Source organism: Sminthopsis crassicaudata, chromosome 5 (assembly GCF_048593235.1).
Source record: "Sminthopsis crassicaudata isolate SCR6 chromosome 5, ASM4859323v1, whole genome shotgun sequence".
In the NCBI taxonomy this organism is placed as follows: Eukaryota; Metazoa; Chordata; class Mammalia; order Dasyuromorphia; family Dasyuridae; genus Sminthopsis; species Sminthopsis crassicaudata.
In genome coordinates, this window is record NC_133621.1 from 192,392,143 (window position 1) to 192,536,321 (window position 144,179).

The 144,179-nt window shown below is 35.5% G+C and overlaps 4 protein-coding genes across 5 annotated transcripts; 2 read left to right on the plus strand and 2 right to left on the minus strand.

Annotated features, from left to right (window-relative positions):
• Nucleotides 1-25,558: 25,558 nt before the first annotated feature.
• Nucleotides 25,559-42,439, minus strand: TMEM52B (transmembrane protein 52B). 2 transcript variants are annotated; one of them, XM_074269197.1, is made up of 6 exons: nucleotides 42,314-42,439; nucleotides 41,762-41,908; nucleotides 39,399-39,442; nucleotides 34,850-34,888; nucleotides 28,929-29,095; nucleotides 25,559-26,747 (listed from the first exon to the last, which is right to left on the minus strand). In XM_074269197.1, exons 2-6 carry the CDS (start codon nucleotides 41,813-41,815, stop codon nucleotides 26,491-26,493), a joined length of 561 nt encoding a protein of 186 aa, XP_074125298.1. In that variant the 5' UTR covers nucleotides 41,816-41,908; nucleotides 42,314-42,439; the 3' UTR covers nucleotides 25,559-26,490. The 2 variants fall into 2 exon arrangements, with proteins under 2 accessions (XP_074125298.1, XP_074125299.1); XM_074269198.1 differs by lacking the exon at nucleotides 42,314-42,439 and adding an exon at nucleotides 42,094-42,289.
• A 17,362-nt stretch (nucleotides 42,440-59,801) lies between these two features.
• On the plus strand, nucleotides 59,802-90,341 carry LOC141543651 (C-type lectin domain family 1 member A-like). Its single transcript, XM_074269194.1, has 6 exons — nucleotides 59,802-60,128; nucleotides 72,744-72,842; nucleotides 74,578-74,754; nucleotides 77,398-77,549; nucleotides 86,888-87,006; nucleotides 89,103-90,341. The coding sequence occupies exons 1-6, from the start codon at nucleotides 60,014-60,016 to the stop codon at nucleotides 89,251-89,253; spliced, it is 813 nt and encodes a 270-aa protein (XP_074125295.1). The 5' UTR covers nucleotides 59,802-60,013; the 3' UTR covers nucleotides 89,254-90,341.
• A 20,219-nt stretch (nucleotides 90,342-110,560) lies between these two features.
• On the minus strand, nucleotides 110,561-121,154 carry LOC141543652 (C-type lectin domain family 1 member B-like). Its single transcript, XM_074269195.1, has 6 exons — nucleotides 120,752-121,154; nucleotides 118,051-118,149; nucleotides 115,841-115,954; nucleotides 115,524-115,675; nucleotides 113,621-113,727; nucleotides 110,561-111,271 (listed from the first exon to the last, which is right to left on the minus strand). Exons 1-6 carry the CDS (start codon nucleotides 120,822-120,824, stop codon nucleotides 111,133-111,135), a joined length of 684 nt encoding a protein of 227 aa, XP_074125296.1. The 5' UTR covers nucleotides 120,825-121,154; the 3' UTR covers nucleotides 110,561-111,132.
• A 12,475-nt stretch (nucleotides 121,155-133,629) lies between these two features.
• On the plus strand, nucleotides 133,630-138,409 carry LOC141543654 (C-type lectin domain family 2 member B-like). The gene is made up of 5 exons (XM_074269199.1): nucleotides 133,630-134,033; nucleotides 134,359-134,448; nucleotides 135,659-135,855; nucleotides 136,280-136,389; nucleotides 137,497-138,409. Exons 1-5 carry the CDS (start codon nucleotides 133,877-133,879, stop codon nucleotides 137,606-137,608), a joined length of 666 nt encoding a protein of 221 aa, XP_074125300.1. The 5' UTR covers nucleotides 133,630-133,876; the 3' UTR covers nucleotides 137,609-138,409.
• The last annotated feature ends 5,770 nt before the right edge of the window (nucleotides 138,410-144,179 follow it).

The following is a 144,179-nucleotide window of genomic DNA, read 5'->3' on the forward strand; positions in this document are numbered from 1 at the left end:
TATATATATATATATATATATATAAAATAGTTATATAACTTAGTTAAATAGTTATATTTGATACAGTAGGGTGCTAAACTAAAATTGTATTTTAATATTTTTGTGATTTCAAGTTATTATCTGAGGAAAGGTGTCCAAATGAATGCAGTTTGGAGAGCTGACATATTTCCTCTCTAATCCCAGAGACTGGACTTAATATTAAATGAATAAAAATGTTTTCTAGAACACTTGAGTAAAAACACAAAATTTCAGTCATTAATATTTTTTCAACCCTTTCCAAGACAATTCCTTCCACTTTTCCAATAACTCTGTTAGAAAGTCTCTCTGTACATTAATGCTAAAATTTGCCTCATTGTGACTCCCACCCATTCCCTGTAGTTTTGCCCAAATGGCAAATCAAATCATTTACCATGTGACAGCTCTTCAGATTCTGGGAGACATTGATGCTATATCCTAAGCCTCTTTTTCTTTTAGATAAAATGTAGAATCAGGGGTTGGAACATTTGTTATTTATGTTGCAAGGCAGTAGGGGTAAGTGATTTGTCTATCTGGCATCTGAAGCCATATTTGAACCGAGATTCTCCTGACTCCAGGACCAGGGCTCTATCCCACTGTACCACCTACTTGATACATGCCTCCATATCTCCAGGATATTATTATTATTATTAACCATTACAGATTTACTCAACAAATTTACATCTAGTGAGCTTTTGCCTTATTTTGCCAGAAACCAGGCCACCAGGCCACTTCCTATTCATTTCCAAACTGTCTCCACATCTTTCTTTCCCTTCTACCTTCCCTTTATGTTTTTTTTTTAATTAAAAATAACTAAAAAATAAGAATAATATTCTTCCATCTTTAAATCCTCCTCAAACCTAAGCAGTTTGAGAGTAGAGAATTAAGTTGTTTCCTTGAATTTATTCTTTTTTTTGCTGAGGTGATTGGGGTTAAGTGACTTGCCCAGAGTCACACAGCTAGGAAATATTAATTCAGGTCCTCCTGACTTCTGGGCTGGTGCTCTGTCTTCTGCACCACCTAGCTATCACCTAGCTCTCTTTGAATGTATATTCTTGAGTATTTAGAACAGTAATTAACAAGTCAAAAGTTAGTTAAATGCTTTTTTAATGCATTTTATTCATTGTATGAACTCTTCACACTTCTGGTCATTATCTGAAGCTCTGAAGCTTTTAATCATCCTTCCTCAAGTATGGCATCCCGAAATGAACACAGTAATCCATTTTTGATCTGACCCATGGCAAAACAGAACATCCTTATCACTTTATCTCTAGATACGAAGTATTTCTAAATAGAGTCTGAAATACATTAGCATTTGTAGAAGCTTATTAAAAACCTCATTGTCAGTTTCACTAATTATATTAAGAAAGAATATTTCTCTAGTCTTAAAAACTCTTTCCAAACTCTACCCAATTAAAAAGGAATTAACAGTGAAAACCAAACCTTGAATAGTTTACTTATGGCCTTCCCCCTCCTCAGAAGCAATTGGGTTGCAATTCACCTAGGGCCCCCTCCTATCTATTTAAAAGAATTAAGATATGAATCTGAAGAGGAGATCCTAGAATAAGACTACAGTTGAGGGGAATGAATGGCTGAAGAAAGAATTGAGTGGTTATCAAGTGACTATGTTCCATTTATTGAAAGAGAATGCTAATCCAAAACTTATTTTTCTTGTTCTAGATTCCTATAAATGTTCCCTCAAATTCTCTTGGGAAGTGAGATGTGTTCAAGGCATAGGAGAACTATACCAATTTGAATATTTCTCTCTTCAACTTAGAAATAACTTAGATTTAAAAGTAATGTCAAATTTTTCTTTCTGTGATTCTCATGCCTAAAAAGATACAGTAAATAGGGAGCAGAGCTAACATGGTGGCAGAAAGATGGGGATTTTCCTGACCTCTCCCAAATTTCCATTCAACAATTTTAAATCTAGGCCTCAAAATGATTCTGGAGTGCCACAACCCACAATAGGACAGTGAAATAATTTTTCAGCCCAACACAGCTTAGAAGATTGGCAGGAGAGATATGATACATAGAGTGAGAGTAGAGAGCAGTCCTCAGACGAGAGAGAGAGAGAGAGAGAGAGAGAGAGAGAGAGAGAGAGAGAGAGAGAGAGAGAGAGAGAGAGAGAGAGAGAGAGAGAGAGAGAGAGAGAGAGAGAGAATTGCCCAAAGGTAGACTACCTGAAAGCCATGATCAAAAAAGAGGCTAAATATTATCTTTCAAGAAATTGCTATACTGGAACCAAAGGGCAAAATAGAAAGAAAGATTTCACCAATTGCCTCCTGAAAGAGAACTCAAAAAGAAAACTCCCAGAAATGTTATAGCTAGAACTTTCAGGTCAAGGAGAAAATATTATAAGCACTCAGGAAGAAATCATTCAAATAATGTGGAGCCACAGTTAGGATAAGAAAAGATTTAGCAGCTTCTACATTAAAGAATCAGAGAGTTTGGAATGGGATATTTTGAAGGGCTAAGGAGCTACAATTATAGCCAAAGTTAACCAACCAACAAAACTGAATACAATTCTTCAGAGAAAAAAATTAATTCATTAAAGTTTAATTAAAAAATTTAAATTCATAAAAATTTAATGAAACAGGATTTTCAAACATTCCTGATAAAAAGATCAGAACTATTCAATTAGAGTTGAATAGAAAGTTTCACTTTTAAGTACATGACTCAAGAGAAACAAAAAGGTAAATAGAAAAGAGAACTGTTTATATTCTTACATGGAAAGATGATACTTGTAACTTTCTAAAAAACTTTGACATTATAAGGGCAATTAGAAGTAGTATACATAGAAATATCATGGGGATGATATATAAAAAATTCAATTAAAGGATGAGAAAAAAAATGCATTGGAGAAGGAGAAAAGGAGAGATAGAAGTACCTTACATAAAATAGCTTAAAAAAAGAACTAAAAAAACTGGCAATGATTTGGGATGCACTGAAAGACCTTATGTCTTTGATGTCTGACCAAACTCTAAAAAGACCACAACTCTTTAGCCATCTTTTTGGCCATTGAAACACGTTGTTCTCATCTATCTCATCTATGTGGAGAAAAGTCTCCACATGCTTGGGATAGACGTCCCTCTAACACATCAACAGGTCAGAGATCTATTTGTTACCTTCCACTTACTAGTCCATATCCAGATAGGTTTACCAGAATGTAAATGCTGCCCATGCTACAGTTTCTTGAAACCACAGATGAAAGTTCAGTGAAGATGGACACCAAAGGTGGATGAACAGCCCTGAAAGGGCTATGCAAGTCACCATACCAGGGGTACTAGTCCATATATCCCAAAAGACCCTGCCTTATATCTGAAGTTGGAATGAAATTACAAAATGTTTACTCAGCCTTGTGGGGAAAGAAGGGAATAATTCAACTGAACAAATCTTTCTAGTACTTTTCCTCATTCTGATCTATTGTCCTAAGAGGCTCTTGAATCCTGCCCATTTTGTATCCAAGTGACAGGAAGGTTTGTATATCAATGGCTTAAGCTTTCATTTTCTAAACCAATCAAATCTCAAAAATAGTTTATGTATAATCAATTTGGAAAAATTTATTGTGTCTACATTGAGTCAGGTACTGTGCTATGTCCACAAAAACCAAAAAAACAAACAAACAAACAAACAAAAAAACAAAACCCAACACAACCAGAAACAAACAAAAAATCCCTTTTCTCTAGGAGCTCACAATTTTAATGGGGGAAGTGACATGAATATAGCTATGTATAAGAAAGCTATATATAGGATAAATTGGAAATAATTGACAGAGGGAAAAATACAGAATTAAGACAGACCTGGAAAGGCTTCCTGTAGAAGGTGAGATTTTATCTGGGTTCTAAAGAAAGCCAGAGATGTGAGGAAGAAGAGCTGAAGGAAAGTATTCAAAGATATTGGGTGAAAATGCCCAAAGTCAATGGTGGAGCAAGAAGGCCATTCTCAACTGAATTGCAGGCTATGTGCCTGAGAAGAGTAGTAGTATATACAAGAATACTAGAAAGTATAGGGAGTGTGGTGAGAGAGCAGGTTATGAGAGACTTTGAAAACCAGAGGAGTTTATATTTGATTCCGGAAGTGATAGAGATCCAGTGCAATTTATTAAGTAGGTGAATGATACTCTCAGATCCATCCTTTAAGAAAATCACTTAGATGGATTGAAATAGGAAGAAATTTATGGGAGGGAGACTAACCAGCTATCAACATCAATAGTCCAAGTGTGAGGTGATTAGGGCCTTCCTCAGGCCAGAGGTGTCTGAGGAGAGAGATGTTGAGTGGATAATTGATAGGCCTTGGCAACAGAGTGGGTATGGTGAGATAAGAGAAACTGAGGAGTTGAGAATGACACAAATTTTGAGCCTGGGTGGTATGATGGTACCCTTGATAGTAAGAGAAAAATTTAGAATTGGGGAGAGAGTTTGTGGAGAAAGGTAATGAATTTAGTTAGGGGAGCTACTATTATTTCTATATTTCTCTTGAAATGGATATAGAGTCAAAGAGGGAGTTTCTAGGTAATTTATAGTTAATTTATTAATCAGATAAGCAAATAATAAATTGGTAGTCAAGTGATTTATGTCAGTAATCAAAAATAAAGACCTGAGAGATTGTAGAATGCTTAAATATCTTTGAGTAAGTAAGTGGCCAGATAGGAGGTGATCAACTCTAATTGATGAACAATCAAGAGGTGGACATTTAATGTGGAGTTAAACTACTGCTGCTTGAGTCTCCTATAATCTGTACAAAGGAATTTATCTCCACTTCCAGACCATTCCCATTGAACAATGTGGAAGGTTTCAGGAATGTGTTACCTGATGTTTCCCAGCTAGAATTTACCTAGATTACATTCTATTTTCATTTTAATCAGAAGTAAACTCTCTTTGTTGGATTGAGTCCTGTCCAACATTGAGGTGAATATTCAAAGATTAAGTCAATCTTATCCTCAACTCTATCCTTCACAGATTGATGGCCATTTTCTAACCCAAATCAATTACTGAAAAGAGCTAAGTCTGTCATAGTTGATTATCATATACTCTTACTGTTATTCTGCAACAGCAATAGAAAGGGGAAAAAACCCCTAAATTTAATGTAATAATTTAATTAATAAAATAGTAATTTAGTGTAATAATTTCTAATAAAATAATAATTTCTCTCAGGGAGTAGGTTTGAGAAAAAGATAATGAACTTAATTCTGGAATTCTCTCTGTTTCCTACTCTCTTTATACACAAAGAGAGAATAAGTTTTGAGGATCAGTACTTTGATGCAATTTGCTTCTGTTCCTCTGGTTCTCTTTTTTCTCTTCTAATACTATGTTTTTGCTGTTTTTTTTTTTTTTTCCTTTAAAACATTCTTTGTGATCTACCCTCCTAATTTGAGTTTATTTGTTTATGCGTATTGTAGGGAACATGTTGGACTATGACTCTGGACCCTAGGCTAGCCTATGAAAATTACTCACATAAACATTTTATAAAATCACCGATATAAACGTGTTTAGATGTGCTAAGGCTTCCTGAGTTACTGTTCCTTGAACCCTGGAAACTAGACTGATGTTTTGACTACTTTTGTTTCCAATAGATAGGATGGCTAGGCTATTATATTAAAAGATGTTGTTTCTAACAACTTCTGCATTCCTATAGAAATTTTAGCATTGATAACTATGACTTAGAGCCAGACTTATGTTATATAAGTATCCTTTCCTTTAACCCTGACAAGCAATCAGTACTCATGGTATTTGACTCTCCTACTTTGTCAAAATAAAAATCTTGTATATGTCTTTACTCCACCTCTAAACCATTCTCCCATAGCACTTATGACTATTTCCTCCCATAATCTCGCTTCCCTCTTATTTCCCTCCTTCCCCCCCCCACAACTTTCTCTCTTATTTCTCTATTAAATGAGGTATTTTCCTGCCCTATGATGGTTTTATGCCTTCTTTTCTCCTTTGACAAGTTCAGGTGAAAGTGAAGTTTACTGTGTCTATATGCTCTCCCTCTACTCTCCAGTTATTCCTTCCCTATTCCCTTCTCTTCTTTTGTTTTTAAGATCATACAAAGATAACACACATTGGGCTGTTTTAATTGACAGCCTCTATATCTTCTGATATTAGGGCTCAGAGGAGACATTATTACAAAGCAATCTATTTGTCAGTTTAGTCTTTTCTGCATGCTTGCTAATATTATTTCTATATTTCTCTTGATTCCTATATTGTATTTCAACATTTCTACTCAGCTCTGGTTTTTTCATAATGAATATTTGATAGTTCTTTATTTCACTAAATATCCACTCCCTCCCCCTCTCAGGACTGTACATACTCAATTTTGCTAGTTATTCTTTTTGGTTTTCTATTTACTCATTTCTTTTGATGCCAATAAATTTTGTATCCTCCTGTTGCTCTTCAGTATTTATTTATCTTTTTCTGGATGCTTTGTGAGGACGAATTTTCTTTTAGCATCTGCCAGAAAAGCCAAAAGACCCATGGTGAAAGAAAGGAATGGAGAGATTTCTTTTCAATAGAGTATTCTTTTTCTTAACCTATCCTCATTATGATATAAACAGTTCAAAGAGACATAATTTCTAAGTAATTAATCATTTTATTAATCATTAATCCAGAATGCCAAAAGACCCCTCATGGAACCAATTTAATGATTCTTTGTCAGATTTTCTAGTTCATGGGGCAACAACTCCATCTAGTTAAAATGGCCTAGGTGAGATAAATTTTTGGGCAAGAAGAGAGATTTTTTTGAAAAGGAAATAACCTTGGGTCCCCTTGCTAAATAATCATTTCTCTCATTATCCATAATCAGAGATTAGGTGTCTCTCATGCCCAGAGATCCAAAAGTACTGTTTAGAATAGATGTATTCAAAGAAGGTTCATAATAGTAAGACTCTACAGTCTTAAAGATGGAACCTATGTAGGTGGTATGATTTAACAGCTCTCAGTAACATTTTGATGAATGACTCAGTAATAATTTCAGGTCTCTTGCAGCATTTAGTCATGGTAAAACAATTCTTTTTTGTAAGGAAAGGACTTGCCAAAGTATTTATTTTTAAATAGTCAAATGTGGCTGTAGTCAAGATTTTCTAAACCAATATTCTCCAAAATGGAAGTCTGGGATGCCATGGTCCAAAAGCGTGATGGCCTGACCTCAGGTGATATGTGATTAACCCATCTGAGGATAGAATGAAAAGCTGCATTCTCTCCTCCCCACAATAGCTAGTAGTAGGGCTTGACTCAAATTCAGTTATGGCTACTTTATTCCTCAGGTTTTTCTCTCTGTTGAGCAAGCTCCAAACCCATTCCTATTTGGGGTAAGTGTGTCCCCCCCAGTGAAATGATAAACAAATCTCTCTACCCAAGCATTCACGGCACTACCTGTGCAATTTCCATTGGGAAAATCTTCTCTTCACCCACAGAACACCCAAACCTGTCTACCAGATCACCCATTGGCTTCAGGGGGCATCCTCTACAGGGCAGACTTCAGGGGTGTGGTAAGTGAAGTCTACCATCTTCCTTTTCATTTTGATTGGGGCAGAAAATTTCGCCAGGTGAGCAGTCATGGGACAGATAGTTGATCACATTGCATTGTTATTGTTACCTTTCTCCCTTAGGTTGGGGAGTAAGGATGCTCCAAAGAGGAGGCAGAAAGAGTTATCAAGTGAGAGGTCTTGGAGGGGACTAGGGTCAGAGCCGGGTAGCATCGATCCATCATGCGCCTGCCCGCGACCCACCCAAGGAAGCCAGGAAGAGGGAAAGAAGAACCCTCACGGAGCGCGAGCCTAATGAATACCAAGGATACTGCCCCACCCCCAAAACCCACCTCCACTCCCACTCTCCCCCACCCCCACCTCCAGCTGTGGAAGCAGAGCACCTTCATAGTGGGGGAGGCGAGAGAAGAAAAGGGACAAGGGTGCGAGGGATCAGGCTATTGTGGCCGGGACCCCATGGCGGGCTGTCACCCTCTCTTTCCTATCTAACTCTTCATATCCCTATTAGGGATTTTCTTGCCCTAGATTGATTGGTTGTTGTCCTTCATTTTCCTGGAGGGCGTCAAGCAACTGTGGCTGATGAGACCAATAAGAATTTAGAAGACACATTTAGGCACAAATAGTCCATGTAAACATTTGAAATGGAGATATTTAAATTTGCACATTTCACATTTCTCCTGAGCTACTACAATTGTTTTCCCCCCCCCTTTAAAAAAATCTATTTTAATAGTATATTATTTTCCAATTACATATAAAGATAGTTTTCAACTTTTATTTTTCTAAGATTTTGAATTCCAATTTTTTCTTTCTTTCTTCCTTTATTACTTCCCTCTCCCCAAGGTATCAAGCAATCTGAAATAGATTATATCTGTACATTCATTTTTAACATTTCCCTATGAATCATTCAGGGAAAGAAAAATCAGAACAAAAGGAAAAAAAAAACAAAAGAAAAAAAAGATTAAAAACAGTATGCTTCAATCTGCATTCAGTTTCCATAGTTCTTTCTTTGGGTGCAGATAGCATTTTCCATCCAGAGTTTATTGAATTGCTGAGAAGAGCTACATTTATCATAGTTGATCATCACACAATCTTGCTGTTGTCATGTATAATGTTTTTCTGATCATGCTTGATTCACTCAGCATCAGTTCATGTAAGTTTTTCAAGGTTTTTCTGAAATCAGCCTGTTTATCATTTCTTACAGAACAATAATATTCCATTACATTCATATACTACAATTTACCCAACCATTCTCCAGTTGATGGGCATCCACCCAAATTTCCAATTCCCTTGCCACTACAAAAAGAACTCCTATAAACATTTCTGCGCCTGTAGGTCCTTTCCCATTTTTTATGATGTCTTTGGGATACAGACCCAGTGTAGATACTGCTGCTGGATCAAAGGGTATGCTTTTTGGGCATAGTGCCAAATTGCTCTCCAGAATGGCTGGATCAGTTCACAACTCCATTAACAATGCATTAATGTGCAAGTTTTCCCACATCCCCTCTAACATTTATTATTATCTTTACTTGTCATCTTAGTCAATCTGATAGGTATGAGGCGGTATCTCGGAATTGTTTTACTTTTCATTTTTCTAAAAAATAATGATTTGGAACATTTTTTCATATAAATATAGATGACTTAACTTCTTCACTTGAAAATTTTATTCATATCCTTTAACCATTTTTTTCAATTGGAGAATGACTTGTATTCTTATAAATATGACTCATTTCTCCATACATGCAATTGTGTTTTGCTCATAGAGAATAGTGCCTTCTTTACTATGGGCAATTTATTCTGGATAGTCCTTTGTTTCTCCTATATCACAAAATTGATTCTAAAGTTTTTTTGTTTTGTTTTTAAAGAGATTGGAGTGTTTTACCAGTCTCTTCTCCAGGCCATTTTTACATATGAGAAAACTGAGACAAACAAATTTAAGTGACTTGCCCAGGGTAGCAAGATAGTAAATGTCCAAGGCCAGGTTTGAATTCAAGAAGGTGAGTCTTCCTGATTCCGAATCTGGTCCTCTACTATGTCACCTAACTGCCCTTCATGTTACATTATCTTAGCCACCAAATAACCCCTTTCCAAATTTCCTTAAATACTATTGAGAATACCACTGTCTGTTCACTTACCCATGTTTATGATCTGGTATCATTTTTTGATTCCTCATTCTCATTCAACTTTGATTCATATTTTACTGAAAAAAATTGAGGCTATTTTCTGCTCTGAGAGCACCCTTTTGTCCCATCCTCCTCATCTAATATCACTCAGGTGTCTTCTGTCACTTTCCTCCATCCCTATCTCACATAATAAACAGCCTTTCTAAAGCTAGCGTGTGTGTGTGTGTGTGTGTGTGTGTGTGTGTGTGTGTGAAGCAATTGAAATTAAGTGACTTCCTCAGGATCACATAATTAGTGTCAATCAAGTTTCTGAGGCAGGACTCCAGGGCCAGTACTGCACCACTTAGCTGCCCCCAAGGTTAACCATTCTATATGCATAAGGAATCCTATCCCATCCTATCTTCTCCAGCAAATAATCACCTCTATTACCCTCATTTCTGCATTTATCTTTAATGCCTTCTTGTCCACTGGCTGCTTGCCATTAATCTAGAAACAAGTTCATGTCTTTCTTATCCTAAAAAAAGCTTCACTCCATTTCCCCATTACTGTAACTATATTTCCTCCCTTTTGAAGCTAAATTCCTTTAGAAGTCTATCTATAATAGGTACCTCCATTTCCTTTCCTCTTAACTCTTCCTAACTTTTTATTGACAGTACATATGCATGGGTAATTTTTTACAACATTATCCCTTGCACTCACTTCTATTCCAATTTTTCCCTTCCCTCCTTCCACCCCCTCCCGTAGATGGCAAGCAGTCTTACACATGTTAAATATGTTATAGTATACCCTAGATACAATATATGTGTACAGATCCATACAGTTCTCTTGTTGTACAGGGAGAATTGGATTCAGAAGGTAAAGATAACCTAGGAAGAAAAACAAAAATGCAAACAGTTTACACTCATTTCCCAGTGTTCCTTTTCTGGGTGTAGCTGATTCTGTCCATCATTGATCAATTGGATCTGAATTAGATCTTCTCTTTGTCCAAGATAACCACTTCCATCAGAATACATCCTTATACAGTAACCTTGTTGAAGTGTATAATGATCTCCTGGTCCTGCTCATTTCATTCATCATCAGTTCATGTAAGTCTCTCCAAGCCTCTCTGTATTCATCCTGCTGGTCATTTCTTACAGAACAATAATATTCCATAACATTCATATACTACAATTTACCCAACCATTCTCCAGTTGATGGGCATCCATTCATTTTCCAGTTTCTGGCCACTACAAAGAGGGCTGCCACAAATATTTTGGCACACACAGGTCCCTTTCCCTTCTTTAATATTTCTTTGGGATATAAGCCCAGTAGTAGCACTGCTGGTTCAAAGGGTATGCACAGTTTGATAACTTTTGGGTCACAATTCCAGATTACTCTCCAGAATGGTTGGATTTGCTCACAGCTCCACCAACAATGCATCAGTGTCCCAGTTTTCCTACATTCCCTCCAACATTCACCATTATTTTTTCCTGTCATCTTAGCCAATCTGACAGGTGTGTAGAGGTATCTCAGAGTTGTCTTAATTTGCATTTCTCCAATCAATAGTGATATGGAGCACTCTTTCAGATGAGTGGAAATAGTTTCAATTTCATCATTTAAAAATTGTCTGTTCATATCCTTTGACCATTTATCAATTGGAGAATGGTTTGATTTCTTATAAATTAGATTAACTTTTCCTAACTCTTTACAATCTTGATTATAATCTTAGTGGGCTTGGAGATGCCAGAACTGGAAACAAGGTACTAACAGGAAACAAGGAAGGCCAGAACTGGAAACAAGGTATTAAGTGGAATTGATGAGATAATGATTCTCTAATTGACATCTCCTTGTAGGATCAGATCAATCATACTGAACCATGCTAAATGAGATAATTAATGTCTCTATCAATTCCACTCAGCTGCCAAAATGATCTTCCTAAAGTACAGATTTGACCATGTAACTATCCCATACCCAGTAAACTCTAGTAATTCCCTATCACCTCCAAGATCAAATATAAAATTCTTTGACATTCAAAGCCCCTTATGACCTGCTCCACTATCTTTTTCCAATATTTACACTTTAAATATCTATCTCCTCCCTTAAATACTCTTCAATGCAGTGACACTCTCCCTTTTATTATTCCTTTAGTATTCCATCTCCTGACTAAGCATTTTCACTAGTTGTCCTCTTATTTATAGAATCCTCTTTCCTCATCTCTGCTTTTTTTTCCATTAGTTTCTTTCAAATCTCACCAAAAATCACACCTCCTACATAGAAGCCCTTATTGATGTCCTCTGATTGAAGTGCCTTCTTTTTGTTGATTATTTTCAGTTTATCTTATATAAAGCCTTTTTTTGTACCTAGTTATTTGTATGTTGTTTACCTCATTTGAATGTTTTCTCCTCAAGAACAGACTGACTTTTTCCTTTCTTGTATCCCCAACACTTAACATACTGTCTGTTACATAGTAAATCCTTGATTAATGTTTACTGACTGACTGGATCATTCCCCATATTCAGTCAGTTACCAAATCTTGTCATTAAACAAAAATATATTTTAAAAAAATATTTTTATTAATTCCATTAAGTATTTCCTAATTGTATGTATTTTTAAAAACAAGAATTTTTTTTTTAAAGTTTTGAGTTCCAAACTCTCTTTTCTCTCTTGTACCTTCCTCCTCCTTGAGAAGGCAAGCAATTTGAAATTGATTATACAAGTGAAGTCATGCAAAATTTATTTCAATATTATAATATTGATATATAATATAATAATTCAATAATGTAATAACTTTGTAAAGTTCTTAAAGAACTCATTTTCTAATAAGAGAAACAATATACAACTATGTACAAATAGAAAGAACTACAACTCCCAGTCTTTGTAGCCATTCGAAGTCATGCCAGGGGCTGATACCTGAAAAAAGAGTGCATATATTGTGAAAAGAAATAATCTCATAGTGATAGTTTTAATGGATGGGGAAGGGGGAATCAAAAAAGGCTCCTAGCAGAATGTGGATTTGAATTGAGTTTTGAAGGAAGTCAGAAAAACTATGGGTTTCATCTTGGAGGTAACCGCTAGTGTTTATTGAGTCAGAGAAGTGGTACTTTGGTAGCTAGCTCTTTGGAATGTGGATTGGAATAAGGAGAGAGGTGAAACATAGGGACTAACCAAAAGGATATTGCAATAATCAGGTTTTAAATGATGAACGTTTACATCAAGTTTGCAACTGTTATTCTAGATAAAGGGAGATATAAGAGAGATATTATGATAGTAGAAAAATGAGGCTTATCAAAAGATTGGATATGTAGAATGAATAGCAAATAAGGTATCAAGGATTTGAGAATACCAGGTACCTGTGACATTAATAAGAAAGTTGGGGAAGATAATAGGTTTCATTATGGATATGTTGAGTGTGAGTTATCCAGAGGGTAATTGGTAATATGAAATTAGAGGTAATGAAAGAGTTTGTTTTTGTTCCAACTCTTTGTGAGCCATTTTGTGGTTTTCTTGCCATTTTCTTTTACAATTCATTTTACAGATGAGAAAATGAAGCCAGAAAGAGGGTAAGTGACTTGCTCAGGATCAGCCAGCTAGTAAATATCTGAAGCCAGAATTTGAACTCAAGAAGATGGCTTCCTAATTCCAAGTCCAGTATCTTATCCACTGTGCCATCTAGCTTCCCATGAGGAAAATTAGTGTTGGATAAATAGATCTAAGACTTCTAAGAGAGATAATAATTGAGCCCATGGGAGCAGATAAGATTACAAAGTAAAATATTAAAGAGAAAGAAGAAAAGAGGGTCAAGGACAGGCTCTTAGGGAACACTCACAATTAATAGGCATTATTCAGAGAATGATCTGGCAAAGCAAACTGAACAAATTTGGACAAATTGGAGGAAAATAATGAGAGAACATAATTATGAAAACTCTTTCCTAGAGAGGAGACAGTATTCAGGAGAAAAAGGTGATTGGCAATGTAAAAACTGCAGAGATGTTTTTGTTTTGTTTTGTTTTGTTTTTGTTTTAAAGAATATGAGGATTAAGGGAAAAAAAAACTACTGCATTTGATGATTAAGAGATTACTGGAAACTTTAGAGAGAACTATTTCAGCAGAATCGTGATTGGAAACCAAAATTTAGAAAGAGTTGAGAAGAGAGTAAAAAGAGAAGAAGTAGCATTAGCAAGTATAGGCAGCTTTTTCAAGGAGTTTATTCATGAAAGGGAAGAGAGATATAAGAGTGTAGCTAATAGGGATGATCCTATGATTAAGTGAAGAGTTTTTTTTTTTTTTTTTTTTTAATGAGAGAAATATGCATTTGATGATGGCTTTGTAAGTAGAGAGAAGACAGATGCTACAATTTTGAGGCAGAAACAACTGAGGAAAAATAGGCATTAAGAAATCAACCAGCAGGTAAGGAAAGTTTAGAGATAATGAGGAAAGCTTGGAGGGGACAGACTGCTGGAGAAGATGAAAAGCAATGGGATCAGGATACATGTAGAGAAGGGTTTATCTTGGCAAAGAAATAAATAAGGAAGAACTTATGAATAATATGAGACAAGATAAGGGAAGAAGAGAGAGTTCTCAGTGGATGGTCTTTTTTTTTTTTTTTTCTTTTTGGTGAAGTATGAGACAGACTCCTCAACTGAAAAGTTGCAAGGAGGACATGCATAGAAGACTTGACGTACAATGGAAAGATTTGGAACATTGGCAAGTGGGCCAATGAATAAATAATGAATAGATGAAGGAAATGTGAAAGGATTGCCTTATTTAGGTGAGAGCCCAGTTGATATTGTGTAACATAAATTTGAAGAAGGCCATCAACACAATTTCATGATTTTTTCCAGTTCTTTGTGCCTCAACATCTGTAGCATCAGTCTCCTTCACTCTACTTACATAGCTACCTTCAAATTTAAATCCTACTCACCGCTTTCCTGGTATATTGTAATGATTTTTTACTTGCTTGAGACTCTTTTCCCTCCAAACCATCTTTCACACAGCAGGCAAAATGATTTTCTTGAAGTATGGGATTAATCATGTCACTTCCTTATTCAATAAACATTAGGGGCTTCCTGTTGACTTTCGGGTCAAATATTATTTCATCTTTATCTCATCTATTTCAAATTTCTATCTTTGTATAACTTTATAGTATACATAATTATTAATACTTGTTCCTATTGACTTTAGGGTCAAATATTATTTCATCTTTATTTCATTCATTTTAAATTTAAATTTTTATAACTTTATAGTATGCATAATTATTCATGCTTGTTGAGATATTTCTCTTGAGTTGTCTTACTCTTCTGATCTCATTTGGGATTTTCTTAGTAGAGTTCTTTTCCTTTTGCTTCTCCAGCCCATTTTACAGATGAAGAACTGAGGCAAATGGAGTTAATGGACTTGTCCAGGACTGCATAGCTAGGAAGTATCTGAGGTTAAATTTGAACTCATGAAGATGAGTCTTCTAAATTATGAGCCCAATGTTCTCTTTTCTGTGCCACTTAGAATTTATAAATGAGAAAAGATACATATATTGGGAGGGTGTTCATTTTTTATTGCTAATATTATAGAAATTTAAAAGATTTGGGGATTCCTTGAGTAAACAATTACTAAATTGCTTAGTTAAGCTTCACAGGACATTTTGCTAACATTCTATACCTTTACAATGCAAATATGTATCATATATAACTATAATATATTGTTGGAATGAATCAACATGTATTTATTTATTAAATGCAGCCACTTTGAGTGTGGTTAAAGGGTTCAATGTAGGCAAAGCATGAGAAGAAGCTTCTGTTTTGTCCTTGGAGTTCTCAAAGAGGACCAAAATGACATCACTGTTAGAGTCAAGTTAATGTGTCCTGTTGTGGCTGATCAGACCAATATGAGCACAGACTATTCTACCACAGCAATAAGAGAGGAGAAAGAGATTAAAGGAATTAGAGTAGGTAATGAGAAAATCATATTATTCCTTGCAGATGATATGGTGGTATACTTAGAGAACCTCAGAGATTCTACTAAAAAGCTATTAGAAATAATCCACACCTTTAGCAAAGTTGCAGGATACAAAATAAATCCACATAAATTCTCAGCATTTTTATATATCATTAAGAAAATCCAATAGCAGGAGATACAAAGAGAAATTCCATTCAAGATAACTGTTGATAGCATAAAATATTTGGGAATCTCTCTACCAAAGGAAAGTCAGGAATTATATGAGCAAAATTACAAAACACTTTCCACACAAATAAAGTCAGATTTAAATAATTGGAAAAATATTAAGTGCTTTTGGATAGGCCAAGCAAATATAATAAAGATGACAATACTCCCTAAACGAATTTATTTATTTGGTGCTATACCAATCAGACTCCCAAGAAACTATTTTAATGACCTAGAAAAAATAACAACAAAATTCATATGGAACAACAAAAGATTGAGAATTTCAAGGGAATTAATGAAAAAAAAATCAAATGAAGGTGGCCTAGCTGTACCTGATCTAAAACTATATTATAAAGCAGCAGTCACCAAAACCATTTGGTACTGCCTATGAAATAGATTAAATTAGTTGATTAGTGGAATAGATTAGGTTCACAAGACAAAATAGTCAATAACTATAGCAATCTAGTGTTTGACAATCCCAAAGATCCCAACTTTTGGGATAAGAATTCATTATTTGACAAAAGCTGCTGGGAAAACTGGAAATTAGTATGGCAGAAATTAGGCATGGACTCACACTTAACACCATATACCAAGCATATGTAGTGTCAATAAAAAGTTATAATAATAAAAAAGAGAATATTCTGCCACAGGTGGGACACAAATAGTCCCTAAGAACATTTGTGGTAGATTCTCTAACTTTGTACATCTTGTGTTTCTTCTGAGCTAATTCTTCTCTGATATTATCATTTCTAAAATTCTTAAGAAAGTCCCTGTATCGCCTTTTCTGACCACCATGTAATCACTTACCCCATGTAAGTTCTTTTTGGCAAGTTTACTTTTGGTATTCGAACAATGTGGCTGGCCCAATGGAGTTGCGCTCTCTGCTCTAGAGTTGAAATGTTTGGCAGTTTAGTTCGAGAAAGGACCTCTGTGTCTGTATTTTATCCTGCCAGGTGATCTCCAGAATCTTCCTAAGACATTCAAATGGAAATGATTTAGTTTCCTGGTATGAAGCTGTCCAAGTGTCACAGGGATACAGCAAGGAGGTTAGCACAACAGTTCTGTAGACCTTCAGTTTGGGAGTCAGTCTAATACCCCTCTTCTCCCACACTAGGAAAATTGAAAAGGCAAACCCAGTTTTGATGCCCAGATATCCAGTTTTGGCAAGTTTCCAATTACTTGATGTTTACTGCCATAGTATTTCCTTGGATTGAGATCTATGTATTCTCTGAAACAATTCTTTCTACCTGCACTCAAGAGCAAAGGCCAAAAACAGAACTGGGTTTTACAGTTGACATACCCTAAAACACTGAGTGGCCTAATTTGGTTTTATGAATTCAAGGGAGGCTTATCCAAGCCAATATTGTAGATCAGGGCATGAGACCACTGACATCTAGTGGCTGCATTAGCAAAGCAAAAAAAAAAAAATTTAAGGAACATGAAATGAAAACCATTTGGGGAGTATTCTATGAGAATTCAGAGATTCAATTATTTTTTTCTTATTAATTTTATAATTATAAATTTTTTTGACAGAACATATGCATAGGTAATTTTTTTTTTACAGCATTATCCCTTGTACTCCCTTCTGTTCCGAATTTTCCCCTCCCTCCCTCCACCCCTTCCCCTAGATGGCAGGCAGTCCCATACATATTAAATATGTTATAATATATCCTAGATACAATATATGTGTGCAGAACCGAATTTTGTTGTTGTTGTTGTTGCTGTTGCAAAGGAAGAATTGGATTTGGAAGGTAAAAATAACCTGGGAAGAAAAACAAAAAATGAAAACAGTTTACACTCATTTCCCAGTGTTCCTTCTCTGGGTGTAGCTGATTCTGTCTCTCATTGATCAATTGGAATTGGGTTAGGTCCTCTCTATGTAGAAGATTTCCACTTCCATCAGAATATATCCTCATACAGTATCATTGTTAAAGTGTATAATGTTCTCCTGGTTCTGCTCATTTCACTCAGCATCAGTTGATGTAAGTCTCTCCAAGCCTCTCTGTATTTCTCCTGTTGGTCATTTCTTATAGAACAATAATATTCCATAACATTCATATGCCATAATTTACCAAACCATTCTCCAATTGATGGGCATCCATTAATTTTCCAGTTTCTAGCCACTACAAAAAGGGCTGCCACAAACATTTTAGCACATACAGGTCCCTTTCCCTTCTTTGGTATTTCCTTGGGATATAAGCCCAGTAGAAACACTGCTGCATCAAAGGGTATGCACAGTTTGATAACTTTTTGGGCATAGTTCCAAATTGCTCTCCAGAATGGTTGGATTCTTTCACAACTCCACCAACAATGCATTAGTGTCCCAGTTTTCCCACATCCCCTCCAACATTCATCATTATCTGTTCCAGTTATCTTAGCCAATCTGACAGGTGTGTAATGATATCTCAGAGTTGTCTTAATTTGCATTTCTCTGATCAATAATGATTTGGAACACTTTCATATTAGTGGAAATAGTTTTAATTTCATCATCTGAAAATTTTCTGTTCATATCCTTTGATCATTTATCAATTGGAGAATAGCTTGATTTCTTATAAATTAAAGTCAATTATCTGTATATTTTGGAGATGAGGCCTTTATCAGAACCTTTAACTGCAAAAATGTTCTTCCAATTTGTTACTTTCCTTCTAATCTTGTTTAAATTAGTTTTGTTTGTGCAGAAACTTTTTAATTTGGTGTACTCAAAATTTTCTATTTTGTGATCAATAATGATCTCTAGTTCTTCTTTGGACACAAACTCCTTCCTCCTCCACAAGTCCGAGAGTTAAACTACCCTCTGTTCCTCTAATTTATCTATGATCTCGTTCTTTATGCCTAAATCATGGACCCATTTTGATCTTATCTTAGTATATGGTGTTAAGCATGGGTCCATGCCTAGTTTCTGCCATACTAATTTCCAGTTTTCCCAGCAGTTTTTGTCAAATAATTAATTCTTATCCCAAAAGTTGGGATCTTTGGGTTTGTCAAACACTAGATTGCTATTTTTATTCACTATTTCACCCTGTGAATCTAAACTATTCCACTGATCAACTAGTCTATTTCTTAGCCAATACCAAATGGTTTTGGTAACTGCTGCTTTATAATATAGTTTTAGATCAGGTATAGCTAGGCCAACTTCATTTGATTTTTTTTTTTCATTAATTCCCTTGAAATTCTCGACCTTTTGTTCTTCCATATGAATTTTGTTGTTATTTTTTCTAGGTCATTAAAATAGTTTCTTGGGAGTCTGATTGGTATAGCACTAAATAAATAGATTAGTTTAGGGAGTATTGTCATCTTTATTATATTTGCTCGGCCTATCCAAGAGCACTTAATATTTTTCCAATTATTTAAATCTGACTTTTTTTTTGTGGCAAGTGTTTTGTAATTTTGCTCATATAATTCCTGACTTTCCTTTGGTAGATGTATTCCCAAATATTTTATGCTATCAACAGTTATCTTGAATGGAATTTCTCTTTGCATCTCTTGCTGTTAGATTTTGTTGGTAATGCATAAAAATGCTGAGGATTTATGTGGATTTATTTTGTATCCTGCAACTTTGCTAAAGTTCTGAATTATTTCTAATAGCTTTTTAGCAGAGTCTTTGGGGTTCTCTAAGTATACCATCATATCATCTGCAAAGAGTGATAGTTTGGTTTCCTCATTACCTACTCTTATTCCTTTAAAAGAGATTCAGTTCTTAAAATGATTCATAAATTTGCAACTTTAGTGCCATCCAAATGTACTCTAATTCCTTAGATTTAGATGGTGTTATTTTTGGTCAGAGAATGAAATACTGTGTCTTGGGACTCTAATGTTCTTTTATGGTGATATATTTCTAATCTTTCCAGTCCATTGGGTGTGCTTCAATCATCTGATGTCCAGCTCTTATCACCTCTTTCCCTAACCTGAGATACTTCAATAGCAGCGATCTCTTTCTTCTGGATGAACATTCTGGTAACATGAGTACTAAAGTCTGAACTAAATCTGGTGATGATAAATACTATTGCATTATCTTTCATCTTTTTCCCCATCTCACAATACCAAAAGATGCCTAGCCTGCTTTTTTTTTTTTTTTGGTAGAGGACCCCATCATATTTGATAGAAATGATTTATTGCCTTTTTCATAACAAGAGGAACCTAAGATGCTAATATTCAGTATACAAAGCATGCTTATCTCTATTACCTTGTGTGATCTCATACCAATTTCAGAAAGTAAATAAAGAAAATGAGTTTCCAAAGGGTTTAATCATAGATCCAAGGTCATACAACTAGTAAATGACAGAGACAGGACTTGAACTCAGTAGTTGAATTCAAACCCAATGCTTAGTATTAATATAATAATTAATGTAAAATGAATTCTTTACCATGGAACAAATAGTTTCATAATGGTATCCAATTAAAATGAATAGTTACAAAACTGAGCAATGTATAGAAAAAGGAGTACTGGAGTGAAGCAGAGGTGACAAACTGAAATGTGATATTCATTTAGGATACATGCTTTTGGAATGGGGCACTCTAAATCTATTGTAGCCCCATCCCAACCCAGCTGTATTTGAGGCAGTTCTCTAAAAAATAGTTCTGTGAGGTTATGTATGAATACAGAAAAATGACTTTGGAGATTGAGGAGAAAGAAAAGTAGAAGAGAAGAACTGATTAGGAGGCTAAATACAGAACCACAGGAATACTACTGTTGTTCATTCTTTTTTTCTTTTTTTTTTTTGCTGAAGTAGTTGGGGTTTAAGTGACTTGCCCAGGGTCACACAGCTAGGAATTGTTAAGTGTCTGAGGCCAGATTTGAACGCACATCGTCCTGACTTCAGGGCTTGAAGATGATCTGAACATTAGGAAGGTAATGCTATGACTTGCAAATGAATTGTATTTAAGTGAGGGAGGGCTGTTCAAAGTCACCAGCCTCATTTTCTCCTCCAGAACCATCTAAGTACGGTGGCAAGCTATAGATTAGAATCACTGGAGATGGCCTTTGACTGAGGCAATACCCTTTCAGTGGTTAAGGCTAGATTAAAAAACAAGGCAGAGAATGGCCTCTTTTTCTAGTCAAAAAAATTAATGTGAAAGGGAAAGATGCTCAGGGTTTCTGACCAAACCAGAAACAATTGCTGTTTACATTCACTCTGAGTAATGTGAGGCCAAATGATGACTCAGTGAATTTGGGATGGGATGTTGGACCATCTAGGAAGGATTTGGATTTAAGGCATGGTCCTTAAAAAAATCTAGCCTGTAAGCCCCAAGATATCTAATGAGATATCTACAATTTAAATTGTATTCCTTTGGGCAGAGAATGAGAGTGTTCTCTGTGTGGACTGAGGGAGAGGAAGAAGGAAGAGGGAGAAAGGAGGGAAGGAAGAAAAGAGCTGCGTTGCCCACCTGCCAATTGTAATTGGGTCCCCAGCAAAGCAGCTGTATTGGTGTTCACATGTTGTTTTTTGTCTTTTGTTTTCCAAGAGGACTGTGACATCAGGAAGATGATGTCATGCCTTGAAAATGAATTGGATTTAAGTGAGGGAGGGTTATACAAAAGGAAAATCTGAAATTGAAAGACATTCTATGATTTCAAGCCTAAGAAATTGCCAAAAGTGAATCTCTCATGCAAGATCTTTTAGTTGAGTTTTACTCCTGAGCCATAGAGCTTCCAATTCTTACGTGTTTTATTTATCTAGTGTATAACTCTCAAATTGCTTTTTTATTATCTTCTTTGATAGATATATTTGGTTCCTATACATGTCTGTAAAGGGCTGAATGAAACTCTTGAGTCAATGCACTGGGGTCGGACAATGGAGCACTTGGGGCTAATTACTGATTAGACAATACTCTATTAATTTATGCTTAGAAAATGGTCCTTCCCACTATCCTGTACTGGCTCAAGCATTTGATGTGTACAGAGAATTGTGGGAGGGACTAGGAGGTGTAGGGAGACTAGCCAGGGTCACTTCTGCAAGAGAGACAAGGAGGTGAGGTCGCAGAGATCCTATGCGTCCACTCTATTCACTTCTACTGCTAAAGACCAAGAATAAAGACTTTTGCTTATCCTGACTCTGGATTCTAAGGTACCCAGGGTGCTAACACGGTTACATTTAATTTTCTTTGTTGATTATTTTCAATTTATCCTACATATAGCTTGTTTGTATATATTAATTAGTTGCACTGTGACTTCCTTTTTTGCTTTTCTTTTTATCTCTAGTGCTTAGCAGTGTCTGGGACAAAGTAAAAGCTTAATAAAAGTTTATTCATTGATGAACTGCATCACATGGTACTGAATTTGAAAAAAGAAACATGTATGATTATTGTAGAGTTTTAGGGGACTTGCTTATTATATGTGTCTTCAAAATATAATGCTCTAACGCTAAGATATTTGAATACCTGCAAGCGCTGGAAAGCCAATGTGGTAGTATAGAAGGTGCCAATGACACCTACATGAAGTTCCTAACTGCCTGTCAGAAAAAAGTTTCTGAAATTTTGCAACAGAGATGCTGCCACAGAGACGCATGGTAAGGAACACAGTGCTTCTGCATTGTCCAGATTGTTCCTGGGTGATTTAATTTTCTGGGAGGATCGATCATTTATAAAATTTTGCTATTGACTCAGATACAGCTGAAGAAGCAGAAAGAATAGTCCCCCAGGTTCTCAGAAATGGTATAATAAATTTAAGATGAGGGGATAAACAAGGATTGCATACAAGAGAAAACATCTTCTTAGGATTCTAAAACTTTTTCTTATGTATAGATCATTGAAATCAAAAAGGGAGGTGCTCTGATTCAGTCAAATATCACTATTTCATTGCAGGAGAGAAATGGTTCAATGGAGAGAGCCATCACTTAATATAGTGCCTACCACATGTTAGGTACTTAATAAATGATTGTTGACTTGACTAGAGCCACACTTGCTGGGAAGGAAAAGAAATTTAAGAGCAAAGGTCATGGGAGCCTTATGTAAAAACAATACCATCTCAGTGCAGCCAAGAACTCAAGCTATATTTTATTACAAATATGGAATGGACAGTCATGCATGTACAGTATATTTGAGGGGGCAAACAAGGCACTACTATGTCAGAAACTGAATACCACTAGATCATAATAAGGACTAATGGGGCACTGTTCCTGGATTCTTTCTACTTGTACTTATACGCCCTCATATGACAGTGACTATGACAATGGATGATATACTGCCCTACCTGGCAAGTCACTTAGCCCTGTTTGCCTCAGTTTTCTCATCTGTAAAAAAGTCTGAGGAAAGAAATGAAAACTACTGCAGTAACCTTGCCAAGAAATGGGTTCATGAAAAGAAAGATGTGACGTAAAACAACTGAACAACAACAATCATAAGTTTTAAACTCCATAACTAAGCAACTAATCAGCAAGTTTATATTAAATACCTACTATGAGTCAGGTTGTGTCTAAAACAAGTGCCAGCATTGACTGAGACCAACTCTAGCCTCTTCAAAATACAAGCTGTCCCCGAAATTCTTGTTCCGTTTTAAGCTATTCAAGATTAAATAGTTCCTTTTATAGCAGTTTTTTTTCTCAGGAAAAGAATTAGAAACTGAGGGAATGATCACTAATTGGGGAATGGGTGAATAAATTGTAATATGTGATTATGAAGGGATATTATTGTTCTATAAGAAATAATGAGTGAGATGCTATCAGAAAAATCTGGAAAGTCCTCCCATGAACTCAAGCAAAGCGAAATGTACTGTAATAGCAAAGTAATAGCAAAGTTGTGGAATGATTAGTTGTGAATGACTGCTATTTGGGGGGAGATCTATATTTTCTTTTGCAATATGACTTTTATGGAAATGTTTTGCACAACTTCATATGGGCCTTCTCAATGGTGGGGAGAGGAGAAAAGGAGGATCTGGAATTCCAAATTTTAAAAACAAATGTAAAGAAAAATTGTTTTACATGTAACTGGGAAAAAAACAGAGTAAATAACTCACTAAGTTATTCAACCTTAAAACTACATGAAGACTTTTGAAACACTCTGTATTAGCAGAGCATTGTGGAAAACAAATAGAATCTCAATTTTTAAACATTTTGACAATCCATGTACCTTGGGCAGAAGTTGTAGGAATATGGATCTATATGAGGAAAGAGATCATCATAGTAGCACTGATTCTTCTACCTCAACAGTGACTTCAGAAAAATTTGACTTTGAAAAGTCTCCAGAACCTAAGGAATGAAAAGGTCATTGGGGGAGGGAGGGGAAGAAATTGAGCACAAAGGCCAGTTGCATTCTCAATGTATGAATGTAATGAAGAGTCTGCCTAAGAAAAATGTATAGAATTGAATTTAAGGACTACTTATTTTTTAAAAAAGCAATTTCAAAAGATAATCTTAAGAACCACACAATCCAACCCACCAAAAAAAAAAAATAAGTTTGTCAATAGCACAGTTAGAGAACAGTTCTCTCCACTGATGGATTTCCCACACTGGAAGGACTCTCCAGCTCTTCAGTCCCTTCCTCTGATTATCTGGTTCTTACCAGAATCGTCATTTTAAGGAAAATTCCCAATACAAACATATCTTCATTCTCCAGATTCCATTCCTGACTCTCTGGATTTTCTTTAACATATCTGGGTTCCTTCCTTTCCACCTCTTCTTTCCCATACTCCCTTTAAGTGTGATTTCTCTCCACCATTGCAATAATCCAGGGGAAAATAGTGACGGTGGTTGTGAACAAAGAGGAGAGAATCTATATGAGTTGTTCTGAAGGTAGAAACATGATTTAACAGTGGATTGGAAAAAGAAAGACTCAGTCAGCTGTACTCCTTAGAGTTCTTCTCATCCATTGCATAAGACTGCCACAACTAGAGCACTGTTTGGAAACTGACTCAAACAAAGAAAAAATTGGGTCTTGGTATCTCCTGGGAGAAATCAGGCAAATCTGTCCCAAACCAAAGGGGAACCTTTGACCAGATAAAGAAAAAGAGTTGGACATACTTTTACTATTTAGCACTAAAGTTGTTGAGATATCTAGGAAAACAAGGACACTGTCCCACAAAGCCTAATTATGTATAAACTCAGGATTAGGAATGCTGACCAGAACATGCGGATAATCTGGTCTGTTTATAAGCTCAGAGGGTCATGGTAGAAATGTTAAGTCTATTAGAAAAATGACAAGGCTTTCCTATAATGCTTTAGAACAATTAGGCAGCTCTGTATATAGAGTACAGAGCCTCAAGTCAGGAAGATTCAGCATTCTGAGTTCAAATTAAGCTTTAGATATTTATTAGCTGTGTGATTCTGGGCAAGTCACTTTACCCTGTTTACCCTTTACCTCAGTTCTTTATCTGTAAAATGAACTGGGGAAGGCAAATCAGTTTAGTCTGTCTACCAAGAAAATGCCACAAATGGGGTCACTGAGTGACTGAAATGACTATTACTTTAGTGCTTTAAGAAAAGTGGGAGAAACGGATAGTCAAATGATGCCCACTGTGTCAGTGCATTAGCAGAGTGTTCTGTGTATAGTTGAAACCCATGCTGTAAATTCCTTGCAAGCTTATTGTTTAATATAATTCTATCAGTGCTACATATGTTGCTATGCAATGTTACACATATACTATTGCTATGGATGCTTACCATATGTTTTTGCATGAAATCAATGTACTTGGTCACTAACTGTAACTGTGATATTATATATTTTATATTACATTGACATATGTGATCTTAGTTTAATCTATAAACTCCTTAATTAAGATCACACGCACATATACATATGTATACATATGTGTGTATCTGTATCATCTCTAGGATGAAGAAAGGGAGGGAAGGACAAAAGGAAAAAAAAGAAATTTACATGATAACTTTATTATATATTTGAAGGGAATAGCAAGTTGTACATAAAAATTTGCAGTTTCATGTGCAATCAACTTTATTATATTTTGTTATGAAAATGCTTGTTTTATTCCATAAATTAAAAATAAATTTTTACAAAAGAAAAAAGACTTAATCAGTCTAGAGGCATTCTGTTTGCCTTTTGCTAGTAAAGTGTTATGGCTTTGACTAAAGCTCATTTGCTATGCTCTTAGTAGGGGGAGATTCAAGCCACTATATCATAAGTGAGAGTAGAGATGGCTATCAAGTAACTTAAAAGAAAAGAAACCTAGAAACTGGGAGCAGAGAGAATGTCTTACAGAGATTATTATACCTAGAAGTCAACATTAGATCAATGGATAGCAGAAAAGCATTCCCCAGGTGGTACTACATGTTCATAGATCTTTGCAAAACTATCAGGGACTAGCAGAAAAATACACCTAGTAGAGATTCAATCCAGGAGGAGCAATCAAGGAACAAGAGCAATGAGAAAAACTGGATGACTTCAACAGAAGACACTTGTGATCCTAAAGCTCTGGAGGTGATTTGGTCCTCCACATGCAGTTCTTAGCAACATATTCTCCAAGTGTGTGCCCCTCTTGTGCCCATGTCCCACCACCATACCAGTGAGTATCTTTGTGGGAGAGTATTCTCTAGATTTATGGGAAGGAATGTTCTATTTTGATTTTTATGACTACATTATTTCACTAAATGTCTTTGTTTTGAACCAATTGTGTCTTCTGACTGACTAGAGAAAGAAGTAAACATATTGAAAGAGGCTCAAAAGTTAGAGTTTTTAGTGGCTACAGACCCACAGACTACCTTGAACCCAGAATAGCTATCCTAGGGACTCCATGTGAGACAGAGGTGTTTCAAGTGCTATGCCTGGTTCTCATATCCCAGAAGATTGTTAATTGGAGGTGTCCTCCACATGTTGTTGGGGAACATCCTTCTCCCCATGGGGTAGTTGCTTCTCTTCAGGTACTGGAGCCAGATCAGGAGCTTTCTGCCCACATCTGGACACTGTGAAGCGGCTCATATGCAGAGCTTCCTCATAGCCTGGCGGCGTCTCCAGGGTTGAAGACAAAGAAGGTATCTGCACAGGGTTGTGAGAGTGAGCTACTGCAAAAATCCTACGGGCTGCTGGGCCAAAGACTGATTGAAGAGCTGTCAGAGAAAAAGAAAGAGAGAGCTAGAGCATGGGAACCATGCTTGAAAAACAGATCTTGACCTCAGTATATTAGGTTATCTTTTTTTCTGCAAATATGCAAAGTATGACCACCAACCCTCATGCCCTTATACCCTTTCCCATAATCCCTAGATTTCTGATCAAGAGGCATCTTCCTTCCCTCTTTGAAAATCCAATTATTCTGATACCCTGGATTTATCCTTCTCGGCTTTTCTGGTCCCACTGCCCTTTGACCAACTAACTCCTCCTTCCTGATATACTTAGAAATCTTTTGATGAACTCATTTACACAGTTCTTTGCCCATCTTTTTTTTTTTCCTACCTGACATCTTTTTATGCCTTTCATACTGTTCTGCTTCAGTATAAAAACTTAGTTTCTACAGCTTTCACTAGGGATAAAAAAAAAAAAAAAAAAAAAAAAAAAAAACTATACAAAAATTTTTAGTCCTGTAGTATTGATTCCACTGCTGATCACTGAATTTTGGGAAAGATAGTCATAAAATTGAGGAAGGAATGAGTGAATGGATGAAAAGGTTCTCATTAAGTATTTATTACATACAAAGCACTGTGATAAGCATAGGAGACATAAGAAAAATAAGACAACTCCTGCTTTCAAGGAGTTAACATTCTCATGGGTGAGATGTTTACAGGAGGTTTCAGTTGCAAATAATATGGAGAGGCCTGGTGTCCTCAGGATGCAGAAACATAGGAGATGGAAATGTATTTTTATTGATAGAACTATATTTGTTTCTGTTGCTGAAGCTTTAAACAGAACTCTGACCTAACAAAAAGGCATTATAAGGATAAAAGTATTTTAGAAAGAATAGACTAAAATACAGAATTCTTCAGTAAAGAGAAATAAACCTTTTTCAAATTTTATTAAAAAGGGATATCATTAAAATCTATAAAACTGTGAAGAGGTTTGGGTTATAAGAATATGGACATATTCATCGAATATTTTGAAAGATATAGATTTTTGGAAAAAGAAAAGGTATATTTTATACAGTGGATAATAATAGTAATGATGATGCTAGCTAGCATTAACCTTTTCAGGTTTTGTAAAGCACTTTAAAAATATAGAATTCTTCAGTCAAGAAAAATAAACTTTTTCAACTTTTATTAGAAGAAGGTATCATTAAAATCTATAAAACTTTGAAGGGTTTGGATAATAGAAATATGGACTTATTCACCAAAGATGAGAACAAAGAAAGTAGGGGAGTATACTCCTCATATTTTGAAAGATAGATTTTAGGGAAAAAGAAAAAGTGTATTTTATGCAATAGACAATAATAATGATGATGATGCTAACTGGAATTTCTATAGCACTTTCAGGTTTTGTAAAGCACTTTAAAAATATTACATGATTTTATCTCCTCAACAGCCTTAGGAAGTAGATACTGTTATTATCCCCATTTTTCTGATGAGGCAACTAAGACAAATTCAAATTAAATGACTTGCCTAGCGGCATACTTACTAAGTTTCTGAGGCAGAATTTGAACTCAGATTTTATTGATTTCAGGGAGAGCATAATAATCCACTAGCTATAGTAAAATTTTAAAATGTAGCACTCCTTAGAGGTGGTACAGATTGAAAACACATGTAGGTTTCATGAAGACAAAAGAATGCTTGCATGATAGATCTCTAATTATACCTTCAGTAGAAGTTAGGAACATTTTAAAGTAGGGTCATCATTAACATTTTGAAATTTTTATGAAGGATAATCAAATGTTTCCACAAAATATCTTTTGGTGATAGCAATAGATAATAATAGAATGTCGGGATGAGTAGATGTAATTGAGGAACATATTTTAAAAGATATATTCTTTTAAGAATCTTCTGTGATCCCTTTGCCATATCAAGGACATTTTCTTCATAGATTACCATTACCATACTAAAAAAAATCCTGATTCTCCTCTTATCTCTCTGCCCCCAATGATAGATTCTTTAGGTTTCTTAATATGGGAAGAAAATCCTCTCTTTTGGATATCTGCCTCTTACTTTCCCTACAAATAATCTACAAATAAATCAGAATTAAATAATTCTGTGTTCTTGAGAAAGCATATCTGCTCAGAACATCCCTGAAGTCTACAGTTTAGCCTACCATTTTTCAAGTGTTTTCCTTTCTTGGTTCCCCCTGCATGACTCTGTGAATGTACTCACAAGTAATGGTGCTTTGAAGGGTGCTGTCATGGTCAAAAGCAATGACCGTCACTTCATATGGTGGGGGTCCCACCTCTTCTCCTGTCTGCTGTCGACTGAGGCAACAGCGGAGACAGACTGAGGTCAGTCCACATAAAAGGAATAGCCCACCAATCACCACCAGCAGCCTATGAAGGGCAGGATACAAGGGAAAATTATGTGAGTGGTCATACCTCTAAATCCAAATTTATATATCAATATGTATACATTTGTTCCTTGTTTCCATGTTTTTCAGAAGGACCTAAAAAATATATTCTACCCCAAATTGCTTTGATTTCAGCTTCCTAATGCTTTCATTCTTTATGAGACAGAGAGCAAAATCACATCACCATACTGATGTTAAAATTATTAAAATAACTGAGAGTGGTTTATAGGGGGTATGTTTGTTGTTATTCAGTCCATTTAATCATGTCTGACTCTTTGTGAGTTTTCTTGGCAAAGATCCTGGAGTGGTGTGACATTTCCTTCTCCATCTCATTTTACAGATAAGGAAACTAAGTCAAACTGGTTTAATAGCTACTAAGTGTATGAAGTTAGATTTGAACTAAAAAAAAATAAGTCTTCCTGGCTCTAGGCTTGGAACACAATCCACTGTACCACCTAGCACCCTGGGACAATGTTGTAGCACACTAAAATAAAACCTTTCTCTTCCCTGGAAATGGGTGACGTCTCTCCAATACATAGTTACCTGGCTCAGCTGTCTGTAGTAAGGATTTCTGACCTGCTCTTTTGTTAATTGAGAATGGATCGGTTATGGATCTACAATTCCAATAATTTAGTTAATATGACTATAGATGTGGCCACTAATCTCTTAGGAGCTGGATTAAAATGACTGTTTCCACAATCATTTCTATGCACAGAAAAAGAATAGCATTTAGGAAAAGTGTAAAGGGCTAGAACTGAGCAAATGCACTTGGATAATGAAGCACATGAGACTAATTGCCAATTGGACAGTTCCCTATTAACTTGTTTGAAGGTTGACCCTCCCCAGCTGTTCTGTGCTGACTTGATTGGTGGGACAAAGAGAGAGAAGTGATGTGTGTGGGAGGAGTAGGAGGAGGAAGAGGAAATTGAGACACTGACACTGGGTCAGTCTCTTGAGGCATTTGAGGGAGGAAGGTGTGTGTGAGATTGCTAGACCTAACCCCCTAACCTTGACCGTAAAAGATCAAGAATAAAGACTCCGGCTGATTTCTGGGAAGACAGAGTTCCAGCAGAAAAGGTCCATTAGGTCTCTAACATATTGAGCATGAAATTTGTTGTAGCAGGACATAGCAAACAAATAAATCCATTGCCTGGGGAAAATAGGGAGCAAGAATAGATAATGGATTTGCACTTGACAAGAAGGAAAAAAAAATATGAGAAAAAATTATGACATATGAATGTAATAGAATATTATTGTGATATAAAAATGATGAAAAATATTTGCAAAGAATCTTGGGAAGTAGGAATAGAGGCAGAGTGAAGTGAGCACAAAAAGAACAGTTTATACACTGAGGACAATATTGAAAAATAAAACAACTTTGAAAGACTTAAATATTCTGATCAAAGCAATGACCAACTACATTTCCATCTATGGTGAAACATGCTATCACCTCTCTTTCAGAGAGTTTATGGACTCAGGATGTGAAAAGAGGCCTTCATTTTTGGACATGGCCTCTGTGTGAATTTGTCATACATCTTTTTTTTTTATTTATTTATTTATTTTTTTTGGTTGTTGTTGTTGTTGTTAAAAGGTTCTCTTCTTTCCCCTCTGTTCTTTAATGTAAGGGGGTGGAGGGATGATAAGCAATAGTGATGCCATTGAAAAAGATACATGAAACATTTTTAAAAAAAATATTTTAAAGAGAATAGAAAGAAGTTCAGAATGTAACAAAGAAAGCAGGATTATTTTGAAAGGAATATGTGGAATTTATTATAGATTTCATGAACTGGTGTATACATGTGGTGTATACACAAAATACCTGGCATAGTACTGCTCAAGTAGAATTATGGATCTACAATTCCAATAACTTATGTTAATATAACTACAAATTTGACCACTAATTTCTTAGGAGCTGGATTGAAATGATTGAGGAAACTTTCCAGGAGAATTGTTATGACATGAAATTTGGTGCCTGGGGAGCATATATAGACATTTTTCAGTGAACCCTGTAGTCTGTTATGATTGGCTGAGTATCTAGAACTGATATGTATCTTCAAAAGGGACTGAAGCAATCTCCACCTAGTCTCTTGGGCCATTTTTTCCTACGCTATGTTCTCCGTGTTTCTTTTACAAATCCTCTGCTGATGGCTTCCACTGAAAGAAATGCTGGGAGGAGAGAGACCTTAGGCCTTCCCTATTGAAGCCACCCTGTGATTCTATGAAAATGGACCTGGATTTTTTGCCTGTAAATATTCATTTGTTCTTTCATTTTAGGAGAGAGGAAAGGAGCATCCTGGTGTCTTACTGTCAGTTTTGTAGCCAATTCAAGCAATGATGCCCTGGAGAAGCAAGGAGTGTCTTTAGAAGTGACTTCCATGACCCCACTTAGCATAGCTGCAGTAAGGATTCATCCAGAGTCATGTCACAGCTAAACATGAACCAAACAGGCTCAATGTTATGTGGGAATTGTGTTGCGTGAGTCCACTCTCTGCAGAAGATTGAGGTAGCATAAGGGAAAGTGTGTCTTGCGGTGTTGGATCAAAATGACTGAACTTTTGTTATTGTTTTATCTTCAAAGTAAGATTTTCTTTCCTTATTCCTGGCCTAGCACTCTTATCAAAACTGGGTTACCAGCTTCCCTTTTGGGATAATGGGTATTGGAAAAAGAAGGCAGTAAAGGAACATTTCCCATTGGGAACCATTTGGGATTCCATGATAAAAATATTAATGTTAGTGATTTTTTCCTCTAAAATATTATATATAATATAGAATATTCATTTATAATATAAAATATTAATAAAATAAAAATATATAATGATATTTATCATAAGTACACTGAGGACTGATTGGCTATAGGAGTTAGCCCATGGAGTATGATCAGTTATCATTCTTGATTCTGGTTGACCTTCTGGGAGCTTTGATATCTGCCACAAGAAAAGGCCTTTTTTTTTGAGCTTATCTCTTTATCATATTGCTGAATTTTCTATCTTCACAACATCTCTTATACATATCCCTTTTCTTGTTCTTTTTTTCTTATTTTGAATTGTCTTTTTTTTTTTTTTAAGGCAATTAGGGTTAAGTGACTCATCCAGGGTCACACAGGCAATAAGAGTTAATGTCTGAGTCTGGATTTGAATTCTGGTTCTCCTGATTCCAGGGCCAGTGCTCTATTCACTGTGCCATCTAGCTATCCCTGCATTTCCTTTTCTCTACCCACACACTTTGACCTTGTTTCAGGCCATCTTCTCCTTATGCCTTGAATATTCAATAATCTTCTGTTTGATCTTGTCTTATCTCCTCCCCATTCTAATCCATCCCTTTACTCATGGCTAGAGTGATTTTATTGAAGTTTAAGTTTATGTTACTTCTTCAACAACAAATGTTACTACTTCAATCAAGAATTAAAATGGCTTTCTACTATCTCCAGGACAAAATGTAAAAGTATCAGTTTGGCTGTTAAAGCCCTTCAAAACCTTATCCCTTCATACCTTTCTAGTCTTCTTACATCTTACTGATCTTCAGAGAGTTTGTGGGATTTCCAGTTGTGATGTAGTGATATTGACCTTTTTGCTATTCCTTGAATATGTAATGCTATCTCCAGATTTCATGCCTTTTCACTGAATATCATCTGTGCTTGGAATGCTCAACATATCACCTCTGATACCCAATTACCCTGGTTTCCTTCAGAACTCATCAAGAACCCCACCTTTTGCTGAAACTCTTTCCTGTTCTATGTCTTCCTTTTGAAATTTCTATCAATTTACACTATATACAGCCTTACATTTGTAGTTTTTTGTGAATTTTTTTCTATTAGCATTTTTGTTCCTTTAGGGTAGGGATGATATTTTTAATAATAGTAGCATGTTTTAAGGTTTATAAAGTGATTTGCAAATATTATCTCATCTTAATTTCATAATTATCCTGGAAGGTAGGTACTATTATTTTTCTCTTTTTACAGATGAGGAAACTGAGGCAAACTGAGGTAAGATGATTTGCTCAGGATCACAGTTAGTATCTGAGACTGAATTTGAATGCAAATCTTGCTGACTCCAAGCCTAGCCCTTTCCAAATTGTGTCACCTATCTCCCTACCATGTTTTTTGCCTTCTTTTTTATTTCCTTGGCACAAAGTGAATACTTAATAATGGCTGTTGACAGACATACTGCAACTCTGGACAAAACTTTCTCAGTTCCTTTAGTGGATTTTTACTTGGAATGATCTTTTAAGTCCCTAAGTCATCTTGGTAATTCTCTTCTGGATATTTTTCAGTTAATGTCCTTCATAAATTAGGTTTATAACATTCCATATTTGGTCCAATCAAAGCAAAACACACCAAAACTACTGCTTTCTCATTCCTAGACACAGTAATGAAACCCAAGATTGCCCTAGCTTTTTTAGGCATCATATATCTCATTATTGTCTCATAAGGAACTTGTAACCTCCATCTCTTCTGAAGATAATGTCTTTTTAGTCCTACTGTCCTGCTCATTTTATACTTATTAAAATTGATTTTTGAAATCATGTGCTAAGATTTTTACAGTTATTTCTATTAATCTCTTGTCTATTAAATTTATAAGAAAGAGAGGTAGTGTAGCTTAGTGGCTGATATTTCACAAACTTAGTCTTGGGCTGTGGGCCATTTTTAACAATGACTTTGGTAGACATTCTTATCAAAATTGCAAATAGCACAAAGCTTAGGGAGAAAACAGAGCTTAGATTACAAAGTCAAAATTTAAAAAAATCTCGATAAGATACAACATTGGACTAAACCCAATAAAATTAAATTTGATAAGACTAAATAGAAAGTTTTAAAATAAAATTTATAAAGTTGGATTCAGAAAATTAACTTTACATGTGAGGTAAATTAACTTTCCCTCCTAATTTTGTGGTCTTTTATGAATTTTATAAGCATGCTACACATATCTTTATTCAGGTCATCGATGAAAAACTTTTAATAGCACAAGATGCAGGACAGATTTGTGACGTGCACCTAACATTATCCTTCCAAGTCCATATCAAATCATTAATGACAACTTTAGGTGTCACATCATTCTATTAATTCCTAATCTACTAAAAGTACTATAGTCTATCATTGTCTATTTTTGTACTTGCATACCAAGAATGTTTTTTATATTTCAAAATAGTTTTATTGCATTTAAAAATGGAAAACCTATTCTTAGTTCACAGGCTTTACAAAAACAGGTGGCAGGTTGGATTTGGTCCTCAGACCACAGCTTGCTGATACCATTTGATCTTTTTACATCGAAAGCTTTGTCAGGTATAGTCACATAAGTTATATTCAAGAAAGGAAATTTTATTTAAATGAGAAGTCACAATGGTAATCTAAAGAGTCTATTTAATGTCATTCTGTTAGGCCTCTGCATTTAGATCTATATGGTATAGTAGAAATAATATTTCAAATATTATTGACATAGGATTTGAAGTTAGGAGACCTAATTCAAATCCTAGCTTCAACTCTTATCTGTGTGGGTCTGAATATATCTATATCTATATACTTAACCTTTTTGAGTTTCATTTACCTTACCTATAAAATGAGGATTTAAATTACCTTCCTTACCAGTATATGAGAAACATGTTTTATACTGTGCCCAATCTCTATAAAGATGCATTATTTCCATTAGAAACTTATAATGGCATTAGAAATTTATAAAATATCCCTAAGACCAATAAATGTTGATAAGGGTAGCTTGCTGGAGAATTTTCTTTGGCAACTTACCAGATGTACCAGAGATGGACCCAGTCGGTGGTCAGACAACTGGTGATGAAGCAGAAAGATCAGGTCACATAGTGAAAATAGTGAAAAAATTATTATATAGTTATGTATTTGTTATATAGTTATTATATAGGGAAAGCTTATTATAAAGTTGGTATCAAGGAGAAATGATATAATTCATGTAATTAATGTCCTCTATTAAAGAAAACCTTTAATTTGATTTAATCTGCAGCCACACTTTATAATGTGGTTCTGACACCATTTCCTTCTTCATTCTTGATTTATATGACCAGATAGTCCTCCTCCCTGCTAAGGCTAACTCCTCTACATGCAATTTTGGGGTAGGAGTGGCAAGGCAGTCAAGATTAAATGACATGCCCAAGATGACATATCTAATAAGTATCTGCCCTTCTAGATGTACTCTTGAGTCCATTTACTCTTTTTTTTTTTTCCCCCAGATTTTCCCCTCTCTATCATTCCCACTATTTTCTTAATCTTAAATCTGTCGGTTACTTTCTTATTGCTCACAAACATGTTCAACTCTCTTCTATCCTTAAAAAAATCCCTCACTAAATCTAACTTTTATTTTTCCTCTTATATATTTCTTCCATTTTCTGATTAAACTTGAGAAAGTCTTCTATACTCAATGCTTCTATTTTGTTTTCTCTAATTCCCTTGACTTTGTAGTTTGGCATTTTATTTCATTCAATTAAAACTACTTTCTTCAAGATTCTTAGTGATCTCAATGATCAAATCTAATTTTTCTCAGTCCTTATCCTTCTTGGCCTCTCTGAAGCCACGGAAAATTCTTAATTACTCTCTGCTTATATCTTCGTGATACTGCTTCCTTCTCAGAGGAGTCTGATCCCTTTTTCTTAGTCTTTTTTTTGCTAGATTTTTAGCCAGGTCATGTGAGCTACCCGTGGATTTCCTTTGAGGCTCTGTATTGAACCTTCTTGTCTTTTCCCTCTATACTACTTCACTTAATCTCATCAGTACCCAGAGATCCAGTTATCTCTCTCTGCAGATAATTGTCACACCTTGAACTAGATAGCCCATAGATAAACTAAATTTAAGTCCAAAATTGAACTCCTCCACCTTTCCACTAAAGCTTCTCTTCTTCCTAATTTTCCTATTATTGTTGAGGGTACCATAGTCACCCCAGTTCACTAGGTGTTATCCTAAATTTGTTCCTCTTTCATCATCTCTTCTCTATTGCCAATGTCTGTTGAGTCTACACCAATAATATTCTTTCTATGGACCCCCTTTTATCCTCTGACACTGGCCCAGTAAGGTCTTTATCACTTTGTGATTGTGTGGGTGACATGTTGCACCCCATTAAAGAAGTAGGAAAAAGAACACTTCCCGAATGATTGTTGTTTTAACTATTTGTTAATCAACCAGATTGATGTTTTAACTATTTCTGTTTTCAGTGGGACCTGTAGCTATTTTACTCTTAAAAAATACTGTTTCTAACAACTTCTATATTTCTATAGCCAACTTAACATTTTTAACATGGCTTAGAGCCAGAATTATGGTATATAAGCTTTTTTGCCCATGAACCTAATTGCCGATCAGTTACCCATGCTATTTGGCCTGACTGGTTTGGTGAAATAAAGCTTTGACTTAAAAAGAATCCTGTGTGAGTTGTCTCACTCCAGTTCCAAAACAACACTTTTCTGCACTGGATTATTCTAATGCAGTGCTGTCTGTTCCCCTTATCTTAAGGCTATCCCCATTCCAGTTCATCTTCTATGATCTGTCCACTCAACTATCAAAGTGATCTCCCTAAAGTATAGATCTGACTGTCAGTCCCTCCCTACGTAAATTCAATAGACTATATTATCTAAGTTCAAGCATAGAATCCTTTATTTGACTTTTAAAGAACTTTACAACCTGGTCCCTTCCCACGTTTCTGGTCTTACACTTCACTTCTTTTCACATAGTCCATGATCTCGTGACACTGATTTCTTTGTTCTTCCCCACTCATGATGTTCTATCCTCCAACTCCATGAATTTTCATGCACTGAACTAATGTTCCATGCCTGGAATTCTCTCTCTTTTCATTTCCTGCATCTCTTGACTTCTTTCAAGTCTCAATTAACATCCAACCTTCTACAAGAAGCCTTTCTCAATCCCTCTTTTCTTTATCTTAGTGATTTCACCCAGAAATGATCTCCAATTTATCCTGTGTATTTCTAGTTTGCACATAACTGTTTACATATTTCCTTTTCTTCCTCCATTAAACTCTGAACACCTTGAGAATAGGGACTTGTGCCCCTTTTTTTCTTTTGTATTTTCAATCATCAGTATTGTACTTGGTACATAATAAGTATTTATAAATGTTTGCTAACTTCTTGTTCCACTCAGCTAGCTCCCCAGTCTTCTCCAACTGGGCAAATCACTTAACTGTCTTTGTTTCAGTTTCCTCATCTATAAAATGATCTAGTGAAAGAAATGGCAAAGCACTCCAGTATCTTTACCAAAAAAAAAAAAAAAAATCCCAAATGGAATCACAAAAGAATTAAACATGACTTTGTTTCTCTCTGCCCCTTCCTTCCACCTCTTCTCTTATATCTCTTTCTCTTACATTCTCCTGTCTCTGTTTCTCCTTCTCTTCCTCCCTCTTCCTTCATCTCAATCTTTATTACTCTCTTCTTTTCTCTCCTTTCCTCTCCCTCATTTCCCCCCCTCTTTCCCTCTGTCTCACTCTTTTTCCCTCCCCATCCCTTTCTGTCCCTTTTTTTCCACCTCATTTCTCTTTCATTTTTTTCTTTATCCATTAAAATCCAACTCAAATATCACTTCCCACTTCCTCCCCATTATATTTTGTACCTGTTTAGCAGTCTTATGTTAATATTATGTATAGCACTTTATGTTTTCCTCAATTGTAAGCTTTGTGAAGACAGAGACATAATGCTTTATCTAAATTTTTTGGTTTCTTCTCACCAAAGCATAACATTGTGTTCTATAGACATGGCAGCTTATTAAATATTCATGGAATAGAAATTGTGCTAAGTTAAAGATAGAATGAGGGGATGTTGGTGTAAAGATAAAATGGGATTGAGTATCAAAGATATCTAGATAAAGAAAGAGTTGGATTAAAATCCCAATTCAGACATTTTATTGACTTGGGTCAAAAGGACTCAAGTTCTGGGGACGGAAGGAACCTTAGACTCATCTAGTTCAAATCCTCATTTTATAGAAGAAATTGGGCGCAAAGAGGTTCTCAAGGAAACCCATTTAAACTCAGCTCCTGTGACACCAGGAACAGCACTTTTTCTGACTGTACTGCTCTGACTTCCTTTATTAACCTCACTGTGCCTTGATTCCTTCATCTGTGAAGTGAGATTAATTCACAAGGTTGTTGCATGACTTAAATATCAACTTTAATTATTAATTTAAGAGAAAATAAGTGTCAAAAAAGACATGATTCTTATATTCGAGGTATTTATGATGTAGCTGGGAAAATAGAACTAACTATATTGTCATTTAGAAAAACAATTAAATGCTAAGCTGTGAGTATTAGCTAAAATGTAAGAGGAGTTCATAGAAGGAAGAGATCAGTATGGGCTGGAGAAGTCAGAGAAAACTTACAAAATTACATCAAGGAAGATAAGAGCATAATTATATTAAATAGATCACTATGAATGTATTTAAAGGCTATGAGATGAAGGACCTAGTACTGTATTTATATATCTTCTTAAGCATCTAGCAAACAGTTTTATGCTTCCATTGAACCATTACTATGCAGATCTTAGAGAGCTGCTTGACCCCATAAAGTAGTAAACTACCCAGGAACCTACAGTGTCAGAGATAGAATTTGAATTCAGACCTCTAACTTCAAGTATAACACCTTCACACTAAGTATTTGCTAAATGTTTGAGAAATAAATGAATACATTGGAAAATATAATAGGAGATGCTAGTAGTACTTAGGAAATTCTAGAGATAAATCTATTTGTAGCCAGGGATTATATCTAAATATAGCCCAATGTGGATGTTGGATAATTTACAAAAGCATATAAAAAGGAGTGTATCACAAGCTACTATGATTGCATTCTACATTAATTAAGATTAATTTTACTTTTATGGATAGGGAGTCTAGTTTTGAGAATAACATTGTGAGCAATGCTGGTTTGGAATCTTTAGGATAGTGATGATATACAACTTTGCTTCTGAAATTATCTGTTATGTCTGAAGGTTAGGGCTTCATTCTTGTTAAGTTCTTTTAGTAGTGTCTGAGATTTTGTGACTCCATTTGGGGTTTTCTTGGTAAAGATATTGGAGTGGTTTGTCTTTCCTTCTCCAGCTCTTTTATGGATAAGGAAACTGAGGCAAGCAAGGTCAGACCCTAGGGTCTGAGGCTGTATTTGAAGCAGAGTCAGGAAGACTCTATCCACTGTACCATCCACCTTCCTCAATTAGTACCTATCCTAAGAATAACAAAGACAGGGAAATCCCCTACATCTCCCAACTTCTTGTCCTCTGCTCCTGGCTCAACCTTTGTCCCTCCTTCCTTGGGAAATGGGTTTGGAGATTCAGATACTCACTGCTCAGAATTCACACAGTTCTCTTCACATGTCATCCAAGGAAGCTATAAAAAGTGAAAGGAACACATGATTGTAGCCTGCTCTGATATATAGTCCACTTATACCTGTTGTTTCCTTCCCCTTCTTCTGGGACCTGTTTCTTCCACTGATAAGAGAACAATTCGATCCAGTTGTGGGCCAGTCAGCTTCACTGTGTTCTAAAGTCAGAGGTTTAAATCAATCTGTTCATTCCCTTTTCAGAAATACGAGGACCAGGCAAAGGAGTGTGAATCAATTGGTGCAAAACTTCTCCCATTTTGGTCATGACAGTGGTGATGGTTAAGGAAAAGTATATCAAAGCCTGGTGACTGAGTGATATTCTTTTTTTTGTAGATTGTAACACTGATGTCTGAGGATCTGACAATCTGACATGAAGACCCAGGTGTGTTTTAGTGAGTCTCAAAAAAATCTCTCAGGCTGAAGTGTACCTTCAATTCAAGAGAATTTCTAAGAAACCTCAAATCCTCTCCTCCTTAACTCTCTTTTAAAGAACTCTCTGATCACCTGCAGACATTCAGCATTCAGACTAACAAGGGCACAGGCTAGAGCAATAAAGGTCACAAGGCAATAGAAACTTCCAAGAGCCTATTTCATCAAGAACCTTTCTCTCCAGGTCCTAAATAGTCCCATATGACAAGATTGTCTAGAATGCTAACACAGTAAAGTGGAAATCTGGACTTGCTTCTCTGCTGTTCAGCTTCTCCTGGTGCCTGCAAAAACACTTTTTCAACTCCACCATTAGGGCTTCCACTTCCTTCTGCCATGGCTCAGAGTTGCCTATGGCTCCAAGTTACTCTTAAACATTCTTTTCTTCACCTGCTTCCTTAAGGCTATATAGCTTCTGCTATCTCTCTAGTACTTCTTACTTCAATCCTCTGTCTTCAATAGGTAAACTTTTAACTTGTCCCATCACTTCTTGATCATCTCCTTTCCAATCCTTTCTCCCCTTTCCAAAACTTAAAGTGTTATCTTTCTTCTATTAGAATTTGACAATTGTTGAGGGCAAGACTGTCTTGCTCACATTAATATGTATCTTTGGTACTTAGTACAGTGCCCTGAATAAAGTGAACACATTAAATCTTTTTCAGTCTGTCTATCTATCTATCTATCTATCTATCTATCTATCTATCTATCTATCTATCTATCTATCTATCTCTGTTATTCATATGACTATACCAGTAACAAACAATTCTTCCTGGGCCACGTTTTATTTATACCCCTTTACTCTTGAATGGTCTGCTCCGCCCAGTTGTCACATCACCCTGTACATGTACCTTTCAGCCCAGAGTACCTGCTCACAACTCTCATTACTAGGACTTTTATATATTTATTTTTAAATTAAATTGGATCCTTTTATAGGATCAATAAAGATCAATTGTGCTTAATAGGTACAAAAACACATTAGTGACTAAGAGAAAAAAATGAGTAGAACACTAATGCCATTTCATAAATAGCAAGCAAAAAGGCTAGCACCCAACCCTCTAAAAATTCTGCTATGAATTAATATTTTCAGTCTTATTCTCCATCTTCCTCTCAATGACCTTTGTTACAACTCAAATTTTTCCTTATATATTAAACTGAAACCTTGGAGAGAAATGACCCAGTGAATTTTTTCGTATTCTCTCATTTCTAAAAAGCTAGTTTAATTCTAGGCTAACTTGCAACATATAACCAGGTGGAAGGCATTTGAGTAGTCCAAAGAATCTTTAAGGGATCAAATTTATGCTTAAAATTTAAAAATATATTTTATATTTTCTCTAATTACATGTTAAAATATTTTTTACACTTCATTTAAAAAAATTTGAGTTCCAAATTATCTACTATTTTTCTTCACTTCTCCCTTCATTGAGAAGGTAAACAATTGATCAAATCCATTCTCTAGTTTTTTATCTTGTAGATCTTGGATTGTCTATTTAATGTATGAATCAGAGTCATATTAAGGGTTTAAGAGAGGGGCAATTTCCCTGTATACCTGATCTTGATATATCACATAGTATATATGTGTCTATGCGGTAAGAAAACTTCATCCTTAATGTATCCCAGGGAAAAGAAAAATTTGAACATTCCTGTAGCTATTATAAGCTTTCCTGTGTCCCTCCGGAACCGAAGAAAATTGTAACTTCTATTTCTTACTATGTTTTTCATTATGCTCAGACATACATGTATGATACTCCTTTATAAAATCACCACGGTCCTACTGTTTTTCTTCTAAACAGGTCCTGTCTCTATGCCCCTTCTTTCCCACACTGAACCTCTTTCCCCAACAGAACCATGTGTATATGTGTGTGGAAGTGGAGGATCTTCCTCCTCACACTTTGACTCACCTGGGAGAGATACACCAGAATGGAGAAAGTCGTAATTGGGAGATGGTTGCCCATGGTGCTGAGCTTCTATTTCTTCCGATTCATGTAGTATCTACTTTCTGACTTCTTTCAAAATCCTGGGCCATCTCATACTCCTTGACCTAAGGACTATGAGGAAAGAGACACTCTACTTAAATGAACTAAATTTCCCCAGTTTCCTCTTTCAAAGTTTATTTTTTAAGCTTATTTTTACTCTCATATCTTCTCTCTCCTTTCTTTGATCTGATTATTACTCCTTTATTGCTCACATCTGCTTCTTGTCTCCTTTCTGTCTAGTTCTGTTTTCTTCTCACCTTCCTTTTATGAGAAAAGATTCAGGTTGGACCCATCTGTACTCTGTACCAGTTATCTTTGCTAAGTATTGGTTTTCTTGGCTGGGGAAGAACAAAAGATAGATTGCTAATAAACTATAAAATCTCAATTCTAGCCTTTTCCTAAGAAAGCAGTAATGTTCCTTTTGTTTCCCCACAACCTTCCAAAGAGACTGCTGAAAATTAAAGTGACAGGACTGACCTTTACCTTACTCCCCCATGTGACCACTCTCCTCCCATTCCCCTCTTTAATGGCATTGTTTCCCTTTGCTGCAGCTGAAGTCAGAAACTTTCTGGTTATGGACCATTTACCCTCAACTTCAAGAATATCTGAAGAGATTGTCAAATGGTCTGGAAAACCATCTCAAGCTAGGGCAGACCAGGTGAAGATTAAGATCAGGAATCCCTGCTGTAGCACTCTACACTTCACTGAGAATCTCCAGCCCTACTTAGAACAGATCAGTTAATCAGCTGGTCTATGAATTAGTGTTTGAGATTCTACTGCTAGGACTGAGCCTTGTATTAGATCCTTTATGAGGGACTCATTCATTCAACAAGTACTTATTAAACATTTATTTCTATTAAGTTTTCATCAGTTTACTCCCTGGTGTCTCCATATTCTATATCTCACTGAATCTTCCTCTCTCCTTGTAGGCACATTGGTTTTTTATTTATGAATCCCTAGGACTAAGGCTCAATGATGGGCATAAAGGAAATCATCAATGATCTTTTTCCATTTTTTTTAATTAAAGTTTTTTATTTTTGAAATATATACATGGGTAATTTTTGACATTCACCTCTATAAAATCCTGTGTTCTGATTTTTTCCCTCCCTTCCCCATCCCTTCCCCTAGCAAATGATCCAATATATGTTGAACATGTGCAATTTCTCTACCCGTTTCCAAAAATATCATGCTGCTCCAGAAAAATCAGGTCAAAAAGGAAAATAAAATGAGAAAGAAAACAAAATGTAAGCAAACAACAACAAAAAGTGAAAATACTATGTTGTGGTCCACATTTAGTTCCCACTATCTTCTCTCTGGGTGCAGATGGCTTTCTTCATCACAAGACCATTGGAACTTGTCCATTCTTTTATACTCAGGAGTCATGTACTTGATGATAAGGAAGACAAACAAAAAAATAAAGTAAGCAAGATATCTGTCCGATTCATAGATACAAAATAAATGGATATATGGTTTTTGCCAGAGAAAAGATAAGTGGAAAAGAAACAGAATGTGGAAAGGAAATATGAAAAGAAATGCCTAATTAAACATTTACAATTATTTATTTTTAGGGGGATACCTATCTTATGTATGTTGTAGATTATTAGATATTTTGTTGTTGTTCAGTCATTTTCAGTCGTATCTGATTTTTTTGTGACCTCATTTGGGGTTTTCTTGGCTATTTTCTTCTCAAGTTCACTTTACAGATGAGGAAACTGAGGTAAACAGGGTTAAGTGACTTGCCCAGGGTCATGCAGCTAGTAAGCAAATGAGGTTAGAAGTGAGTCTTCTAGATTCTAGAGCTAGTACTCTATTCATGTACTACCTAGTTCTGTGTGTACACACCCACCCCACATACTGACATAGGTATGTATATGTATGTATATTTGTGTACATACACACATATATACATATATTACATATATGTATATATATAGACATACACACACCTACAAATATGTATATATATATATATATACATATTATATAAATTGTCTAAAATGTAGAAGTAGCTTATGGATTGCAATGGATAGATATAATCTGAAATTTGGCTCATTTATGGGGAAAACAGGAGGAGGACTATACCTATATCACGGTATAGATACACAAAAGGTCTGGGACCACTGAGGCTAGTTAATTTCTGTCAGTCTCAAAGAAGGGCATAAGGCTAGAATTGTATCTGCTAGTCCTCTATTTTTTTGTAATCTAAAGGTCTGATAGATTCAGAACAAAAGTCACTTCTCTGATAAAGGGAAGCATTCCTTAGCTTAAACTTTCTAGTTTAGCCTATTATTTCCAAATGCTAGGGACACAAAAGAAGCAAATAGTAATAACAAATGGATCTTTATATGAAGAAAAGAGGAAACAGAAATTGAAGTTCCACAGAGTAGAATACATCAAAGACTACATAAAAGTGAATAAGCTTTTCAGCTGGGGGTGAAATAAGATCCAAGTACAAACTAGGAGAGAGAGAATGAATTTATCCAGGGGAGGCTTTCTTGACTGACTAGATTTGCAAGCCCTTGAGGTCAAGAAACATTATGAGTTTGGCTCTCATATTATTCTCTCTCTTCTGCTCTCTCTTCTGCTCTCTCTCTCTCTCTCTCTCTCTCTGTCTCTCTCTCTCTCTCTCTAAAAAGAAGGAACAAGAGAAAAATAAGGAGGAGGAGGAAGAGGAGGAGAACTCTCTCTCTCTCCTCTTCTTTTTTACCTTTCCCTATCCATCTCTTCCCTTTTTCTTCTCTCTCTCCTCCTCGCCTCTTCTTCCCTTTCCCTCCTTTTCCTCTCTCTCTCACCTCCTCTTTCTTTCCTATCCATCTCTTTTCCCTTAAATTTTTCCCCTTATATAATATTTTATAACTGATGAAATTGTGACCTGAGGAACTTGACTTAGGATCAGTATATTCAGTCCTATTCTGTTCATTTGGTGACCAAACATTTACTGTAGATTTTCCATTGGAGATAAGAGATTAGTTCTCTTTTAACATGAGAATGATTTTTAATAAAGTCAGGAGGCTTAAGTATCTGGAAATTTGCTACACTTAGAACAGTTTGTAAATTCTTGCCTTGCTAAAAAGATAATTTCATCCTCTGATGATAGAGGAAACAACTAGGAAATCATGAAAGCAAAAGTTAGAGATGGTAGGAGCTTATTCATTCTGCAGAGATGCTATACCTTGTGAAGTCAGCCCAAATGCTAAGAGTTTCTTCACCAAGCCCAGCTGTGTCTTTGTCCTTTGGGGAGCCAGACTAACGACCCAGTGAAATTATTCTGTCTGCTGTTTTTTTTCTCTGTAGATTTTTGAGTCTGGGAAACTAGAAGATGGCCTCATATTTGGTTTCTATGGCTTATTCACTAGAGGATGAGATAAGTAGATGGAGCTGAGTGAAAACAAGAGCATTTCCCCCCTTTTTTATTTTTTGCAGCTTAGAAATCATATGAAAGCCAATTTATTCCAACCAGAAAATGATAAAAGTTTTGGCAGTTTTTAAAAATTCAGAACAATTTAGGAAGGACCATTTCTCATTCAAGTTTCACCACATTTGCTCTCTCAGACTTTATTGCTTATTTTTTTCTCTAATTAGTCTTTGCAGTTGATTGTTGACCTAAGCTGCCAACATGAATGGCCTTTCCCCCCCCCACTGCCCCCCCTTTTTTTTGGTGAAGTGTTAGACTGAATAAACCTTATGTGTTTTCTGTGGACTCCCATTACCTTTCTATTACTTTTCTGGGCTTTGCAAACATCCTTGCCATGCAATTTAGGTGTTGAAGGCTTTGGAGTTCATACAATTTTAAAAGCTGTGCTTTCTAGCAATCGACATCCAGATGTCTGCCAGTGTTGTAGTACTGTGATCATGTTTCTGATATAGACATCCTATGTTATTTGCCCAGGGGAAAAATGGATCCTTTCTTTGAGAAAAAACCTAACCTAAGCCTTGGGTTCTATTGTGATAGAACCAACGGAAAATATGGAGGTCTATCAATATCTGTAGCTACTCCAGAGAGCTTTATGTTCTAGGTCATTGCTTAGATAATTTGCCTCCATAGAATTCCTCATTTATTAACATAATTTTAACCATATTCAATATTTTATCGTCCTTTGTGAGAGGCTTGATCATCAATTTCTAAATACTTTCTGATAGTACAGTAGTATTCCATCACAATCATATACCACAAGTTATTCAGTCATTCCCCAAATTTCCAGTTCTTTGACACACAAAAAGAGCTGCTACAAACATTTAAAAACATATGGATTCTTTTCTTTTCCCCCTAATTATCTTTGGAAACAGACCAAATGATGGTATAACTTGGGTTAAAGGATATAGATAATTCAACGACTTTGGGGGCATAATTCCAGATTACTCTCCAAAATAGTTGGATCAGTTCATAATTCCCCCAACGATGAATTAGTGTCCCAATTTTTCCATAGTCTTCCTTCTCGACATTTGTCATTTTCCCCTTCTATCATTTTAGCCAATCTGGTAAATATAAAATATCTCAAGATTCTTTTAAGTTTCATTTCTCTAATCAATAATGATTTAGAACATTTTTTATATGAGTATAAATCGTTTTGATTTCTTCATCAGAAAATTGCCCGTTTCCTTTGAGTATAGACTTTCTTAAAATAATGAAGAGTAAATGAACAGAACCAAGAGAACATTGTATATAGTAACAGCAATATTGTTTTAAGAATAACTTTGAATGAATAAGTTATTTTGAATATTATAATTACCAAAATTAACTATAAAGGATAAATGAGGAAAAAACTGTATCCAGAGGGAAAAAAAACTGATCAACAAAATATCACACACACACACACACACACACACACACACACACACACACCCCTTTTCCTCTTCCTTCTCCTCCTCTCCCTCTCCTCCTTCCCTTCCTCCTCCTTCTCTTACTCTTCCACCTCCTCTTGCTTCTCCTCCTTCTCTTCTTCCTCCTCCTTATCTTTCTTTCTCTTCTTCCTTCTTCTTTTTCAGAACAGAGTCAAATTCATTTTTTCCCACAACATAGTTCAATAGAAAAAAAGATGATCGCACACGAAACTGTAAATGTATTATGCACTTTTTATTCCTTTTAAATATATAATAAAATTGTTTTATAAATTCCTTTTTTCTTTCCCCTCCCCCCAAATGGCTACCATTAGACACAAATATGTGTGTATGTGTGTTTACACACACATATGTTAAATAATTCTATACATACTTCTATTTATTAATTCATTCTCTGGATACAGATAATAGCAAACAGGATTAAGTAGTCAGGGTCACACAGCTAGAAAGTATCAGATCAGATTTGAACTTAAGAAGATGAGTTTGACTTCAGTTTTGGTGCTTTAGACACTGGGCTATGTAGCTGATAAAGTGCAAAAAATACAGATTCAGATAATCAAAGATGAGATAAACAAAAATGAGAAAGATATGTATATGTATAGGCATGTGTACATATACAGCATAGACTACAGACCTTTGGTCTCTTCTGATATTTGAGCATTATTTTTCCATTTGTTTTCACCATTTCCTTAGTCCACTTTTACACTGAAGTCTCTACGTAATAGAGTTTATTTATTTTCTAAGTTTTTATCTAGTTCTTCATAGAGTTTCTAATCTTCTATAACAGAAGTTAGCACATAAGCTAGATTTATTTTCATGTATTTTTTAAACAAAAATTAGATTCATGAGAAAAGTGAGCATCAAAGTTAAGATAGATGACAATAATTTTCTTTATAGCTTGTTCTAACATTGTTTTCCCTGTGTTAGAGGGCTAAGTCATCAGATCCTAGATTGTAAGCTCCTTGAAGGCAAGAGCTATCTTACACACATCTCCCCATCCCCCATTTTTGTATCAGTATCTGGCACTTAATAAATTTTTATTGATTGGTAAACTAACTTATTCGCCCCATATCCAAATCTACTAGAGCTAAATACTATCATATTTTTGTTGAGTTTCTTTCTATGTTAGGGCTAAGTAAATGTCATTTTGTTAACTGTTGAATGATCTATAATTGTTTTATTTTGTCATAATATAGAAATTGAATTAAAAGAGTACAGTCTACTCCTAATGTATGGAGATGTGCATAGAAATAACAATTACATTCAAATATGTTGATAAGATCATCAAAGAACAAACTATAAAAAGAGAAGAATGTCAATGATGACACTTTATGGTATACACTTAGATAAGGGATGGATAAGGGATGATAAACCAACAAAATAGATTGAAAAGGCCAGCAAGTAGGAGCAGAACCAGAACACTAGTATCACAAAAACCCATAGAAGAAAGAGAATATCTAGGAATGGAAAATTAGTAAGAATGTGGTCTGAGAGGGGCAGCAGTGGATAGAGCACCAGCCCTGAAGTTAAGAGGACCTGAGTTCAAATGTGATCTCAGACACTTAACACTTCCTGGCTGTGTGACCCTGGGTAAGTCACTTAACCCAAATTGCCTCAAAAAAATAAAAATAAAAAATAAAAGAAAAATAAAAGAATGAGTATTGAGAAAAGATTTGAGAGTGTTAGGCTGAGGATTTAGGATTTTAGTCACTAGGGAATGATGAATCATGGTTTCTAAGCATAAAAATGACTTTGATTAGATTTGGGTATTATCAGAGTTTTAAATCTGACATTATGTATATAAATAGGGTTGCTTGGAGCAGTGGCCTCCAAGATAGAAACCCATGGCTTAATTACAAGTTATGTTTGATCACTGGAATAGCAAATCTATGGGGACTATCTCCAATACAATCATTCACCATTATTCCTCACCCCCTATTTTCGAACCTCCCCTTTTCTGTTCTGGATATTTGCCCTCAAGGGCAGTTATATAACCTAGCCATGACCCAGACACTCACAGCAATAAAGGTGCTGTTGAGAAAAGCCCCTTCCCCCAGATTTGTAGATACAACATGTATTTCCTAAAGGGCAAATTCCATGTTCCAGTTCAGTAAACCTGAATAAAATACTCTCTCCATTTTTCATTTAGAGTAGGAAAGGATGAGTACATATGGAGAAATTATAAACAACATCACAGATTTTACATTATCTTTTCTCCCCTAAAAAGTTCTCTTCCAAACTTCTTCATTTCTTTGGAGGAGACCATTATCCTTGTACTCACTGAGGGCCACAAACTCTGTATCTTCTTATAATTCACATTATATTTCTAAAAAGTTGACAATTTTTTTTCATTTCTGTCTCCATGACCTCTCTCACATCTGTCTTCTTTATTCAAACGTCCATAACTATGTCTCAATTTCTTATCATTTCTTATCTGGGTTATTGAAATAATTGGCTCCCTTGTCTCAATTCTCTTCCATCTCCCATCCATCCTTCACACAAATACCAAAGTGATTGTCCTAAAACTCAGGCCTGAGTATATCACTTCCCTACTCTGTAAATTCTAATAGTTCCCAATTGACTTGATTGGTTACTTACAGTCCTTTATAAGCTAAATACAATCTACCTTTCCATCCTTCTTATATAAATTACTCCCATTTTTTGCTACACATGTTTAAAACTAGACCTCTTGTTGTTCAACTGATACCAAAATACAGTAAAACAAACCAAACATGAGTAGGAAATTAAGCAGAACTTCAAAAAAGATAAGGCAGCTAGGTGAATCAGTGGATAAATTATTGACCTGGAGCCAGGAAGACTATTCTTCCTGAGTTCAAATCTGGTCTGAAAAACTTATTAGTTGAGTGACCGTGGCAAGTCACTTTACCCCCATTACCTCAGTTTCCTCATCTGTCAAATGAGCCGGAGAAGGAAATAGTAGACAACTCCAGTAATTTTGCAAAGAAAATTCCAGATGAGGTCAATAAGAGTTGGATACAATTAAAAAACAAATGAATCATCATAAAAAGGAATGGGGATGGCTAGTTAGGCAGTAGATCTTGGAGTCAAAATCCAACCTCAGACAATTAACACTTACTAACTGTGTGTACTGAGGCAAGTCACTGTTTCTTAAAAGAGGGAGAGAGGGAGAGAAAGAGAGAGGAAAGGATTTTAATGAAAACTTTTTCTGAGTTGAAATCAGAGACAATTCAGTCTTTTGCTTTATTTTGGCTTTGTGCCCAGAAAGAGATATGAGCCTTACTGAAAAGCAGCTTGAGACATCCATAAAATAACTGGCGATGGAGGAATGAAAATCAATAACAACTACAACAAAAAGATGAGTGGTTGAAAATATCGATTTGGGAGTCACTTGCATAGTAGTGAGTGTTAAAAATATGGAAGTAGATGAGAACACCCAAAGAGAAAATGTAGAGAGAGAAGAAAAGAGAACTGATAATAGCAATTTCAAAATGTTCTTGAGATTAAGTTCTTTTTCATAGAAAATTTCAACCCTATGAATAAAGTAAGGGAATGTAATCTTCCATTAATCTTCCATTAATTTTTTATTATTATTTAATTATTTGGAGGTGGGAGGAAGGATTCAGGAGCTATTAATAAAGAACTTCCTCTTCTATGTAAATTCTTAACTTATCCATAATTTAGAGTCTTAAAAAGAATTGTCTGACATTAAATGACTTGCCCAGAAACAAGGAACATATATATGTTAGAGGTAGGGCTTCCACTCAGAAGCTGAAGTTCTTGACTCCAAGGTGTATCATCTATGCTATGCTGTCTCTCCCTTGCCACTTATATTTGCTTAAATCCTTCTCATCTCTCTTTTTTGGGGGGGATGGAGGGAGGAGAGGAGAAGGAGGCAATTTGAATTAAGTGATCTGCCCAGAATTACATGACTAGAAAGTAACTGAGGGTAAATTTTCCTTCAAGTCCTCTTGACTCAAGGACCAGTATCCTATCCACTGCATCACCTAGTAGCCTTTTATTAACATTTATATAACTCCTTTATGTATTAGGCATTGTATTAACAAGGCTGGAAAGTAAGTGCTGTTATTACTCCCTTTTTGCAGGTGATGAAACTGAGGGAAAAGGAGCTTAAGTAATTTACCCGGGGGTCACACAGTTAATAAACGAGGTTGGATTTGAAGTCAGGACTTCCTGACTCTAGAAAAATCACTCTATCCACTCTACCACCATCTGCCCCTGCTTGCTTATACACCTCTATTAAACAGCAGCATTTTAGAACTGGGACAAATTCCATGTTCCATGTGACAAGTGAATTCATGTAGAAAAACAAAGTCTTCATTGTGACCAATTTGGCTACAAGTTTTCTTATCAATGTCCCTTGACAGAAGCCAATAGTAGGTCAATGGGTCCCTTTCCTATTTTTAAAGAATTATAAAGTAGTTTCTGTGATCACTTAAGACACCTATTCAAGTGGATAATTTAATCTCCTTACCCAGGAAAGATTTCTTTAGATATAACTCAAATACCTCCTTTTATTTTGTAAGCTTGTATACTCTCAATGAGTTCTTCTTTTGACTCCTAGCCAAAAAATAAAACAAAACAAAACGAAAGAAGCTGTTATCACTAGAGTAAGATCATCCCAATTGCTGAAGCAATGCTATGATTATTGCTCTAAAACATGTATTTTTTTCATGAATTATATCTAGTTAGTTCATCTTTCTACAGATGTACTGAACTGTTTCACCAGACCAAGGTCATGGTCCATATTTTACTAAGGCCTTGGGGGAGATCAGGTGTAGGGGAGGGACAGTGGTGATTCACATGACCTAAGCTACTGGGAGAATTATCAAAGTATTCCAAAATAAATACTCACTTTAAACTCCACCCATTATAACTACTGGACAACAATTCAGTGACCCTGTATGTGTGTAAGAGTGTGTACCCACATGTGTCTTTTTGCGTGATCACTCCATTGGTTCCACTCTGGGTCCTTAATGTCTGGTGTGGAGGTTAATGATTCACCAGACTAATAGTGTTGCAACAAGATTATGAAAGTCTATAATGAGACCCCCGGAGTTACTTTTGGCCTTTCCTTACCATTCCCTGATTATGTCTCCACCTTGTCTAATCTTGCCTACTCTGACTCACCAAGCAGTTAAGGTATGAGAGAACCAGAGTTCTGGGGTCAAAATTGTTTCAAAACTCAATCACTTACTTTTAAACAGCTTTGGAAATCTGGAGTCACTGATTTACAACATTCCAGGAATGGAGAAAGGGGAGGGAAAGTATTAAGATCAGTAGTGGTTTTACAAGGGAGAATGGCAAACAAGCCATTAAAGGGGAGCTATTCTGTTCTGCTCTGTTAGTGAGCCAAAGGGCAGAGAGGTGATGGTAATCAAATGGCAAAAGGGAATGAAACAGAAGTGGAAGAAACTAAGCAGATTATTAAATCCACTTATTGGGGTCTTGAAGGGTTGGGGAAGAAGAGAGAATGAAGAATGGGGGGAGGAGGAGAAATGGGACAAGGAGAATGAAGAATGGGAGAGAATATCTATTCACAGAAATTATGTAGAAATTAGGATATAGAGAATTGTCTCAATCTTTGTATGGAGAGTGAGGTTAGAGTTCGGTGATATGGGTTTGAGAATTATTGATAAAGTCATTTGAAAAGTGTTGTATAAATCAGGACATCTCATGGATATATGACAATTTTAATCTCAAAATATCTCAATGTCAGTGATGTCATTTTATCTTTGCCATGTCCCTTTAAGGTAGATCAGATAGGCAATATTCTTCCTATTTTGCAGATCAGAAAACTGCATAATAATAACAGTTCCCAGTTATATTTAATTTTATGGTTAGTCAAATGCTTTTTCCACCCTTAACAACCTTGCAAATTAATATTATCTTCTCCATTTTAAAGATAATAATTCCCGAATTAAAGTATTACTATCTCTGTTTTATAGATGAAGAAACTGGGGCGCAATGGGATTAAGTGGAATCTCTGAGGTCAAATACATAGCAAGTAATAAAATCAAGATTACTTTTACTCCAAATCAGATAGTGTCTCTTCAGTGAGTAAGTCCTTTCAAAATTGAAGGGATCATAGAAGCCATCTAGCCCAACCTATATCTGGGCAAAAATCCCTTCCACAAAATTTTACAATAAGAAATGGGCATCCAGCCTTTATCAGAAAATCTTTTCTAAGGGGCAATCTCCCAGGACAGCCCATTCCACATCTGGATAGCTCTGATTATTAGGAAATTTTCCTTTACAAGAAGCTAAAATATAATATGTTACGTATCTATCTATCTATCTATCTATCTATCTATCTATCTATCTATCTATCTATCTATATATCTGTAACAAACACTCATTGCACCAAATTTCTGCCCTTAGGACCAAGAAACATAGATCTAATTTTCAAATATTTCAAGAAGTTATAATGTCCCCATTAATTTATCTCTTCTGTAGTCTATTTAATGCCAGTTATTCCTATTTATATTTCAGTGGTGAGATCCTTGTTCAGTCTGATTTTCCTTCCTTTGGACAATCCAGTTTGTTAATGTCCTTCCTAAAATATGGCACAGAACTGAACACTAAAATTCTAGATTGAGTCTGATATGGTTAAAACAAACAAACAAACAAACAAACAAACAAAAAAACCAGAGTTCATTGCCCTCCTTCTGGATGCTAGTCTTTTCCTATTATAATTTAAAATCATATTAATAATAATGTTTGCACATAAGTAGTATTTTAAGGTTTCTAAATATTATCTCATTTTATCTTCACAGCAACCCCACAAGGTTCATGCTGCTGTGTTTCCAATTTTACAGTTGAGGAAACTGAGACTGAGCAAGTGACTTGCTCAGGATCACATAGCTAGTAAGTATCCGAGGAACTGAATTTGAACTGAAGTCTCCATAATTTATCTTAGATCTATTACAATCTATAAATGAGGTACAAAGGAACTAGCCTCACTCACTAGATCTCCAACTTTTTTGGAAGGTTATGGTATGCAATCCATCAATAAATCTCAGAGATCTCTCAAGGTATAAGAAGAAAGTTTATTGTTTATTTGTTTCTCATGAGAATCAGGCAGTCACTCTCACCATATTGGGGGGGGGGTGGTCAAAGTGAGACACTGAGCATAGGCAGTAGAAGCAATATATATTTTTCCTGACAAAACATTAGCCCCACTCTCCCCTCCTCCCATTTCCCCTTCCTCCCTCCCTCCCCCACAACTGGCTCATCTTCATTGACTGAGAATGAAACCTTACATTCTAAGTGCGAAAACTACAGCAACAAATAGATTCAAATTTAAACAAAGACATGCCTTTTATTGACATATGAGCTGGGTAGATTAGGGTTGAGTCACCCTCCCAGAATTGCTCCATCCACCCATATCCTGGGAACTATTTGCCAATGAGGAAAAGCAAGGGAAAATAGGAATCTGATCCCATAGCTTGGTTAATTTATAGTTTTCCTTTTGAAGAAATATCAAAATTTCCATTCAAAGGTCAGAAAAGGAAGTCTTTAATTTTGAGTTCCAGTATACCATCTTGCTTTGATTGCAAAATAACAAAAAAAATGATTCCACTAACCCACTAAATTCTCTCTGGGTTTTTCACCGACTGGAAAGTGCACTTACCAGTAGGTAAATCTGTGATCAAGGATGGCTGCAGAAGAAGAAAGGGATCTCAGAGGCCATCTAGTCGCCCCCTATTTGAACTGGGATGTTCTTTGTAATATAATCTGACTGTGGCCAGAGAGCCTTTGCTCAAGGAATATCTAGTGAGGTGAAATCAACCCCACTCTTTCCTGAGACAGCTTATCTCATTTTTGGGTGACTCCAATTAAATGGTTTTCTCTATATTAAGCTGAAGTTTGTCCATTTATAACTTTTATTCATTGTTTCTAAATTTTTCCTTCTCAGAGTAAACAAAATAATCTAATTCTTTCATATGATAGCTCCTTTTTTATTATGCCTTTTTATTTACAAGATATATGCATGGGTAATTTTTCAGCAACGACAGTCGCAAAACCTTTTGTTCCAACTTTTCCCCTCTTTCTCCCCACCCCCTCCTCCAGATGGCAGGTAGACCAATACATGTTAAATATGTTAAAGTATATGTTAAATACAATATATATATATACATTTCTAAACAGTTGTTTTGCTGCACAAGAAGAAGAATCTGACTTTGAAATAGTGTACAATTAACCTGTGAAGGAAATAAAAAATGCAGGCGGACAAAAATAGAGGGACTGGGAATTCTATGTAGTGGTTCATAGTCATTTCCCAGAGTTCTTTCGCTGGGTGTAGCTGATTCAGTTCATTACTGCTCTATTGGAACTAATTTGGTTCATCTCATTGTTGAAGAGGGCCACATCCATCAGAATTAATCAACATACAGTACCGTTGTTGAAGTATACAATGATCTCCTGGTCCTGCTCATTTCACTCAGCATCAGTTCATGTAAGTCTCTCCAGGCCTTTCTGAAATCATCCTGTTGCTCATTTCTTACAGAACAATAATATTCCATAATTCGCATATACCACAATTTATTCAGCCTTTCTCCAACTGATGGACATCCACTCAGTTTCCAGTTTCTGGCCACTACAAAAAGGGCTCCCACAAACATTTTTGCACATACAGGTCCCTTTCTCTTCTTATAAGCCCAGTAGTAACACTGCTGGGTCAAAGGGTATGCAGAGTTTGATAACTTTTTGAGCATAGTTCTAAATTGCTCTCCAGAATGGCTGGATGTAGTCACAATTCCACCATTAATGTTATGTATAGTGTTTTTAAACTTTGCAAAGCACTTTATATCTGTTATCTCATTTGAACTTCATCACACCCCTGAGAGGTCAGTGATATGATCTCCAGTTAACAGATGAGGAAACTAAAGTAGAGAAATGTTATGTCTGAGACAGGATTGAACTCAAAACATCCTGTTTCTAAGTCCAGAAGTCTATCGTGTCACCTGGGAGTCCCATATTGAGAAAGTGACTCATATTGAACTTGCAGTTCACTAAAATCCCCAGAACTTTGAAATCCTCTTGGGATCAGAGATATCATTTTTGTTTTCCTACTAAACAATTTTGTTGTTGTTCAATCGTATCTGATTCTTCATGACCCCGTTTGGGACTTTATTAGCAGTGATACTTCTCCATCTGGTTTGACAGATGGAGGTGAACAGGGTTAAGAATCTGCCCAGGGTCACAGAGCTCGTAAATGTCTGAGGTCATATTTGAACATAGGCAGATTAATTGTTCTGACCCCAGGCTTTACACTCTATCCACTGTGCCACTTATTTGCATCTTTATTAAATAAAACTTCAGGCAAAACTAACCCAAGACTAAATGAATCAAAATGAAAGTTTTTAGAATCCACCCACAATTAATCAACTATAACATCCTTTATACTCTGATACTGACTCTGTTAAACGTGTCTTCCTATTCCTCTTCTCTTCTACCTTTAAATTCTTCTCATCCCATTGGATTTGTCCTTATCATAAGAATGAAATTATGCTCTTCTTGTACATTGAGCATCATCTTTGTTTGTTTTACAACTCACGTAGCCATTCATATATTGTAAAACACAATTTTATTCTTTTCTTGAAGTATGCAAGCATGGTTTCACCTGATAGATTTTTTCATGCTATATCAATGTAGGTACTTTTATTAACTTTCTTTTGTTGAGGAACATGCATGTCAAATGCAACATTCTTAAGTATAAATGATTTATATTCTTCACTTCCAATGTGAGAAGTGAAAACATTCCCACAGTGAAAAAGCTGTCAGAAATAGAAATGTCAGAAGTAGAGCATTTTGTGCAAGGAACAACAAGAAGATCTGTGTCACTGACTGTAGAGTATGTCACAGTTAGTAAGGGGTAAGAAGAATGGAAAAGTAGATAGGGGACAGATTGTGAAGGGCTTTAAAAGCTAAACAGAAGGGAATAGGAATAAGTATTTATATAACTCCTATTATGCACTAGGCAATGTAGTAAGCATTTTTTTTACAAACATTATCTCATTTGATCCTCACAATACCCTGGGAGATAGGTGCCATTATTATCCATTTTACATTTGAGAAAAACAGAAGTTACATGACTTACTCAGGATCCATAAACAATAAATTTCTGAAGCTGGATTTGAATTTAGATTTTCCCGACTCTAGGTTCAATGCTTTGTCCATTATGCCATCACATATCTCAGAGAATTACATATTTAATATTGGAAGTAATAAATTCAGTAATTCTTATTGGAATTCACTGAGTAGAGAAGTGACCCATTACAAAAGTTACTTTGGCACCTGAGTGGAAGATGGATTGGAGTAGGAGAAAATTTAAGTTAGAAAGCTCAGACAGAAAGTTATTATAAGAGACCTGGTAGGATGTAATAAGAGCCTTCAGGATATGGCTGTCTTAGTGGAAACATGAAGACATATAGGAGAGATGTAAAGGTAGAAACATCTAGACTTCAACGTATTAGATGAAGAGAGGGAATTCTATTAGGATATTAAGAATGACACTGTGTGACTGAGAGGCTGGTATTTCTGAAAGTAATAAGGAAAGTGAGAAGAGGGGGAGGTTTTGGGGAAAAGATAATTATATTTTGGACAGTTTAGGTTTGAGATGTGTACTGGGCACCCACTTCAAGATAAAAGATTGGAAATCAGGAGAGATTAAAGCTAGATAAACAAATTTTAATATCATCTGAATAGAGATGATAATTAAACCCATAGTAATTAATGAGCTTACCAAAAAAAAAAAAAAGAGTGTTGAGAGAGAAGGTAAGAGAGCCCAGAATAGAGCCTTGGAGAATATTCATAGGTGGTAGCTCTGACCTGGAGCAAAATCCAATAAATGAAAATGAAGAAGCAACCAGATTAGAGGAGAGCCAGAAAATGGTCCAAGGAAATCTAAAAAGGAGAGATTGTATGAAAGGGAGTGTCTGATAGGTTTAAGGCTGCAGTGTAGATTAAACAGATGAGAATTAAGAAAAGGTTACTAGATCTGGCAATTAAGGAGAGCTGTTTTATTGGAATAATAGCAGAAGCCAGAGAGAAAGGAGTAGCAGTGAAAGTACTACCTGTATGCCTTGCTCAAGGAATTAAGCCTGAAAGAGAAGAGAGACATAGGAAGATAATTAATGAGAATGCTCAAATCAGTGAGGGTTTTTTAAAGATAGAATAGACATGGCCATGTCTACTAGGCAGCAGGCAAGGAGCTAATAGACAAGGAGAGATAACGTCATTAAAAATTAATGAGAAAAGATAATGATAGAGAAAGGGCATGATACTGATACTGGGGCACAAGGAATGGAATAATATCAAGAGTGAATATTTTTTCATATGAAATAAGGATAGACGAGATAATAGGAGAAAATGTTTTAATAATATTAGATGTGGAGGAGTGGAGAAAGAGTTCTTGGCATAAAACAAGATCTTCAGAGGAAGGATACCATGGGAAGATTGTGGAGAGAGGAGAAGGTTTGGAGTCACTTTTTTGAGTGGGATAGTGAGTAAATCAATTAGGTAGGTATAAAAGATTACGTTGCTGTAGTGAGGACCCAGTTGAGAATAAACCACAGTGGACCCAATTAGCAGTTTTATAATTTTTTCAAGCTCTGTTCAGTAGCATGTGAATAGAAATGAAGATGATACATGGTTAGGGCTTGGCAAAGCAGGATATGGTAAGAGGGCAAAGGGATTCCAGTGTAAAGGACAATGTAAAGCAGGTATTCCAGAAACTACAGTGGAAGAGCACTTTGAGACCTGTAGTTAAGGAAGATGAGAATAGGCCAAGGGGAACATGGAATAGAATTTTTGTTTTTTATAGCCTGGAACTTTGATTTGCTGTGGAATAGCATAACAAGGCAAGAATATGTGAACCATTGAGGAGAGTATTAGAGGTTTGAGAATGATTTGCTGTGGGAGCTATGGGATTAAACTTTTTGAGGTCCTTCTTCAAAGTCCAACCTTTTGGCTGTGGGGATATAGAATCTTTTGCAGTCCAGGACAGTGAACTCACAGAAAGCCAGAGCAGATCAAAGCAGGGTCTGGGGGGAATGCCTAAGAACTGCTTGGGTGGAACTTGAGAAAAACATCTGGCTCACTGGAGAGACCTTGGGTCTTGAGAACAGGGGCCACAGGGATGTGGTGTGGAAGGGAAATGACATGAGACTCCCTCGGAAGTCTCTGAAATGAAGTTTCTCCCTGCTCCAGTGCATTCTTTGCCCATATGAATTCCAATGGCTCCTCATTGCCTCAGGATCAGATAGATAGTCCTTGGGGATCTGAAGCTTCTAGTCTCTCTGGTTTTCTTATGCTTCACTCCCTTTCATGAACTGTTTGTCTGGTCTTGCTGGCTATTCCTCCCACAAACAAAACTTCATTTCTTGATTTCAGGTATTTCCACTGATTTTCTCTAATAGGGAATTCCACTAATTCCCTAATTCTGGGAATTCTCTTCTTATCTTTACCTCCTGGCACTTTGCCGGTAGTTCTTCCCTCCTCCCCTTATATTCATTCTATTTGATTATCTCCAATTTATCCTGGATACATTGTGGTTTTCATGTTGTTTACTCCATTAGACTGAAATCTTTGAGATTTGTCTTTTTTTTTTTTTTTGTATCTCTAGCACTTAAATAGTTCCTGGCCCATAATAAGTACTTAATAAATGTTTATTGACTGACTTTGCTTTTCTCCAGAGATTATATATCTTATATGCATAATTTTTTGAATGTTTTCTTCCCCATTGTAATGTGAGCTCCATGTGGGCCGTGATACTGTTTTTGCCTTTACCCTGTGTCCGTGGTACCTGGAAAGAAGGAAAACCCTAAAAAAATGCATGATGACTGACTTACTGTCAAGGTCTCTTGAGACTTATTTGGCTTTTTTGCTTCAAAGGCTCCCTGTGAATACCAACAATATAGGTCCTTCCTCTCCACCCCACAGCTGTGCTGTTTGAGATGACCAATCTATTATGGCAAAAGAATTACATTTCACAAAGCTTTTACTAGCAAGGGGAAAGACTGAAAAATAAAAACAATCCAAGATGGTCAGCCCCCTCGCTGAGTGCTTGGTAAGGGATGGACCAAACAGAAAAAAAAAAAACGATTTCCCCTCAGCTTGACTCTTTGGCATTCCCTCTGATTGCTCTAAGTACACAGGAGAAGGGCTGGGTCTCTCCATTCAGGAACAGGGGTCGGTGACTTCCTCAGAAACTAAAGCCAGCAGCACAGAGGATTAGGAATGTTTTTCCCTTCTCATGCAGCATTGATCTGTCTTATAACACCCTGGGCTGCTGGAGAATAAACACTGTAGCTGTTTTCATCTCTAAGGATTCAGATGCAGGCAAAGTACAACAGTACATTGGATATGCTGGATGATGATGGGGAGACCACCCTAAGCCTACGTTCCCAAGCTCTAACCATCACTCCAAGACCAGAGAGCAAGAACACAGGTATGGTCAGCCCTTGTGGTCCAGGTGTTCCTTGGCTGAAGAGACCGAAGATGTTGATACAATGCAACAATTGGCCAATGCGAAATAGGAATAGAAGGGAGCCTCGGTGTGTACAGCTTGGGGAGAAGAAACAAAAAAGCTTTTGTGAGCCATCATGTTGCTATGAATTCCTTTGAGTATGTTGTTACATGTTAATTGCTACATATGTATCACATGCAAACCGGTGGCATTTTGGTGTACACGAGTACATATGTTGTCATAGGATTGTATGACCAAATATATAGAGCTAGAAAGCCTTATTGAGTCATTTATGTGTTTCACTGAATGCTTTTTCTCTTATGCAATATCATGATTTATGTATATTTGCATGTGTATGTATGTATATGTGGGTGTGTCTGAGAGAGATGAGGATGTTCATATACCCCAATGGTGTGAATTGGTAGAAACTTTTTTTTTAATCCTAACATGAAAAACAAACATCTGATGCCTTGTGATGTGAATAACTTGCAAATTGTAATATTACGAAAGCTACCTCCTGCCTTATTTTTTATTCAGTTTGACTTACTGGTTCAAAACTAAACCAAAGATAGGTTTTGAAGACAAAAGTAGTGTATTTTAAATCTGTTTCTTTCCATCCAATATATAAACACATCAGATTCACTAAACCTGTTAATGTTATCAGTATAGGAACATTTATTCATGACTATCTTTCCTTTATCATGTTAGATTAGTCCCTTTCATCTTGTGATTGTCCTTTTTTATTTTTCTGAAATCAAAGATTTTATTTTATTTTCAGTTTTATAAAGGAAAAACAGAGTCAGGGGAAGTTATATTCTCTACCAATTGATGGTTGGCCCGTGACATGAAATTGTCTTTCTCTAATTTTTAGTTCATTTCAAATATTTCTGTGTCTCGAGATAAAACTTCCTTCCATCACGTAATTTATATTGTATCCATTACATTACAGTTTGCCAAAACTCCCATTTTTCTCTCTCTTCCAAATTTCATACAACTTCCAACCTTGTCTCTTTTCATTTAAAGAGTTCTTTTCATTCCCTTTCTAGCCTTGAAATATCCATCTTTGTCCTCTGATCATAATGGTACTTTGGGGCCATTAGCCCTTTTCAGGATCTAGTTGAAAATTCTCATTTCTCTCCCTCCCCTGAATTATTCATATTTTAATATGCTTTAATATTACTCCTAGTGTCATATTTGCACAAAATCCTTATACAAGCTCTATTTCAATCTTAATTACAATTTCCTTCCCAAATAGTACCATTTTCTGGAAATGACTCCTGGGGATTTCCAGTCCTTCCAGATTCCGGACTAGTGGGTACTTGGTTAGTGACAGTTTCTGCAGCCATAGGATGTGAGCAATAGAGTGCAATTCTTTTTTTCCTAATCTTATACAGAATTAGAACTGAATGACAGCTGCTGCTGCTGCTGCTGTTACTACTACTACTACTACTACTACTACTACTACTACTACTACAATTACTACAATCATTACCTACTACTACTAAAATAGGAGAATGAGATTGGCCAGTTAGTGCAAATCTTATGAGCATGTGCAGCAAGGTTAACTGATACGATATCCCTGTGGATTTTGGAAAATGCATAGCTTGTGAACTGGTTGTTGTCTCCTAGCTCTGTGATGAAAAGGAGCTTTTAAAATTAGCTTGTGAAGCCAGAACTAGGGTGTATTCCCTAGTCACAGTGACTTCTCTTCTTTCTTTGCTTGTGTCTTGGAGGCCCACCTACTTATTCTAATAGTAGTCAGATAGGAAAGACGAAAAGAATTCTTTTTGGCCAGTTAATGCCTTTTGAATACAGCTATTTCATCTCTACTACCAATAAAAATAAAAAAGTTTGTTTTCTATGCTGATAAAATCACAAGTCTAGTTCCTCCTAAGAACAATAAATGACATTTATAGCATACTTTAATATTTAAAAAAATTTAAAATGTTTTTAAAGCATGTTAAAAAAAAAGCAAATAAGGTCATCTATTTTAGCCTTACAATGACCCTGAAAGGAAGGAATTACAGCTATCCCATTTTATACCTGAGAAAACTGAGGCCCAAAAGTTAAATTTATAGTTGTATAGTGTCAAAGTAATATAAACTCAGGTTTTCTTGATTTCAAATCTAGCACTGAAAAGATCTGGAAGCTCCTGTTATTCAAAGGAGACATTAACATTATCAGGGAACACAGTGTTCAAATTCCTGTGGCTGGGATGGCAGGGGCAGAGAGGTAGGAGGAGCATTGTAGGAAACTAGGCCCAGTTTCCCCTCCCATTTGAAGGGAAAGGTTAATGATTCAGGGAGTGGAGGCTAGAGAACATATCTTGAAGACAAACATCTGGACATTAAATATCTCACCCTGTGTGTCTATAACTAATAATTATGTTTCTAAGCTCAGATATTAGTACTATAGAGAGGGTATGATTTTTTTTTAATTTTAAAAAAGAAAACATCTAAAAAGAATCTAGAAAGAATTTTCAATAATTTTAAAATAAATAAATAATTAATTGAAAATCAATACAAAAATAAGTTTCGGGGATGTCTCTGGGTAACTTAGTAATTAATTTATAATATAATTTATTACATATATATGCGCGTACATATGTGTATATATGTAATAGAATTTATAATAGAAGCTGTCCCTGCACATCCCTGGGAGTATTACTATAGGTTTTTTATTTATTTTTGCTCAGTCAATTGGGGTTAAATGACTTGCCCAAAGTCATATAGCTAAGAAGTGTTGAGTGTCTTAGATTAGATTTGAATTCAGCTCCCGACTTCAGGGCTGCAGCTCTATCCACTGCACCATCTAGCTGCCCTGTAGATTATCTTTGAATAAATACTAATAGTATTTAATAATAACAATTAGCAGTTTAAGCCTTGCAAAATACTTTACATGTTTTATCTTATTTAGTCTCTGAAACATTCCTGTGAAGGAAATTATCCCCATTTTACAAATGAGGAAACAAGCAGACTGAGATAAGGCCAGGAATGGTAGTTAAGTAGACCAATACCACATGGGCAACTTAGACAGTTAAATTAGCTATTTGAATTATTTTAAAGGGTTCTATAGCCCAGTAAGTATATAAAACAAGACCTGATCTCTGGTCTTCTTGTTTCCAAATCCATCACTAACCACTGAGCTGCCTCTTCTTGCTGTATATTCACTCCTAGTGTTGAAAACTCCCAAAGCTATGTATTTTCACATATAGTTCTTATCTGATGTCCTATATAGCCCTATATAGTGTTGTGAAAAATAAGATACCCTAGAAACCAGGCCTTCCCAGAAATCTCAGTTCTAAAACATTTGTGGCATCTTTATCAAAATGCACAGCTGTACATATGTATGTATATTGTATGAATTTGTATGAAAATTTGATGTTTCCCCCATTACCTCAAATTCAACCAACTTTTCCAAAATTAAATTTCTCAACTTTTGCCCCAAATCAGCTCCCAACCCAAAATCCTTTTTCTTTCAGTGATTATTATTTTTTTTTAATCTTCCAGGCTAGATTCCCTTCTGTTACTTTTGATTATTCTTTCTTCATCCTTTCTTTACTTCTTACATGCTGCCAAATCATATTGTTCTTTTCTCAAAATAACCCTTTTATCTATTTGTTTTTCTCCATTTCCACTGTCTTTACCCTAGTTCAGGCACTCATAACCTCATATTTCAAACATGACTATAGCTTCTTAGCTAAAATCTTCCTGACTGTAGTCTTTCCTCATTCTAATATATCCTTTATATTTCTGCCAGATGAATTTTCTTAAAACCACTTTCAGGAATTTACTATGATTTCTGCTATACAAAGTTCACACTCCTCAACCTATAGATTAATAAGACATAACTACTTCTAAAAAATCTGGATTTGAATATCTCTTGTTTCTCTTTTCTTCCGCCCCTCCTTCCCTCCTTCTTCTTTTCTTCCTCTCTCCTTCCCTCTCTCTCCTGCTTTCTCTCTTCTTTCTTTCTTTCTCTCATTCTCTCTTTATTTCTCTGTCTCTCTGTCTCTGTCTGTCTGTCTGTCTGTCTGTCTGTCTGTCTCTTTGTCTTTTTGCTTGTATGATATTGACTCATAACTATTATTTATATGATTGGAGCATGGCCTTTCTTAAACCCATGAGATGCTATATACATCAATGGAATTCAGGCAGCTAATTTAAATGTCTATGTTGCCTATGTGGTGATGATCTATTTCAGTACCATTTCTGGCCTTATTAGTTATCTTGAAAAATAACCATTTCCTAAGAGTTTGCAGCATTTCCATTGGCCATAAGAGTTCTTGACCTATAAATATCTAGGCATATATTCACTACCACCAACAAATCCATATGACCTTGCCAGTTTTTATTAACTTTTCATTGTCTAGGACGCAATTTGATCTAGGAGGCAAAATGAAATATTGCTCAAAATATTAAAATATGAAATCTTCCGTCTATATTTAACTCTGAGCCCCTACACAATTAAATATGTTACTTTCCAAAGTGGCTTTCCAATAAAATTATTTAAAGGTTGTAGTGACAACTCAGGTTACGATAAAATGGGCATAAATGTAAAAAGAAACACACTTGCTAATTCTATTGCCTCTCCCCTCTCTTTTATTTGTTACACAGATGAGAAATTCTCTTAATCATTGTACTTTTGTTCCATATGAAGTAGGCGGACAAAGTATTCCATTCCTCTTGTCTAAAATACATGAGTTTAGTTAAAGCAGTAATTCTCAACTCTTTGTACAGGATACCATTATATGCTTAAAAATTATTGAGGACCCCCCACATTTTTTTGCTTATGTGGGTCATATTGATTGATATTTATTACATTAAACATTAAAATTAAGTTTTAAAATATTTATTAGTTCACTAAAGATAGCAATATTTTGCTATTTTATAGCAGTAACTAGATGGTGCAGTAGGTAGAACACTAGCCCTAGAGTTAGAAGGAACTGAGTTCAAATCCAGCCTTAGATACCCCTTACTAAAAAGAAAGGTGGCATTGTTTCAAACACTTTCGCAAATTTTTTTAATATCTGGCTTAATAGAAGATAGCTCAATGTTCTTATCTGCTTATCTTCAGGAAATAGTGTACAGTTTAATCCACATTATTAATATTTTCTTTATTATTTTTTAGATAATCAATAAAGTAATAAACCAAACTCTGCTTTATTAGCATTTTTTTAAAAAAACCTAAGGTATAAATGCTATGAGCTGGTTTCAACATGCCAATGGATAAAATCATTTCAATGAGAGATAGTTTTGATACTTTTGAAAGTAATTTTGTTATCATATTTCAGTAACTAAAACCCCTTGAATGGAACCCCAAATTGCCGTGTCTTACAAAGTAAGTATTTTTTTGAATGAATGAAATGTAAAGTTGATTTTGAGATCTACATGACATGAAAAAGGTACGTTCTTCCAGATCACAGAAGCTGAGTTGGGGATGAGAGCAGAGGTTCTCTAGTCCATTCCTTGCCTAGACAGGAATTTTGTCTACAACATCTCAAATAAATGGTCATCTCAGTTTGTTCTTAGTTCTCAAAGAGAACCATGGCCTCTGGGAGATGATGCTATGACATGAAAGTGAATTGGATTTAAGTGAGGGAGAACTGTGCAAGGTCACCTGCCTCATTTTCTCCTTTGGAACCATTTGGATCCAGTGGCCAGATATAAATCAGGAAAACTGGAGATGGCCCTGGATGCAGTAGGAGATTTTTGCCTTTTTATTTTTAATGTTTTTTTTTTGTTTGTTTTGCTTTGTTTTGTTTTTGCAAGGCAACTGGAGTTAAGTGACTTACCCAGAGTCACAGCTAATATGTGTTAAAATGTCTAAGGTCAGATTTGAATTCAGAGCCCTCCTGCCTCCAAGACAGGTTCTCTATCCACTACTATCTAGTTGCCCCAATCTTGGGCTTTTTAAGTTAAGTTCTTTAATAGCAATCAGTTTGACTGACAATGCCCAATCATTGATTATGCCTAGGTAAGGAGCAGTCATCTAACCTTCTGTTTAACTTCTAGAAAAGGAGAGCCTATTACTACCTAAATCATCCCATTCCATTTTTAAAAAAAATGATTCTAAAACTATTCCTCTGGAACTCTCAATCATTTTTTTCTATTTCTGCCCTCTTGAGCCAACAAGAATGATATAACCTCTTATATCTCTTATACAATAATTATACAATAATCTCAGTTTTGACTTTTTCCTTTTTTTCTTATCTCATAAGTCATGTTGGAGTTCTTCTGCGGGTAATATAAACATTTTAGATAGAAGTTTATGCTTTATTTGAAAGCAGATGGGAGGAATAATGATTTTGAACCAAACTTTGATCAGTCTGTTGTGAACAGCTCAGTGAGGCATAGGGTGTGTTCACTATATTTCACATGCAGTTGAAAGAAAAAATAAATATAATCTGAGAAGCTCCCCAAAAGAAAAACATTTATTTTGGAAGAAAAACAAAACTACATTCAATAGGCAGAATAGGGGTCAGAAAGAATACATAAATGAGAGCCAACCCACTCCCACCACACACACACACACACACACACACACACAAGGAAAAAGCTAATGGCCATAGCCTTTCAACAGTCTCATGCTACTTTTCTGAAATTATTGGCAGTACAGAGAGTGCAATCCTCACTTCCCTTTGAAGATAAGTATTCACTCTATTGTAGAAACAACACAAGACAGGATGCTTGAAAAATTAGCTTTGCCACCAATCTGCTGTTGATTTGGAGTAAGGTATCTCTCTATTTTCTCCATTTCTAAATTGTCAGACATCCCTCTTGCATTACAAAGAAGCAATGAAGATACTTAAAAAATTCAAAAGAGTTTTGATTTCATTGTCATTGTGCAAGTTCCACAGATGCACATCACAACCCTACTGTGCCTAAAAAACCAGATCATGAGATGATGTGAGGTGGAAAAAATGATTTGTGGCAACCTACTATAAAATTTCTCTTTCCATCTTAGCTAAGCTAGTATTTGGATTTTAGACATATGGTCTGTTTCCAGGTCTGTAACAGAAGGATTTCCAATTAGTATAAAATCTGTAGGAAATTGTGTTTTACTTGAGGGGTCTTCTCAAGGTCTCGTCCACATCATGGTGAATCTCAGACTGAGTGGGACTTTGATGGAGAGCTGTGAGGGAGACCATGAGCATATCTGCCAGCTTCCTTGCAGGCCCTGGTTAGTGGGTAAAGTCTAATGAGGATTAACTACTCATTTATCAGAAATCTATCAACAACACATCTTCCATGTCTAACAATAGGACCATTGAAAGTTCGGAGAATTCTAACTCTGGATCCCTTTATTTTTCTAGCTGAATTTATTTTGGAGGATGTAAATTTATGTAAATTAAGATTCAGGCCTCTACCTATGCAATATTTTTCATTTGCAGACCTTGTAAGAATCATAAATCCAATAGCAAAACATTTAATAGAATTATAAATAGGGAGGGAGATTCACATATTCTATCAATTTCCTCTCCTGCACTTTCCATTTGCAAATAAGTTAAACTTTTTGTATTTCCTGAGGTAGTGGATAGAGAAAGAAAAATCTTTCTGGGGAAAATTTATAAGGGATAAAGAAACTAGCTCTCAAATGTATAGGTAAATGGGATGAGAGTTTCCTCTTAGTAATAGTCCTCTGAAGTTTATTGCAAGCCTTTAACTAACTTTGAATTCAATTTTGGACTGCCAGCTTTTTTTCATACATAGTGGAACTCATAGATCCTTGTGTTCTGAAGTCTTTGGAACTTGGATGACAATTGTGATGACAATATCTTCTGTACAATGGACCCTGTCCTTTAACATCAGAGCACCCTATTATTGTGGTTTTCTTTCAATAGTTCAAGAGCACCCTAAATTCCCCTTTCCATATGGCTCTCTATTTCTTCCATCATCTTATTCAAGTTTTCAATTCCTGATGGAATCTTTGCATACAAGCATCTTTCTGACATTCTGGATCTTCTTTTGATGAAAGAACCTCTTAGATTTCCTGTTATGGGCATGTGAAGCTGACCTGAAGTGGGGCAACCTAGCATGTTCTTATAATAAATACAAAATAAGTACAATTCTAGAATTCAAGTGCTATTCATTATTTAAAGTTTGAGGAAATTAACTTTCATTATGTAGACAGATAGGGATGATTTCCTCATGATCTTTTACTAATGTCCCACTCACTTTGATTCTCATTGCTCTATGGAAGTGACCTTGAAAATCCTATGCTAGGAGAGCACAATATTTGGCAAGTCCTATACAAAGTGGAAATGTTTCTAGTTTCAGATAGATGATAGACTTCTTTTGTTTTGTTTTTTAAAGTAATGAGATACAGGAAAGGACTATTTACATACATACATTATTATTCTTCAGGATGTTTATATCATTCTTCAACTTGTCCATACCTCTTTGCCAAACATACTTCAGTAAGCAGTATGGGAGTTTTCTTCTAAAAAATAAAATCCAGTTAAAACCATGCCAAACAGAGGCAACTCCCAGGCAGTTTCAGCACATGAAAAGCCGCTTTGTTCTGGGATGGAACCCCTTGAGAGAAACCTCATTAAAGTGTAGAGCATTTGGAACAATCCTGAAGAACATTAAGCTCAAAAACATTAAAAATGGGAAAAGTTAGAAATGTTGACCCTTTCCAAAGACAAAAAACTCAAGTTGAACCAGGAATTAAGCCTACTTTGGAAAGTTTCAAAGGGTATTACTAGTGAAAAATTTCAACTACAAAAAGGAGTAAGTTCTGGATAAAGAGCGGAGAAAAAAGAGTATAATGGATTCCAAATCAGAGAAAGACGGTTCTCTCCAAGTGATCCTGGAAAACTTTGTATGACTATAATTATGCGACATGCTGAATTTCTTTTTGCTATCCCACAGGGAACACTAGAAAAGAGAATCATTATTACTATCATGGGACATAAATGAAAGATCCCAAGAACTAGGGCTCCATGGCAAAGTAGAATATTAATATAATTCTATGAGCAAATTAGAGCTAAATTCCACGATATTGATCACAACTGAATTATACAAATCATTTTGCCCGGTTAATAAACTGAGATATATGTCTGGCTGGATTAGTCTTCAAATGATTAGTCTCCCTGCCAGCTCTAAATTATTCTTTACTCTGTTGATAAGCTGATATTTCCTCAAATCCAACTTTTACAATGTGAATCTTCCTCCCAATTCAATAAACTACTACTGACTTCCCATTTCTTCCAAGATCAATTTTTTTTTTACAAATTCTCCATCTGTAAAACCCTTTCTCACCTTTTACTCTCCTCCCAATGTGCTACAACCCAGTTACACTAAGCTAAGTGTTATTCCTCATACACTAAACTCCATCTCCTGTTTATGTGTTTGCATTACCTCTTCTCCTTGGATGGAATGCTCTCTCACCTCACCTCTGGTTTCATGGATTCCCTGACTTCTTTCAAGATTTAGGTTGTTAAGGACCACCTCTAAGTGGGAAACCCAGGAAGCCTTTAAAGGATTAAAGGGGGACTGCACCATTAAGAGGTGGTCAGTTCTTCCATAACTGTGAATCATAACACACTTGAAGAAATTGCAAATCAGACCTTATTGACATCAATGTTGCTTGTGAATTGGGAATGAAATAAAATGGAGGCAAGAGGGAAGAGGAGAGAGGACAGAGAATGCAACTGCCTCTCAGTCTCCTTGTATCATTATCATCCTCTCACATGAAGGGATCAGAAATAAATCGCCAGCAGCCACTAGCAGGTGGCTCAAGTAACATTACGTCAAAGCCTACCATTTTTGCAAAAGGCATTTTCCAGTCCCTGCTTCTCTTCCTCCTCTTATCCCCACTCTTACTAAATCCTTTTCTCCAAGATTACCTCCCATGTACATTATAGTTTAAATTTAATGCTGTGCAGCCCATAAAAAATGCTTCTCCACTGACATTGCCTAAAAAACTTGTGTAAGAATGATTCCCCTTGCATTTAAATAATTCCAATATTGTTGTGTCCCTTAACATTTGCAAAGATAGTACTATAAAAAGTTCATTATTGGAACTCAAGGAGCTTGACATAATAACTAGGTTAATCAATTAAAAGTAACAGACCTTTAATTTCATTTACATTTGTTGATTGATTGATTGATTGATTTTTTGAGGCTGGGGTTAAGTGAATTGCCCAGGGTCACACAGCTAGGAAGTGTTAAGTGTCTGAGACCAGATTTGAACTCAGGTCCTCCTGAATTCGGGGCTGGTGTCCATCCACTGTGCCACCTAGCTGCCCCCAATTTCATTTACATTTAAAAATGTTTTATTAATATCCTTTTCCAGTTGTTAGGGGGAATACCATATGCTTTAAGTGGAGATATACAAGGGAACATGTACAGGAAGTGGGGACAACAAGAAAGGTAACTAGGGGATCATCCCGTGAGGGCAGTGGCTTGCACATCTAAAACTATGATAGCTAAATAACTTTTTTTTTCCTTACTGGGTCCAAGAATGATATCTCTCAAGTAGGAGGGGGGAAAAAGATCAGTATTCACCCAGGGATTTTCATAGGGAGCCCTGGGAAGAATGGCCTTCAGCTCATGGCATGAAAAAGAAGTTCAATTGGTTGATGAGTTAGCATTTATTAAGTGTCTCCTATGCGGCAGGTACCTTAATAAGCACAGTTTTCTTTCTAGAGACTTTTCCCATTGTCACCCTAGACTCTTTCTAAGCTCCTGAGACCATGATCATATTTTTGAGACCATTTCAGAACTCTAGATAACAGAAATGTTTGGGCAGGGGAAGAATGGTGTTCTTCATTGTTTCCTTTGCCTCTGTTGTCACAGTTATTTAACTAGAAAGATAGACTTTTTCTAGTTTGGAAGTTAAGACTCCAGATGTGGAAAATTCCAGAAAAGAGACAGGGTAGGGGGAAGGAGACAGTAGGGAGAAGGAGAAAGTATGACTAAGACACATGAGAAAGGTTGTGCCTGAAAACCTAGAGATTCCTCATCCCCCAGTTAATGCAGTTAGTTTATGTTGCCTTTGGCCAGTTACATTCCAAATTCTCAAAGGCCAGGGATAGTGACTTCCATTTATTTTGTCTTTTACTATCTCCATCCCAGGAATATCAGGCCAACACAATGGCATAAATGGATTTGGAGATGGAGAATTTGGCTTCAGTGCTCCTATTTTCTCTGTGGTATCTTTGAACAAATTACTTCTTTAGGAGTCTATTCCTTCATCTTAATAGTAAAGTTCACCAACTTTTCCACTACACATGCATCCCTTTATCTCTGCTTACACATCCAGGGCCATCTCCAGTCCTCCTGCTCCATCTCTGGCCACTGGACCCAGGTGGCTCTGGAGGGGAACGTGAGCAGGTGACCTTGCCCAGCCCTCCCTCACTTAAATCCAACTCACCTGCATCTGATGGCATCACCTCCTTGATGTCATGGTCCTCTTCAAGAAAGAAGGACAAATAAGAACATCTCACACTTAGAACCACTCTAGTCTAAGCCTCATTCCCCCTTTTCTGGACTACCATAATGGTCTCAGAATTTGTCTGGAAATAGATAATCTCTCTCCTTTACAACCTGTTTGCCCTACAGCAAGCTGACAAATTTATAATTCAAAAGTGTAGGTTTGATCTTTTCACTTCTCTGCTCAGGAAGCTTTAGTGGTTCCCTATTGCCTTTGCACTAAAATATAAACTTTTTTGTTATTTACAATTTGATCATGGCCTATTTTTCCAGGCCAATAAATGTGAATTTATTATATTTTATATACTCTATTCCTCCAATAAAATCATCCCACTTGCTGTTCCTTGTACACAATATTTTAATTCTCTCTATTATTTTTCACAAGAAGTCCAGCAGACTTGGAATATTCTCTCCTGATTCCAAACTCCCTTGTAAAGTTTCTGCTCAAATTCTTTCTCTTTCAAGATTTCTTATCTTATCTTATTCCCACCACTTGTAAATTTTTAGTTCTCTCACACCATTTTACTTTTCCCCAGTCTATATTAACTTATCTGTGACTCTATCAAGTAGAATATAAACTCCTCAAAGTTAGAACTAGCTCATTTTTTATTTGTATTTCCTGTGTCTAGTTTAGTATTTGGAATGTAGTAGGTGCTTAATAAATGCTTATTGATTGATTAACTAGATGATGTCTAAAAATATAGCTTTTATTCTTGAGCCTATGATCACAGAGCTGTGATTAAGTATATAATGTCAGATTAATTAGTGACATTGAAAGATTTAGGACCCAATATGATTCATAAAGAAATGCATATTTAAAAAAATTAATGTACATGTATAACCAGAAAAATAAAGAAATCCTTAAAAAATATTTAGGAGAGGGTTTTGCTTTAGGCAGGAATGAAATTAATGTCTTTTAGCTTCACCATCTATTGAAGCTAAACAATCCAGTGACCAGGCTATATCAGTATCACTGACTGAGCACCAAGACTATTTCCATTGGTGCTTTTATGTTCTCAAACTTTACCAGTGCCTGGAACATAATAGGCACTTAATAAATGTCTGTTGTTTGATTGAATTTGATTATTGCTGAATTAGTTCCAGGGGGAAAAGAAAGACCAGCTCTCTAGATCACTGATTCTTCTTGTTTTCCTAGGATACTTAGCTATTTCTCCATATTGGCGTCCAGTTGCTCTAACTCTTTTGACTTTGTGTCTGGTGTTGCTGATTGGATTGGGAGTCTTAGGGCTTGAATGTAAGTATATATTCAAACTCAGGATTTTACTGGAGTTCAAGGATTTGTCTCTGATGGGAATGACAAAAAGTTTTGTTTTTTTGTTTTTGTTTTTGTTTTTGTTTTTGCTTTGTCATCACTACAATCTAAGGGGTTCAAAACAGCCAACTGTTAAATTTTTAATGTAAACATTTAGACCTGGGAAATCAGCAAACTTCATTGCCTTATTAATTGTAGACTATCTCAAATGGGATTTCCAGTAGCCATCTTAAAATTAATACATCCAAAACTCATTCTTTCCCCTTAAATCTTCCACCTATTTTCTCTATTATTATAGAATAGGGCTTCTTAAACTTTTTACTTAAACTTTTATGGGATCCCAGATATATATGTATATAAAATAGATAAATAAAACATTTACTGGTAATAAATTGTAAAGAAATTTATTTTACAACAATTCTTTATTACACATATAATTTTTACCATTTATTAAAGACAAAAGCAAATTTGCATGCTGATGAGAGGGATGTCCTTGTTAATTTTTACATAACAATTAAATCTTGACATAATATTTGATACTGCATGAGATAGAGCTTTCGGAAACCTTTTACTATTGCTGATCCCCACATTCAATTACAGTCATGACCCACAGTTTAAGAAAGTTTGCTGCAGCGCCATCGTCCTGGTTCCTCAAGCTCCTGACATAAGAAGAATCCTAGATTCCACTATCTCTTACCTCCAATATCCAACTACCTCTTGAAGAGGCCTGTCAATTTCTCCTTTGCACAATTGCTTAAATGTGGTGCACCTCCCCTGCTTCTTTTTCCTTCCTTCCTTCCTTCCTTCCTTCCTTCCTTCCTTCCTTCCTTCCTTCCTTCCTTCCTTCCTTCCTTCCTTCCTTCCTTCCTTCCTTCCTTCCTTCCTTCCTTCCTTCCTTCCTTCCTTCCTTCCTTCCTTCCTTCCTTCCTTCCTTCCTTCCTTCCTTTCTTTCTTTCTTTCTTTCTTTCTTTCTTTCTTTCTTTCTTTCTTTCTTTCTTTCTTTCTTTCTTTCTTTCTTTCTTTCTTTCTTTCTTTCTTTCTTTCTTTCTTTCTTTCTTTCTTTCTTTCTTTCTTTCTTTCTTTCTGTCTTTCTTTCTTTCTGTCTTTCTGTCTTTCTTTCTTTCTGTCTTTCTTTCTTTCTGTCTTTCTTTCTTTCTTTCTTTCTTTCTTTCTTTCTTTCTTTCTTTCTTTCTTTCTTTCTTTCTGTCTTTCTGTCTTTCTGTCTTTCTGTCTTTCTGTCTTTCTGTCTTTCTTTCTTTCTTTCTTTCTTTCTTTCTTTCTTTCTTTCTTTCTTTCTTTCTTTCTTTCTTTCTTTCTTTCTGTCTTTCTTTCTTTCTGTCTTTCTTTCTTTCTGTCTTTCTTTCTGTCTTTCCTTTTTTTTTTTTGCTAATACCACAACCACTCTATTGCTGGTCTTCATCACTCAGGAACTAGACTATTACAGAAATCCTGATATTAAATATTTATCAATATATCCCTGTCCCAGGCCCTAATCCATTCTAGAGCATGGGGAGGTGGAGCAATCTACATCATATAAACATTTAGTGAGAGCCTAAATTATGCTGGTGGGTAGATACTGCATACAGAAAGTGGAGCAAAGAAGCCTATATATATATATATATATATATATATATATATATATATATATATATATATATAGTGATATAAAATGATAAGGACATTTTCAGTATATATTCTGACCATGTCAGTGAATCAGTTTTTCAGATCAATCAACTCTCAATCACCCAGAGACATATTCTCAATCAAAAGGAAGAAAGGCTGGGAAACTTTTCTAGACAGTTACACTCTCTACAAGCCCAGAACAGGAAGCTCACAGATACTCTGCAGCACCTGGCTAAAAAGCTCTGTAGAGAGCTCTATAATAAAACAGGAGGTAAGTTCCCTGTTTTTTGTTTGTCTGATATGGCTTTTGTTAGCACTATGATATTGTTCCATTATTATTCTCTTGGACAAAATTATAGATTGCTCTATATAATTTGTTATTTGACCCACTCATTCTTTAGAATTAGATTATTTAATTTCCAATTGATTTTTAGTCTATTTTCTCTGGTTTTTATTGAATATAATTTTTATTGCATAGTGGTCTGAAAAGGAAGCATTTACTATTTCTGCCTTTCTGCATTTGATTGCACTGTAATAAAAGAAAGTGGTGAGGGTGTGTCTAGAGACCCATATGTTGCAAAGGCTTAGCCTTGAGATGAATAGACATCTTGAAACTTTTTTTTCCCTCACCATTCTCCAAGGATACTTTTGTTCCTGCCTAAAAGGGAAGGAGGAATTTGGGGCCAGAGAGCCTCCTCAGAGGGGGATGTGAGCTAGAATTATATCTATCTGCTTCCTTAAATATTGTTTGTTTGGGGGATATGATTGGGTTTCATCTAACTTCTGGATTGCTTCAGCATTTTGGGGAACAAGGGGACATATATCTAAAGTTTATCCCTTTCCTACCTAATATGAGTTCCATAGTGAACAATGAATGGGAGGAGGGGGAGGAAAGGGCATTTATCCATATCACAGAAAAATAGAAACCAGACAAGGTATACCAGACAATACAAAATGAAGGTATTCTCTCATAGGAACAAGACAACTCAGTTTAACCAAAAGAGAGTCCTGGATTTCACCCAAAGGGAAATTCCCCAAAGTTTCTAGTGGATAAACTTAGAGATAAAATAAAGACTGTCAGCTCCACTCATGAATTCCCAAAGTCTTTATCTTCAGCAAGTCATGTTGGCTTCTTCTACCTTTTCTTACCAAGCTAAAAACCAGGAACACCTGAAGTAACTTAACCTTAAAGGCTTGAAGCTTGACTAGTCCCAAAGGGAACTGACCCATAATAATCCCAAAGGAGGGACTCAACTCAGACTTTCATAGAATCCTAAAAGGGATTGGTGAAGGCTGAGCTCTCTTGTTTTTACTAGCTCCTCCTTGCCCCTGAAATAGTTCAGGGCCTTCACTTCCCCCAATATGGAAAAAATCCCATATCAATGAGCTTTGGGACTGGGGTCTCAGCATTCAGAATTTCTTTCTTTGATGATTTTTTTTTTGCCATTTTTTTCCTATGTTAAAGTCCCAGAATCTTAAAGCTGGAAAAGACCTTCCAGTCTAATTGTATCTGAATATAAATCCAAACTAGTAATAATTATAATAATAATAGCTAATATTTACATAGCCCTTATAGTATTCCAGATATTGTGCTAAGTGCAAGATAAAATTTGAACTCAGATTTTCCTAACTCTAAATCTTAGCATTCTATTTACTAGACCATCTAGTTGCCCCTACTGTTCTTAACAGTGTCTCAATTCTTAGTGCAGTGCCTGACAAATAGAAGGCACTTAATAAGTGCTTACTGATGATTTGTTATCCCATTTTCTCTTAAAGTCTTCTAGTCAGAAGGAAGAATACAGTGGAATCTGTTTTTCGTAATGAAACCTAAGAGTATCTTTGTTTTGTGGATTGTACAGTTGTTAACTCCGTCTACTTGCAGTTCACTAAAATTCAGATATTTTTTTCCCATTATTATAATTATATAATAATGTAATTATTCCCCCTCTCATACCTGTACAGTTGATTCATTTTAATATGAATTTAGGAAATTTCACAGGTTTCAATAAAAATAATTTGATTTGATTTGACTTATCATTCTAATCTGCTGAGAAACTTTTTGGATGCTAATTTTGTTACTCAGCATGTTAACAACATTCTTCTGGATTTCTTTAAGCTGTAAAGTTATAATTATATATTTGTCTACACCATTGATAAAAATGGTTTAGTAGTATAAAGACATATTACTTGAACATTCCACCATAAATACCTGTTCAAGTAGAAATTAGCTAATTAAAAATAAAAACCAGAGTCTATAACCACATATAAAATACTCACTATGTGTCAGGCACTGTGCTAAGCAGTGGGGATACAAAGGAAGGAATGACAGCCCACGTCTTTCAAATGTCCTTCAAAACATTTTTTTTTTAAATCCTAAAAAAGGGGAAAATAGAAAGGGAACATAGGGAAAGGGAGAAGAAGGTTAAACTGGCTCCAGATGGGATGAAATCCTGCAGTTTGCAGAATGATAAGTTTTTGAATATCAGAAAGTCTAGGAAAGCAAACAGATATGAAGTGATGTGAGGAATTAATGAAAGGGTATTATGCAGAACTACTTCAAACGTAGGCTCCTTGAGAGCAGGTACTATTTCTCTTTTAGCTTTATATTCCAGTGATTATTTACATAGTAAATACTCAATAAAGGCTTATTGATAGATTGATTATCTGACTGAGATACTATTTAGCTGTAAGTAGGAATTGACAATAACTTGATGGAGGAGGAACTTACTAACTTCAACTTCTTTCCTTTAAAAAGAAAAAAAAATTATTATTGCTTTTTTCCCCTTACATCACTATTACTTCCTAATCACTCTTTCTTCTCTCTCCTCCCTAGAAAACTCCATTGTAAAAAAAAGTGGGGAAAACAGTATAGCTAAATAAATCAAATCAACCCAATGTCTGGTTTCTTTCCCAGAACACCGATGTAGCCCCTGCCCAAAGAAATGGAAATGGCACAAGGATAGTTGCTTCTGTTTCTCTAAGGAGAGCAATACTTGGCAGGGCTGCGAACATTTCTGCACTGCTGAGAATTCCACCCTTTTGAAAATAGAGACACAAGATATTCTGGTAAGGCATACTTAATTGGGGCTTTTTGTCCCTGATATTCTTGAGACAGGAAGAGAAGCAATGCCTCAGGTTCCTTTTGGCAGCTTTCATGGGGGGGGGGGTCTAAAAGGGAGATTTTCTAGCCCAGCATCTCAACACAACACAAGTAAGATAGTTTCCATGAGGACTGAAGAAGCCTAGTAAGGTCTCTATTTCAACCCCAGATCAGAAAACTGGAAGAATGTCTGAGATTCAATGTCTAGTGGTTTCTTTAAGGAAGAAAGAGAATCATAGTATAGGGTAAAATGATTAAGAGCAGGATTGTTAGTTATTCTCTAAATACCCAGTTATCTTTCTCTCTAATATACAAATCATTGACTTAAAATATACACCATCAATGAACAATGTTATCATCAAGATTCCTACATTAAAGGGTTATTATTAATACTAAGAACTGTATGGAAAATGAGAGTGGGCAATATTTGAATGATATGGAATATCATTTTAAAATAACTAAAAGAATGGTTTTGTTCTCCAGGAACATGACAACAATCTTGTACACTGAAAGGCATACTGAAAACTAAATATTTTTTTAGTCTCATACTACATGCCTATTGTTGCTTTTGCTAATGTTCTTCCTCTTCCTTTGCTTTCTCCCTATGTTCAAGGCCTATAATCCCTTCAAGTCATAGCTCATGTTCTACTACCTTCTTAAACTTGAGACAAATAAGACATAATGGAACAAAATCTGTCATATTTGCTGCTATTTGTGACCATAGAGTCCTCTTGTGGACTCTACTTTTTGAATACTCTAGTACAGCAGTTCTCAAACTTTTTAGTTTTGGTATCTCTTTATACTCTTAAAATTTATTGAGGACCCCCAAAGACTATTTGTTTATGTAAGTTATTCCTATTGTTATTTATTATATTAGAATTTAAGACAGTCTTACTATGAAAGAAATCCTTTATAGGAAATCCATTCGACATTTCTTTTAATCTTTTTGCTATTACATGGGTAGTAATCTCTTGCTTTTGCTAAATGATGGATTCTTCTTTTCCAGTCACAAATCTCTTTGATAATATATTTTTGGCCTATTCTTGTGCATAATTTTTGAGCTTATTCACATTCACCATCCATATCTTCATTGCCTTTGTATACCTCCAATTTTGATTCTTCTGGTTTGGTTACTTTTTTTTTTTAATTACTAATGCTTACAGAATATTAGCTGAATATTTTGTTTGTTTCAGGTAGAAACTTGGGGTCATTAAAAGAGCAATGCAGTTCCCCAAATTCAATCTAATCCTTTGTTTTCCTCCTGTTCAATTCTCAGTGCAGTTCATTGTCCATCTGTAGTATCTGGTTAAGGTGTGTATATACCTGTGGATAAAATCTGTAGGCAGTCCTCTTAAGGTATGTGCACCAATGACTAAAATCTATGGATTGTCAATTCAATTGGTAGTCTGGACTACAGATATTCTTCATCTACTTAAGTTTTCCTGGGTAAATAGTTAGGTTAAACTCTTTTAAGTGACTATGGATTTCATTTAGGAGGCTCTGCAATGTTTTGAGGTTTGATACAAGCCCAATGTTATCCACAAAAAAGGATCATCTGGAGCATCTCATCATCTATAGGGAATTTCTCATCTACTTGGTCTCTTCACCCATCTACATGACAGTGACAAACACCTTTGGTGAGCATACATCTCTGTTTTTTGTCTCATTTGATTTTAATAATCAAAAAGTCACTGAGCAAAATTATCTCTACTGTTTCATTTTCCAAGGAACCTCATATAATTTTACATACATTCATATGTTCAACAGAGAGCTTTTAAAGTGACATTTTATAATGCCAAAACAAAAGCTTTACAAACAAAAAAAATAATAATCACTGAGGGATTTTATAATTTCTGCACTTTGCAGTCATTGTGTAATTTTAAAAATCAGTTTCTATAAGATATTATGAAAATTTATCTATTCCATTCTCATTAAGGATAATCTGTTTGGGCACTATATTCTCATAAGATTTTGTAGAGTTGGGAAAATAGAAAATAGAAAGATTGGTAACACCATTTCTATTTTCACAATCACATTTTTCAAGTAGAAATATTTGGTAGAAAAAGTTAATGACTTTTGAGTTTCATATCTCTTATTCACTTCTCAGTGCCTTACCACCTAGCTTTATAGCTTACTACTTGACTGAACATTGGGCAGCATCTTATACTATTGACCACTCTCTCGCTATACTTGGATATTTTTGGCTCTGGATTTTTGTGACATTGTTCTCTCCTGGTTCTCATTCTGCCTGTTTGTTCCATCCTCAGTGTCCTTGCAAGATTATCTATTCTTTGCACCTTATATGTTGTATCAGTATGCCAAAGGCACTAATCTGGGCCTTCTTCTTTTCATTCTCTATAATCTGTCTCTTGGCCATCTCGGCTTCCAGGAGTTTAACTATCATCTCTTTCTCCCTGATTTAGTAGTATTTTTTTCCCAATTACATTACTTGAAGACTAAATATAGTCTTCACATTCACATTTGTAAGTAAACATCATCTCTTTTTAGACAACTTCTATATCTATGTGCTAAGTGCTCATATCTCTCCTATATTATGGTTCTATATATCCAGTTGCCTGCTAGATATCTATATCGGTAGTCCTATAGGCATCCCAAACTCAACATACCTTTAACTCATTAACTTTCCTTCCAAGTCCATCCTTCCCCATAATTTTCCTTTTCCTATGGACAACACCACTATTCTAGTCACTCAGCTTCACAGCCTGAATCATTTCCAACTCCATACTCTCCTACAGCTCATGTAATCAGTTGCAAGACTTGCCCATTCTAGTTCCTCATCTCCATCCTCTTCTCTTCATTCAAGCAGCCATCACCCTACTTCAGGCCTTTCTCATCATTCAACTGAACTATTGAAGTACTCTTCTACTAATTCATCACTGTACAATCAGCCTCTTCTCCCTTCCATGAATTCTCCATAAAATTACCAAATTGATAGGATTGGTATCACCATAATGCTTCCAGAATCAAGAACCTCTGCTAATTCTCCATTGCTTTTAGAATAAAATATAAAAGTCTTTCTCAGTATTACTTCAGCCCATATTTGAAGGCTCATGCTATTAATCTCCTTCATATATTCTAAATTCCAGTCAAACTTTTTTTGTTAATATCACCCATACATAACATTTTCTCCCCCCATCTCTTTGCTCTTGCAGAGTTTCCTTCCTTTCCCCCATGTTCAATATATCCTTCCTTTTTTTACCTATTAGCATCTCTAATCTTGGAATGCCAAATCTTAGCTCAAATGTCACCTTTGGTAAAAGAACTTTTCTGACTCTGGTTGTTAGTGTCCCCACTTCAGATTACTTTGTGTTTATTTTGCATATTTTAATATTTATTGATATATTTACATTTTTTCAACTAGTATCATATAAGCTTGATAGCAGAAAGTATTTCCTTCAGGTGCTTGTTATGTTTTATGTCAAGTATACTATTTTAGCATCTAATCAATGATTGTTGAATTGAATTAAAATATTATTTTCCCTATTTGCTGTTAATAAGATGATTTACTTGGAATGTCATAGGGAATCAATAAAGATATTAATTGAGACAATTAATAGCTTCACCAAAGTTACAAGTTACAAAATATACCATCAAAAATTGTCTTTTTATACAATAGTAATAAAATACAAGATACACTAATAGAGATATTCCATTTCTAATAATTATAAAATACAAAAATATCTGGGACTTATGTAGATTAAATTATAAAATACTTCATGATGAATCTGATGTCAATGTAAATAAAAATTATATTACTCCCCAAAATAGCACTTTTAGTATTATACCAATCAGATTAACAAGAAGACATTTTATAAAACTTAATAAGACAATTAAAAATTCATTTGATAAAACAATCTACAATATCAAGGGAAATAATGTAAAGAAGTTGGGATGAAAAGGAAAGAAGTTGAGAAAAAGGATGCAGATCTCAAACCATATTATAAAGCAGTAATCATGAAAACCATCTGGTATTGGTTAAGAAATTCAGAGATAAATCAGTAGACCAGGCAAGACAAGAATCAGAATCAGAAAAATTAGAAAAAAAGTTGAACTCAGTATCCCAATGTAGAAAACATAAATTTCCTGATTACAAACAACAACAACAAAAAAATCTCTTTATTTTTTTCTTTTCTTTTCTCTTCCTTCCTTCCTTCCTTCCTTCTTTTTTTGCTGAGGCAATTGGGGTTAAGTGATTTGCTCAGGGTCACACAGCTAGGAAGTGTTAAGTGTCTGAGGCCAGATTGGAACTCAGATCCTCAGGGTTGGTGCTCTATTCACTGTGCTACCTAGCTGCCCCCAAACTTCTTTATTTCATTAAAAAAACTCCTGGGAAATCTGGAAAGCATAAATTAGTCTGTAGAAATTAAGCTGAGAACAACATCTTATACTATATTTCACAATATATTCTAAAATAATATTAGACTTTAATATTAAAGATCATATTATAAAAAATTAGAAGAGAATAAATTGTACATTTCTCAAAGCTATCAATAGATGGATTCCTTATTTTAATTTTTTTTTCATTTTCCCCAGTTACATGTAAAACAATTTGGGGGCATTAAACATATTTCCATATGAATCCTATTTGAAAAGAAAAATCAGAACAAAAGGGAAAAACCAAAAAAAAAAAAAAAAAAGAATGAAAAAAAGGTCAAAATAGTATGTATTGATCTACATTTAGTTTCTATAGTTCTCTCTCTAGATGTGGATGGTGTTTTCAATCCAAAATTTACTGGGATTGTTTTGAATCACTGAATTTCTGAGAAGAACCAATATCATAGTTGCTTATTGCACAAGTCTCCTGTTGTTGTATACAATGTTTTTCTGGTTCTGCTTGCTTTACTCAGCAGCAGTTCATGTAAATCTTTCCAGGCCTTTTAAAAATGAGCCTTTTTATCGTTTTTTACAGAATAATAATATTCTATTACATTCATATGCCATAACTTATTCAACCATTGCCTAATTGATGGGCATCTATTTATTTTCCAATTCTTTGCAACACAAAAAGAACTGCCAAAAAATTTCTACACATGTGGGTCTTTCCCCCTTTTTTATAACTTTTTTTGGGATATAGTCCCAATAGTGGCACTGCTAAATCCATAGATATCTACAGTATTATAGCTCTTTGGACATAATTCCAAACTGGTCTCCAGAATAATTGGATCATTTCACAACTTCATCAACAATGCATTAGTGTTCTAGTTTTCCTATTTACCCTCCAATATTTATCATTATCTTTTTCTCTCATCTTAGCCAGTCTGATAGGTATTAGGTAGGACCTGAGAGTTGTTTTAATTTGTATCTCTTTAATCAGTAGTGATTTAGAGCATTTTTCATATGACCATAGATGGCTTTAGTTTCTTCATCTGAAAATTGTCCATATCCTTTAGGGAATGACTTGTACTCTTATAAATTTGATTCAATTCTCTATGAATTTTAGAAATGAAACCTTTACTAGAAACACTGGCTGTAAAAATTTTCCCCCAGTTTTCTGCTTGTCTTTTAAACTTAGCTGCATTCAAGTTTTATTTGTGCAAAATCTTTTTAATTTAATGTAATCAAAATTATCCATTGTACATTTCATTATGTTTTCTAATTCTTCTTTTGCTATAAATTTTTCCCTTCTCCAAAAATCTGATAGATAAACTCTCTCTTCCTCTCCTAATTTACTTATTGTATCACTCTTTATTCCTAAATCATGTATCCATTTGGGCCTTATTTTAGTATAGAGTGTGAGATGTAGGTCTATGCTGAATTTTTGACATATTATTTTCTAATATCCCCAGGAATTTTTGTCAGATAGTGAGTTATTATCCCAGAAGCTGGACTCTTTGGGCTTATCAAACATTAGATTACCATAGTCATTGATTATTATGTCATGTGTGGTAGAGGTACTCTTAATAAAATGAGAGATAGCAGCAATTATAAATATGGACTAGACAATTTTGATCACTTGAAACTAAAAAGTTTCTGCAGACAACATTTATATATTTAGGAAAGGAAGGAAAAGGTTGAATGGGGGAAATATTTCTAAAATTATATTTTTATCTATTTTATTAAATATTTCCTAATTACATTTTAAAATGTTTTAAATATTCATTTTTAAGAATTTTGAGCTCCAAATTATCTCCTGCCTTCCACCTCTCTCACTCAACTCTCTCCCATTTAGAAAGCAAGCAGTGTGAAATAAATTATGGCTGTGAAATCATGCAAAACGTATTTACACATTAACCCTTTAGCAAACACGTATACACACACAATTACAAAAATGCAAGAAAAATAAAGACAGTGAAAAGAGTATGCCTTAATATTAAATTAATTATTTTCTGGAGGTGAATGGCATTTTTCTTCATAAGTCCTTTGGAAATGTCTTAGATCATTGTCTTGATAAAAATAACAAGTTTTTCACTGTTGATCACTGTTACAATATTACTGTTATGTACCATGTTCTTCTAGTTTGGCTTCTGCTTACTTTATTTTGCATCATTTTTATGCCTTCCCAGTTTTTTCTGAAATTATTCTATTCATAATTTCTTATAGCACAATAGAATTCTATCACAATCATATAAAATTTGTTCAGTCATTCTCCTATTCATGGGCATCCCCTCAATTTCTAATTCTTTGCCACCATGAAAAGAATGCTATAAGTATTTTTGTAGAAATAGGTCCTTTTTCCTTTTCTTTGGTATTTTTGGAACCCAGACCTAGTAGTAATATTGCTGGGTATTGCACATTTTTACAGCCCTTTGGAATTGTTTTCCAGAGTGACTGGACCAGTTCATAAGTCCATCAGTAAGCATTGTTTTGATGTTAATGCATTAACATTCTTATTTTCCACATCCCATCCAGTATTTATTTTTTTCGTTTTCTGTCATGTTGGCCAGTCTGATAAGGTAGTACCTAAGAGTTGCTTTAGTTTTCATTTCTCTAATCATTAGTGTACCTATTTTTCATGTAACTATTGATAGCTTTGATTTCTTTTTTTTTGAAAACTGCTGGTTCCTATCCTTTGACCATTTATCAACTGGGGAATGGCTCTTATTTTTTATAAATCTGGATCAGTTCCTTATATTTGAGGAACAAGGTCTTTATCAGAAAAACTTGTAAATTCTCCCCCACTTTCATTTCCCTTATAATTTTGGCTGTATTGATCTTATTTCTGAAAAGCCTTTTTAATTTCATGCAATAAAAATTAGCCATTTTATATCTTGTAATGCTTTATATCTTTTATTTGGTCATAAACTCTTCCCTTATCTAGTTATGACCAGTAAATTTTTCTGGGTTCCCTTAATTTGCTCATGATTTTACCCTTTACGTTTATATTCCTTACTCATTTTGACCAGATTTTGTTACATGGGAGGAGATGTTCCAGTTTTCCCAACAATTTTTAGCAAACAATGAATTTTTACCTACAAAGTTTGTACCTTTGAGTTTTTACACACTAGATTACTATTATCATTTTCTAAACATTGCTCTTTAATCATTAAAGTTGTGTTCAACTAATGCTAAGTGAAATGAGCAGAACCAGAAATTCATTATATAGGGCAACAATAAGATTATGTGATGATCCATTCTGACAGAAGTGGCTCTTTTCAACAATGAGATGATGTAGGCCAGTTCAAATGATTTTGTAATGGAGAAGGCATCTACACCAGAGAGAGCACTGTAGGAACTGAGCATTTTCATTCTTTTTATTACTGTTTGCTTGCATTTTATTTTCTTTCTCATTTTCCCTCTTTTTGATTTGATTTTTCTCGTGCAGCAAGATAATTGTATAAATATATATATGTATATATTGGATTTAATATACATTTTTACCATGTTTAACATATATTGGATTACTTGGAATCTAGAGGAGAGGGGGGGGAAAGGGGTGTTTGGGGCAAAAAGACCTTCCCAAATTGACTACACATAAATTACTCATAGAAAGCAGAATTATTTATTAGAATCTCTAGAAGCAGACCCCATCCTGGTCTGTGAGCCAAAATCACAGCAGGATAGAGCCAGAGGCTTGAAAATGCTTACAGCTTTTATACATTTCAGACAAAAAACTTCCAAAATCCTGCCCTCTATATGTTATGATTGGTCACATAAGTCCACTCTTCTCCTAGTTGGTCAGTGGAATGTAGTAGACAAGGCAATATACAGCTTTTTCAACCATGTTGGACAACGGGAAGTAGTCCAGGCCTTATCTAAAATCACGTGACTCCAGAGAAGCCGAAAAGAGGCCTATAGGCTTGATCTACTTTAGCCAACAGTCTCTTGATCAATATGTGCTGTAAGTTCTTCACCTTTTCCCACACAAAGGGGAATTGGAAACAAGGTTTTGCAAAGGTTAATGTTGAAAAATTGTCCATGCATATGTTTTGAAAAATAAAAAGCTTCAATAAAAAAATCAATTTAAAACTTAAAAAAATAAAGTTGTGTTCAATCCCATTTGGGATTTTCTTGGTGAAGATACCGAAGAGGAAGTGGGGGGGCCCACAGGTGTTACCCATTGTACATATTTTTTTGACTTTTCCAATGTATTGATCCGTTTTGCTGATTTTTTTTCTTTTCTAAGTATTAACACTTGTCATATGAGAAGTGGGAAGGGGAGAGGGAAGGACATTGGAAATAATTATGGTGATTTAAGAAAAAGGAATTATTAATAAAGTTTATTAAAAATAATATTTTGCTTCCCTCTCCCCCAATAAGTTGGTATCTTCTCAGAAAAATGTGAGAATAATTTTCACAAAGGCCTCAAAATAGTGTTGGTGATAACATGATATCTATATAGATATAGATATAGATATAGATATAGATAAATATCTATCTCTCTCTATATATATATATATAATTTAAAAATACAACACATATACTTGATTTGATTTAATACAGTTATTCTTCCTGTCCCATCATTTCCCACATGAAGTCTTTTCTGGTTCCTCAACTAGTAATTCTTTTTCCCCCAAACTACCCACTAATATATATCTGTGTCTATCAGCTTTATATTTATATTGCATGTCTTCCTCCACTCACTTTAGTATGTGATCTCCTTGAAAGTTGGGATTTTTTACCCCATTTTTTGTACTTGTGTTTTAATTGCCTGGCACAGTGTTTGGCATACAGTACATACTTTAAAAGTACTTATTGATTACTTTTAGTCCAATTGCAGTGGTTCAAGTGACTTTATTAGAGAAATTTTCCATTAATACATTGTTTTCCTTGCTTGATTAGTCTGCCCTAAGAGCAGAAGGAAAAGATAAAAAACAATTCACACTTTTTTTTGTCTCCCTTTTAGGAATTTGTGATGCCTCAGAGCTACTCTCAGTTTTTCTACTCCTATTGGACAGGACTGACCCGCAATGGCAGTGGTAATCCATGGCTGTGGTTGGATGGATCTCTTCATTCCTCTGATTTGTAAGACTCCAGCTCCTCAGAAATATGGGGAAGGGGAAGGGACAAGGGAGTATTCATTGTGGAATGGAAATCTCATTTTAGAGAATATGATTATAAAACAAAGAAGGTGAAGTTTTGAAATCCTTTTATACTATCTTTGCACACTTGAGATGGGTAATTTTTTCCTGCGTATGATAAAGACAGAAATAATTCCTTGTTGATTGAGAGATTGTTGGGTAATGATGGGTTGGAGACTGAGAATCTTTCGAATAGCAAAAAAGAGATTCCTCTGGAGCTCCATTCAGTAAGGGAAGTAAGATCCAATATATCCCTTGATTTCTAGGTCTTACATTTTAGATGTTATTAAAAGCAAATTATCTTTGGTGATGATCTATTTCTTTTGTGTGCCAACATCTTAACTTACTTCCAGCTGAAGAGCTCTTATATTCTTGAGTATTATTTAATCTATATAACTTTCCTATTTTCTATTTACTTTGATAAAGAAGTATATCACTGATTTGAAATGTCAGTTTGTGCAATCAAGGAAAATGATCTTGGGCTACTCAAAGTATTGCACCTCTTGAACACCACTATTTAAGAAATAGTAACTATAATTCTAGCCCCATTCCTATATGGAAGCCAAGTGAAAGAATGAGAAAAAGCTCAGCCACAGTACTCCTCATGCTTTTCACAAAAGCAGAAATGACAATCTTCCTAGGAGATGGGTGGGCCAGATATCAATTCTAATAGCTATCCATGCCATGCAGAAGTCTAGTCATCTTTCTCTTACATTAGCCAACCATATATTTCCTACATGGTTGAGTCTGCAGGAATCTTTTCACACCAGTGACTGATGGTGATTTCTTTTACAAGAAATTTTCTTTTCCTTTTCATTAAAAAAAATGGAATTTTTTTAATGGTGATCCTGAGTTTGGGTTGTCTTCTTTGAAGTTTAATGTGATGGTCAATCCCTCTTTCTCTGACAGCTCTCAAGTGGAACTTAATTCCCTCCTACCAAACAGTAGTTACACAAATGACCATCATAAATAACTAATAAAACTCTTTATCACAGTAAGTAGTAAATTGAAATTGGGGAGAATTAATTTACTAAAAAACATACAAAAGTAAGGAATCTTTGTAGCTGTGAGAAAGATAAGAACTCAACTTGCCAAAGAGAAATGGCTCAGTGGATAGAGTACTGGGCCTGAAATCAAGAATTCAGGAAAACCTGAATTCAAATCTGGTCTTACTAGCTGTGTGACTCTGAGAAAATCAGTTTACCCTGTACGCCTCAGTTTTCTTATCTGTCAAATGAGTTAGAGAAAGAAATGGCAAACCATTTCAGAATTGTACTAAGAAAACCCCAAATTATGTGATAAAGAGACTGACATCATTGAAACAACTGAATAACAGCAAAGAGAAAAAAATGATCTCAACTAAGTGAAATCTGCTCTTAGCAATCTCCAGAGATGCAAAAGTCAGAAGCCAGGGGACATGTTGGGTCCTATCTTCACACATATCTGAGGCTCCAGCGGATCTCTCTGTCTTTCAAACAACCAAGCTTGCACCTCTAGTAATCATTTTAAATCTCCATTTTTTTACTCACCCATTGTGGTTCAGCATTCTCTCAGCCAACCAAAAGTTATAACTCCCTCTGTAGCATGCATCAATAACCACTAACTCAAGTGAGTAAAGGTTTTATATATTCAGGTGTAATCTCTATTAAATTCTTGCCATTTTAAGCAATGTCTCATATTGATATTATACTTCTCTTTAAAGAAGCCCAGAGAAAGTTATATACTGAACTATGACATTCATATGCTTCCAGGAGATGAGGGATAAAAGTTCAATTATTTCCATTTTATAGATGGGAATACTGAACCATAGAGAATTAGTTGAATGTTATAAGTCAATATATAAGACACTGTTGGATAATACCTTTAGTTCTTGAGTACAATAGCTAATTCTATTCTCTTTTGTCAAGATGTAAGAAGAGATTTGGATAAGTAAAATGACCCCACTACAGGAGTAAGATTGCGACAGAGACTGTTTCTTCTTTATGATCTTCACTACTTTTTGATGATGGGAAGTGATCCAAGATTGATTCTTTTTTTCAGGTTTGATATTGTCATCGACTTCAGCAGCTTAAAGAGCTGGAACTGTGTGACAATATTGAATGGAAGGGCTTTCGCAAAGGACTGTAAGGAGCTAAGGCGCTGTGCTTGTCAGAGAACAGCAGCAATGGTGATGCCAGAATTGCTGGAATAGTCTTCTTAAAGGATAGAGATAAATGGACCTCCTAACCATTTCTGCAAACCAGAAATGATGCAAGCCAAGCAGGAGAAGTGACAAGAGCTCTCTGAATCACTGGGGTTCATTCGGGATAGAAGAGCAGATCTCTCTGGCCAGTAAAAAAGGGGGGATCTTTTTCAAGGATTCTGCCAAGAAAATCAGCCCCATATGCCTGGGTTTAAGTACAAACTTTTTAGTTCCAGAAAAATCCAATTTTCATACTTCACTCTGCTCTAGACTCACATCCTCTATAACTTGGACTTGTTTTTAATTCTCAAAACCCCAATTTTCCCCATTGTTGTTCATATCCCTCTACTACCATTCCTACTACTTTTGAAAGGAAAATGAGAAATTCTTGGACAAAAGTTATACAAGTAACGGAAGTCTCTGGGCCCCAAAGAATAGTCCCCCCGATTCTTTTTTGGTTTGTTTGGTTTTGGTTATGACATACCTCTTGCACTTTATCATACTTGAATGATTTTCCTCTTTTGAGAATCATTTAACCCCTGAAATATTCAAAACCCCTAAAAGAAATTTTCCTTCACCCTAGCAGTCTCCAGGGAAGAAAGTTTATCTGAGACCTACAGCAACCAAGGATATCTATTTTAAATCATTATGGGAAGGAATAAGACTCATTTCCTCCTTTAGTGAACTTGGGAGTCCAGAGAAAAGTAAAACTCCAGATGTCTCTCCTTACAGAGAATTGGTGACTTTTAAGCTCATTTTCCCATAAGATAATTACCATCAGTCTTTTCAGGTACTTTTACAAGAATAAATATGTGTGTATGGACTAACTATGAGTTGGATTCCCAGTTGCATTCAGTGCCTGATGTGATGACCTTTGTTGTGAGGAAAGGGGTCTCAAGACAGAGTATCAAGGACAGGTTATAAATGAATTAACTTAGTCCTAAAGAGGACAAATGACTTTTCCCCAAGCTAACAGGAAGGAATCCTTGAGATGGAAGACCAAGCTCTTATATGAAGAAACTGTCATTCAGCACAGAAAATTACATGCAGCCAGCCAAAGGAACCTCTGTATGGTTCCAATAAAGCCATTTGCATTTCAAGTCAATTTTCAGTGAAGATGTTGGATGGTGGTAAAACTTCCATAGATTACTTAGAACTCAACCAACAACTTCTTTGTATTGAAAGGTTTCCTAAAAGTTAGTTGTCTGCCGGTTGACCTGGTGATTGCTGATTATGGAATTGGTGGGGATTGAATCTAGAATGAAAAACACAGAACAATTTATATTGTCAGTACTATTATACTAAATATTCAGGCCTATATTGGAGCAACAAATTAAAATTTTAAGGGAAATGTAATAACATATCTTTTAGTCCCCATAGGATCTGCTGGGACAATAATAGAAGTAGGGAACTATGGATATGTGGGGAAAGTCCTTCCCCAGAAATCTGTAGACACATGGACAATTTGTGAAGTACCTAGATTTTTTATATAAAGATCAATGAAAGTTCTCACTATATGTGTTGGAAGGTTTGATAACATGCAAATATTAGCATTCTGCAAATGTGAAGTAGATGTGATTATCCAAAGAGAAATGTAACTGTGAAAAAAATAGACCTATACCTACCTGAAGAAAATATGGAGAGTTAATTTAAAAAAACCAAGAGAGTTCATATAATGAGTTACAGAACAGAGATATGAGATTTCTTTCTGACGTTTTTCTGTGACCTTGGATATTTCATAAGAAGACTCACAATATTATTAGTCTATATCCTGAGGATAGGTGAGGAAGAAGAGAATCAAATAACTTTTTCAAATAAGAAATTCTGATAAGACTAGGGGAAAAGTAGTTCTGATTATAAAGGGTGAGCAGGAATAATTCTCAGTAGAAATAACAGATAAGAAACAACAGACTGAAATTAGTTTTAAAAACTTTGCTTCTCTGAGATCTTGTCATCATTTGCAAAGGTAACTGAAGGAACTGCAGAAGCAGGCTTTCTTCTGATAGACTGAGTGATGTAATTAGCTTTCTTTTTTTCAGAACACAGAACCAGTAGTTAGGTTTTATCAGCAGGATGCAGGAGGTAAACATGGCAATAGCAGGAAATGTGCTCTGGGGTTTTGACCTCAGATACAAATTGATTCAGAAAAAAATGGGAGGGCATTTAGGCAGCAGTCTAGCCAAAAGAGGAATTGGCCAAGGAGATTTTAGCATCATCTAGGAAAATTGGCCAAAAGCACTCATAAAGGATTTTTATATTCTTAACATTAGTGTTTCATTTTGCTGTTCATCCTTTGTTTTTGAGGAGGATCAATGACATCACAGGGTGATATTTTGAATTGTTCACGAACTGGATTTAAGTGAGACAGAGTTGCACAAAGTTGTCAGTCTCATTCTTTCTTCCAGAATCATCAAAGTCCAGTGGCAAGACAAATGTCAAGATGACTGGCAGTGACCGGGGATGAAATGTTTTCAATGTCTTACATAGGTCCAAATGCTCCATAGTGCCTGTTTCAGCTGCTTTAATGCTATTGGAAAGAATTGTTCTCATCCTTTTCTACCAGGGAAAGTCTTCATATTTCTGGGGTAAACATTCTCCTAATTCACCAACAGGTTTAAGGCCTATTAGTTACTCTCAACCTGGTTTAGACTGTCTACTGAGACAATACCTACACATGGTGCAGCTTCTTGGAGCCACAGATGAGATAGATGAGTAGCCCTGAAAAGTTCTTACGCCAGAGGTACCAGTCCTCCCATAAACGTCATACACCCAAGTGTGTAATGTACATAGAAATAAAATAGTATTTCCAATATTCAGTACACTGTGATTCCTTAGAGAAAGACCTATTGGTAGAAGTTGCTAAGAGTCACTTTTTAACACATGATGACTACTGACAGAAGCAATAATATATATGGGGGCATGTGTGAATGTGGGTATATACATATATATGTATATATACATATATATACATGCATGTTTATATATTTAAAACTTTATACAATTATGTTGATTACTTTGAGTGAGTTCCCTATCTCTTACTTACATGTAGATACCAGTGAGAAGTTTTAAATGTATAAAATAGATGACCAGTGACCTGTGATCTCTGTAAACTGTCAGATTTTTGATTAGATCAAGAAAGGAAAGGGTCGTTGGCTCAGGAAAGAAGCCAGACAGCATCTAGGGGAATTGAAGTAGCTGGAGGAATTTCAGCAGTGAGCCACTGAAATGGTTTCCCTATCAAATGGCAGAAGATTCCAAGTCCAGGAGAGGAGGATCCTTGGGAAGGAGTCAATCTTGCAGGGAAGAGAATATTTTTCTTCCTCTCCCCTCTTCTCTCTTTTCTCTTTCTCCTCTCTCTCTACTTTTACCTTACCCCTAACATTAATCACAGCTAGATGGCACAGTGGACAGAGCACCTAGCCTGGAGTAGGAAGATCTGAATTAAATCTGGCCTCAGACACTTAGTAGCCATGTGATCCTAAGCAAGTCATTAACCCTATTTACCTCAGTTTCTTCATCTGTAAAATAAACTGGAGAAGGAAATGGGCAAACTATTCCAGTATATTTGCCAAGAAAACCCCAAATGGGATCACTAAGAGGATGATGTAATTGAAACGACCGAACAGCAACATTAACCATCTCATCAGAGAACCAGTAACAGACAATGGAATAAGAGAAATCAGTATTTCTATCCAGGGAAAGAAAATCATTAAAAGAGAGGGGAAACTTTTGGAGGCGTGACCCCTCCTGACTTCAGGGCTGGTGCTGTATCCATTGCACCACCTAACTGCCCCAGGATATGTACTTTTATATTAGTAAAGAGGCAAAAACAAATAAAAAAACAAATCACCAAAGATTTTTCTAAATGTTAGTGAAGGAACTTCTGAATACTATTTTCTGAATGCAAATGATAAAGTTTGATTTCTAAAACCTCACAAAAGAGATAGCATGTTGTAGTGGAAAGAGTCCTGAATTTTAAATAAGAGCAACTAGTTTTGAACCTTGGCTCTGCCATTTACTACCTCTGTGACCATAGGCAAACCACCTTTCCTTCTTGGGAATTAATTTCTTCTTCTGCAAAGTGGGAGGGGGAAGGGGAGTAAAAAGGAGGATTGGATGACATGACTTCCAAAGTCCTTTCTCATTTCTGAATCACTTATCATAAGGCCCAGGAATCTTGACCCAGATGTAACTTCAAGGAAGAGTGCACCTGCACAGTAAGTAGTTGATAATAATGAAACTCCCAGGAGATAAGTGCATCTGGACCAGAAAACAAGCTTCTCATTCTTCCAGCACTGTATCAACCAGAAGGGAGGAAGACATCTGCAAGAGGATATTATTATCCCTTGTCTCATTGTACTGTGGCTAAGAAGAGTTATGAGAATTTCCTGTTTTGGAACTATACTTAGCCTCAGTTTGTGAAAGCCTTTGAAGACTTCTGGACGCTTCTTTCTATTACCACCTGCCAAGCATGGCTATTATCCCTACTCTATCCAGGACAATGGAGCTCAGGGGAACCATCAAAAAATCCACTTCTTTATTGCATGCTGTATTATCCCTTCCCAGACCCTAGTATTAAGAAAAGAGGTAACCTTTGAAAATAACTCCCCTCTGTCTCACTCAAGATCAAAGACTGTTTTTAAAAATTAAAAAAAAAGCAACAGCTTTCTCTCACACTGTATTCTTCAGCAATAGACTTGTAGATTCATTTAAGTGCTTTATACAATCAACTACAAATTCAGTGTTATTATTCATACACAAAAACTGTTTAAGGTGCTAAGGATAGAAGGACAAAAGTAAGACAATTCTTATCTTCAGGGAACTTATTTTCTAATAAGAGAATGCAACATTTCCATGGATAAGTAAATATAAAGTAATTAGGAGGAGAGAGAGTGAACAAAAAGGTATCAGGGAAGGCTCCATAGAGGCACAAGATGAAATTACGTTGTCACAGGAGTTCACCATAGATCATGTAATCAGAAAGAGGAACTAGATGAAGAGTTAAAAGCAGATTTCAAGAGAGGGAAAGAGGCATAATAATTTATTGATAGGGGACTTCTGGGATTCTTTACATTACTAGAGCTCTTCCTTAGTCAATAAGCATTTATTAAATGCCTCTAGCTACTTGTGAATACAAAGAAAACAAAAATATGTTCCCTGACCTCAAGGTGTTCACATTCTAATAGGGAAGACAACATGCAAACAATTATGTCATTACAAGATCTATACAGAATAAATTGGGGGTAAACTCTGAGGGAAGGCACTAGCAGTAGAAGAAAATGAGAAAGATCTCTTACAAAAGGGGAATGGAGATGAATCTTGAAGGAAGTCACCCAAGCCAGGAGGTAGAGAGGAGAAGGTAGAACAGTCCAGTCATGGGGAATAGCTGGAGAAAAGGTACAGAATTGGGAATGGGATGTCACGTGTGAAGAACAGTAAGAAGGTCAGTGTTACTGGATTGGAGAGGACCTGGAGGGGACTAATATAAGAAGACTGAAAAGGTAGGAAGGGGCTGGGTTATGAGGACTTTTAAAGCCAGAATATGATTTTTGTATTTGAACCTAGAGATAATTAGGAAGCACAACTTTGTTGAGAAGGGGAATGACATGGTCAGATCTGTAGTCAAGGAAGTTCCTTTTGACATTTGAACAGAAGATGGACTGAGGTAGGTAGATCTTAAGGCAGATAGAGCAGACAAGGAGATTACAATCATCAGGCTTGAGGTGATGAGGGACAGCACCAGGTTGGCCAAAGCAGAGCTAATCATTTTTGGACTTGATTTAATGGTGATTTCATTCTTAAACAAGTTTCAAATTCCAATAAACATTTATTAAACATCTAGAGTGGCAGGCATTGTGCTAAGCACTGGGGATATAAGTAATAAAAGAAAGACAATTCTTGTCCTCAAAGAGCTTTCAACCTAAAAAAGCTAAACCCCTAAATAAGGGGAGGCAACACATGAGATATTGGGGTACTCTGCTCAAGAAAGCTAACTGAAAGGAAGATATGGGACACCAAGGGATGAGCAGCACAGGAACTATTGTTCCATGGAGATGAAACCAGGTAAAGCAGCAAATGCAAAGAAGAATGAGCTGAATCCAATTTCTGATCTCTATAAAGAAAGGCATTTAAAGGAGTCTGGTACTCTGCTCTAAAGCCCTACAGTCAAAGGGGAAACTTAGGGAAGTGGAATTAATCAAAATCAGTCACAGAGTGCCGACTTTAGACATGATGAGTTTATCTTGGGAGGAACATTTTGTTCCACAGAGTTGAAACTAGGCAGAGAAGCTGATGCAAATGAACAAATTGAACAAATGAAACTTTTTTTTTCTAGATCTTGTTCATATCAGCATGGTAGAAAGAGCTGGTATCTGGGTCAGAAATGATAGGAACCTTTGTAAAGAGGGACTAATTCAATTTAGAATTTGATATGGAAGAAAGAAAAAACCAGCATAGTCAGATATGTGCCCTAGAATTGAGGAGAACAGATTTCAAAGGTGCAGGAAAAAATATCTCCTTTTCACTTCTTAATGTTTTGCAGTCTGTCTTTAGATCCCACTATGTAACTGAAATTCCACTATTTAAAGACACTGATAATCTTGAATTCAGTGGCCTTTTTTCAATTCATGTCATTCTTTACTTCTCTACACTTTTTGATGCTATTGACCATCTTATTCTTTAGAATATCTTCTCCCTTCTGAATTTTCATGACACCACTATCTTTCATGATTCTTTTTCTACCTCTTGAATGGATTGGTCCTGTATTAGAGCCATCATTCATAGCCCGTGGTCTGTATATGGGTGTTCTCTAGGCCAGTCAGGTTAGAAAGAAGAGGGACCTCTCAGAAAAGACAAAGTGAAAGTTCTGAGGAGAGGAGTTAGTTTTCTAAAGAGAATGAGAGGAATATGGTAGTGTTTTCAGTTTTTTGAAGGATTACTATTGAAAGAGGATTAATTACATTGTTCTGCTTGATTTTATAGGGTAGAACTAGGAAAAATAGGTGGGAATTTTAAAGAACCAAATTTAGGCTTACATAAAATGATTTCCTAACAATATCTGAAAATGAGATGGACTGCTTCCAGGGTGCCATGGATTGATGAGCACTTGTTTAAAATATTGTAAATTGTTATTCAGATAAGTGTTGAACTACAAGGACTAAAATCCTTTTTAATCACGAGATTCATTAATTCTGTAACTTTGTGGTTCTGTAATTTGACAAATTCCTTCTCATGGTGTTCTGTGCCATACAAACGAGAAAAAGAGCAGAGAGCTTTGGTGTGAAAGTCTTTATAATATAAAATATTCTGATTCCACTAAGAGTACTCTGTATCAGTTCAGAGTAACATTTAAGTAGTTCCCATTAGAACCATATTTCCTCATTTATATAGATTTCAATTTGTGTTCCCTATTATGTGATATAAGTTCCTCCCTAAACTTTGACAGTTCTATGGGAAAGGAAAGTAAAAAGACTCTAAGCAAAAAATGTTTTCAATGGTTCAGTCCTAGATGAGTGTGAGGCTAAGTGGAGAAAAGAGAAAACATGCAAGAGATGTAGTAGAAGAAATGACAAGATTTGGCAATTGATTGGATGTTAGGGGTTAGAGTGAGTGAGGATTTGGAGATAATACCAAGATTTTGAACCTGAGTGATTATAAGAATGGTGATATCCTCAACAGTAATAGGGAAGTGTAGGGGGAAAAAAGGGTTTGGTGTAGGGGAAGGAATGTAAGTAATTCTGTAATACAGATCCCAATCCATCCATTTTTACTCACACTGAGCAGTTAATTCAGTCCAATTTAAAATAGGTGGAAGGTGAGGCTCTTACTCCCTTATCACTACCTTGTACTACAAAGTTAGCTTGTTGAAGGATGGATTCTCTGGGCAGGTAGAATTCACTCAAAGGCATCCACACAGTTGTTGCTATGGGAGCCTTGCTGGAAGTTAAGCTGGAAGTTATAAGTGTCATGAGGGATCATCATTTGACTGGAAAGTAAAGAAATTGGATGCTTAGAGGGAAGAATAGGAGTGTGTTGAGGGAATATTAAGGGATGGGATGTACTTGGAGATATGTTCCACTTGTTCTTGTGGGATAGAACCCATCTTCCTATCCGGGTCCTTGGACCATTCTATGGCTGATTTGGAGTTATACGATGAGTCTCTCCCAAGAGGCCGCATCCCCTTTTTAAAGAACAATGGTCTAAAGTAGGATTCTTAAACTTTTTCCACTCATGACCCCTTTTTACCTGAGAAATTTTTATATGATCTTAAGTATATAGGTATATAAAATAGATATATAAACCAAACATTTCACAACCCCCACATTTAGTGATGAGACCCTATATGGAATTACAACCCACAATTTAAGAAGCTGAGCACCAGAAAAAGTAGCTAAACATCAAAAGATGGGCATTGACTTCAAATGAGGTCTCCAATGCCACTGACAATGCTATTTCCCTAGGAAGGAGTCCAACCCCTTGGGGGAGGGAGCAAGGACAAATTCCCTTTCTGTTCTTTACATGCCTAGTAAAAATGTTTCTTTCTGTGCAAATGCTTATCTGAGGCTTGCTGAGTTCCTGAGAAATAGAATAAGAAAGGGGAAGGACAAAAATGAGCTAAATTGGATATTTCCAGGGACTAAATGTAACTGAATGGGAACAAGCCTAGACCATACAGATTATCATTAGAAAGAAATCCTTGGGTCTAAACTTGGTCTAACAGCTTCATTGGAAAAATGGATTATACCTTTGAGTTTAGAGGTAGACATATGCTAGTTGTAAGCTAGTAAGGAAATCATATAACTTCATTGAATTTCAATTTCCTTATCTGCAAAATGCAAAGAATAATGCTTGAAGAAGCCAGGTTATAAAAAAAAACTTTAAAAATCAAGAAAATTTATGTAAGATCCTAAGGACAATATGGAACAATAGGAGTTTATTGAGTAGAAGGGGGATGGGATCAGAGCTACTACCTTTTAGGAAAATCACTAAGGGATAGGGTTCCTTCTTTCCTTCCTTCATTCTTTCCTCCTTCTCTCCCTCCCTTCTTCCTTCCCTCCCTCCCTCCTTCCTTCCCTCCTTCCTTCCTTCCTTCCTTCCTTCCTTCCTTCCTTCCTTCCTTCCTTCCTTCCTTCCTTCCTTCCTTCCTTCCTTCCTTCCTTCTTCCTTCCCTCCCTCCCTCCCTTCTTCCTTCCCTCCCTCCCTTTTCCCGCCCTCCCTTCTTCCTTCCCTTCTTCCTTCCTTCCTTCCTTCTTTCCTTCCTTCCTTCCTTCCTTCCTTCCTTCCTTCCTTCCTTCCTTCCTTCCTTCCTTCCTTCCTTCCTTCCTTCCTTCCTTCTTCCTTTTTTCTTTCTTCTCTCCTTCCCTCTTTCCTTTCTTCCCTCCCTCCCTGCTTCCCTTCTTTCCTTCTACTTTGATGTATTCACAGGATGAGCCATCTGATTTGGCCTTCAGGTGTAACATTCTTCTCTAAATTGTAAAGTTTTCTGGGAGCAGGTTTCTTGGGAAGCTCCTGGAGGCAGTTTTAGTTTCAGTTCAGTGTAATCACCCCAAATGCAGCCAGGATCCCTTATTGTCTCCTTCAAAATAGTTCAGTTAGATTTTTTAGAGGCCTTCCTCTCTCTTTGGATCCGGAGAGTTCTTGCAGCTTGCCTTTGCTTCTTCCAACTTCTGCCTCTAGCTCCCTCTGAATCCAAAGCCCTCAGCAGCACAAAGGTGGAATATGGAATGAATGTGACTCTACCTCCCAGAGACTGGGCTTGTGGGCTTCCTGTGAGTTTGTGGGAGCTCCTCCTTATATATGTTCTCTTAAAGGTGTGAACTCTAATAAGTACTAAGTACACAAGCATTGTCTCTATCAATTCCAGTGACTTAGGACCTTGCTTCAAATTCTGGCCTAACATCCAGGAAATCATAGCTGAAATCATTTGTAGGGATATATGAAAGGTATGTATAGAAAAGGGACAGAGCGGTGAAATGGACTATTATTAGGTTCACATGTAGAGAAAATTTTGATTATATTAAATTAAAAAGACATACAAATAAAACCAATGCAACTAAAATTAGAAATAAAGCAGAAAGTTGAAGGGAACTTTAAAAAAAACTGTTAAGTCTCTGATAAAGGTCTCATTTCTCAAGTAGGTAGAGAATTGAATCAAATTCACATAAATACAAGTCATTCTCCAGTTGATGAATGGTTAAAGAATATAAATGGACAATTTTTCAGATAAATAAATCAAAGCTATTTACATGAAAAAATGTTCTGTCATTATTGATTAGATAAATGCAAATTAAAACAACTCTGAATTAACTATTTCACACCTATCAGATTGCCCCGTGTACAGAAAAGGAAACTGACAAATGTTACAGGGATGTGGGAAAATTGTGACACTAATATATTGTTGATTTAGTGGTGAGCTGACCCAATCATCTTGAAGAGAAATTTGAAACTATTTCCAAAGGGATATAAAAGTGTGTATTTGATCCACTAATACAGCTACTAGGTCTACATCCTAAAGAGACTAAAAAAATGGAGTGGAGTAAGGACCTATTTGAAAAAGAATTTTTTAATAGTAGCTCTTTTTATGATGGCAGAGATTTGGAAATTGAGAGGATGTCCTCAACTGGGGAATGACTAAACAAGCTGTGGTATATGATTATAATCTATTGTGGTATAAGAAATGACAAGTAGGATGATTTCAGAAAAATCTGAAAAGACTTACATTAACTGATGCAAAGTGAAGTAAGAAGAATCAGAAGAACATTGTGCACAATAGCAGCAATATTGTACAATGATCAGCTATGAATGACTTAGTTATTTTCAGAAAAACAATGATCCAAGATAATTCCAAGGGACACATGATTACAAATTTGTTTCCATCCCTGGAGGAAGAACTGATGGAGTCAGAATGCAGATTGAAACATAATATTTTTCATTTTCTTTAGTGTGTATGTGTATGGGTTGTTTTTGTTTGTTTGTTTTGGTCTGTGTTTTCTTTCACAACATTACTAATATGGAAATGTTTTACATGATTGCATATATATAAAACATATAAAATTGCTTACCATCTGAGGAAGAGAAGAGAAAAAAGAAGACAGGAGAGAATTTAGAATTCAAAACATATTAAACATAATAGATGTATAGTTTCCTGTACAATCATCTTTTTATTATTATGTTATGGAAATGCTAGTTTTATTTCATAAATTAAAAATAAAATAAATTTCAAATATTGAAAAAAATAAAGTCTGGGTGAACTATATTCATTCACAATGGGCCACCAGAACTCTAGCTACTGTCTCCTTTTTAGGATTCTAGGGATACCCCTAAGACATTGAAGGCATTTTTAAAAATGCTATTAGCTCAAATCTCCATTCTGGTATACTATCCTCATTAATTGTTATCTCCTTTATATTATCAATATAAAATTCACCGTTGGTCCCTTTGACCATTTTTTTTTCATTGTAAAGAAACAGAAGCACAAAGTTCAGTTCTGTCCTAAATCCAATGGCATATCCCCACATGATACATTACTATTTGCCTTATTGAGTCACCCTAAGTGATATGAATCTCATCTTGCTCCTTTCTTCAAAGATTATCACTCACTATCATTTAACCACTTAACATTATCTTTCACAAAGGGACATTTTCTTTTTGCTAACATAAGTGAACTCCTTCTCCAATAAGCCACCATAATCCTGGGGAGAGTGGTTCGAACTTAAAATGTTTAATACAAAACATTCATCCCACCAGGTTCAAGACATTGATGACCAATGAAAATATTACAGTATCTCAGATGCCAGGTTTAGTTCACTGCTTAGCTCAGTCCCATAAATTGTTCCTCCTTAGGACAAGTACTGACAGCATAATCTGATACAAACTCTGACCGCTAGATATCTAGTAACTCTACAAAGCTTGTAAGATTCATAGTCTTGAGGAGTAATTCTCCCAACTCCCAACAGCATCTGATCCAAGTCAGATCTCCCAAATTGCAAAAAAGATTAAAATTTTAGAATCTTGGGTTTACATAAATTGAATCTGATCTCATAAATCACTCTCTTTGATTTGTTTCCCATCCAAGGCTTTCCCTGGGAACCTCAGAATAAAAGAACTTTTCAGTTCCTATGAAAGCCCTTAGGAAGAATACTACGTCAAATACAAAATAAGATTTATTTTATCTAGGAAAGAAAGAATGGATTCACAACTATGCCTTAGTTAATTCATGTGAATCCATTTTAATGAACTACTTTCCTTCCTTTTCTAGTGGCATCTATTTTCCCTAATGACCAGCAGAAACTTCTGCAGATTTTTATTAGTTCCTATGTAATGGGGTTTCATCATACAATCAGATTACCCAAAATGGAGACATCCTCATGGAAGATTCCTTGGGACCTGTTTCTGGGAGAAAATATTCTGAGTTCCCCTACCACATGAGTAGGGAGCACCTCTTTCTATTGACTACATAGCTGTACCATACTGTATCTTTAAAACTACCAGACTGAGACTGTCTTACTCTCTTCTTGGGGATGTCCAGAGGGTGGTGGAGGAAGAAGATACAAGTGTCATGCATTGACCTGGATGTGGGAGAAGAGCTATCATCACCCTGTCCTTTTTAGACTAGGTGGCTTTTAGCATCAGGCTTAGGGGGTTTTTTTGTTGTTGTTTAATTTGTGCTTTTTTCTGGTGAGGGTGAAGGAATTCCTGGACTCAGGTGACCCTGAGTCATGGTGACCTTGGAGGCAGAATTCCAAGCTGAATATTGCTGCCAGACCACTGAATAATTACTTTTTGAGCCAGAACAAAAGTTCAGGGTAGGGAGAACTTGGGACTTGGGAGTTGGTGGAACCATCTCTGTAAGAACTGAGTCAAGCTGTGAACTCAATCCCTCTCCCCTCCTCAGAGAGTGGGGTGGAATGGGGAGGGTATGGATTATGTCCCCATGTGCTGGGAAAAGTGTTTGCAAAGTTGTTGTAGCTAAATCTTTGAAGCAAATTATCTTTAGTAGAAACTAGTCCTAATGTTTAATGGTTATATGGAACTAGTGTACAGGGGACTGCTAAAATTGGAAGGGAACACAATTGATGATGGTTTGAGCTAATGGCAGAGAGGCTAGAAAACTCCATCCCCAAATAGTAGAGAACTCTGGGAGTAGGGTGAAATGTATTATAGCTGGTCTTAAGGTAGTGGGAAATTAGAGTAGTCATTGCTATGCCTAGTTGAAGTTTACCTGCTAAAAAGTACACAAGGTCAGGAGAAAAAAGGAGAAAAGAGAGTATATTTGAGGAATGTTCTAAAGTAGAATCAACAGAACTTAGTAACATTAGACATGGGGTGCTGAGAGGGAAAGAATAAGGAGTCAAGAATTTCACCTCAGTTGGGAACCTAGACGATTGGGAGGATGGAAATATCCTTACCAGTGATGGGGAAGTTCAGAAGGAGAGTTGTTGAGTTGGTTGATTGAGATCAGTTTGGGAGATGTGTGGTTTAAGATGTCTGTAGGACATTTAGTTTGAAGTGTCAAATAGGCAATTGGATATATGAGAAGAGATTCTATGTAAATAGAATTGAGAATCATCTGTATGGAGCTGACAATTGAATCCAACGGAGGTGATGAGATTGCCAAATGAAACAGAATAGAGGAAGAAGAGAAGAGGGTCCAGGAAAGAGTCCTGTGAGTCAACCACAATTAGCATCACCAGGATCTTTTTGCTATGAAGAAAAGTTGATCATGTAGCAAGAATCAAAATGACAGTTGGATCCCTAGAGTGTGCCACTGGTGCTTGTATAATGTGAGGAGCAAGTGAGGAAGACCTCCAACATGAGCGGATGCTCAATAATGGGAAGAGCTGGACAAGAGTCCATAGATAAATAGGTACAGACAGTTTGATGAGGTCATAGATGCATTTCAGTATTGTGTATTTTAAATTGTAAGCTTCTAGAGAATAAGAATTTTATCTCTTCAATAGATTTCATAAAGTATTTGGAACAGCATCAAGTACATTGAGTGCTTTATTTTTGTTATTCAGTCATTTCAGCCATGTCTGATTTTTTTCTGACCTAATTTGGGATTTTCTTGGCAAAGATATCAGCACATTTTGTAGAAGAGGAACTGAGGCAAACAGGGTTAAGTACCTTGCCCCTAAGGCTGGATTTAAATTCAGAAAGATGACTCTTCCTGACTGAAGGCCACTTCTAATACTGACAGCAAACAAAATTAATGTTATTTATCACCTAGTATAATGAGTACAGGATGATAATGACTATATTCAAGAATACTGAGAAACTGCCTTTTCTTTTCATATCTTTCCTGTTCTAAATTAAATTTTCTTGTCTTCTGTTTTAAATTCTCTTCCTCTCCTCTCTTTACTCATTGAGGAGGCAAGATAAACAAAACTATTACAAATATGTATAAACATGCAAAACAAATTGGACCTTTTTTCTTTTCACCTTTGGTCCCTTTGACCATTCCTTTTTTCAATGTAAAGAAACAGAAGCACAAAGTTCAGTCCTGTCCTAAATCCAATGGCATATCTCCACCTAATACATTTCTACTTGTCTTATTGAGTCACCCTTATTGAGTCACTTATTGAATGACTCAATAAGACAAGTAGTAATGTATCATGTGGAGATATCTTTGTGGAGATATCATGTGAATCTCATCTTTCTCTTTTGTCAGCTCTGATTAGGTCAGCTTCACAAGGATTGTCTAGTTAGTATAATCTTAAGGGAATTTAGTTTTTCAGACTCTCTTATTAAGGTAAGGCAGCCATAATGTGCCAGCCTGCCTTATTAGCATCTTTAAGATAACCATGATGGGGATTAAAGTTTCCTAAGGCTATTTTTTTCTAAGGCAGCCTCAACATCTCAATAAACATCCTTGTTCTGGCTTTGATTTCCCACTCCTTCCCTGAGACTTTCCAAATTATGATGTCAAAGCTTTGAGGTGATATTTCTCCTATAAAAGGTATGCTCATGATGAAGATCTCTGCTAATTCCTTTTCAGGACAAAGTCTGCTAGGAAGTATTTTTCCCTTTAATGGCTTTTTCCTCCTGGTTAATTGTGAGTTCCACTAGGGAACTTGTCTTTCTCCTTGTTAATTGTTAAAATTACTTTCTTGCTAACTCCTGTGTGCTATTTACATTATAAATAGCAAAACTTTGTAGCTTGTGATGGATGCCTATGACATAATTTCTTTGTTATAAACAATCTCCATTATGTAATTTTTATGTAATATCCTCCTATAATCTATCATTCTCTTTAATCTATTTCATATTACTTGGTGCCCATTTTATCTCTTCATAAGTGGAACCTTTCCACTTGACTTATAGCTGAAATTACTTATCTCTATTGCCCTTTAGAATTTGAGTTCCTTGAAGTCAAAGGCTATCTCAGGTTTTCTATTTGCATATACATATGGCTATCAATATTTTCAAAGCTCACATTTGACAATGTCATTTCCCTCCTCAATAAGCTTCCTCATTGTCTTTAGGATTAATTATATGATCTCTTCTATTTATCATTTAAAGTCTTTCACGATCTAGCTTTAGCTTTTCTCCCCCCCCAAAAAAATTATAAACTACACATACAAATAAACATTACAGTAAAAAATCAATCAGTCAGCTAGCATTTAATATCTGCTTACCATGTACCAGGTACTGTGCTAAGCACTGGTGTTTTATAAGCACCATCTATCTCATTCAGACAAAAACACCAATAGCCTATACAGCTAATGTATTTTCCTGGTGCCCCAAGGACTAAAGTCTGCCCTGGCACCTGGATTCTTGTTGAAGATTCTTTTCATGTTATGGTTAGTAACTCTCTTTTTATAAACTGCTAAATGGTTTGGACATGCTTGTTTTATTTCAATTCTAAACCTGAATTACTAAAGTAGATTGAGTCAGAACAAGCCTAAATTAGTTACCAGAATTGGATCAGAATGATTAAAGGGGGAAGACGATGCAAATGATCAGCTGCTACAATATGAGAATTTTGCCTCCTTTGACCACCAAGGTCCTGGTTATATTCCTGCCTTTGATTATATATAACCAGTCAGTCTTCACTGATCTGGGGAGATTCAAAAGTAAACCACATACACAACAACTAAACTTCTGTTCCTAAAATGATGCATGTAAACTTTTGGTTTTCAAATTTTCAAAATTTTTGTATTTGTTGTGGAATAGTAACCTCCAGGCCCACCAGCTATGGGAGGCCTGACATTCCCTAAAGACTTTTGGGGGGCGATGGGAGGCAATTGGGATCAAGAATTTTGAACTCAGATCCTCCTGACTCCTGTGGTTAGAGCTTGTCACCGGATAGAGACTTTAAATATAAGAATTGTCTAAGTGAATTGCTAGGGACACTATATTTAGTATTTAGGAGACCACGAACGCTCTTTGACTCCAGACACTAGACAGACACTTAAAAGGACAGTGCTTGGATTCGAAAATTGAAGACTTGGATAAATGTGCCAAATGCCTTCCCAGTTTATTTGCTGAGGACATTTTGAAAAGAGAGACAGCTATGGCTTTCACTATAATAATTCTTTTTCTCACTGGCATCTTAAGAACCAGAGAAGACATTCCTATGGGATGGATCTTGGTAGGGATCCTTAATGACTCTCTGCTACTGTAGCTAAGATGGTGCCTATTTGTACATGATAGCTATGAGTCTGTTTTGTATATTTTATGATCCCAAGTGAATGAAGAACAATTCTGACATACATTCTTGTGAATCTCAGTGCTTTGCCTCAGCATGACAGGAAAGCTATCTGGCAGCCCTCAGGGACTCAGGGACCCCCAGTCACTAGGGGGTGAGGGCTCAGGCTTTAGCTGGAGGAGGGTCATTGTTAAACTCTGGAAGAGTGGGGCAGTGTTCATCCTGAGTATAGAGGAGCAGTACCTGTGGTCACAGGCAAAGTGAACAGAAGCATAAACTTCAATAATGTGAAGCAACATGGAGTCTACAGTGGGCACTGGCATAGGAACACACACAAGCAAGTCCATCGCTGTCTTTTGCTCACAATAATCTAGAACTGATAAGGTTTTTCTATATTACTGCTGCTAGAGAACTTAGTTGCCAATGCACAATTCTAATGAAAAGGTGGAAAGGAAGCTTTCTGCTCAGCTTCCTCAGACAAAGGGAATAATTCCTCAGCAGAGGCTTCTAAGGGGGCAAAGAGTTGATATCTGGTCTGATGGGCTTATGGGGAAGCAAGATGTTGGCTTAGTCTCAGGATCACTGAGAGGAACATACAGGGAAAGTTTCAGTATTGATGGACCTTGGCATTAAGATAAAGTGAATGCAAGAATGTAGTGACCTCTCAACTGCCTTGCTACAGATGTGTCAGATCTATGATAAGGATCAGTAACTCCGTCTGAAGTGTCATTATCAGGGTGGTTATACTTTTTTTTCCTTATGCTCCTTCTTTTCATGTTTACTGTTATACATTAGGAAATCTAACATGAAGTACAAATATTTGGCATGACCTTCCTATAGACCAAATTGTTGAGCTCTGAGTCTTGATTTTTCCAAAAGGAAAAAAGGTAAAGCCTGGGATTTCTATTATCTATTTACTTCCATATTTTTTCACTCCTTCAGAGTGGTGCTATATTGCTTTTATTTCTGTTTTTGTTTCTCTCATCATCCTCTAGTTCTATGTTTTTCAGACTTCTCACATCTTCAGGGATAGTGTTGTTCAGCAAAGGCTTAAAAACCATTTAAGTGGTAGATGATATTTTCAAAGACTTTAAAGACTTTTCCAGCAAAGGTGGTACTTCACAGGAGCAGCATCTATTTATTAAGCACTTAAAAATAAAAAATAAACAGAAATACTCCATTATACAAATAACAATAAAGAAGATTGTACATGAATCTAATGAACTTTGATTACATATGGATTATTCTTTTTAAAAAATGGTGTTTTCAGTCATATCTCACTCTTTGTGATTACATTTAGGGTTTTCTTGGCAAAGCTACTGAAATGATTTTGCCCTTCTCATTTTTTTATAGATGGGGAACTGAGGCAAATAGTGTTAGGTGACTTGCCCAGGGTCACATAGCTAGTAAGTGTCTGAGGTCAGATTTGAACTCACAAAAATGAATCTTTTTGACTTCAGACCCATTGCACTGTCCACTGCATCACTTGATTGCCACCTCACCAGCTATGTGTATTACCTTTATGTAGCTATGTATGATACATAGCTATGTATATATTATATTTAATCAGGTAATTACAAAATTGTCATATTTCCCTTTCTGAACTTTTTGTTTTGATTTTGTCTGTGTATTTTTTTTTTACATTTTGCTGATGTTTGTTTTTTTGTTCTTGTTTGTTTTGGTGAAAAAAAAAGGATTTATTTAGGGGAAGCAGTTACAGGCAAAATAACGGAATACAATAGACACCAGGAATGGTAAATATGAAATAGTGTTGGGAGAGCACAGAAAGGGGTTTGAATTATTAATAATGGAAAGATTAAGTTCCCTAGTGGAACTTGCCATTTACCAGTAGAAAGGAAGCACACTATGAGGTTGGGGAATACCCTTAGCTGGCAGACTAAATCCTAAAAGGGACTTAGAATCCCAAAAGAGTTAGGGGGCTATAAGGAAGAAAATTGGGGTTAGAAGAGATACTACATGGCATGGTGAAAGGGGAAGGAAGAAAGATGACACAAGGCAGAGTGCCATGATGTACTGACCCAAAGGAGAGCAGTCGTAAGTATGGCAGTGGGCCATAAGTTGTTTTATACAGAAAATTTAGCCATAGGGACTTGGCATAACTTGGATTACTTACCTGAATTACCTCCAGAGGGTGATACTATGGAATTAAACTGATCTCAATTATCCGAACCTTCTTCCTGCCTGCTCCAGGAAATCAATTTTAAAGTTTCTCTCTGCCCAGCACACCCACCATTCAGGATCTCATCCTTTCCCCACACTTTTAATTTTTCAAAGAAATCTTTTAAAACGTGGGTTGGAGGTCTCTAAACAGAAGGGAGTCTTTCAGATTGATGCTGAAATTTTTGGAGGCCAAATTCTAGGACACTAGTTAAGTAGTGTCCAGAAACTGGGAGTAAAATTTTGTGGCCTGTGGGGTTTAAGTGATACAGAGATGAACTGAAACCAAACTTTGATGACATCATGAGGGAACATAGTTGAATAACTAGGGCACAATAGCAGAAATTGGCAGAAAATCAGTTTGCATTTTACTGGGGGGGGGTCACTAAACAGTAATATTTTGCTGGGGTCCATTTTTCCCAACAATCAGTTCTTTTCCAAACAAATGGGGCCCAAAGTCCTTTGATCTCATCTTCTGAAACTACTTCCACTAGTAATGGATGTAGATTTGGAGGGGTGGGTCAGGAGGTGATTGAAGTGAATTATCTAGTAAATTCTGAGTCAGATCCTTGAAGATGGTCAATACAGCTGTCTAAAGCTGGTCATTTGAAGGTGAACAAGCCTAGAAGAAAACAAATCTAACAAACAGAGGTTAGGGACAGTATAATTGCAAATAGAGAGGTTGCTTGGTAAGCAAGGATATACGTGCCAGAATGTTCAAAAGGATTTAGGTATTGATTAGAGAGGATATCCTTTAGAGTAGGGGTTCTCAAACTACAGCCCACCAGCCAAATGCGGCCTGCTGGGTTATGGCAAATGGGCCGAGGGGCAGAGACAGAGTGTGAGTTTTTGTTTTTACTATAGTCTGGCCCTCCCACAGTCTGAGGGACAGTGAACTGGACTCCTATTTTAAAAGTTTGAGGAGCACTGTTTTAGAGGCATGGATGGTGCTTGAAATCAGGCTTTGTCCTATATGTTTATATAGTTAAAGGAGCAAAAAAATAAAATAGCTTAAGAAGTGTGGGCAAAATGATTCACCTGGAAAGAGTATAATCAATTTTCTCTACCTTTCCTGAAGACTGAGGATGTCTGACAGAGTGGAGATGATAATTCATTTTAAGTGCCTTTGCCACAGTTTGGGTTTTTTGTGAAATGAAGGTTAGTTCCTCTATAAGAAGCTGGACAGCTCATGATGTCTTTTAGTACAGACAACAGTATCTGCAATCAGCTGATAAAGAAAACCTAGAAATAACAATTAAAAGGAGGGGGGGTAGGGTGGACTTCTCTGGAGAGACCTTTATTAAGTGTCCCTTTGACAAAGGCCTACTTAAGAACAAAGACCCAGTTAAGGCTGGGATATTGATTAGAAGTGGGGTGCCAAGCAAAGACTAAAGACAAGAACCTCATAAAGGAGATTGCTCTAGGGAGCTGAAGTTATATTTCAAAAAACAATTTTCAGAAAAGAGAATCCCACTAGACTAATTGAGATATCCAATTTCTCCTTAACAGGAATCTGAGAATGATCCCCTGTTAAAAGGCAGGGTTTTAAAGGTAGAGATATTAAGCCCAAATCCCTATGAGGAAATGTGTAAAATCTCTCTGCCAAACTTTTCTAGACAAGCACCACGTATCCTGCCTAATAGCTTCTCCTAGCTTGTCCACAAGAAACTGAATGACAGTCTTTGTAACCTGGAATAGACTTAAGAAAAGTTTCCACTGGCTGGGATAAGAAACTGGCCTGAGATTAGACGTTTAAAACCACCCAGAGGGAGAAAAATATATTCCCTTTTTGTCATGGTCTGTTGTAGGATAGACTGAGAGAGGCCAGCATAGATTGGCCAGCAGCTTTTCATATTAAATAAGTTCTTTATAATAAAAATGTTTGATCCACAGGGCAGACAGGACAAACATTTTATTTCCCATTGACTTTTTTGCTTATGGTTTTTAAACTGATTACTTGCTCTGAATATAAAAATTTGGTGTAAGAGAGAAAAATCAGGGACAGGACAAAGCATCCTTAGCTATTTGATTTCAGGTATGAAAACTACAAATGAATCCCACCTTTTTTCCAGACTCAGGAATAGGTGGGAATCATTGATTGGGAAATCAAGTTAGAAGGGTCTGATCTCAAGTAGAGCTCAAAGGGCCATCCTTCAAACTCCTTTTTGCTCAGATAAATAAACTTCCATCTTCTGAAATCCTGGGTGTTTCTCTGGGGTGGTGGATTTTCTGACTTACTGGTCCTCATCCATACCTGTATTCAAACTTAAGAAATAATATTAAGTATAGTCCCCCCAATTTTTTCTCTCAAATAGCCATGTCCCACATCAGAGATTTCAGATCAGAAAAGGAAAAAGGCCTATAAAATCATTGTGGGTGTTAGGCTAATATTATTTTTTTAATATATGCTATGTCTCACTGTTTTCTGCCCACTCTGACACCCTCCCTTGCAGTAAATAAATTCAATGAAGCAAAATCTATCACCACATTGAGCACATGGGAAAAATTCTTTATTTTCAGTCTATCCCCTTCTGTCAAGAGACAACATGCCTGCTTCATCATTAGATTTCTTCTAAAGTATCAACTGAAATTAATCAGTATTCTGTGGTCTTCCAAAGTTGTTTTCCTTAGGAGACTTTGTAGGAATAATTTTGGTATTCTCCTAGAGGTGTTCTGAATCTGGTTAAATGCTTAATTCACAAGACACCATCAATTCCCGCTCTGATTTATTTACATATGATTATGGCTGAGAAAGTAATGAGGAACATTCAATTTTGACACAACAAAAGTTAACAAGTACAAAAGGAGCTTATGTGCAAAAACAAAACAAAACAAAACCCAACAATTTGGGAAAGAAGGCTGAAGTTAGGGTATGTATAGGTGCAGGAAGATGATAAGACAAAAGAGAGAGAGAGAGAGAGTGTGTGTGTGTGTGCGTGCACACACGTGCACATATGCACTAAAGCAAAAGAGTAAAGTCTTTTCTTTCTCATTTTCTTACTTGCCACATCTATAAGCTATTTCCCCTTGACAAATCATTCATCTTCTGTCTTTTTAATACTTTAAGTCAGTTGGTTTATCCTCACTGAGGCCTTCTGCTCACATATTAAATAGTGTATGTCCTCACAGATTGAAGTAGAAATGTTTTCCCCATGCAAGTAGGCACAATTCTGATCTTTGCCATTTCCCAAAAGTTCAAACCTGTGGAAGGAAAGTAGGTAAAAGTTAATAAAAGCTGTAGCTTAATTAAAAAGCAGAGTAAATAACTGAGCACCAATTATCTGGATAATCATAGGTTTAAAAGACAGACCTTTCTCTCAAAGAGTTTCATTTAGGAAAAAGTTGACATGTGAAAATTTAAGGAATAATACAAGGCACTGTATCAGGAAATGTGAAATAACTTATAAGAGTTCAAAGGAGACAGAATCACTATGGACTGAACTGGGTAATTAAGGCAGATTCTATAAAGTGTATATGTGTGTGTGTGTGTGTGTGTGTGTGTATACATGTAGGGCATGACATGGTCAGATTTATGCTTTAGGAAAACCGCTTTGGCAGATAAGATTATAGACAGGGAGACATTAACAGAGTATTTTAGTAGGCCTATTGAGAAATAAAGAGATCCTAAACTACTATGTGAGTAGAGAGAAGGAGATAGATGTGATGGATTATGTAGAAATAGAAATGACAGACCTGTAAATAATTGGTTACATGGGGAATTTGAGAATGAAAAGTCAAGAATAACAAGAAAGCTGCAAATCTGAGGCACTAAAAGAATAGTGTTGTCCTTGATAGTAATAGTGAAGTTTGATAAAAGAGTAGGCTTGGGGGAAAAAATCCTGAATTCTCTTTGGAATACATTGAATTGAGATACCTACAAGAAATCTAGTTCAGTTGTCCAAAATTGGTGACAGAGGGATAAAACTCAAGGGAAATGAGGAATGATCTGAATAAAGATGATAATTTAACCCATCGCAGCTGAAGAGGGTAAATACTGAGAGGGAAAAAAGAGGGGTGAAGAGAGATACTTAGGATATCATAAAGGAGTTCTGGCCTAGGTCCACTTCTTTTCTTCAATTACACTGCTTCTTTTGATGACTTCATCAACTCTTATGAATTCAATTATCATCCCTATGCTGACAATTTTCAAATCTACCTCTCCTATTCCAAACTCTCTGCTGATTTCCTATCTCATGGCCCAACTGCCTATTAAACATCTCAAATTAGATATTTTAAATGTAGTTTAAAATGTAGTAGACATTTTAAATTCAACATGTCCAAAATAAAGCTCATCATCTTTTCCCCAACCTCTCCCTCCCTCTTATTTTCCTTATCATGTAGAGGACAATACCGTCCTTCCAGTTCATAAGGCTTACAAGCTAACAGTCATCCTGGACTATCTCTATCTCTTGCTCTCTATATCCAATCTATTGTCAAGGTATGGTTGTTTCGCCTTTGAAGCATTTCTTTAAAATACGCCTTTATCTTCTCTGACATTGCCACTACTCTAGTATAGATCCTTATTACCTTATATTTGGACTATCAAAATAGCCTTCTAATGGATCTGTGTGCTTCAAGTTTCTTCCAATCCATTCTTCAATCAGTCATCTAAATTATTTTCTCAAAATGCATGTTGTCAGATATGGTTATATGGCACTCCTCCTATCCAATAAATTCCTGTAGCTCCCTGTTGTTTCCAGGATCAAATATAAAATCTTTCAGCATTCAAAACCCTGCATAACATAATTCTCTCTTTCCAGTCTTCTTACACTTTACTCCCCATACATACTCTTGATCGAATGACACTGCCCTCCTTGTTATTCTATGAATCAGACATTCCTTCCGTCATCTCCAGGCATTTTCTCTGACTGAACCCCATGCTTGGAATACTCTCTCTCCTCAACTCCACACACTACTTTCCCTGTCTTTAAGTCTCAACAAAAATCCCATGTTGTTCTACAAGGAAGTCTTTCTCAATCCTTCTTAATTCTAGTGCCTTCTCTCTCAATTATTTCCTACTTATTCTGTATGTAGTTTGTATATATTTGCTTGTTGTCTCTCCCATTAGATTATGAGCTCTTTGAAAACAAGGGCTACATTTTACCTCTTTTTGTTTCCCCAATGCTTAGTACAGTGTCTGGCATATAGTAAACATTAAAAAAAGCTTATTGACTGATTTATTGGCATAGATGATATTCTACAAAAAAAAATGAGAAAGAATGGTCTGACAAGTCAAAACAAAAAAATTTATATTGGGGAGCAAAGGGATATAGTATAGATTGGGGCCAGCTTGTTAAAGATCTTGAATATTAATCAATCTTTTAGACCACAAAATCTAATTATAAGATATTTCTACCAGAAATGCTTTCTAGTGCTGTAACTGCATTGCCTTGCCTTACAGTTTTATCTACTTCAGAGATGGAATAAAGTAACTGGCAGCAGAGGGAAAACAGCAAAAAAAAGTGAGAGAATGGAAATGTAATTCTTGAAGAATGCCAAAGGAGTACAACATCCTAGCTGTATCTTAATTATAGGTGTCTAGTGACTTACACATCTTTAGAGAGAGGTGAACCATCTTCCCAAACCCAGATCCCATCAGAGTTTCTACGGGACAGTCCAATCCATCGAGCAGAAGAAATTCTTCTTGTTATGAAATCCTGAAGGGAACATATGGAGCCCTACTCATCAGAGTAATGCATGGTGTTGACAATTAGACAAGGTTCCATTACATTAAAGAAAGCTGGTGAATTGAATGACTACAAAAGGCTATAAGGGCTCCAACATTTGTGGTTTTAGAATGAGAAAGATTCCATGATCTGAGAACTCCCAATAACAGTTTTATGATTATAACTTTGGGTCCAACACTAAACTGAAGTATAAATTGCATCTGAGTCATCCCCAATACATGCTTGTATTGTAATTATTTCAGAGTCTGCTGGTAAGAAAATCTCTCACAATTTATGAACCAGAGGTAAAGTGCAAGCATAGAATGAAATTAAATTAGTAAAATAGACACAACATAGGGTGAAAGTAAAAGCATGGTTTATGTTTGAGACTTGAATACTTTTTGAATTAGGTGGTAGAATACAATAGTTTTACCTGACTTTAGGAAAATTACTTTGTCTACCAAGTACAGAATGGATTGGAATGGAGAGATACTTGAATTAGGGAGATTATTGCAATAACCCAAATTAAGAAGTTATGAGCAGTTGAACTAGGGAGGTGACTGTGGGGATAGAGAGGGACATAAGAGCAAAGAAAAATCTCATAGTAATGAAATATGGCAGGTTTTTTGTTAGGTAACTTATATCTGAGTTTACTATTCTACCATTCACAGTTACTTACTAAAGTCAAGATGAAAATGACAGTGGGCTGCTTTCCATAATCTGTCGGACATCATTTTTCCTGACACAAAAGTCTTTCTCTTTCCAAAATAAAACAAAACAACCCCCCATTAAAAATATGACTCTAGTTCACCATTCATTATAGAACTACTTAATCCACTTTTTTTGGAGGCAATTAGGTTTAAGTGACTTGTCCAGGGTCACAAATACCTGAGGCCAATTTTGCAATCCAGTTCTCCTAACTCCAGGCTTAGTGCTTTATCCACTTTGCCATCTGGATTCCCTAAATCTACTTCCCCCCCCCCCTCCTGAGGCTGGGGTTAAGTGACTTGCCCAGGGTCACACAGCTAGGAAGTGTTAAGAGTCTGAGACCAGATTTAAACTTTGGTCCTTCTGAATTCAGGGCTGGTGCTCTATCCACTGCGCCACCTAGCTGCCCCTCCGATAATCTACTTTTAATATCTTTATTGTCATAGAATCCATCCCAGAAGTAGAAGAAACCTCAAACATTCATTGTTGGGTCCAACCCTTAACTGAAGTATAAATCCATCTGAGTCTGCTGCATTAAGTGCTCTTTTTTGCCCTCTCTTTGTATACCAATTTCTTTACCAAAATGGCCTCATTTAATTTTCAAATTGCTTTGTCATAGGATCCTCCCTACTCATATTTGGTTTAAATATTTTCCCTATAATTTTCAGTCACTGGGAATAATTCTTTATTCTTAAATATGAACATCCATATGTATATATTTTTTTCAGGTAGGTATTTCTCCCCTAACTTTGGCTTTGAAGATTTTTATAAAAAACTCAGAGTTTATAGAAATATAGGTGATAATTGTCCACGCTGTTCCCCTGTTAACTGATTGAGGAGTTTCCTGACTGTGTTGCCTGACTGGAAAGAGCAAGCCCTTAGAAGACAAAGAAGACCTTCCCATAGAGGCTTCAGCAGTTCCAGGAAAAGTCAGAGATATTGTTTACCAGTTTCAGGATCATTGTACTTTTCAGGCAGATCATATTTTGAGGAATTGAGAGGAATCAGCATGTTAGATTCACTTGCACTTTCTGTACTCAGTATTTCTCTGAAGTGGGATGAGAATTCAATATCCTTACCAAAACATCCTTGCTGAGTATGTTTAGAAGAGTGGCATTCCTTTTAGCGCAGAATTGTTTACTCTCTGTCCATGTCAGATTGTGCCTGAAGAAACCATAACACCTGTCTCCACGATATCTCCAGTTGGTGTCACAGGGGTTACATTTGTGACCTATAGTAAAAGCCAGAGCAAAGATACCTATTCAGTCCAACTATGGTTTCCAATTCTCTCGGTATTGGAGGCTCTCCTCTCAGATATCAAAACTTCAAAAAAGCTCCTGGTAGAGAAGGAGGGAATGGACTAAGGAGAGGGCAATGAGTCCTTATATACACTTACCCCCAGGCTTTTGAATCAACTCTTGGCAGAAGTTGTGTGCTACTTTCTGGAGAATCTCTGAGAGGTTTTCAATCCGTCTGTGAAAGTAATCTTGTTGTGGGAAGACTCCAGGGGCTGAGGAGTGTGTGGAAAAAATTCAATAATGTTAGTTTATAATGAGTGATACCAGGTACCCAAAGGACTTTCTATGAATTCAATAGTTGTTGATCTCTCAAATAATTTATGACATATAGGGGTAGGGAGTTCTATAGGGGAATCAAGGGATAGAGTAAATCTGGAACATAATATAGCCATTCCTTAAATGATCAGATAATCAAGTTAACAAGTAATAACATAATATCTGATAATTCTACTTTTCCCTGCCTTGACCAGAACATATTTGGAATATTTTGTTCAGTTCTGGGAACCACATATTAAAAAGATCCTTCATAAATTTTAGATGTCCAATTGAGAGGGCCATGATGAAGGGCCTTAAAATTTTGACATTGCCTTTCAAGTAAGTGAAAGGGGTTAGCTTGCTGTGCCTACTTCAGTTAAGAACAATGAATAAAGACTGCAAGGAGGAAAATTTAGTCCCAATATAAGGAAAATTTTCTTGTTAATTGTTATTGTTCAGTCATTTTAATCAGGTCCATCTCTTTATGATGTCATTTGGGGGTTAATTTGCCATTCCCTTCTCCAGCTCATTGTATAGGTAAGTGAACTGAAGCTAAGAGGGTTAAGTGATTTGCCCAGGTCGACACAGTTAGTAACTGCGGCTACATTTGAACTCAGGAAGATTGGTCTTTCTAACTCTAGATTCAGTGTTCTATCCATTGCACTACCCAGCTATACATCTTATTAGTTAGACTATCATAAAAGTAGAATGGCCCATCTTTGGTTCCATCCAAGCTGTCAAGCAAAGGTGGATGACTTTGTAGAGAGATTATCAATCATAATAACTATAGCTAAGTTTGCAAAGGGCTTCACAAATGTCATATTTGATTCTCACAACAACCTGGGAGGTGAGTGCTTTTATTATCCCTATATTGGCAAATGAAGAGACTAAGTTAAACAGAAGTTAAATGATTTGATCAAGTTGAACTGTGGTCTTCCAAGACCCAGTGTTCTATCCACTGTACCCCATGGCTGACTTACATGTTTTGAAGTTCTTTCCACTTATAATATTCTATGAAAGAAACTCAGAATAAAAGATGAAAAATCAAAGGACCTCTACAAAATCAATCAACAAACATTTATATGCCATCTAGCATGTGTCAAGCACTTTGTTAGGTGCCGAAGACAAATTCAAAAGTAAAACTGTGTTTGCTGTCAAAAAAGAGTTTATGGCATATTAAAGGAAATGCTATGTGTAATGGTGGCAGGCCGCTAGGCAGAGTAAGTGGGTGCTCAATGTTGCTTCCCTATGACATGTACAATTCAATAGGCAAGAAATTTGGCAACATGACTTATGGGATTAAAACAATGAAATATCAGAGTTAAAAAGCAATTTAAAAGTTATCCAGTCCAATTCATTTTTCAGAAATCTTCTCTATCTAAATCTGTTGATGAATAGTCATCTAGCTTCCACTTTAAGGCCTCCAGTGATAGGTAATTCACTAGCTCTTTAATTCATTCTGATACTAGAAAATTGAATAAAAATAAAATTGAATAAATAAAGAAAAGCCTAAAAGAAACAAACAAAAAGGGCAGCTAGATGGTGCAGTCAATAGAGCACTGAGCTTGGAATCAGGTAGTTTCATCTTCATGAGTTCAGATCTGGACTCAGAGACTTAATTTGCTGTGTAAGCTTTGATAAGTCATCTAATCCTGTTTGCCACAGTTTTTCATTTGTAAAATGAATTGGAAAAAACACTTCAATATTTTTGCCTAAGAAAACCCTAAAATGAGGTTATAGAAAATTGAACATGACTGAACAACAATAGCAAAGAGCTAAATGGGAGCAAGGAAGAATGGCATTTTCCCCACAAAATCTTTGAAAATGTAAAGTTTTTCAGCTCTAATTTACATGTAGTAGTATAATTATACTACTACATGTAAATTAGAGCTGAAAAACTTTACATTTTCATTTTCTTGGTATTTGAGATCTTGCTTCCCTATAAGGGCTTAAGTACTGTGAGATGTTTTATAGAGAGGTTAAGGTCCCTAGGACAGGATATAAATTGGGGCTTTTTTTTCCATCCCAATCATGGGGGCCAATTGACACTTACACATTATTCCTAGTGTCACCAGACCAGCTGCCATCCCTAGGCACAGGAACAGCAGTGTTAAAGCCATTGGACGCCACACAGGAGAAGCAGCAGATTCAACTGTGGGCAACCAGTAGGAGAGGAGAGTCAGAAAACAGCATTCATCTCCTGCAGACCCAGGCTGGGGGCTCCTCCTCACCTTCCCAAGAGCTGACCAGAAGTGAATGCAGCTCCAGAGACCAAGCTTGTCTCTTGCCTCTTGTATCTCAGCATTTCCACACCCATCTCCAGGATAGACTGCTTCCCTGTTGTCTGCCTATACCTTTCCTCTTAATCTTGCATCTATGATGTGGCTGAAACTGCTGATTACTGGATTAACAGAAGGAAGGAAGAGCTCTTCTACATCTTTAGCTTTTATGGCTATGCCTGTATCTTTATATACTTATATTATCCATATAGGCAGCATAGTGTAGTGAGTAGATATATGGCCTCCAAGCCAGGAAGAACTGAGCTAAATCTCACTTCTTACATATAAAAGTCGTATGAGAATCAGAGAATTAAGCTCTTAGTATTCTAGAAAACTTTCATAAATTGTGGAGAAAGTGCCCACTTGCTCTGATAGGAGTTTTCTCATCTGGAAATTCCCTTTACTAATGAAATAACAGGTTTCTTCCCTAGAGTGACAATAAGATGTATACGTGGTGGGTGTGTCTGTGTGTTTGTGTATTGGTTGGTTGTTGTCCTTTGTTTTCAAAAAGGACCAAATGACAGTACTATGTTAGAGTCAAGTTACAGTGTGTCCGACTGTGGCTGATCAGACCAATAAAGAGTTGGACCCAAATAGTCCTTATGAACATTTGGGGCAGTTCTCTAATTTTGCACATTTTGCATTTTTTGTGGGGGCTAATTCAATTCTGGTTTGCTCATAGAGAACAGCATCTTCTCTGATGAGGGCATCCCATGCTGGGTGGTCCTATGCCAGTGTCTCCCAGGTCATACAATCAATTCTAAAGTTTTTTTTTTTCCCTGAGGCTGGGGTTAAGTGACTTGCCCAGGGTCACACAGCTAGGAAGTGTTACGTGTCTGAGACTAGATTTGAACTCTGGTCTTCCTGACTTAAGGGCTGATGCTCTATCCACTGAGCCTTAGTTAGGTGTAACTGCCCCTTTTCTAAATCTCTTAAGAAAGACCTTGAGAATGTTCTTGTAGTGTGTTGTCTGCTTCTACCTTTCCTCTTAATCTTGAATCTATGATATGGGCTGAAACTGCTGATTACTGGATTAACAGAAGAAAGGAAGAGCTATTTTTTTTTACATCTTTAGTGAACCTAGTGATTTCTTCCATTTTCATCTGTTCTGAGTCTCATCAATAGGGATACCACTAAAACCAAGCTGAGTGTGAAGCGAGTTGCTCCCTAGTATGAATCTCTGATGGTTCCCAATATTTCTTTCACTGGTAAGTAGGCTTCATTTCCCCTTAATAATAAGATATTTTCAAAGCTGATTTTAGGTTGGGTAGAGTGATTAGGCAATCACAAGGGAATCATAGATATATTTTGGATGCATGAATAGAGAAGACAGCCACCAATGTTGTATAGTGGAGCATGAGTTAATTTTACAATCAAACATGGGTTCAGATTTTGGCTCTGTAGTTTATTGACATTGTGACCTTAGACAATCACTTAATCTCTGCATTTCAATTTCATCTGTAAAATGTCCTTAAGTATTTTGCATTCTTGTAGGAGTTACCCCTTTTTTCTTAATTAAATAATATGGTTCTCAATCAAATAATATACACATGATCACATGACCTCAAAGATATCTTCCAGTTCTATGATTCTATGATCATCTCTTTCAATGGATCTCATTGTCTTTCCTTATATTTTCAACTATCTCTCTTCCAAATAAGTGTTTGAACACTATATAACTTTTGAACTCTGGCACATTATTTGACTAAGGGTAAAATAGCTCACAATTACACAATGCCTTAAATTTTGCAAAGCACTTTATGTATTCACACACATGTATATTATGTGTCTATATGTATGTACACATATGTATATTGCCTGTATATGTGTGCATGCACACATATTTATATAATCTGATTTAATTTTCACAATACCCTGTAAATTAGTTCTTTTTCTTTTCTCCATTTTATAGATGAGGAAATTAAAGCTTAGAAAAGTTAAGTGATTTGCACAGCATCACACAACTAGTCCAATGTCTGAGACAGGATTTTAGGTGTTCCTTATTCCAAGGTTAGTCTTTTACCCATGATACTACATTATTTCTACTAAACACACACACACACACACACACACACACACACACACACACACGCATCTTAAATCTAAGGATGGAGCCTGTTATTTCAGTAGTAAAGGAAACTCTTAGATGAGAAAACTCCTATCAAAGCTAGTGGGCACTTTTTCTATTATGACAGTTGTTTAGAATACAAAGAGGCTGATTTATTTTCATACAACCTGTACAGGTAAGAAGTAAGATTTAGCTCAGTTCTTCTTGGCTTAGAGTCCAGCTCTCTATTTATTGCATCATGCTGCCTATATGGATAACATAAGCATATAAAAATACAGACATATTCATAAAAGTATATGGATGACACTTTTTTAAAAAGGGGAGTGGACTTTCCTTAATAACTGCTCTAATTAAAGTAATTTTAACCTGATGGTTCTTAGAACAACCAAGGATATATGAATTCCTACCTGCAAGTTCTGAAGTCACAGCTGTTGTTCTTGATTTAAAATTTAATGTGATATATCCATCTTCATCCTGCATGTCTTTTCCTTTGCTGGATTATAGTGTTTAGCATAGATTGCCACGCCAGAAAGCACAAACCACTTTTCCAGATCAATGTCTCTTTACTCTATTTTTTCTTACTTTTGCTCCTCAGTATGGAGGAGTCATCTAAAGACTAGCTATACTATGCCTTTTCCAGGAAGTCTTCCCATGAATACTCAGAGATATACTGGCCTTGGGCACAAGGGAAAAGGAACTTTTGGTGCGGAAACAGATGGAATGAATTCTTCCTTTTTTCTTATCTCTAGTGAGTGACAGAGGCATTTCATTACATGCATCCTTCCAAATAACCAATTCTCTCTATTTCTCTTGTTTTCTCTCTGTCATGTGTTTCTGTCTCCTTTCACTCTTCTTTCTTTTTCATTCCAAGTTTTTTTCTTTGTTCCATCCTTTCTTTCTTTTTCTTCCTCCCTCTTTTTTCCTTCTTTCCTTCTTTTCTTTCTTTTTCTTTCTTTCTTCTTTCCTTCTTTTCTTTCTTCTTTCCTTCCTTCCTTCCTTCTTTTCTTTCTTTTTCTTTCTTTCTTCCTTCCTTCTTTTATTCTTTTCTTTCTTCTTTCCTTCCTTCCTTCCTTCTTTTCTTTCTTTTTCTTTCTTTCTTCCTTCCTTCTTTTATTTTTTTCTTCCTTCCTTCCTTTCTTTCTTTCTTTCTTTCTTTCTTTCTTTCTTTCTTTTTCTTTCTTTCTTTCTTTCTTTCTTCCTTCCTTCCTTTCTTTTTCTTTCTTTCTTTCTTTCTTTCTTTCTTTCTTTCTTTCTTTCTTTCTTTCTTTCTTTCTTTCTTTCTTTCTTTCTTTCTTTCTTTCTTTCTTTCTTCCTTCCTTTCTTCTTTCTTTCTTTCTTTCTTTCTTTCTTTCTTTCTTTCTTTCTTTCTTTCTTTCTTTCTTTCTTTCTTTCTTTCTTTCTTTCTTTCTTTCTTTCTTTCTTTCTTTCTTTCTTTCTTTCTTTCTTTCTTTCTTTCTTTCTTTCTTTCTTTCTTTCTTTCTTTCTTTCTTTCTTTCTTCCTTCCTTCCTTCCTTTCTTTCTTTCTTCCTTCCTTCCTTCCTTCCTTTCTTCCTTCCTTCCTTCCCCCCTTCCTTCCTTCCTTTTCCTTCCTTCCTTCCTTCCTTCCTTCCTTCCTTCCTTCCTTCCTTCCTTCCTTCCTTCCTTCCTTCCTTCCTTCCTTCCTTCCTTCCTTCCTTCCTTCCTTCCTTCCTTCCTTCCTTCCTTCCTTCTTCTTCTTCTTTCTTTCTTTCTTTCTTCTTTCTTTCTTTCTTTCTTTCTTTCTTTCTTTCTTTCTTTCTTTCTTTCTTTCTTTCTTTCTTTCTCTCTCTCTCTCTCTCTCTTCTCTCTTTCTTTCTTTCTTTCTTTCTTTCTTTCTTTCTTTCTTTCTTTCTTTCTTTCTTTCTTTCTTTCTTTCTTTCTTTCTTTCTTTCTTTCTTTCTTTCTTTCTTTCTCTCTCTCTCTCTCTCTCTCTCTCTTCCTTCCTTTCTTTCTTTCTTTCTTTCTTTCTTTCTCTTTCTTTCCTTCCTTTTGAAAAAAAAAAGAATTATTCATGAATTTCTTCACAACTTGAGTTTAGAATAGGGCTCTTTATCTTGGAGTAGGAAAAGTTGGGGAGAGGTATAATATAATCCAACTTCAAAGCTGGAAAAGTTAAATATTTCATGACTTGATGTGGAGGATTGGAGCCACTACTTGAAGTATATAAAGTCATATTTCAAAACTTTTTTAATGTTCAGGTATTTCACAAATCCCTATGAATAATAGTGCTGTTATAACTAGTTGATCCATTGATTGAGAAAACACATGGCAAAAAACTAGGATGAACAGTAACACTTTTAAATGTGTTTTGAATTTATTAATCACAACATCTACATGTATTTAGAAATAGTAATACATATATTTTTGAAGATAATATTCATTCTGTTTATAAAGGTCTATTTGCTTATTTATATTACTGAGTCACTTAATAAGATGGACCTTTTGAAATACCTCCATTGCCCTCCCAGAAGTTGAAAATTACTGGCTTAAGTTAAACTTGAAATCCCATATCATTTTTAATCTCAAACTAACTTTCCAGAGTTTTGTAGATCTGGAAATAACCAGTGGCTAGATTATATATCATCTATACATCCCATCTTCTCCTGTTAAGCTCTCCAAAAGTCTGTCATTTAAAAAGTATCCAAATGATCTTTGTTAGAGTGAAACTGAATTCTTCAGAGCATTGCCCCCACTATACTTTCCTCTCAGTGGGACATCCAAATTGACCTCTAGGATGAGAATAAATTTACCATAATGAGGTTGGAGTTTTCTATAGTCTAGGGCCCCTCAATCTGAGGGATAGTCAGATTATGCAAACTTCTTCACAAACATATATTTTTCCAAAAATCAATCCCCTAAATATGAAAGATAACTCTTCAGTGTGGATTGTGGATAGAGTTAGTAAGGAAAAATGCGAGCAATTGAACAGATTTAACATTGAGAAGAAAAGGATCCCAGGATGAATTTGACATTGATTTAAAAAATAACAAGAAAGTGTAGTTATGACTATTGCTATTTAGCGGCAGCACAAAGCTTTTTTAAAAACTACTATTATAATTACTTATTTTGATGTTATTAATTAATCCAGACTTGCATTGATAGTACCCTTTGAGAAAGGTTCAAGGATCCTACTAGCTTGCAACAGTTTGTATTTTTTCTTCTTTCTGATGTTTCCACCATTCTTTTTCCTGCCACAAACATAGAAACAGAGATATAGAATGGGGGTAATTGGTAGAGAATACATGTGCCTCATTGTCCTGGTACTTTGTGATGCTTCATTATTTCAACAACCACTCTTACCCTGTCAATTAGCTCTGGACTTGTACTCTCACATATAATTGTCCTAGTTCCCCTTCCCTGGATATGTCTTTCTGAATGTCTCCACTGGACTCCTCACATTTTCCCAGGGCTTGTGAGTGAGCTAAGGGTTGAATGTCAACCATGATGTGGAGGTAGGAATGGGACGACTTTCAAAAGACAGATAAAACTTTCTTTTGGTATAATGTGAAATGAAATTTTTCCTACTCACAGAAAGAAATTCTAAGATCTCCATTCAGGAGATCCACCCAGGGAATAGCATCTCAGGATCTTGCTTCAACAGGACCTTATGTTTCAAGGTCTGCCTCCTCACCATCTATCTCAATTGAATTTTCCTCATGGAATTCCTAGCTTCATTTGAAGCACAAGTTTTTGCTGATTAACCTAGATGTAGCATTCTCTTTCTCCTGAAATTACTTAAAAACAAACAACAAAACAAAATCCTACTTTTTATCTCTTACTGTGTACATGCTCTATCTCTTGTCTAGAACAATGCCTTGTTGAACTGAACTGTATCATCCTTCCCTAATTCCACACAGCACCAAATATCTTCAAAATGTGGAAGATCAAACTTTCAAATGAATCACACTAAATGTGTTTTTGAGTGATCAAATTGAAATGTGTATTTTAAAAGAGGATCTCCTAGAGAAGGCAATATTTGATTCCAAGGAACTTTTACTCCTGCCTTAATTCCTGTCTTCTAGAATGCTTTTGCCAAAAAATTCCCACTCAACATTCAGGACTCAATTCAAAAGATATTTCCTCCATGAAGCTTTCCCTGAAACTTCCAGTAAGAAATGATGTATCCCTTCTATGGACACAATGGAGTATTTCACATAACTTGTTGCATTTTCACATTATGGCTAGTATTTGATTATATTTTTGTGAACACAACCTGCCCTTTAATGGATCGTTTCATACTGTCATGTAAGTATCATAAGACACTTAACGGTTAACTTGGGGTCCTACATGATGTAGGTACTATTCTTATTTGCTTCTTATCAAATTATTCATTCATTGTTTTAAACTTTTTTCTACTTTTTTCCACAAAGATAATTGTGCTCTTTTTTGTCTTTTTATCCCAAGGACCTGGTTTGATGGCTAATCTATAAATTGCTGATTTAAATTTAATTTCAAATTTAATCACCAAGTTATAGCTTGTCAAGATCTATTTGAACACTGACTCTGCAACACAATGTTTTAACTAGTTTTCTTTGCTTGGTAGCATCCTTCCCCTTGTATCACCAAATTAAATAGGAATTTCATTTATACTTTTATCCTTATTAAAAAAAGAAACAAATCATAACAGAATCAAAAAGAAATTTAGAAGCACTTTGCTAGAGACCACATTCCAAATTCAAATTGAACTACAGATGAGTAATTTTCCTAGCCAGTTAGGCATCCAGTTCCAAATCTAATTGACACTACACTGGCATAAGAGACTTTACCAAATGCTTTGTAAAATCTAGATAAATTATTTCTATAGCATTTTCCTGATTTATCATTCTAATTATTCTGTCAGAAAAGGAAATTAGATTAGCCCACATTTTCTGATAATGCTGGGAGAGAGATGTATTATTCTGAATATTTGTGTATATATACATAGACATATATATGTACACACATATATTTTAATTTATAAAATAAAGAGGCATTTCTATAACATACTGCAATAAAAAAGATTCATGAAACTGTAAATTTACTGTGCACAACTTGCTATTCCTTTCAAACATAAGACAAAATTATCATGTAAATTTCTTTTATTTTCTCCTCCCTGCCTCTCTACCCTAGAAATGGCTACTATTAGCCACAAATAGACATATATGTAGAATTATTCTATACATACTTCTATTTATCAGTTCTTTTTCTGGATACAGATAGTGTCTTTCTTCATATATATTTTATACTTAATTTGGGCATTTATAATAGACAAAATGATTTAGTCACTTAAAGTCAGTCTTAAAATAATATTTCTGTTATTGTATATGATGTTCTCTTGGTTCTTCTCATTTTGCTCTTCATTATTTCATGCAAGTCTTTCCATGTTTTCCTAAAATCATTGAGATCATCATTTCTTGTAGCCCAGTAGTATTCCATCAAAATTATATAACACAACTTGTTCAGCCATTTCCAAATGATGGGCATCTTTGCAATTTCTAGTTCTTTGTCACCACAAAGAAAATTGCTATAAATATTTTAGAGCATATAGGTTCTTTTCCTTTCTCCCTAATCATCTTTGGTAATAGTCCAAGTGGTGGTATTGCTCGGTCAAAGGATATAGGTAGTTTAATAATTTTTTGACCATAATTCCAGATTGCTCTCCAAAATAATTGGATCACTTTATAATTCCACCAACAATGAATTGGTGTTCCACTTTTTCCACATCCTCTCCAACATTTGTCATTTTCTCCTTCTAGAATTTTAGCCAATCTAGTAGATGTAAAATAATATCTCAAGGTTGTTTGAGATATATTCTAATTATATTTAGAATATATATTCTACATGATAGAATTTATAATTACATATAATTATATTTATATAATTATATTTAAAGCAGGTTTTCATAGGATTATAAATTGTTTGGCCTCTTTATTGGAAAACTATTCATATTATCTGACTATTTATCAATTGGGGATGACTTTATTCTTATAAATTTAACAAAGTTCCTTATATATTTTAGATATGAGATTTTTATATGATAAACTGTCTATAAAATTTCCTCCCAATCTTCCGTTTTCCTTCTGATCTTGGCTATATTAGTTTTATTTGTACAAAAACCTTTTGATTGAATGTAATTGAAACTATCCACATTAATTTATGAATGCCATCCCAATTAAATTACCAAAAAATTATTTTACTGAATTAAAAAAATAAATTTCATTTGTAAAAAGCAAAAAGTCAAAAATATCAAAGAAAACAATGAAAAAAAAGTGAAAAGGAAGGAGATTTAGCAGTAGCATATTTTAAACTGTATTATAAAGACAGCAATTATCAAAACTGTTTGGTACTAGCTAAGAATTAGAAAGATGGATCAATGGAATAGAGTAGACATACAATTTACAGCAGCAAATAAACATAACAATCTTGTATTTGACAAATGTGAAGATTTAAAATTTTGGGAAAGAATTCATTATTTAATAAAAAAAAATGTTCTTGGAGTCAGGAAGACCTGAATTCAAATCCAGCCTCAGACACTTACCACTTACTGGCTATGTAACCTTGGGCAAGTCACTTAACCCAAAATTACTTTGCCAAAAAAAAAAAAAATTGGAAAATTTGAAAAGCAATATGGCAAAAGCCGTGTGTGTGTGTGTGTGTGTGTGTGTGTGTGTGTGTGTGTGTGTGTGTGTGTGTGTAAACTTATGAGTTACTTTGGAAATTTAAGAATGCTTTTTTGAACCCTTGAAGGGCCTATTGCAAAGTTGTTTAGATATGAGGTGGCAGATGTGGGTGAGAGGTAGGCAGAAAAATTATTGTTGCCATAATGAGAGCATGAAGAAGCCATGATGAAAAGTGGAATACAACAAATGTTAGATACCCTAAGAAAAAAAAGAAGACAAATCAAAAATATTGTAGTCTAGTAGGAAGAATGTTAGGCTTTGGAATTGAAGGGCTCAGACTCCAACAGTTATGTAGTTGTCTGACCCTGGGGAAAGTATAATAAATTGTAACAATTTTTAGCTAGAAGAGACCTTCATGATCATGTAGCCCAAGCATTAACTGTTTTGTGCCTTCATTTCTTCATCCATACAGAATAATTATGAGAAAAGTATTTTGCAATTAAAAATTAAAAAAAATGATAGGGTGTTAATAAAATTGCTACTACTAATAATAACATTTATAGAGTGACTTAAAAGTTTGCAAATTACTTTACATTTGATCTTCTCAATGACCATGTAAAGCTAATATTATCCCCATCTTCTAAATGACAAAATGAGGCTAAGAACTTAAGTTAATCAATAAGTTAAAACATATTCACTAAATATCTAGTATTAAATATTCACTTAATATTTATCATATTTACCAAATTATATTTATATATGAGCACACAATATGTACACATATACATGAATATGTAATATTTATTAAATATCAAGTAGTTAAAATTATTAAATACATTTAATAATTAAATATTTAAATGTTTAACCTCAGATCTTACTAAGCATTGAGGATTAAAAAACAAACAAACAAAATCAAACAAACACAGAGGAATAACAAAAGTCCCAGAACTCAAGTTCTAAAGGGGAAACAACTGGCATATGCAGCTGTTCATTTAAGATAAAGAATAGTACATGAAAGGAAGCCTTAATGGGAAATGTCCAGGGGTGAGAGGCACATCCAAGAAAACTCTACTGCAGGAAGTGGCACTTGAGCAGTTCTGAAGAAAGTCAGTGGTTCTAAGATGTAAAGGTGAAGACACAGAACATTCCAAGAATGAGGGGACAGCCAGTAGAAACAGAAAACGTGTAAGGAAAAACAAGCAGATAAGTATGGTTGGACTATAGAATGCATGGAAGAAAATAATGTATAAGAAGACTGGAACAGTAGAAAGGGACCAAGTTGTAAAGATCTTTAAATGAAAAATTAAAATTAAAATTTGATAAAATGAATAGAACATTGAACTTTGATCAAAAAAATAAAACAAACAAACAAACAAACAAACAAACAAACAAAAAAAACTTGAGTTCAAACACTAATCTAAAGACTTCTTTATAGGATCTTGAAAAAGGCATTTAATGTGTGTGTTAGATTTAGTTTCCCCATCTGCAAAAAGAGGGTGATAATAGCCCTCATCTTATGTAGTATATGAATCAAGTAAAATAATTCATGCAAAAAATGTTCCACAACTCTTAACCTCAAATTCATGATATTTATTATTATTTTTATATTTGCTCTTAGATAGTCATAGGGAGGCACTAGAATTGATTGAGTGGAAGGAGAGACAAGATCAAACATATCTAAACTTTAGGAAATAACTTTGATATTGACACATCTCTGAAAAAAATGGATTGGAGATATGTGTGACTATTGTCCCAATAAGAAGACTATTGTAATAACTCAAATGAGAGGTGATAAGGATCTGAACTAGGGTGGTGGTGGTGTAAGTAAGAGAAGGGGACTACAAGAGAAATATCATGAAGATAAATGAGAGTGATAAGGGACTAAAGTTTAGAAGAGATACAGAGACTTAATACCTTAATCTGGAAATCATCTACACAAAAATGCTTACACCCTTGAGAGCCTAGAAGCTCATGAAGTGAAACAGTATAAAGAGAAGAGAGCTCAGGACAGAATCTTGGGAACACTTTTATTTAGGAGGCATGACATGGATAAAATTTCAGCAAAGAAAACTAAGGAGAAGTGGTCAGGCAAGTCAGAGCAAAAATCGGAGAGAGCAGAGTAATGAAAATCCAGAGAGGACAGTATATACAAAAGGAAGAGATGTTCAACAAGTCACAAAGTTTCAATGAAGTCATGAAAGTGGTGATTGAGGGAAAACAAAACAAAATAAAACAAAAAAACATTGTACTTGTCACTTAAGAGACTATTTATCACTTTTTTATATCAGTTTCAGTTGAATAATGAAGGCAAAAACCAATTTGTAAAAGGTTTAAAAGAGATTGTGATGTTTAATCTAGTTGAATTGCTTGCAGCCTTGGAGAGGGGAGAAGGAGGAGAGAGAAAGAAAAATGTGGAACACAAGGTTTTGAATAGGTAAATATTTAAAATTATCTTTGTATGTATTTGGAAAAATAAAATACTATTTAGTAAAAAAGAGTGTGAGATTATAGACATATTTTTCAAGAACTTTAATTGAGAAGGGGAGTTACTACATGATTGCTGAAGATGGCTGGATCCTAAGAGGTTTTGTTTTGTTTTGTTTTTTAAATGATAGATATTTCTAAGCAGCAGAGAAGTAACTGATAGATAGGAGATTAGAAAGTCAGGTTGATAAGAGGGTCAATTTGCTAAAGAAGATGGAAGGGGATGGGATCAAGAATACCTATAGTTGATCTTAGGGAGCAAAAAGACCATCTCATCATCAGAGTGAAGTGAAGAAGGAGATGATGGGGAATGAGGTCAGAAAGATGTGAGATGAAAAGGTTTGGAGAAGGAGGTCCCAGCAAAAGTCTTACCTCAGTTTTTATCAGTGAAATCCAAATCTTCTATTGAGATGGTTAAGGAAAGAGATGCCATAGGAGACTTGAGAAAAAAAAAAAAAGGTTTTGAAAAGTTCCTATAGTGAATGGGATAGAGAATCAATTAAGCAGGAGCCATAGAATTGGCTTGCTACAGGCTCAATTGAGAGGAGCTAATAAATTTGTAGTGCACCCAATTCACAGAATTTTATGATTTTTTTCCTCTGGCTTAAGAGGAGTAAAGGGGAAAGAGAAGGGCATTAGAATTTCTTTAGTATCTACCAAGCGCTGTGCGCTGAGGCAATTGGGGTTAAGTGACTTGCCCAGGGTCACACAGCTAGGAATGTGTAAGGCTGGTTTTGAACTCCAGTCCCCTGGCTCCAGGGCCAGTGATCTAGCTGTTGTACCAACTAGCTGCCTCTCTGAGATCTGTTCTTAAAGAAACCATGATAGCTTTAGGTAATCACTATTCTCCTTTCTAGATTAAGTACCCCCTTTAAGAATTCTATGAATTTTTTCAGAAATCAAAGCAAAGTCAAGCTCATTGACTTATAAGGGGCTAAATGATGTGATTGTTAAGAATGATGGACCTGGAGTCAAGAAGTCAATAAAACCTGAGTCAAAAATTGGCCTATCATACCTAGTAACTGTGTTATCTTGGACAAGTACTCTCCTCTAGTTCAGTTTTTTTAGCTATAAAATGAGGATAATAGCACCTACCTCAAAAAGTTGTTGAGATGAACAAATAAGATTACCATGGTAATCATGATGCCTGAAACATAATAGGTGATAAATAAATGCTTATTCTCTTCTCTCCTATAGTTTAGATCTTTATTAATAATTTTAAATCTTTACTTATTTATCTTATATTTATTTTATATCTGAGAAAACTGAATTAGGGATTTCCAACTCTAGGCTCTAGATTTCTAATCTAGGATTTCCAACCTACCTGTCCTAGATTATTATTGTGTATTATAATAGATTATCATTTTAAGTGTTGCTTAGCACTTTGGGGGGAAGATTTATTTTGATCTTCAGTTTTATTTTACTTGTAATATCTTTTTAGAGTCAGCATGGTACCTTGTAAAAGGTACTATTTGGAGTATGAGAACCTAGAAGTGAATCCTAGCTCTGCTGTTTACTTAGTTGTTTTACTTGCTTGAGTAAATTATTTGAGTCTAGATGACTATTAATATTTCGTCTCATCTTTGTTCATCTATTTCAGTGCTTTGATGGGCCATTGAAAGTTTAAAAAGTATTTACCAATTTTAAGTTGTCAATATCTGAGACTTTTTCCTTACCTAGTCTCTGGTCAGTCCTAATAGATTTTATTGAGCACCTAATATTTGCTGTTCTGGGAACACAAAGACTGAAAATGTAGTGTCCTTTCTGTTAAGGATTTTACATTCTGTTAGTCATCTTTATTTGTTGAAACCCATTTCAAATGTCACCTCCTCCAGGAAGCTTTCTTGATCACTTAGGTTAGTAACAATTATCTCTTCAAACAACATTTGATTTTGTAACTTTCTTATTATGTATATATTATCATTTTGTATATATTGTAACATATGTATATATTATTGTTTTCTTATATATATATTGTTATTTTGTATATATTGTATATATATTGTAATATATGTATATATTATTTTCTTATATATATTGTTATTTTGTATATATTGTATACATATTGTAACATGTATATATTATTATTTTCTTATTATATATATTGTTATTTTGTATATATTGTATACATATTGTAACATGTATATATTATTATTTTCTTATTATATATTATTTTGTATATATTGATGCATATTGTAACATGTATATATTATTATTTTATTATATATATTATTATTTTGTATGTATTGTATACATATTGTAACATGTATATATTATTGTTTTCTTATTATATATATTGTTATTTTGTATATATATATTGTAATATATGTATATATTATTTTCTTGTATATATTGTTATTTTGTATATATTGTATACATATTGTAACATGTATATATTATTATTTTCTTATTATATATATTATTTTGTATATATTGTATACATATTGAAACATGTATATATTATTGTTGTCTTATTATATATATTGTTATTTTGTATATATTGTATATATATTGTAACATATGTATATATTGTTATTTTGTATATATTGTAACATATGTATATATTATTATTTTCTTATTATATATATATATTGTTACTTTGTATATATTGTATACATATTGTAACATATGTATATATTATTATTTTCTTATTATATATATTGTTATTTTGTATATATTGTATATATATATTGTAACATATGTATATATTGTTATTTTGTATATATTGTAACATGTGTATATATTATTATTTTCTTATTATATATATTGTTATTTTGTATATATTGTATACATATTGTAACATATGTATATATTATTATTTTCTTATTATATATTGTTATTTTGTATACATTGTATATATATATTGTAATATATGTATATATTATTTTCTTGTATATATTGTTATTTTGTATATATTGTATACATATTGTAACATGTATATATTATTATTTTCTTATTATATATATTATTTTGTATATATTGTATACATATTGAAACATGTATATATTATTGTTGTCTTATTATATATATTGTTATTTTGTATATATTGTATATATATTGTAACATATGTATATATTGTTATTTTGTATATATTGTAACATATGTATATATTATTATTTTCTTATTATATATATATATATTGTTACTTTGTATATATTGTATACATATTGTAACATATGTATATATTATTATTTTCTTATTATATATATTGTTACTTTGTATATATTGTATACATATTGTAACATGTATATATCATTGTTTTCTTATTATATAGATATTATTTTGTATATATTGTATACATATTGTTACATATTACATAATAAGAAAATAATAATAATATATACATAGTGTATACATATTGTATTATACATATATTATTGTATACATATTGTATTATACATATATTATTATTATTTTCTTATTATGTAATATTGTATATTATAGCTCTCTTATTTTCAATACCAGACTGTTTCTTCAGGGCAGGATCCTTGGCAGCTAACTATTTTATCTCCTTCACAGCTTAGTACAATAGTATGGAAACAGTAGGCTTTTATTTATTTATTTTTGTAGATTCTTTTCCCCTCAGGCCTTATGTTAAGTAAGCTAAAATGGTCTCTCGGTTTAGAAGATTGTAGAGAAGAGTTGTGGTCACAAACGTGTCTTTATTTGGCTTGCTCTCAGGCTGACGGTTCTGATGCTTCACTCTGTTGTATTTAAGTGTCGGCATATCTGAGGCGCTCCGTACAGATGTGGGCAGCAGCAGGTTGATAGAACAGCCCCGCAGCCGAGGCAGGATCTTGAGACTGCACAAAGAGCTGCATGGCAATCAATGGGCGTTAAGCTGAAGGTGTTCGCCCAGTGGAGCCTGAGGTTTTGTCCACCTTGAGGGCACGGAAGTGGAGTCTGTTCACCTTGGAAAACCTGAGCTCCACTACTTCTTTTGCAATCAGAAGTGACATCCCCCGAGAGATGGGTAGGTGGTTGTGAGGGGAGGATGAGGCTGCGGGATGCGACGTGAGGAGCTTTAAAGCAGGTAGCGAGAGCAGGCTGCTCGGTCACCTGCGTGCGCTCTCCTCAATCAGCCAGGCCACTGACTGGACTCTGTCACGTGAGTTACTGGGTAGTTCTCAGCTTGCCGTTGCTGTCATGGACATTTAAAAGGCCGGGAGAACGAGGCAGCCATCTAGGCGGGGGCTGGGAGAATTGGACGAGGCCAGGCAGGCACCGTCGGGGGGATGCTAATGTGGTCCGTCGCTTCCCTGGAGTCGGCCTTCGGAAGCATCTCCGAGCTTTTCAGGTCCAAGCTCCTCTTCCTGCTTCTCTCTGGGCTCACTGCTCCGGTACCTGGGCTATCCTTCAGACCACCGCAACCTTTGGCTAAACTCTGCCCTTGCTCTGCAGGGCCCAGAAAGCAGCAGGTGAGGGAGGGAAATGGAAAAAGGAAAAAAAGAGAATGCGGTCGCCTTGAAGCACAATAAAAAAAAGGTGGAACACGAGGTGGAGGAGGAGAAGGAAGAGGAGGAGGAAGACGATGTGAAGAGCGGGGATGACCAGGAGGATGTGGAGGTCAAAGTGCCACCGAAGGAGCGTAAGGATGACTCCTGCCCTTGGATCCCGGGGGTTGTACCTGCCCTCATTTCTATCTACATCTGATCCCCGGACTCGTAGGAATCCCACTACCTCGGGGCGGGACAAAGGAGGAAGAACCTATATAACTCCGGGAACGGATGAATTTTTCCTTTCCGGTCTTAGCAGAAGGGGATGTGGGGTGGGGAAACGAGAAAAGTGCCCTTAGAAGAAACAGGTCTGAGAAAAATCAAATATCCCTCTATCTGCGAGATAGATTCATGTTGCATGAAGCCTGTTCTCTGGAGGAATTTCAGGCAGTGTACATTAGCATGCTTTCTCCTTAGGTGGGAAATCCAAAAGACTGATTTATTCATCTGTGGCTGCAGGGGCCCTCGTTGCAGTCATAGCGCTAGCCATCTTCATTAGTAAGGAAGGTAAGTGGTACTAACTCCTAAACTTTTATTCCACGGAGTCCCAGGCTGTGAGACCAGAACTCTTCCCCTCTCAGTCTTTGGACACTTTAAGTCCGGGGTCAGGAAGGGCTCTCCCAAAAGAACTTCAAACACAAGAAGGAAGTACCTTGAACTGAGTTTCCTTGCAAATTAGACCTATGACCATAACAGAGATGGAGAAGTTAGTAAATGTAATCAACTATGCAAACTTGCCATGCAAAGGATTACTTTCTCACACTTCCTGATCTTTAGTAGAGATGTTTCTATTGGCCATGGAAAAGTGTTCTGTCCTGTTTCAATAATCATTAAACTATATGGAGAGACAACATGGCAGCTCTCAAACTTTTTTGATCTCAGTACCCCTTTACACTGTCAAAAAGTATCCAGGACCACTTACAGAGTTTTGGTTTGTGCAAGTTTTATTTTTCAATGTTTATTTTATCTAAAAATGTTTTAGTGTTATTGTGAAAATAGTTTTAATCTTAGGGACTTTCTGGAAGGGTCTTGGAAATCTTCAACAATCCCTGGACCACATTTGAAAATACTGATGTAGTGGATAAAAGTTATAGTAGATAGAAAGCAAGCAGGGCTTGAATCAGGAACATGTTCATATCCCAAATTTGATACAAATTGACTATTTAGCTCTGAGTAAATCATTTAAATGCTTTGGTAAGAGCATTTTTCATGGGAGTTGCCCATATATATGAAATTACAGGTTAAGATGTCATCATTTTATCTCTCACAAAAAAAGTAAAAGCAAACAAAAAACAACAAAAAAACTAAAAATTAGTTTGAGAGGCAGTGTCATGGAGTTGGATAGAGACCAAGCCTCAAAAATCAGGAAGACTTCGATTGCAGTCCCACCTTTGACATGTACTGATTAGCAAGTCACCATGTCTCAGTGTTCTGAACAGCTATCTAAGAATTACAGGTGAGGTGCCAATTTTTATTGAAAGAGAAACTTTTCTCACTTGGGAGTCCCCTTTCCTAGTTTCTTTCCTACATACCTCCTTTAGTGCTGATTTATTTGAGGGTCTGTGCTAATGTCTCTGATTCTAATGTTTTAAGTTTAACCCAATGAAATGAAAGGGGACTCAAAATGTAGATGTCACCATCACTAAGGCTCAGTGAAGATGCTTGAGGGGCAACCTAATTCCACAATAGTCTCCTTGTATTACTGTCTCAATTCTAGTTAAAAGAAAATCAGAGGAATTGATCCAAGAACAACCACAATGCTTAGATAATTCACCTATGTGTCCAGAAGACTGGATCAAAGCTTTTGACAAATGCTACTACATATCAGTGGATCACAAATCCTGGCATAAAAGCCAGCAAGCGTGTGCAAATCTTGGTGCAACTCTGACTATATTCAGAACCCAGGAGGAAATGGTAAGGAATCTAATATCTTTCATAGAGCTAGCTATAGGTGAACATTCATGTGATGTTCTCATCTCCAGCCTCCCCATTATGGTAGTAAGACATAGACTCAGAGCATTAGCACTCGAAGGACTAAGGAGATTGTTTAAGCCAAAACACGTATTTTTACAAATGGGGAAATAGATTTCTGAACAAGATTTGGAGTCAGGTTGGCCTCTTTAGATCAACTCCTTCCTTCCCCCATTTGAATTGCCATTATGGAGAGACTAACTAGAAGACCACTATCTATCACTAATACATTGCATAGAATAAAAGAAGTCCTGGAGTAAGAATTCTAGGCAAAAACTGGATAGGGTATAGAAGGAGAAATTAGTTTAGGTGGGAAGGCTGGAGGCTGGAGAATTAGATTGTCACAGCCAGCTCTACTTTGTAAAAGGATTTCCTGATGAAACGAGTTGGCTCAACTTCTGGGTGCTGGTTTGGACTAATTAATGAAGTGAGTACCTCATCCTGGAAATGGACAGATGGAACTTCACCTCCTGAATGGTGAGTCCTTAGGTGTCTATTCATTTATTCAGAATTGATAAAAGAAATGCCCTAATTATTTATTACCTACTCACTGGTCACCAATGTAGAAGGATATGTCCTTTAAGGTTACCAGTTATAGATTGGTTACAGTTTACATCAGTAGAGGGCATGCTATATTAGAAGTTCCTATGACAAGGAAATTACAGGTCCATGACAAATTACAAAGCAGACTGACTACTACATTTTTTCTCATCAAATATTTTAATTTGGATGATTAAAGTATCTAACTCTTGGCCCTATTTGAAAAAAAATTCTTTTTAAAATAAGAAAGAATGGGAGAAATAAAATTCCCTTAGTAAAAACTTATCTTTTTTTTTTCTATCACACTACTTGGTTGTTATTATATTTCAGTTTAGGAAAGTAGAAAACAGTGATGTTCTTGCTTTATCAGTAGGTAGGTTTTCAGAGATGGATATTGGAGTTGCTGCTTACAGAGATCCATCCTCCATATCACTGTTTATAAAGTTCTGATCCAGTCCTGATCTCCCTGAATTTTAGAATTCTATGAGATGCTCTCTGAGTTTTTTCATCTAAGTCAAACAGAGCCCTTTCCTTAATATATTTAGCAGATTTGATTTAACACTTTATAATCACAAACTATTTCACACACAGTCCTTTATCTTCATTGAAGTTCTGTAGCAGTAGCTAGCACTAACATCAGTGTACAGATAAAGAAAAGGAGACTTAAGAGAGACTAATTTGCCATATATATATCTATGACAAGTGATAGCAGGGGTTCTTTATGCTCTATCATGTCATAGACATGTTCTTTTTCTTTCCATGGGAATTTGAGGGACTAAGGTGATCCCTTAAGTAGGATTTTGAAACTCAATTAATGAGCAGGGATGGGAATGAAGAAGTAGGGCAGGAAAGAAAGAAATCTGCTGGTCTCATCTTACCCAATTGTACTTCCTGACCCATGATTTTACCCTCATCCCATAAAGTCCAGTTGAATCTCCAGTTACTTTAGTTTATATTGTGAGAGACTGAGTATGAACTCCACCCTCCCCATTCTTGCTGCTGGAGACAAGCTATCGCAGGACTCATCTTTCCATTCTGTTCCAGGCTACTGATTGAAGGAGCTGGTTGTGCTCGTTTATCCTCTGATGGCATTTCTAGTGACAGTTGTATGTCTTCTAGAAATTATATATGCAGCAAGGAAGACAGATGTAGCTAAAGAAAGAATGGCAGTCACATCCAAGGAGTATGGCATTTAAAGAAATGTAGGTTTTTCTTGCTGCACACAGTAGTATATACAATGGACACTTCCCTTCCTCTCAAACACTTTATGATGAAAATATATGTGAGAATTTGGGGTTTCCTTTGTTTCATGTTATTTTTTAATACAGTACTATGTGTGGTGAGGCACAAGGGCAAGGGAGTAGTATTGTGATTCCTGCTCTCTCTTGTGATTTGTATTATGATGGAGAATGGGCGCAGGGTGGGGGGGGGGAGAAAGGAGGTTATGAGTGGTTATATGAGTACACAAACTGTCCAAGAAGTTTAAGTCAAGTATCATTTTGGACAGATTATGAAACACTTCATCCTTTCTCCTGAACCTCATGAGAACAAGGCCATTTGTAAACATAATGAGGTGACATCTATAACCAGGACAAGGGGTGGCAATTAGAACAACTGTATCCGAACTATTTTTATTACATCCCAAACTGAAGGATAGTCCAGATGTGAATATTTAATACTATCTGGCAAACCTTTGTGAAGAGTCTTGAGTAGTCTAAGGAGAAGGCAAAAAAGATCAGCTTCCTCTGGTCAAAGTTTAAACAGTCTTTGAAGTGAGAGAAGCTTTTCAGATGTATTCTAATTTTACCCCAATTTGAAGCATGAACTTCCTCAACATTATTGTCCTAACAGTGTCTTAACTCCCTAAAGTAATTGTGCTTCATTTTGCTGCTTTTGTTTCCATAGTCTTTAGTTTAAAATAATGATAATAATAATAAATGCCTAATTTTGTACCTTTCTTGAATTGTTTTTTATTTTCTTCATCGCTGCATAAGAGAGACAGTTATGTGCTCCACTATCACAGTTATAATAAAATGTTCATATTCTAAGAGCAAGTACTAAAATAAAAATTTAAGCCTTCTCCCTGTACCTAAAACTACCTTCTAAAGGAATCTAGAAACTAACTAGTGTTGTTAAATCTATATATGTGTTAAATCTTTATCTAAGAATCAAACTGTTTATAAGCAGACTATTCCATTCTTCCAGAACCCGAGATCTATGAATTACATGTATATATATATATGAACAAAATGTATAGAATAAAAAAGTTACATTGAATTACAGTTGTTAACTGTATTTTAATATAATTAATTTTATATCACTTTTTAACATTTCAATACAACTATATGTCAATGTAGCTGATTTAAAAAAATTTTCCATATGCATTTTGTTTTATGCATCCAAAAGTGTGATCCTGAGAAGTGATCCATAGTGTGTGGAGATTAAAATTATCCCACCTACGATAAAAGAAATTGAGGCAGATCTCTGAGCCAATGGCACTTTAAAAAGTCTGTGAAGCCTTCTAATGAAGTGGACTTTAGATTTTCCTCATGATCTGAGATGCCTCCTCTTTCCAGGGCTTTATTTTATTATTATTATTATTTTTTTTTGTTGTAGAATTAGATGTCTAGTCATTCAAGAACAACTATACCAAATACAGAATAATTCCATTGATTGAAATGTTAAAATAAACAAAATAATATATCAGCAGGGTTACAAGTTGGATGAAATAAGGAAGATATCCATACAAGACAGTCAGGCTTCTCCTTAATCTGAACAGGAAGAAATGATATAAGCTAATCCAGTCAATGATCTAAGTGGTCATAAGATGGTTACCTGTTCCTTTTGGACAAAGGATCAGTCTAGAGGTACAAAAATGTTTTTGGGGAATTTCCATGTAGTCGTGATCTCTGTCACACTGGGTTTGGTCACAATGACAAGGAAAACAAGGGTGGAGGTCTTTAGTTAACTTCCTATGATTAAGCAAGTGAATTCAGAATCTGTAGTGCACAGCCCTGGGGTCAGTTTTATGTACAGAACTTTGATATGATTCTATCAAATTGATTAATATTGATTGGAATAGAGTAGAGATCCAAATGAATTGCTTCTCACAAGAGGCTTAACCAGACTTCCAAAGAGATCCATGACACACATAAAATTAAGAAGCTTCCATTTTATCAGAAGCATCTATTTAAAACCATCAACAAGCATCATATGCAATGGGAATAAACTAGAACCATTCCCAATAAGATCAGGAGTGAAACAAGGTTGTCCACTATTATCATTACTATTCAATATTTATTAGAAATGCTAGCTTTGGCAATAAGAGAAGAAAAAGAGATTAAAGGGATTAGATTAGGTACTATGGAAATCAAATTATCACTCTTTGCAGATGATATGATGGTATACTTAGAAAATCCTAGATAATCAACTAAAAAGCTACTAGAAACAATTTACAACTTTAGCAAAGTTGCAGGATACAAAATACATCCACAGAAATCATTAGCATTTTTATATATTACCAAAAAATTTCAATAGCAAGAGATACAAAGAGAAATTCCATTTAAAGTAATTGTTGGTAATATAAAATATTTGGGAGTCTATCTGCCAAGAAAAAGTCAAGAACAATATGAACATAGTTACAAAACACTTTCCACACAAATAAAGTCAGATCTAACCAATTGGAAAAATATCAAGTGCTCATACTAATATTAGCTCAGGCTAATATAATAAAAATGACAATACTACCTAAATTAATCTACTTAGTATCATACCAATAAAACTCCCAATAAATTATTTTACAGAGCTAGAAAAAAATATTAACAAAGTTCATCTGGAAGAATAAAAGGTCAAGAATTTCAAGGGAATTAATGAAAAATGCAAATGAAGGTGGCCTAGCTATACCAGATGTAAAACTATATTACAAAGCAATGATCATCAAAACCATTTGGTGCTGGCTAAGAAATAGAGTGTTTGATCAATGGAATAGGTTAGGTTCACAGGACAAAATAGTCAATGACTATGGTAGTATAATGTTTGACAAACCCAAAGACCCCAGCTTTTGGAATAAGAACTCACTACTTGACAAAAATTGCTGGGAAAATTGGAAATTAGTACGGCAGAAACAAGGCATTGACTCACACCTAACACCATATACCAAGGTAAGGTCGAAATGGTTCATGATTTAGACATAAAGAGTGACATTATAAGCAAATTAGAAGATCTGAGGAGGAGAAGGAAGGTATTTGTGGCCAAAATTTTGTGGCCAAAGAAGAATTTGAATATGTTATTGAATGAAAAATGTATAATTTTGGTTATATTGGTTAAAAAGTTTTTGTACATACCAATTCAGACAAAATTAGAAGACAAGCAATAAACTGGGGAGAAATTATATTCAAGGGTTCTGATAAAGGCTCATTTCTAAAATATATAGAGAATTGATTGAAACTTAAAAGAAAAGTGTTGAGTTGATGCCCATCAGTTGGAGATTGGCTGAGAGTGTTATGGAATATTATTATTCTGTAAGAAACAATCAGCAGGATGATTTCAGAAAGGCCTGGAGAAACTTATATGAACTGATGTTAAGTAAAGTGAGTAGAACTAGGAAATCATTGTACATGACAACAAGATTTTATGATGATCAATTCTGATAGATGTGGCTCTTATCAACAATTCAGGCCAGTTCTAATAATCTTGTGATGAAGAGAGCCATCTACACCCAGAGAGAGGACTGTGAGAACTGTGTATCACAACATAGTATTTTCTCTCTCTTGTTATTTGCTTGCATTTTTTTTCTCATTTTTTCCCTTTTTGATCAGATGCAACATGATAATTATGGAAATATGTATAGAAGAATTGCACATGTTTAATATATATTGAATTTCTTGCCATATAGGGGAGAGAATGGGAGAAAGGAAAGGAGAAAAATTTGGAACACAAAGTTTTGCAAGGGTGAATGTTGAAAATTATCCATGCATATGTTTTGAAAATAAAAAGCTTTAATAATAAAAAGAAGCTTCTGTTTTAGAAGGCTCTGTCAACACAAATAAAATTGTATATTTCCCATAAGTTACAGAAGGCTCATGGTTGGATGAGAATAGCTGGAGAATATTAGCCAATGGAAAGAGAAATTTGAGGCAAGGGGACCAGTTTGAAATTTATTGTATTGATCCAGACGTAAGATGATGAAAGTTTGCATCCAGGTAGCAGTTATGTGAATAGAAAGAAGGAGATATATTTATGACATCTCATGGAAATAGAATCTGTAATATTTGACCATAGATTGATATATAGAGTGAGTATGAGTGAGGAGTCAAGGATGTCATGGACTTTGAAAGCCTACATGATTGGGAAGCTTGTGATGCACTTCATAGTAACAAGTCTGGGTAGGAAAAAATGAGTTTATTTTTAGACACATTGAATTTGAGATATCCAAGAGGTAAACGGGAATGTGAGACTTATTAAGTGAGTAATTTTTCAATGATATCTTAGAGGAAAAGAACAGCTCCTGAACAGAACTTAGGCATCCTCATGTGGTTTACTAAAAATATTATTAATAGCCAGAAGAGGTCTCTAGAGGACTAGAGTTGAAGGTGATTTTCTGTATTGCTTGAGTTAAGTCTCCATCAGCTTGCCATCTGGATAATTCAGAAGCTTGTAACCTCAGATTAGCTTGTGGAATAGATGGGAAGCATAAAAACTCCCAAATAGCTTTTAAAGGTTGTGGCATGCAAGATGGAGTGTTAGTAATCCAGATGGTCTAGTAGATCAATCAAAACTTACCAGTCTTCTCTTTTCATATAGACAAGATCCTATTTCTGACAAATAACATTAATGTTACTTTTTGATTCCTAGAGTAGTGGGGTAGTGATTAGCATCAGATAAGAATATGTATCTTTTTAAACTCAACTTATAATATAAAAATCTGTTAGGATTTAAGAGCTAAACAAAACAAACACAAAAGACTACTCCATTTGGGTCAAGGTGGTTGTTGTTGTTCAGTTATGTCCTACACTTTGTGACTTTATTAGGCGTTTTCTTGGCAAAGACAGTTAAATAGTTTGCCATTTTCTTTTCTAGATTATTTTACAGATGAGAAAACTGAGGCAAACAGGTTAAGTGACTTGTTCATAGTCACATAGCTAGTAAAGTGTCTGAGACTAGATTTGAACTCAGGAAGATGATTCTTTTTCACTTCAACCCTGCATCCTATCCACTGCCCTACCTGGTTTCTCTGGGATCAGAGTGGTATTATATATAAAACTTTGGGGGTTTGAAGGATGGTTACATAATAGTATACCAATTATTTCACAAGATTATTCAAGGAATCAAGGAATTGCAGAATTCCAACACATTCTTCAAAGAATCTATACTCCAATGTAAACAATAAAAGGTTCATTTGCCTAAAAACCTCCATGAAGTAGATTCCATTCCACTTTTGTATTATTCTAATTGTTAGGAAGTTTTTACCCTGATATTGCCTAAATCTGTCTCTCTGCAACTTCTATCCACTGCTCCTTATTTTATTTTCTGGGACTAAACAAAATAAATCTAATCGCTTTCACAGGATAACCTTTTAAATATTTCAAGACAGTTATAATGTCCCTTCCTAATCCTTCAATCCCTTCCACCTCATATAAGTCTTCTGTTTAATATGCCCACTTCCTGGCATGGCATGGACTCAAAGTTGCTCAGCATCTTAGTCAGTCCTCCTTTGAATGTTTTCCAACTTATTAAATACTCCTAAAATTTTATGGCTCAAAGTAAATACATTACTCGATCTGTTGTCAGATCATAAGATATCTGTTATGTGTATCAAATGACATAACACATGGAAATATGAACACTTAAATTTAAACTATGATAGTCATGATGGGGATAGCAATGATAGTGCTGTATACTCATTGGGAAATATATTATGACTGAATTGATTGAATTTTCCAGTTTTTGTTGATTTTATTTGTGGTTATCTAGGCATAATCTTTTTATAGAAAACTTTTTTTGCCCATTGATTTTTGTTTGTTTATTGGGTTCCATTTGCTTATTGCTTAGAAATTGTTTTTTCCTTCATTTATTTTATTTTATTTTTTACTTTTTCTTTGTCAATTTGTTCACCGTGTCTTCATTCTTAACCTCATATTGATGTATCATCCTAACCACCACTATTTAGAAATAAAATTATTAATTAATTTTAACTAATGCTAGAAAATAGATACTTCCTTCTAGATTTGACCCTAAAATGAAAATGTAACATTACCCATAATGTGTCTAACCTCCTAATCAAAAATAATTTACTCTTGAAAAATGGTAACTTCCTGTTTCTATTAGGAGCTTCAATTAGTTTCCTATAAATGACAAAGTTCTTGAGCTATTATAGAAAGGAAACACAGATGTAGGGGTTACATACTCATTTACTTATATATAATTTCTGAGATGCCAGTGAAATTGCTCATTTTACTTGATGTTTAAATAGAATTAAAGAAAAGGAAAAGAAGGGAGGGAGGGCAAGAAATATTACAGGATAAAATAGCAAGATTATTAATGATTGAAGAAAGAAAGAGAAGGGAAAGATTCCAGGGTGATTCAGATTTTGGTGGTGGGTCCCTGATAGAATAGGGGAATATGAGAAGAGGAACAAGCTTTTTTGGGAGGAGGAAAATCTAGTTTTTGACATTTTGAGCTTAAGGTAAAACAGTTTTTATGGGTAGGCATGTTTGGTAGTTGGTTAG

Bases quoted from the DNA above. Each gene is read 5' to 3' on its own strand.
- TMEM52B (XM_074269197.1), bottom strand. From the start codon at position 41,815: ATGGGCAACCATCTCCCAATTACGACTTTCTCCATTCTGGTGTATCTC. The intron at 39,443-41,761 runs GTGAGTCAAAGT...CACTTTTTATAG, and splicing joins TTCTGGTGTATCTCTCCCAG to CTTCCTTGGATGACATGTGA. The intron at 34,889-39,398 runs GTGAGTATCTGA...CTTCATCACCAG, and splicing joins AACTGTGTGAATTCTGAGCA to TTGTCTGACCACCGACTGGG.
- LOC141543654 (XM_074269199.1), top strand. From the start codon at position 133,877: ATGGAAAAAGGAAAAAAAGAGAATGCGGTCGCCTTGAAGCACAATAAA. The intron at 134,449-135,658 runs GTAAGTGGTACT...TCTCAATTCTAG, and splicing joins CATCTTCATTAGTAAGGAAG to TTAAAAGAAAATCAGAGGAA. The intron at 135,856-136,279 runs GTAAGGAATCTA...ACTTTGTAAAAG, and splicing joins TCAGAACCCAGGAGGAAATG to GATTTCCTGATGAAACGAGT.
- LOC141543651 (XM_074269194.1), top strand. From the start codon at position 60,014: ATGCAGGCAAAGTACAACAGTACATTGGATATGCTGGATGATGATGGG. The intron at 60,129-72,743 runs GTATGGTCAGCC...TTGTTTTCCTAG, and splicing joins ACCAGAGAGCAAGAACACAG to GATACTTAGCTATTTCTCCA. The intron at 87,007-89,102 runs GTAAGACTCCAG...TCTTTTTTTCAG, and splicing joins TCTCTTCATTCCTCTGATTT to GTTTGATATTGTCATCGACT.
- LOC141543652 (XM_074269195.1), bottom strand. From the start codon at position 120,824: ATGCAGGATGAAGATGGATATATCACATTAAATTTTAAATCAAGAACA. The intron at 115,955-118,050 runs GTAAGTGTCAAT...CACACTCCTCAG, and splicing joins GGTGACACTAGGAATAATGT to CCCCTGGAGTCTTCCCACAA. The intron at 113,728-115,523 runs GTAAGGATATTG...TGTTCCCTTCAG, and splicing joins TACTCAGCAAGGATGTTTTG to GATTTCATAACAAGAAGAAT.